The 144179-nt window shown below is 41.7% G+C and overlaps 1 protein-coding gene and 1 non-coding gene across 3 annotated transcripts; one reads left to right on the forward strand and one right to left on the reverse strand.

The window, feature by feature from the left end:
- Positions 1–32662: 32662 nt before the first annotated feature.
- Positions 32663–82238, reverse strand: tmem38b (transmembrane protein 38B). 2 transcript variants are annotated; one of them, XM_037546109.1, is made up of 7 exons: positions 82102–82238; positions 66470–66495; positions 58230–58386; positions 53333–53517; positions 47319–47406; positions 40220–40337; positions 32663–33338 (listed from the first exon to the last, which is right to left on the reverse strand). In XM_037546109.1, exons 3-7 carry the CDS (start codon positions 58334–58336, stop codon positions 33099–33101), a joined length of 738 nt encoding a protein of 245 aa, XP_037402006.1. In that variant the 5' UTR covers positions 58337–58386; positions 66470–66495; positions 82102–82238; the 3' UTR covers positions 32663–33098. The 2 variants fall into 2 exon arrangements, with proteins under 2 accessions (XP_037402006.1, XP_017576547.1); XM_017721058.2 differs by lacking the exon at positions 66470–66495 and having other exon boundaries at positions 82102–82225.
- LOC119265464 lies at positions 62348–62538 on the forward strand. Its single transcript, XR_005131660.1, has one exon. It is a non-coding gene; the product is annotated as a U2 spliceosomal RNA (small nuclear RNA).
- Positions 82239–144179: the final 61941 nt, after the last annotated feature.

A 144179-nucleotide genomic window follows, 5' to 3' on the forward strand; every position in this document is an offset into this window, starting at 1 on the left:
TTCCTGCCTTCTCAGCACCAGCTTCTGCCAGCTTCCACTGCTGCCCGTCTTTATACAAGGACCACTCTACTAAACTAGTATAGACTGCAGTCCCACAGTTAACAAAGCAGCTTAAAAAACAAAGAGTTCAGATCTTAAATATTTACAAGCATTGCACTGTGATCTGTTTAAACCCAAGGCATTAATAGAGATAAAAATAAGCTAAATATGTACACAGTTGTCAGTCATAGCACTTTTATTCAGGGGTGTCTGTCCCAAAACGTTATGCATGTGTCAACCCAAAACCTTGTTGGCCCACCAGCCTTTTTTTCAGACCACAAATATCAAAAACGAGAAAGCTCACCTCTACAACAAAGGTTATTTCTAGCGCACCTATTGAATTTCTACTAGTATGTTAGCACTAAACCAACTCTGGTGAACATGAACCTTTTTGGCCGTTTTAAATGAATCAGGAGCACTTGATGCTTGTTTTAGTTGAAGCTAGACTATGACTCATATTCACAGTCAATGATGTATCTAGAATTTCCGAGAAGGATGTTTTTCTTGCGAAAGTGGTCCCACTTTTTGTAAATCAAAATGTGATTGGTTGATTCCTGCATCAGTCTAAAGGGCCTTCTGTTCAGATTTTGAAGGCCTAACCAATGGGAGAGCTTGCTTGGGTGTATCTGCATAGATACCACAGAGTGTCAAACCTGATTGGACAATTTTTTATTGAGTGCTTTTATTTTTTTAACCCCTTTGTTTTCAACCAAAATGTAACAATAAAATAAGACAAATGCTACAATACTTATTTAATACTAAAAATGACCCCAAATTGACAAAAAGGTTTTTTTTTAGTTCTCAGGAATTTATAAGCCTTCTCTGAAGGCCTGGAGGACACTGAGGGTCCCCCTACCTATGCAGCGGTCCTCACTCAAACTGATAGCACAGCTGCACCTTAAAATGGTGGCATTACCCATCTTAAACCAGCACCAACTGACCTTTAAAAAACCTAGATTAGCCTCAGCTGTCTACATCAGTTTCCTTGCTTCTTTGTTTTTTTTCCTCCCCACCTTGCAAAGAGAATAGACCCCTGACAGACAAGGTGAGACACATTTGTATAGTTTTATTACCTATTAATTCTTTGTCCTGGTAACAGTGGCCTTGACCTTCCACGTGTAATGAGGCGTGGTAATGCACCGGGCTTACACAAGCACTCCTACACCTCTGAGGAAAACCAACATGGCTGACTGCTCTCCTCAGCTTTCATCATCTTCTCACGGCTGACGGCTGCCTTGAACACGTCCGGGCTCACATTCATGAGCGGATTTATTGGAGGCATAACGTCCATTATAAGAGATGATGTGTTTAGCTGCTGCCTCAAAAAAACAGAGATGTTTTGGTACTCTGCTTCACAGCTCTAGCTCTCTTTTCCTCATCAAGGTTCTCCATTCCATGAGCAGTTGCTAAAACTCTGACTGTTATTGAGTTGCGGTTGGTAGTATAGTTTTTAACCGTGAGTAAAATGTAGAAAAGTTTGTAGACACCTGCTCCTCCAGCATTTCTTCTGAAATGAAGGGTGTTAATAGAGAGTTGGTCCTCCTTTTGCAGCAGCCTCAACGCTTCTGGGAAGGCTTTACACTAGATGGTGGAACATTGCTGATTTAGCATTGGTAAGGTCAGGCACTGATGTTAGATGATCAATTCTGGATCACTCAACTCATTTGTGAGGTCAGACTCTGATGTTGGATGAAAAGGCCTGGCTCACAATCAATGTTCCAGTTCACCATGTATTTTATGATCACGCCATGTATTTATGGAGCTCCTTTGTGCACAGGGTCTCAGTCATGCTGGAACAGGAAAGGCTCGTCCCCAAACTGCTGACACAAAGCTGGAAGCAGATAACTGTGGAAAATGTCTTTGTGCTGTAGCATCAACATCACCCTTCATTGAAACTGAAGGGCTCAAACCCTGAAAAACAGCCCCAGCTCATTATCCCTCCTCCACCAAACTTTGCTGTTGGCACTATGTATCCTGGTAGGTAACGTTCTCCTGGCATCCACCAAACCCAGATTCATCATCAGACTGACAGATGGAAAAGCTGATTCATCACTCCAGAGAACACATTTCGACTGCTCAAGAGTCCAGTGGTGGCACTTTACACCACTCAAGCCAACACTTGGCATTGAGCATAGTGATCTTAGACTTGTGTGCAGTTGCTCGGCCATGGAGACCCATTTCATGAAGCTTATAATGCACAGTTCTTGCTTCAGAAGGCAGTTCTGAAGTCTGCAGTGAGTGATGCAACAGAGAAGAGGTTATTTTTACATGCTACACACTCCAGTTCTGACACTTTCTTTCTGAGCTGTTGTTGCTCCTTGGTGCTCCCATTTCACAATAATAGCACTTGCAGCTAACCAGGGCAGAAAATGTCACCATGTGGCAAAGGTGGCATCCTGTGACCACACCATGTTTAAAGTCACTGAGCTCCTCAGTCCAACCCATTGTACTGCCAGTGTGTGTCTATGGAGGCTGCAAGGCTTTGTGCTTGATTTTATACACCTGTTAGGTGGGTCTGGCTGAAACACCTGAATAATTAGGAAAAATCCACATACTTTTGGCCCTATAATGTGAAAAAAACAGCTAACATACAGTGGGGCAAAAAAGTATTTAGTCGGCCACTGATTGTGCACGTTCTCCTACTTTTCATCATAGGTACACTTCAACTATGAGAGACAAAATGAGAAAAAAAAAATCCAGGAAATCACATTGTAGGATTTTTAAAGAATTTATTTGAAAATTATGGTGAATAATAAGTATTTGGTCACCCACAAACAAGCAAGATTTCTGACTCTCACAGACCTGTAACTTCTTCTTTAAGCTCTTCTGTCCTCCACTCGTTACCTGTATTAATGGCACCTGTTTGACCTCGTTATCTGTATAAAAGACACCTGTCCACAGCCTCAAACAGTCATACCATGGCCAAGACCAAAAAGCTGTCGAAGGACACCAGGAAGAAAATTGTAGTCCTGCACCAGGCTGGGAAGAGCGAATCTACAATAGGCAAGCAGGTTGGTGTGAATTAATCAACTATGGGAGCAATTGTAAGAAAATGGAAGACATACAAGACCATTGATAATCTCACTCGATCTGGGGCCCCACACAAGATCTTATCCCATGGGGTCAAAATGATCATGAGAACCGTGGGCAAAAACTCCAGAACAACACGGATGGACCTGATAAATGATCTGCAGAGAGCTGGGACCAAAGTAAGAAAGGCTACCATCAGTAACACACTACGCCAAGAGGGACTCTTGTCCTGCAGTGCCAGACGTGTCCCCCTGCTTAAGCCAGTACATGTCCAGGCCCGTCCGAAGTTTGCCAGAGAGCATATGAATGATCCAGAAGAGGACTGAGAGAATATCATGTGGTCAGATGAAACCAAAATAGAACTTTTTCGTAAAAACTCAACTTGTCGTGTTTGGAGGAAGAAGAATGCTGAGTTGCATCCCAAGAACACCATACCTACTATGAAGCATGGAGGTGGAAGCATCAGGCTTTGGGGCTGTTTTTCTGCAAAGGGGACAGGACAACTGATCCGTGTTAAGGGTAGAATGAATGGGGCCATGTATCGTGAGATTTTAAGCCAAAACCTCCTTCCATCAGTGAGAGCGCTGAAGATGGAACGTGGCTGGGTCTTCCAGAATGACAATGATTCCAAACACACCGCTTGGGCAAGGAAGGAGTGGCTCTGTAAAAAGCATTTCAAGGTCCTGGAGCAGCCTAGCCAGTCTCCAGACCTCAACCCCATAGAAAATTTGTGGAGGGAGTTGAAAGTCCGTGTTGCCCAGCGACAGCCCCAAAACATCTCTGCTCTAGAGGAGATCTGCATGGAGGAATGGGCCAAAATACCAGCTACAGTGTGCAAACCTGGTGAAGACTTACAGGAAACGTTTGACCTCTGTCATTGCCAACAAAGGTTATGTTACAAAGTATTGAGTTGAACTTTTGTTACTGACCAAATACTTATTTCCCACCATAATTTACAAATAAATCCTTTAAAAATCCTACAATGTGATTTCCTGGATCTTTTTTCTCATTTTGTCTCTCATAGTTGAAGTGTACCTATGATGAAAATTACAGACCTCTCTCATCTTTCTAAGTAGGAGAACATGCACAATCAGTGGCTGACTTAATACTTTTTTGCCCCACTGTACACTATATTGCCAAAAGTATTCGGTCACCTGCCTTCACATGCATATGAACTTGAGTGACATCCCGTTCTTAATCCATAGGGTTTAATATAATGTCAGTCCACCCTTTGCAGCTATAAGAGTTTCAACTCTTCTGGGAAGGCTTTCCACAAGGGTTAGGAGTGTGTTTATGGGAATTTTTGACCGTTCTTCCAGAAGTGCATTTGTGAGGTCAGACACTGACGTTGGACGAGAAGGCCTGGCTCACAGTCTCCACTCTAATTCATCCCAAAGGTGTTCTATCAGATTGAGGTCAGGACTCTGTGCAGGCCAGTCAAGTTCTTCCACACCAAACTCACTCCTTGCTTTGTGCACTGGTGCACAGTCATGTTGGAACAGGAAGGGGCTATTCCCAAACTGTTCCCACAAAGTTTGGAGCATTAAAATGTCCAAAATCTCTTGGTGCTGAAGCATTTAAGAGTTTGGTTCACTGGAAGGGGCCGAGCCCAACTCCTGAAAAACAGCTCCACACCATAATTTTCCCTCCACCAAACTTTACACTTGGCAAAATGCAGTCAGGCAAGTACCGTTCTCCTGGCACCCACCAAACCCAGACTCATCCATCAGATTGGCAGACAGAGAAGCGTGATTCATCACTCCAGAGAACACGTCCCCACTGCTCTAGAGTCCAGTGGCAGCGCTTAACACCACTGCATTCCACGCTTTGCGCTTGGTGATGTAAGGCCACATGAAGTTTGGAGGTCTGTAGCGTTTGACTGTGCAGAAAGTTGGCGACCTCTGCACACAAATGTCTGTAGAAGCAGTCTGCAGGCCTAGGTGCTTGGTTTTATACACCTGTGGCCATGGAAGTGATTTGGAACACCTGGATTAAATTATTTGGATGGGTGACTGAATACTTTTGGAAATATAGTGTATCTGGGAATATAACTATCTGTGTTGGAACATTATTTCGAGCCTATCTTCAGGATAATATTTCCAAGATGAGACATGATTTGGCCACATTAAAGCTAATAAACTGAGTTTGTCAGGGCGTTGTATGTATCAGGTCAGTTTTTATGAGGGTGCCACGTGAAGGTCTTTCTCATCTGAGCCACATGTCCTCCAACCACAGGGCCATTTCCTTCCTGCCATTCTCTATTTGTCATCCAAACCATGCACTCTGTTCTAGAGTTTTATCTGAACCCCAATGACTGGGCGGAGCCTACGCATGGCACGGATTCTCAGAGTTTCTTCCATATTTTATCCACCTGAATGGGCAGCCCTGTGGAGCAGGGGGCCCTCTATCATGTTACACTGAATTTTCTCTCCTGTGCTTTTGTGCTTCATTTCTGTCTTTCGTTCATTCCATCCATCGCCATCACAGTGGGAAGGTCTTTCCATCACATTGAGTTAACATTATGCTCTCACTCTCTCTTTCTCTCTCTCTCTCTCTCTCTCTCTCTCTCTCTCTCTCTCGCTCTCTCGCTCTCTCTCTCACGCTCTCTCTCTCTCTCTCTCTCTCTCTCTCTCGCTCTCGCTCTCGTCTTGGCTCTTGAGTTAATGTATTCTTTCCCTTCGGTGGCCTCCAGCCAGTGTGTATGTGTGTGTGTTGGGCAGTTCAACAATGGAAGAGGTCAATGCCTGTGCACTCTAGTTTGCTTCTGGCTTAGCTTTCTCCGTCAGGCAGAAGAACCAGACGAATGGTTCAGACTGCACTCAGAACACTTATACCCCTGGAAGGGGAATTCCACCAATTTTTTCCAAAATTTCAGCATAATTCAGTCATTGAGATGTAAAGAGTCATTCCGAGTGGTTTCGTGCGAAACGCTCCATTCCAGAGAAGTTTACTGACTTACTGACACCACTGATGGTGGTGATAGGAACCAGGGGTCATGATGACTTCAACATAAATATAGCCATTTTATTTACTATCCAGAACCACTGGTGAATCACTGGTAAATTTTCTTTGGGGATTATATGTTTTAGGCCAAAATCTTCTCAAAGTGTCTCATCAGGCAGTGAATTCATAACCATTTCATGTAACAACTTTCTGTCCAGGAGCTTTTAGAGGTGGACGTCTGGTTCCTATCACCACCACTGTGAACAGCGCTGACTCTGTTTCTCTAGAACAGAGCGTGTCACACCAAACCACTCTGAATGACTCTGTTTACATCTTAACCAGTTAATTATCCAGGAAATTTGAATTAAAACACATGAAAAAAACTTTCTGAAGGGTCAAATTTGAGCAAATAAGACAAGATGATTAGTCACGATTAACTATACAAAAGAATGTGATTAACCACAGTTAATACTTGGTTTAAACTGTTTCATTAAATTGTTTTGCTGCTGGGATGAAACCTTGTACCTCCTTTTTTCAAGAATTTGAACATATCATTGTATTTTTACATATTGTTAAAGTTTCATAATTAATAGACCAATTGAAGTTGATCATACACTGTATGGCTACATGTGGACACTCCTCCTAATTATTGAGTTCAGGTGTTTCAGCCACCCCCATTGCTAACAGGTGTATAAAATCAAGCACATAGCCTTGCAATCTCCATAAACAAACACAGGCAGTAGAATGGGTCATACTGAAGAGCTCAGAGACTTTAAACATGACACTGAAATAGGATGCCAACTTTGCCATAAGTCAGTTTGTGAAATTTATGCCCTGCTAAATTTGCCCTAGATGACTGAGAGTGCTACTATTGTGAAAGCATGTCCACACTGGACTCTGGAGCAGGGGAAACATGTTCTCTGGAGTTATGAATCAGCTTCTCTATCTGTCAGTCTGATGATGAATCTGGGTTTGGTGGATGCCAGGAGAACGTTACCTACTGGACTGCAAAGTACTAACACTAAATTTTGGTGGAGGAGGGATAATGGACTGGAGTTGTTTTTCAGGGTTTGGGCCCCTTAGTCCCAGTGAAGGGTGATGTTGACAAATCAGTGCAAAGACATTTTTGCGAACGCAGACCACGCCTTGGTAAGTGAGATAAATAAGAGGAGGGAAACTCTGAGGAATTTTGAGCTAGAGTTTGGTACAGGTTCTGCGGGTCACGAGAAGGTCAACCCCCCCCCCCATTAAAGATTAATCGCAGGCGTGGACAAGGTTGACGAGAAAGGGGAGGAGGTGGGATGCGAAATTCGTCAGTAGGAGGAGTGAAGGACTGGTATTTATAGGAAGCTAGAATTAAGTAGGAGGAGTTTAGGCGTGGTCTTTCCTCAAACTTCATTTATGTCATAACTCCATTTAGACTGTTATCTGCTTCCAGCTTTGTGTCAGCAGTTTGGGGAAGAGCCTTTCCTGTTCCAGCATGACTGAGCCCCTTGAGCATGAAGCAGCTCCATAAAGACATAAGGTGACCAGTTTGGTATGGAGGAACTCCAGTGGTCTGTACAGAGCCCTGAACTTAACTCCACTGAACATCTTTGGGATGAACTGGAATGCCGAATGTGAGCCAGACCCTCTCGTCCTACTTCAGTGTCTGACCTCACAAATGGTCTTTAGACTGAATGGGCACAAATTCACATAGACACACTCCAAAATCTTGTGGAAAGCTTCCCAGAAGAGGAGAGACAACCACAAGGGGGGGCAACTTCATATTAATGCCCATGGTTTTGGAACAGGACATCCAACAAGCATATATACACATGATAGTCAGTTGTGTAAAAATACTTTTGCATGTCAAATGACAACAGTAACTCAGCACAGTGTGTTCATATGCCCTTCTATGCAGAGTCTTTGTCTGAAAACTTCTAAAAACCAAATCAGAGGTTTTTCAGGGAGAACCAGGACAGGCCCCAGAGCTACACACGGTTAAAAGATGAGAGTTCCTTCCTGCCTCAGCGAACGAAAGCTCACATCCTGGAGACCACACACACTGGAGAGGGTGTCGCCTGGGAACCTTTACCTCAAGGACATCTGTCCCTCCCCTCCTCCCCCTGCTGCTTCTGCTTCTTCTTCTTCTTGTTTTCTTGCTCTCATTTGCTCTTGCTCTCCCTCTCTTCCTCATTGTATGCTTCACACACTTCCTGATCTCCTCTCTCACACACACACACACACACACACACACACACACACACACACACAGACACACTAACCCTGTAGAGTCAGCAGAGGGTTTGCCATTAGAACATGATCGACCTCTTTCACGCCGAGGCGGCCATGATGAATGATTCATCCTCGGGCAAAGTGCTGACTCATTCCAGCATCTCCGCTCCATATTTCCAAAGCAGCGGCTAAATGGGTTTACCAATAAAACCCTCCAATGCTAGCTGAGCTCGCGGACTTCCTAGACATCACACGCTTTCAATATCACAATGTTTTCCGATTATGCCACACTGTAAGACCAAATAAGTTAAAGTTAATGAATTAATTTGTTAATAAAGAGAAACTTCCACATATTTCAGTCGCTTAAACAGTCATTGGAGTTGTGTGAAACAGTTTTTCGAAACTTACAGATGTCTTTACAGTGGTGGTGATAGGAACCAGGGAGCGCCATAACTACAAATATAGCCATTTTATTTACTATCCAAAACCACACCAGTGAACCCACACGTCTTCTGAGTTTATATGGAATGTTGATAGTCGATAGCGATAACTTGGGAAAAGTGTGTTTTCTTAGGAGATGGTGCCCTTGTAATGTATTTGTACAGCATGAATGCATTTTTAAAAAACAATTTAGGACAAAACTTTCTCCCAAAATAATCATAAAACAGTGTCTTGGGTATCAGGCAGTATATTCATAACCGTTTAATATAATATGGTTGGTTAGTGTAGTGGTTAACACCTTTGCCTTCTACACTGCAGACTGGGGTTCAGTCCCCCGCCTGGGTAAGCACCCTAAGCTATACCAATAAGAGTCCTTGGGCAAGACTCCTAACACCACCTTGGCCTACCTGTGTAAAATGATCAAATTGTAAGTCGCTCTGGATAAGAGCGTCAGCCAAATGCCGTAAATGTAAATGTAAATAACTTGGAGATAAGATGATACTCTAATTAGAAGCTAACTTCATTCTTGAGAGATTAGTGTATCAAATTCAGCACAATTGAATCTGGACACAGTGCCAATCTGGTACTGGCTGACACAACATTTTCATCACTTTTTTTACATCATCGCAGGTGGATCACAGGCCTACCCAATTAGATCAAATAAGGTAAGTTTATTAAACCGAATTTTTGAATGAAATTTGATTTGTTTTCTGTACGTGTTGTATCATGACCAATATTATCTCCACTCTCTGCCTTCTTTTCCTTAGCCCTCATATTTCTGCCGAGCAACCGTCGCCTCAAGCCTTCGGTTTAATATTAATATGCCAATGTCAGTGAGCTTCAAGCTCTAGTTGAGGTTAAAATGTACCGAGGGGCATTTAAAAGTGAGAATCTGTCCTGTAAATTATTATGTTTTCTACATATCCAAAGCTGAAAAACAAATCATGTAATCATTGTTTGAATTTGGTGCTTGCAGTGCTCTTTTAAATACTGAAGGAATAGTCTAACATTACTTTAGTACATCAACTTATCAAAGGTAAGACATAAATGGTCCATGAAGATTTTTTGCCTGCCATGGTAGTATGCTTTTGCCTTTGATAGTCAGGTTTGGGTTTTTTAAGTTTGCTTTGTGGTTTTTCCTCATTTTGCACATCTCCGCTGTCTGTTTTTAACTCATCTTCTTTGGCTCCACCTGCTGTGCCAGTATGCTTTAGCCTAGGATTATTTATATAAGTTTTAAGGTTTGCCATCTTCATTGTTGCAATCTCGGCACTCTAAATTTGAACTAATTTCAATTTAAACGTCATCTTTTTTGGCTCTTCTTTGCTATGCCAGTATGCTTTAGCTTAGACTGATTACATTTTTAAGTTTGCTGTGTTTTTCTTCATCTTTGCACCTCTCAGCTGTGTGATTTTAATGCGCCTATGTTGTCTTCACTGGGCAAGCGTGCCTGTGGTGAGTGGACGCATGCATTATAGTGAAGGCGCTACAGTCTTAGTTGTGTTTGTGAGTCCAGCATTCTTGTTGTTGCTGTTGTTTTGTATAGGGGTGGAAGCATTAGAATAGTTAGGGTGATGACTGCATGGTTGTCAGGAATACATAGTCTGATGTAATGATATCATGGGCACATTTGGAAGTCGTACCCACTTTATGTGTGTTTATGTGTGTAGAATTAGGGGTGGGCTTATCTGAAAACAAGTTCCACTCCAGCCTGGCTTAAGGGGGTCGCTTTACTCTTATGGGAAGTCTGAGACCCCTGCTCAATTTGAACTGTGACCTTCAGTATAGTTAGCCAGGTACGGTTTGTCCATGCGGAAATGCTGCTGGAATGGTTACTCTCCACTGAGAACAATTCGGCCCCACGGTGTAAAAGAGGCCAACATTTTTGTCCCATGACTCCTCGGACTGAGCGATTACCGAAGAAGGAAGGTTTCGGGGTCACCGTTAAGTCCATGCCATCCTGCATCAAGGACTGAGTGTCTGGGAAACATGCTCGGGTGTGTGTGTGTGTATCCATGCCCTTCGTTCTGAACTTCAGTTATTATGGACATTTGAAATTCTGCCGCAGTGCGAGATTGAGCGGGGGGGATTACTCATGTGTCTGAGATATTGTGCTCTCCAGAGCGGTGCTGGCTCCGCCGCCGACTTAATGAGAGAGGAAGGCTTTGTTGTTGTGAAATTCTCTATTCACAGGAAGGTGCTTCTGCGAAGGTACTCCAACCGCTTTCTCCGGCTGAAGGAAAAAAAAGGAATGACATCTAATACCTGAGGGCACTTTCTTATCTCCAACCTGTCAAAAACAGACACGCCGATCATTCAGCCAGGCTTTAGACCGCAGGAAGGCTCAGCCAATGGGAAACAGCCAGCAATATTTCCCATTGTAACCATGCAACCTTTTATCAAAGAGTTTTTTTCTCTCTCCTAAGCGCAATGAGGCTTTTTTCACCCTCCCCCTTTCCTTTCCTTTCCTTTCCTTCTGCTTTGCTTTTCTTTTTTTTTTAGTTAAGCGTGAGACGGTCCTGACACTGCTCAAAGGGAATGGACAACGTTTCAGGCATCTGCTGAGGAGAGCAGCATTCTCTGAAGAAAGCTTCTTCTAACTGAAGCGAATGTACGGACCTCAGCACTTAGTTCCCTGTGGCTCTGAAAGGATGGCCCTCGTGCAGACACAGAAATCTTGCTGTTGCCGTCTTACTCATCCTTCCCAACAAGATGTGCAGAACAATGGGGTCTGAATGGAAAGGCCCTTCAAAGCATTTTCTGGAACGTACTGTGTGAAAAGCTTGACGTGCATCCATAAAGCAGCAGACATGCTGTAATACACAGCCGATACCTTCTTACACGTGGGCAATCTTAGGCTGGCTCGAGCAAAAAGGAGGAATTTTATCACTAAACTCTCACTATTGCGAAGTATTGTCTTTCTTGAATAACTTCACCTCTGTGAAAGGTTAGATTTCTCTCATTTTCTCTATGGAAGATCAAGGCCAGAGCTCTACCCAATAAGCGGCATAAGCAGCTGCTTAGAGCCCCATGACCACCAAGGGGCCCCATAACAACTCACCTATGAGAGGTATATTCAAAATGACCTTTGTTTTGTACATTCTAGATGTTATATTGTAGATCAGTATTTTTCAACCTGTGGGCCATGTTGGCGTTGCTAGGGGACCACTAGTTGCAATTTTTTTTTACAATATTAACCAAGCACAAACCTTTTAATCATGCTGTGGGTTCTGGGAGAGTTCACGGTTCTATATAGAACCTTATTTTTTACTGAAGAACCCTTGAAGAACCAGTTTTCCAAACAAGTTAATGTTCTGTTGTGTAGTAATGTTATAAGGTTATGTTTCCATATGACTGTGGCAGCAGATTTGAACATTTACATATTTGGGCTAATATTTCCAAAGGAGCTCCAGGTCTGACAAATTATAAAAGGTAAAGTGCTCCAGAATTATTACTTAGCCGACTTGTAAAAATTATGGACTTAAATTAACACACCTCCCCAGATTGAACAGGATTATAATTATTATTTAATCAATATTTTTAAGGCTTCTCTACATGGTGAAATGGTTCTTCAGATTGAGAGAGACTGTGTTGTATATGGTTCCTTATTGCACCAAAAAGGGGTCTACTATCGTGTATAATGTCGATCCAGTACTTCTCAAAAAGATTCTACCTAGAACTACATATAACACATTCTTCATATATCTGAAGAACCATTTCACCGTTCTCCATTTCACATTCTCCATCAATCTGAAGAACCATTTCACCGTGCAGAGAACATTTAATCATGCAAAGGGTTTTTTGAGTGTTCATAGTTCTATATAGAACCACTGTCTCTATTTAAGAACCCTTGAAGTACCATCTTTTTAAGAGTGTATGTGGCTTGTTCAGCTTTAAATGGCATCAAATAGACTCAGGAACAGGAGGCAGCTGGAGACCTTGCAGAGCTTAATATTACAAACCACAGCGCTCTTTCCTTCAGCCTCTTCCTGAAGCCCTGACAAGACAAGGCCTCTCTCTCTCTTCTCTCTAGTGTAATTTTACCAACCTAAACAATCCTTGAGATGTCTCCTCGTTGATAGACGACCTGCTCCTTTTCAGGCATCAGGATGTGTAAGTATTCATGAGTGTAGGGGAGCTGAGCTTTGGACGGGAGCCCGACAGGTTTGTCGTTGATGTTGATATCTAAGAGTTACCTAAAGGAGGGCTGTGTTTTAGTGGAGGGGAGGGTGGAAAATAAGAATGTATTGAATGTAGCAAGTCATTCAAAACCTAAACCATAACCTCGAATCTTAAACTATGCTTTGCAATTGAGTATCACTTTATTTGGACAGTCCACTATAGTCCACAAATTATCTGTTGAAACTCAGTTCTAAACAGTGGTGAGGTTAGGATTTGGACCAGGGTTAGGTCTCGGACCAGGGTTGGGTTTAGCGTTTTGGGTTGAGGTTTGGGTTAGGGTTAGGATTACAGCCAGGTTTAGAGAGGTTTCAAGAAATTAATGGTCACTTTAATAGATGTTTAGTAGAATGTCACTTGAAGGTAAATGAAGTATCTACAAATCATCTAAAGTGGACTATCCAAATAAAGTGTTGCCCAATATAGTAAGTAAATGAGAAAATCCAAAAGTCTAAAACAGGCAAGAAGCCTGGATTGAACAACATGCATCCTTGTTTTAAAAGAAGAAGAACAACAGGGATACATGGAATTCTTGTGTTTTATCGTTAATTTTTCAAATCAAAAATTCACTGCAGTCAGGTCCTTTTGCACAACACACAAGACTAAAACTGATTGTTCTGTGGGGTGAGCACAAGAATAGGGTATCATCAGCATACAAATGCTCCTTGCTCTTCTTCATTTCAGATGTAATGCTGTTAATGTATGAAGAAAACAGAACAGGACCTAGTATGGATCCCTGTGGGATGACGTTAGTATTCAGCTAGTAAGCTTAACGAAACTTAATTGTACAATGGAATATGTATAAATCTCATTGTCTGGTGTTCGTATGGGCCTCAGCTTTTACCTACAACGTTGATAGACATGGCTTCTAGTAGTACTGTTATAAAACCTGAAGGTCAGAAAATAAATAAATTGACAAAGATGGCCACAGTTCTTTTTGACCATGGTGGCAGAATATTGTCTCCATCTTGGAAATGGATTAAATCAGTTTGTTCCTTGGTTGGAAGGCAAATACAAGAGGTTTTGTTCTGGGTTGGATCTGCTGTACTTGGAATATATTGATGGGAAATAACCACCCAGATTTTAGTATTGTAAATATAGTAGTTGCTGGGTGATTTAGATGAGGAACATTTGCCTAGACTTGGGAAATTTATTGGGATATTGGGGCAGTCATGGGCTGGAAGTTAAGGAACCAGCATTGAGACCAGAAGGTCACCCAACCCCCTCCAATAAGGCTCCAGGCAAGTGTGCACACTGCTCCCTAGTGTGTGTTCACTAGAGTGTATGTGGTGTTTCACTGCATGAATGGGTTGGAATGTAGAGGTGAAATTTCCCCATGGTTGGACTAACAAGGGTCAATTAATTAATAACTGACTAACTTTAAACAGCTTTCTAAGTGAAATGAAAAATATGTGCAAGTCATTTTTATTCCTTTTAAAACCAAAATTCCCCACGGTCTCTGCTGGGATTCCCAGAATGTGACATACCATATGAGAAGAATTCTTAACATTTTCTATACAGCTTAGGACTCCTGATAATGCATCCAGATAAAATTACGAAAATATAGTAATGTAAAACACGTTGTTTTGTTTTCAAATTTAAAGCATTTACTCAAGTACGTGTAGCAATATGAGGTTTCTCCACAAGGGGGTGCTATTGCCACAAATGTTTTTTTTAAAAATCAATATTATCACTTATGGACATTGTCCTAATTATTTTTAGAAATTGACCACATTTGCTTTCACAGATAATGTCAAGTGACCTTTAGTTTGTCTATTTTTTTTTTTTTGTTGTTTTTTTTTTTGTCAGGCAAACAGTCCAGCAAGTTTGTGGCCAAGCTCTTTCCACTCCATTTGGTTGATACCTGGATCAGCAGAAGGTCATCTTCACGTTGCCTGGATTTGACAATTATTTGAGCGTGACGAGTGATGTTTTGTGCTGTCAGTTTCACGTGTCTGTTTGTAAACACCTGTCCGGAGCGTCCCCAGGTAGACGGCATAAACAACAGTTGGAGAGCGTTAACCTTGACTCCCACAACCTGGCATTTTATCACCCATCTGCTGCTTCCATTGCCATCGGACCCCCACCAGCTCTCTCTCTCTCTCTCTCTCTCTCTCTCTCGCTCTATCTCCCTCTCTCTCTCTCCTGTCTGAAGATGGAAGGAGTGTTGTGATATGAGCAAGGATTAGGCCGACTGGGCTGTCCGTGCCACCCAGAGCTCCAGAGGGAGCGAGGCTGGAACAGATGGCTGCTTTAGCCACTCCACTCCCATCACACAATGGCTGGCTCTGCTGTTCTCATGGTAACACTATCTGCCTAGTCATTTACCCAGGGACATACGAGTCACAGGAGCAGCTTCTGAAACGATCTCTCCAGCTCATTCATCCTGCCTGACTCTCTCTCTCTTGCATAGGTTCGCTCTATAACCCAGGGAAACAACAATGCCCAGATTCAGGCACTTCATTACGTCCTCGTATCCTTGCTCCAGAAATTCCTAGGACCACTTTCGCAGGCAAGCCTAGTTCTAGATTTGAAAGGATTTCCAGCGGAGGATCACCAATTTAGCCTGAAGGCGCAGTCATGTCTGAGAAGGCGGCAAAACATTACAAAACATCTCATCTCGCATCTGCCTCCCTGTATGCCTTATTGTCCCCATTGTACTGTCTTCAGTCACTTCACGATAACCAGGCGTTTGGGGTATCAGCTGCACAAAAGACACGATGTGAACAGTGATCTGAGCTAGCACAGACACTACGGGCAGATTTAGATTCAAGTCATCTGGGGTTCATCTCCAGCATGTAGGCCTATCTTCTCTGTGCAGATATAACCAAGACTTGGATTAACTAACATAGAGGTGCGTAGTAGCACAGATGCAGCTACGGATAGTTTTGTTTTTCATTGTTTTCATTTGTGGCATTGCAGTACTTGTGTCTGGTGAATATTACGTACTATACTTTCAGATTATTTTTGATAACAGCAATAACAGAAAAAATAAACTTGCAATTATTATAGCAATTATTGTAATGAAGTGGAATTGTTTCTTTTTTATGGGCACAATGACTGCATTTAGATGCACTTAACAATCGGATAATTGCAGAAAGTCAGATTTTCACCGTAATCCAATCAGCATGTTTACATGTTCTTGAGTAATCAGATAATGGGGAAACTCTGGGTCTACATGAATCAGACAGTAATCAGATTTCAGCCAATAAACGCGCAGAATAAGACGTGACGTGAACGTAATGTAAAATTCAAACATCAGGCCGCAGCTTTTTTTAAAAAATGTCAAGTCCCTTTACCTGAAAATATGAACACACATCATCTAGAAGTGGAAGAATATTTAAATTATTGGTTGACAACGTATTTGGTTTCAGCATCGCTCCAAAAGTGTTTTACTGCCAACTTGTGGCAATACTGCTCGCTTGTTTCAGGTACCACCGTCTGTTTTCGTACCTGCGAAGACTGAGAAATCCGAAAGAAATCAGAGTAAGGGTACACATGCGCTGAGAAACCTGATTACTGAGCTAATATCCAGCTCTCTTTGTCAAATTTCTCAATTGGATTTCTAGACTTTACATTGATATAAGAAATCAGTGTGCTGTTTTACAGCAAATACGATTATGACCAGATTATTGAGAGCATGTAAACACGCTCATTGATATGAACAAATGTCGTGACTGTATGCTCCATTTAAAGACTTGAGGACTACTTCTCAACCCCCAAACTCCACCTACAAGGACAACCATTGGCACATGGGCTGCTGTTTTGTTTTACTTGCTCACTAATGAAGCATTTGCATTAATTAGGGCATGCTTTATGTACATTATAAAGTTAGTTTATGTAGCTACTATAGCTAGCATGGCTACAAAAGTGACTTAGTTGGCAAATCAGCAAGTCACAAGTTAGTCTATATAAGCCATACCAGCATCTGATTTCAAGTGTGTTTTACACAACTTCTACAAATGCTTCTCTTTACAAGATCTAGATTCTGCAGATCGCCGTCGAAGTTATGTTGCTCTTGTGTTGCTCAGGCCTTGCCAGGGGGTTCCTGCAGGCGCTGCTCTGGTTTTGCTCCAGCTCACACAAAAGCAGAGGGTCTGCCCTCAATGATAGTGCATCCATATCAGCAGCATGCTTTGATAATAAAGGGCCTCTGTGGGAAGGCTTGTCCTGCATGGGTAGAATCGCTGGACATCTGTCTCCCTTTCACATGCAGTAGCAGGACAGGGTCGCTGGCAGGATATGCCATGTGTACAAAACAGGAACATCTGTCCAATTGTTCATCATAATCTGGATGTTATAGTGTTTTTGAGATGACCCTATGAAAAGAGAGTGCTGGTGTTCAGTTTCTCAAGGAAAAGCGCAACTGTTCACAATAAAGGTAGTTTGGTAACACTTTACTGTGGCAAAGTGTTCATATGGCTATGATACCTACATAAGCTCATCGTGGCCACTAACATAAACCTACATAAACACTTATAAAAGTTTATTCCAGCATTACTGAGCTCTGCTAAAACCTGAGTAGACTGATAAATCAATGTGATGATCAGTTATTAATCTCAGTGTTACTGAGCTCTGCTAAAGCCTGAGTAGACTGATAAATCAATGTGATCAGTTATTAATCTCAGTGTTACTGAGCTCTGCTAAAGCCTGAGTAGACTGATAAATCAATGTGATGATCGGTTATTAATCTCAGTGTTACTGAGCTCTGCTAAAGCCTGAGTAGACTGATAAATCAATGTGATCGGTTATTAATCTCAGTGTTACTGAGCTCTGCTAAAGCCTGAGTAGACAGATAAATCAATGTGATCGGTTATTAATCTCAGTGTTACTGAGCTCTGCTAAAGCCTGAGTAGACTGATAAATCAATGTGATGATCAGTTATTAATCTCAGCGTTACTGAGCTCTGCTAAAGCCTGAGTAGACTGATAAATCAATGTGATGGTCAGTTATTAATCTCAGCGTTACTGAGCTCTGCTAAAGCCTGAGTAGACTGATAAATCAATGTGATGGTCAGTTATTAATCTCAGTGTTACTGAGCTATGCTAAAGCCTGAGTAGACTGATAAATCAATGTGATGATCAGTGATTAATCTCAGCGTTACTGAGCTCTGCTAACTCAGGAGTAGACTGACAAATCAATGTGTCAGTACAATTATTCTAAAACTGGTCAATAAATCTAATATTTCTCCTGTTGAGATTGTTCTAAGCTTAGTTTCTGATTATGTCAACTTATTTCCAAACTTTTTGTACTTGTTTTAAGTAAATGTATCCATTATATTGGCAGATAATTTTAAGAAATGTGCTTGGAACCAGCAAAATTATCTGCCAGTACAGTGAGATCATTTTTTCTTGATAAAATGACTTAAAACAGGCAAGAAAAATGGATGAATAATCTTATAGTAAGTACATAACCATCTCAAAATAAGAAATATTAGATCAACTAGAATTAAGATCATTTAATTTGACAAGATATCATTTTTGCAGACCCAAACATTTATTACACATTTCATAACTAAGAATTTGCTATGTAAACTCTGTAGTTACTGGACAATAACAATAAGCCGCTTTATGTTATAAGCCTACGATTTTAAGGGGTTAACCTTACTTATCTTCCTTTTCCCCACCTTGACGTCCTTCACACACACTTATTGCAACAACTTATCACACAAACCCAATGCAAATGACCCCTTCTCCAAGCCCATTGTGCACCCAGGCCTGCAGTCTCCAGCTGGTGAAGGTGAACTCCCCCCTCTTCCGTGGGCAGCCGTTGTAAATGGAAGGGGCCTGCTTGTATTGCTGTATTACTGCAGGATAAAGTATCAGCTGTGGTAATCTTCCGGGGATTAATAGCTTCTTCTTTATCTGCTGAGGCTGCCGAGCTCTGATGTCTCGCCTGGGCGGCACGCTCCTGACAGCATACTAATGACAGCCAGGCTGCCTCGCTCTGCCTCTCCAGCACTGATCCCTCATCAGCCCTGCCGCCATATAACAGTGGTACTAGATCTATTAAAAAGAGTTAAACTGATCTGGGACCATCTATGAGGAGCAACCACTTCCCACTCACTCTCTTATTCCAGTTCAGTCCTACACACACATAGTCCTGGTCCTGGCTCAGCTGGTCCTGAACCGAACTGAAGCTCTGGTGTCAGTGGGTGATTCAGTCTCAGATCTGAGGGTTCCAATTTTCCACTGTATAATCAGTTTTTCACTCTCATAATGACACTTAAAAAGGATGGTTCCTCAAGGCTTCTTTAGTAAAGACAGTGGTCCTATTTTGAACCATGAACATTCAAATAACCCTTTTGCATGATTAAAGGGTTCTTGGCATCATGAAAGGGTTCTTCAGATTGATGTAAAATGTGCTGTAGATGGTTCTACATCGAACCTTTTTGAAAATGGTTCTATATCACACAAAAAAGGGTTCTTACACTGTGAGCTTGACATCATAACAATATTATAACTTTTTTGGTGTTATATACACACTTTGTTTATTTTTCTAAGCTGCTTCTCCCTCATAGTCGATACATAGTAGATTCATAGTAGATACTGAATAGTAAAATTGCTGTAGCCATTATTTTTTTGGTGTTGTGCGGAACCTCGTTGACGCCTTCAGAGGTGTAGATAGAAAGGATGTGGGCTGCATTCAGTAAGTTTAACTTCTTTTATTTCAAACCAAACAGCTCTGGCCAGTGCAGCTAGCATGCTACCTTTTCTCTCTCTCTCTTTTCGCTGTACAGTGACCTTACTGGTCCCTCTGGAAAATCCATACACAGTACTAGACAGTTTCTGTATGAATGGATATCCTCACACATCACACACTGCAAAATTTACTGGATAAAAACATGAGTAGAAATACAAATTAAGAAATTAAATGTGACCTAACACTTCATTTTTTTAGATCTCACAGTACTAAAAGAATAATAATCCAGTTGTTAAAGGGGTTAAATCAGACTTTTTAAATTGCTGGACCTCCAGCACCACCGTCGGTTTTTCTATTTGGTGGACATAAAAACATTTTCTACTGTTACCATTTCAACTACTGCAGAAATGGAAAAGGCAGTCAATTTGATTCAGTTTCAGTTTCCAAAACTCAAAAGGAGAACCTCCCTTTCAGTATGAGGAAGAACCACTGAAAGGAACCAAGACTCAAGAGAAAAATTCTCTGACAGCATGAGAAGAACCACTGAGAGGAGCCAAGACTCAAATGGAGAACCTCCTTAAGAGCATGTGGAAGAACCACTGAAAGGAACCAGGACACAAAAGAAGAAAGTCACTAAGAGCACAAGGATGAACCACTGAGAGGAACCAAGACTCAGGAGAAAAACTCTCTGAGAGAATGAGAAGAACCACTGAGAGGAATGAGGACCATAAAGAAGAAAGTCACTAAGAGCACAAGGAAGAACCACTGAGATGAACAAAGACTCAAAAGAAAAACTCCCTAGGATAATGAGGAAGAACCACTGAGAGGAACCAAGACTCAAAAGAAAAACTCACTGAGAGCCTGAGAAGAACTAATGAGAGGAACCAAGAATCAGGAGAAAAACTCTCTGAGAGCATGAGAAGAACCACTGAGAGGAATCAGGACAAAAAAGAAGAAAGTCACTAAGAGCACAAGGAAGAGCCACTGAGATGAACAAAGACTAAAAAGAAAAAACCCCTAGGATCATGAGGAAGAACCACTGAGAGGAACCAAGACTCAAAAGACAAACTCCCCAGGATCATGATGAAGAACTGCTGAGAGGAACCAAGACTCAAAAGACAAACTCCCCAGGATCATGAGGAAGAACCACTGAGAGGAACAAAGACTCAAAAAGAAAAACCTGAGGGCATGAAATGAAACACTGAGAGGAACCAAGACTCAAAAGGAGAAACTCTCTAATAGCATGAGAAAGAACACCCAAAAGGAACTCTCTTTGAGAAGAATTTCTTTTGGTTATGTAAAGAACCATTCAATTGATGATTATATAGAAAAACATTTTTGTAAGTGGGATGTGAATGTGACCCTCCATCTAATGTGGTTTAACCCTTTAGGTTTGTCATACAAAAATCCCTTTTTCAGACAGGGTTCTTTATGGAATAAAACATAGTTCTTCTAGGGCAGGGGTGCCCAGTCCTGGTTCTGGATCTCTACCACAGTTGAGAGCTCAGATCCAACACTCCTGGCTGTAATATTCCAGTGCCCCTAATAACCTGGGTCAGGTATGTTAGATTAAGGTTCCAGGCAATCTGTGCAGGATCGTAGATCACCAGGACCAGGATTGGGCACCCCTGTTCTACGGCATTGCTCATAGAACCTTAAGTAGCACCTCTTTTTAAAAGAGTATACCAGTTTAAGGGTTCTTCCTGGAGCCTTAATCTTATTTTAACTTTTAAAATGTTCTTCATGATCACAAAGGTCATCAATTAAATTGGTTTTCTGAGGAACTCTTTCTGGTTCCTTTATTTTTAAGAGTGTAGAATACAAGTAGGCCAGATTATGGGGAAGATTACCCAGAGGAACTGTGGAAAAATCCAGGGGTAAACCAGTGACCAGGGATCTGTCAGAGACAGAATATTTTGGAGGACAGATCAGCTCCAGTAATACCGTCCAGGAGTTTCAGGATGAAGTGGAGTTTGATGGAAATGGAGTAGACTGAAGGAGAGAGAGAGAGTGAGAGGGGAGTAAAAAGATTTTGATGTTGAGGAACCAAGACACTCAACCAACAGTACATGGAGATAGAAAGACAACGCGAAACAGAAGAGAGTCAGAGAGGAGCACGGTACAAAAGTAGGCAGGAGTGATGACTGAGATTGAAGGGATTGGAGTGGACGATAGAGAGAAACTGAGGAGATGGAAGCGACCCTGAGGAGAGGAACGGGTGGAGCAGGAGAGAGATTCGTGAGAGGGAATGAGAGGAAAAGAGAGAGGGAGAGAGAAAGATTGAAAAAGAGTTTATGATAGTGTGTTTCCAGCCCTGTGCAGCAGACGCGTTCTCTGGAGGATAAGGGCTGCGCTTGAATCAATTGGGGTCACTGATGTTATATTGGGTCTCTCTCCAGTGAGTCTGATCCCTCTCTCTCTCCTACTCTCTCACTCTCTCCCACTCTCTCTCTCTCACTCTCTCCCTTCCTCTCTATATGACAGGCATTGGGCTTTCTCGGATCCCACGGCATTTAAAGCAGACATCAATCTAGGCTTGGAGCTCACGATGCTGAAATGGTTCCTCCAGGCTTCTCCGACACACTCCCATCTTTTCAGTTACTCAATATGGGCCATTTTAGGGCAGTAAATATCACTTCTTTTGTGATTTTGTATGGAGAGTTTGATATAAACCAACAATTTTACCTTCAACTCAAATACAGCTGATTAGCCAAGACACGATTGATGGAGAAATTCACTTTGGTCACTGTTTATCTTTATCTCAATTATAGTAATAACTCACCTATTTATTATTAAAAGTATATCGCTGCTGTCAGAAGAAAACCTTGTATCTCCAAAATAGTAACTTTACAGGAGAAGGAATAAACATACTTCACTTTCAATGTAAGTCAATGGAACCAGAAATTTTCCCATGTCATTCTGGGTAATTTCTTTTAGGCCAATCATCATAAAATTTACAAATAATGTAAAGAGTAACAGATACTTTCAAAATATGTCAAAAACTGAAAAATGCCAAAAATGGAGATACAAGGATTTCTTCTGACAGCAACGATGTCTATTAATAAATCATATTATTATTATTATTAGAATCAAATCAAAAAGAAATGTATATTCAGAGTTATTTAAAAGGTTGGTAAGGTAGCAGTGTTACTAGTTAGGGTAATGGCGAGGAGTAGGATAAAAAGTATCAGTACTCACGGTGAGCTAGGAATAGGGTAATACAACTTGGGAACACGGCAACAAGTCATAAATTGGGAAGGAATGGTTGAACAAGGTGAGAAGTTGGGTAAGAATAGGGTAACAAGGTGAGACATTGGCTAAGAATGGTTGAACAAGGTGAGAAGTTGGGTAAGAATAGGGTAACAAGGTGAGACATTGGCTAAGAATGGTTGAACAAGGTGAGAAATTGGGTAAGAATGGGATAACAAGGTGAGACATTGGGTAGGAATGGGGCAGCAAGGTGAGAAGTTTGGTAGGAATAGGGTAACAAGATGAGACATTGGGTAGGAATGGGGCAGCAAGGTGAGAAGTTGGGTATGAACAGGGTAACAAGGTGAGACATTGGGTAGGAATGGGGCAGCAAGGTGAGAAGTTTGGTAGGAATAGGGTAACAAGATGAGACATTGGGTAGGAATGGGGCAGCAAGGTGAGAAGTTGGGTATGAACAGGGTAACAAGGTGAGACATTGGGTAGGAATGGGGCAGCAAGGTGAGAAGTTGGGTAGGAATAGGGTAACAAGGTGAGACATTGGGTAGAAATGAGATAATGAGGTGAGATATTGGGTAGGAATGGGATAACAAGGTGAGACGTTGGGTAGGAATGGGGTAATAAGGTGAGAAGTTAGGTAAGAAAGGAGTAACAAGGTGAGACATTGGGTAGGAATGGGGCAGCTAGGTGAGAAGTTGGGTATGAATAGGGTAACAAGGTGAGACATTGGGTAGGAATGGGATAATGAGGTGAGACATCGGGTAGGAATGGGGTAATAAGGTGAGAAGTTAGGTAAGAAAGGAGTAACAAGGTGAGACATTGGGTAGGAATGGGGCAGCAAGGTGAGAAGTTGGGTAGGAATAGGGTAACAAGGTGAGACATTGGGTAGGAATGGGATAATGAGGTGAGACATCGGGTAGGAATGGGGCAGCAAGGTGAGAAGTTGGGTAGGAATAGGATAACAAGGTGAGACATTGGGTAGGAATGGGGCAGCAAGGTGAGAAGTTGGGTAGGAATAGGGTAGCAAGGTGAGATATTGGGTAGGAATGGGGCAGCAAGGTGAGCAGTTGGGTAGGAATAGGGTAACAAGGTGAGACTTTGGGTAGGAATAGGGTAACAAGGTGAGACATTTGGGTAGGAATGGAGCAGCAAGGTGAGAAGTTGGGTAGGAATAGAGTAACAAGGTGAGACATTGGGTAGGAATGGGGCAGCAAGGTGAGAAGTTGGGTAGGAATAGGGTAACAAGGTGAGACTTTGGGTAGAAATGAGATAATGAGGTGAGATATTGGGTAGGAATGGGATAACAAGCTGAGACGTTGGGTAGGAATGGGGTAATAAGGTGAGAAGTTAGGTAAGAAAGGAGTAACAAGGTGAGACATTGGGTAGGAATGGGGCAGCTAGGTGAGAAGTTGGGTAGGAATAGGGTAACAAGGTGAGACATTGGGTAGGAATGGGATAATGAGGTGAGACATCGGGTAGGAATGGGGCAGCAAAGTGAGAAGTTGGGTAGGAATAGGGTAACAAGGTGAGACATTGGGTAGGAATGGGGCAGCAAGGTGAGAAGTTGGGTAGGAATAGGGTAACAAGGTGAGATATTGGGTAGGAATGGGGCAGCAAGGTGAGCAGTTGGGTAGGAATAGGGTAACAAGGTGAGACTTTGGGTAGGAATAGGGTAACAAGGTGAGACATTGGGTAGGAATGGGGCAGCAAGGTGAGAAGTTGGGTATGAATAGGGTAACAAGGTGAGACATTGGGTAGGAATGGGGTAACAAGGTGAGAAGTTGGGTAGGAATAGGGTAACAAGATGAGACATTGAGTAGGAATGGGGCAGCAAGGTGAGAAGTTTGGTAGGAATAGGGTAACAAGGTAAAACATGGGTAGGAATGGGATAACAAGGTGAGAAGTTGGTAGGAATGAGATATCAATGCTAGGACTTGGGTAGGAATGGGGTAACAAGGCTTGAAGTGGAGTGAGAATGGGGTAACAAGGTCAGAAGTGGGGTAGACATGGAGAAACAACGGAATATCATTGCTAGGAATGGGATATCCGTGCCAGAATTGGGGTATGAACGGAATAACCAGGTTAAGGTTATTCCTGTAATTGTTGGAGATTTAAAATCATGTGGAAATTTAATGCAATTCTAACAAAGTTAGAGTTGGGGTATTTTTGGTGCATCCAGGGGAATGTCTAGGAGAGGGGTTAATGGGCTAAGATTGGGATACCTGGAGTAGGTAATGGATAACTAGCTTAAGAGTGTTGTAATAAGAGTGGGGGAACAGACCCAAGACTGGAGTAAAAGGTCTAAGAGTGGAGTGACAGAGCTAAATGTGGGGTAATTGGTCTAATGGTGAGGTATCAGGTCTTGGAATGGGGTAAAAGGGCCAAGAGTGGGTTACCTGGTGTAGGAGTGGTGCAATAGGAGTGGGAGAACAGACCTAAGGCTGGACTGAAACATCTAAGCATGGGGTAACAGAGCTAAGATTGGGGTACTAGGGTCAGGAATGGAGTAACTGGGGTAAGGATGGCTAATGGTGGCATGTTGCTACTCTTTCTGTAGTGATTGTTGCTACATGTCCCTGTGGAATTAATCGTTTTTATAATCCAATGTTTCTTTTTTCTTTCTTTCTGCCCTTTTCTCTCACTGATCTGTGTCCACTGAACCTGGACTGAGTCAGAATCTGTCTCCGCTTTGGATCTCTGATGGTGAAGAGAGATACACACTCTCTCTCTCTCTCTCTCTCTGTGGAGCTGGCGCTGCTGCAGGGTTGATGAGTTAGTGGACATTTCCTTTGTGCTCCTCAGCTTCGCTCTGCTCTGTCCTGGAAGAGCCTGAGAGCACACACACTCACACACACACACACACACTCAGACAGTAAGGTCATTGAGATCCACACAAAGCAGGCAGACAACATGGCTACTAGCAAACATCACAATGGCAAACGATTTACTCATAGCGCTGAATAACGCTGCCTGTCTGAATGGAGATCTGCCTTCAGTGTTACTGGTCTGCTCTCAGCTCTGTGCTCACTGGAAAATAACTGGATGGCGCTCTGCGTGATTTGTTGTACTGTGTCGATAGCTTTTGCTTCTTCCTTCCCTTTCTAGAGGAAGACAAAGAAGACAGGCCTGGGTGGTCTTACACAACAGCTGTGTGTGTGTGCATGTATGTGTGTGTGTGTGTGTGTGTGTGCGCGTTTCAAGCTCTTTGTCAGGTCTGACGGACTCTGCCGTTGTTTGGGACGTGCCACTCTGTGCCTTTAGGCATCTACCATTCCTCAGAGAGGGGGGACCACCAGCTGCCCTCAGATCAGCAACACAGGAGGGACCCTACACCCCCTAGTGGACATCACATGATGGTACACACCCATCTCGGTGTATATGTACACTGATCAGGCATAACATTATGACCACCTCCTTGTTTCTAAGATCATGGTCCATTTGATCAGCTCCACTTACTCTATAGCTGCACTTTGTAGTTCTACAGTTACAGACTGTAGTCCATCTGTTTCTCTGATACTTTGTTACCCCCTTTTGCCCTGTTCTTCAGTGGTCAGCACCCCCATGGACCCTCACAGAGCAGATACTATTTGGGTGATGGATCATTCTCAGCACTGCAGTGACACTGACGTGGTGGTGGTGTGTTGGTGTGTGTTGCGCTCGTAACGAGTGGATCAGACACAGCAGTGCTGCTGGAGTTTTTAAACACTGTGTCCACTCACTGTCCACTCTATTAGACACTCCTACCTTGTCAGTCCACCTTGTAGATGTAAAGGCAGAGACGACAGCTCATCTGCTGCTGCAGGGTTTGTGTTGGTCGTCCTCTTCCTGTTCATCAGTGGCCACCGAATCCTGCCCACAGGACGCTGTTCACACACACACACAGCGAGTGAATGAGGGAGTGAGGAAATGAGTAAATGAGGGAACGAATAAGTGGCTGAATGAGTGAGTGAATGAATGAGTGTGAGCATGTGAGTGAGTAAGTGAGCAAATGATTGAATGAATGAAGGAGTGGCTGAAGAGTGAGCGAGTGAAAGTGTGAGTGAGTGAGTGAGTGAGTGAGTGAGTGAGTGAGTGAGTGAGTGAGTGAGTGAGTGTGAATGATAGGGATATAGTGAGTGTGTTGAGTTATTGTTTGAATGAGTGGAGGAGAGAGAGCAAAGGAGTGGGTAACTGTGAGTGAGCAAGTGAGTGAGTGAGTGAGTGAGTGAGTGAGTAATTAAGTGAATAAGGGAGCGAGTGACTGAAGGAAATAAGTTTTGGCCAGGCTGCTCAAATGTCGGGCAAATAAAAAAATTAAACTAAATGAATTGGAAAGAAATACTGTCTCACTCCTCTCTCTCTCTCTCTCTCCCTCTCTCTCTCCCTCTCTCTCTCTCCGTTGGCACGGTGACTGGAGCTGCTCTCGTTCTTGGCTGCTCTCTGGTTCTATTGTGCAGGGTGTTCGGCACATGATGATGTAATTATAGGAGCAGCTCGGCTGAATGCGCGGGATTTCTGAGCTTATTGCTCCTCACCACACGAGGAAATGTGATTATGTTTTGTGTTATTTGTGTTCCTTATTAACAGACATAAGCTCTGATTATCCTTTGTAATTTGTTCATTTTAATGCGCATCCTGTCGAGTGCAGCACCCACACAGACAACACACAGTGACAGTATTGCAGCAGATCAATAAACCCACTACATACTGTCTTTTCTCCAGTCTGTGAGTGTGTTCCCACTAACTGGCCACTTTATTAGAAACACTCACCTTATGCTTCCACTCATTGGCCACTTTATTAGAAACAACCAACTTGTACTTCCACTCACTGGCCACTTTATTAGAAACACCCACCTTGTACTTCCACTCACTGGCCACTTTATTAGAAACACCCACCTTGTGCTTCCACTCATTGGCCACTTTATTAGAAACACCTACCTTGTGTTCCCACTCACTGGCCACTTTATTAGAAACACCCACCTTGTGCTTCCACTCACTGGCCACTTTATTAGAAACAACCACCTTGTGTTTTCACTCACTGGCCACTTTATTAGAAACACCCTCCTTGTGCTTCCACTCACTGGCCACTTTATTAGAAACACCCTCCTTGTGCTTCCACTCACTGGCCACTTTATTAGAAACAACCACCTTGTGTTTTCACTCACTGGCCACTTTATTAGAAACACCCTCCTTGTGCTTCCACTCACTGGCCACTTTATTAGAAACACCCTGTTTGTGCTTCCACTCACTGGCCACTTTATTAGAAACACCCACCTTGTGTTTTCACTCACTGGCCACTTTATTAGAAACAACCACCTTGTGCTTCCACTCACTGGCCACTTTATTAGAAACACCCACCTTGTGCTTCCACTCACTGGCCACTTTATTAGAAACACCCACCTTGTGCTTCCACTCACTGGCCACTTTATTAGAAACACCCTCCTTGTGCTGTAGGAGTGTGAGAGAAAAGAGAGAAATAGTTGAGAAAAGAGTGAGACGTATGAGAGAGCAAGAGATGACAGAGGAGGAGAAAGGAGAGAGACGAAGAGAAATAGAGTGAGAGAAATAGACAGGGAAAAAAGACAGAAAAAAGTGTGGGAGAAAAAAGAGAGGAAATGTGAGAGAAGAGAAAAAGAAAAAAGAGAGGGGAAGAAATGTACAGAGAGAAGAAATAGAAAGAAAGCAAGAGAGAAAAGAGAGATTAAAGAGACTGACAGAAGGAGGACAGAAAGGCGAGAGAAAAAAGATTGAGAGAGGGCAAAGTAAAGAAAGGAAAAACGTGAGAGAAAAGAGAGTAGAGAGGAAATGAGTAGAGAGAAAAGTAGAATAGAGGAAGAGGGAGAGAGAAAAAATTTAGAGAAAGACAGTAAGACGAGAGAGAAAGAGCAAGATAGAGTGAAGACAGACAGAGAGAAGGAAAGAGAAAGGAAAAGGAGAAGGGAAACATAAGAGAAAAAGATGAACGAGAAAAGAGTGACAGACAGTAAGAGAAAAGAAAGAGAGAGGGAGAGAGAGAAAGAAAGAGAGGGAGAGAGAGAAAGAAAGAGAGGGAGAGAGAGAGAAAGAAAGAGAGAGAGAGAGCGAGAGAGAGATCTGATTGCTATGCTGGAGCGAGTCCGTTGTCTACACATCGCTCTAAGGCTCTACAGACAGTCTGCTGGACGTTTTCCACCAGACGACCAAGAACTCTTTGAAGAGGAACATCAGCTCTGAATCCTTGCTCTCCAGGGGGACGCTGGGATTTTTTTTATTCTGCTACTTTTGTCATGAACTTGAGAGAGTGACGATACTTTCATTCACACACAGCTACTATGGTAACTTCTTATTGACATGGGACAAAAACAGAACGTGGCTTAGAGAGAGTTTCTCTGACTTACAGCGATAGTTCAGTTAAAAATATAATTTACACAGTTAAACCCTCCCTCAGACGTAGCCATCAACCAGATGTATCTGCTGTCTGGAACTTGCATTTTTAGCTTAACACTGGAGCTATGAGGCTAATGTTGCTAACAGGTAATTGAAGTGTAACGGAGTAGAAAATAATGTCATTGAATTTAATGTGAATTTAACCAAAAAACATCCTCTTTTTGTTTCTTAGGATCAGGATAAATATTTTCATATTATACATTCATATTACAGAAGCAAATCTGATGTAAAAAAGGTCAAACTAAACTAAAATGTGATAAACTGTAAGTTGTGAATACTCTAAGAGCACCCCCTGCTTATTATCAGAACATCGCCGCTCCCCAGTTTCAGTCTCCATTTCCCAAACGCTTTAGCCAAGCGCGAACGTTATTCCTCCTAATAAACAGACACATGTTCAGCTCTGTCTCTTCGTTATTCACCACCATCACTGTAATATTTCATCATCAACATTAACACAGGAAGGTAATCAGAGGGACGGTGGAAAATCGAGTCTGCAGAGCCTGAGAGTTTTAAAATGCAGAGTTAGAAAAGAAAAACGTCTCCCAGTGAAAGCAGCATTTTACAGTAGAAATACATGTAGCTCATTATACTAGTAGTGAACTATGCTGCCTGACACAGCTGCCTACAAACCATAGAAACAGAAGTCAGGACCCTGTTGAGGTTTATCCTAAAGTTGGGACAGTATTAGAAAGTTTAGTGTAGTTAGGATGTTTGTGTGATGCTGTTTTCTGAACTGGAGTTAATAATAAAATTATAAACTTAAGAAAACTCACTAAATACTGTTTTGTATTTCCTCAGCAATGAGAACCTTATTATATTATTAATATATTATTATATTATTAATTATTAATTTATAAATTATTATTATCACACAGCATTGTTATATTACATTATCTTTTTATTTTCATACTATAGCTTTAAATAAACAGTCTGTTTTGATAAAATATCTACAATGCCCTGTACTACAGTAAGCTGTGCAACATTATACTAGGTTGACCAAATGTACCTGATTTCCAGGGACAGTACCTGTTTTCCGGGGACAGTCCCCATTCTTAAGGGCCTGTCCCTGGCCGGAAATGTTGTTGTTCTTACCTCAGAATTAAAAACACACAGGAGAAGTCCTGTCTACTGACCACTTTTACCAGTCTTTCGCCTAGTTTTAGAGAAGTCCGCTGTGTGGAGTCCACAACATCAACACAATTGTCTTTTCAAGAGGCGACCCAGGCGTTAAAGCAGAGGTGAAGTTACGGGACCGAATCATACTACCAGGTGGACTCGAATGTAGCTACCATGTAGTGCTAAGTGGCTTCTTGTTGCACTGTAAACTAGCCTTTCCGTCAAACTGGAGGAACTACCAGACATGCCAACTGCTTTACTATTAACAACACTGAGGCCGAATGAAGACCTTTGAGGGAGGTGAAAAACCCGTGAACCTCCGTTGCCAATCTGTTGAACAGTACAGGCGGAAGATCGATAGTGCTGCTATGTACAGCCAGATGAGATGACGCAGTATGTAAAAGAAGGTCTAGTGCGCTGTTAGCTTCACTCTCCATGGTAGCTACTGTAAGATTCAGATTTAGACTCAGATTCAGATTCCTTTCTTGATCCCAGGGGGAAATTGCAGTTGTTATAGTTGCAGCCATTTATGTAAAAATACATAACACTTTACTAATAATTTAAGACAATATAGAGAATTTACAGTATGTACACCAGATTTAAGTACTTAAGAATATAGTAAGGTGGTGGTGATTCTGATCGTAATATGAAGCATCATGTATAAAGCAGTTACAATTATTTAAATTATTTAAATTAAGTTAGTGTCCCTCTGAGTTATTGCACACACAATTGTTGTTATTGCACATATGAACAGTTTCGTATTGAGTTGTGAATCACACACTGAGGGAGGAGTTATAGAGTTTGATGGCCACAGGTAAGAATGACTTCCTGTGGTGCATTTTGGTAGAGTGAGTCTTGAGCTGAATGAGCTCCTGTGTCTCATCACCGTGTCGTAGAGTGGGTGGGAGCCATTGTCCATAATGGCCTGCAGCTTAGACAGCGTCCTCCTCTCCGACACGGCCATTTGTTGAGTCTGTTGGCATCTGCCACCCTCAGCCTGCTTCCCCAGCATGCAACAGCATAGAGGATAGCACTCGCCACCACAGACTCATAGAAGATCCTGAGCATAGTCCGGCAGATATTGAAGGACCACAGGCGCCTCAGAAAATAGAGACGACTTTGGCCCTTCCTGTAGAGGGCGTCAGTGTTCTTAGCCCAGTCCAGTTTATTGTCAATAATTGTATGTAAAAGTATGATTCCCTGACATGGTTACTTAGTTAGTATCCAATTTTATTGGTCAACCATAGTTTATTGCAGTGCAGCAGTTACCATGGTCAATATATTCTCAAAAGATTCATGAAATCCAGAGAAATATCTGCATGAAGGAAAAGACCGAAAACCACAACTGAGTGCCTGTAACTTTTGATCTCTCTACGGGCACTACATTAAAAACGGCATGTTTCTGTGATGGATATCACCATGGCAGGAGCCACGTCAACAACGTCCAGAAATGCCGCCAACTTCTCTGGGCTCAAACTCATTTGACATGGACTGATACTCAGTGGAAAAGTGTTTTAGTCTGATGTGTCAACCTTTGAGATTGTTTATGGAAATAATGGATGTTGCGTTCTCAGAGCCAAAGAAGAAAAGGATCATCCAGATCCAGTGTCTAACATGATGTGGGGGAGTATTAGTGGGTAACCTGCACTTCTGTGAAAGCACCATTAATACTGAACACATTTTGGAGCAACATATGCTGCCTTTTAGACACCGTCTTTTTCAGGGACGTCAATGTTGATTTCAACATGATACACCAAGAAACACTGTACATGTTGCATCAGCATGACTGCTTCATCAGAGCATGCGGGTGTTACACTGACCTGCTTGCAGTCCAGAGCTGTCTGACATTGAAAAATGTTTGTCTTATTTAAGCTCAAAATATCACAACAAAGGTCTGTACAGTTGCACAGCTGAAGACCTGTGTAACGAAAGAATTGCAAAACCTTCTACTTTCAAAACTGGATTAGTTGGTGTCTTCAGCCCCCAATCGAATATTGTGTTATTAAAAATGTACAATACTGTGGTACTAGAGGTAAAACATCTAACACTATGTTTTTGTACTGTTTTCAAATTAATACAGTTCAAAATTACTGCCTTCTGTTTTTTATGTTTTTGCATTTTTATATTGCAGCAACTTTTTTCGAGGTAAGGTTTGTAAAAGAAGAAGAAAAAATAGTAACAGTACATATTCGAGTAGAATATGTAAACAATTGCATTTCCGATATCTCCACCCGATTTTTGTTCCCTCAAATACATGTATGAGGTATAGAAGTGCATTCTGTGTTTTTTCCATAAACTACAGATTAAGACTTGTGTGCCTGTTCAGTACAGAACATGTGTATTGTATGTGTCCCATTTGCGTCCAAAAGGCTGAGCACATCAGGTCTTAAGTGTTTAAGAAACTGCAAGATTTTAATGTTCAAAAAAGGCAAACTTGCAAAGGAACAGTGCAAACAATTTTATTTTTTTATATATATTTTCATTACAATTTCATTCATACTGGAAACAATGCAAAGTACAGCAAATATAGTACTTAAAATCATTACATTCTTAAGTGAGTTTTTTTTATATAAATAATATAAAATATAATCACAATTATAGATTTGTCTTTGTAAAATCAGAATTATTTCAGATTAAGAAATATATACAGATCCAAACCAAGTGTAGAGATAAAAACGTCCTGAAAGAGACTTTTGAAGCGCTGTCTTCAAACACTTCATTAAAGATTCAGCTGTAATGTTGCGAAAGTGCTGGCAACACATTAAGAGCGAGAAGGTACGGAGCTACATGAGGGAGTAATTCTAATGCTTTACTCCACCTGCTGAAAGTGTCGTAGAGAGAGAATCACAGTGGAGAGAGAGCCCAGAGGGAAGTGGGCACTAGTTGGTCTTTTTGGAGTTCTTGCTGTGGTCCTGTGCCTCTTCAGTTTGGGATGAGCCGTTGAGGACACTTGCATCTTTGCTCTCCGGGCGGGCGGGACAGGAAGGGGTCTGAGTTGGAGTGTGGCTCTGATTGGTCAGGGGAGCGTAGGTCAGGGGTCGAGCGAACAAGGTCTGGTAGAGGGCTGATTCCACCGGAGCGAAGGGTGATGAGGAGGAACCCATCAGCATCATCCGTGTCTGGCAGAAGGAAAAGGGGGAGAGAGTGAGAAAGAGAGAGAGAGAGAGAGAGAGAGAGAGAGAGAGAGAGAGAGAGAGAAAGAAAGAAAGAAAGAAAGAAAGAGAGACATACTAAACATTGAAATAAACATACAATTAATGCCAATAAATCAATCTGAATTTGAATTATACAAATAGAGAAAGACAGAGAGAGAGAGAGAGAGAGACAGAGAGAGAGAGAGAAAAGGAAGATCAAAGAATGAGATGTATACAGAGACACTGTAAAGAGAGAGTAAAGAGACTGTAGAAATTGTTGTAAGAGACGGAGACTGTACAGAGACTATAGTGAGAGGGAGAGAGACTGTAGAATGAGACCGTAGAGAGAGACTGAGTGAGGTAGAGACTGTAAACAGATTGAGAGAGAATGTAGAGAGACTGTAGAAAGAGGGAGAGAGACTGTAAAGAGAGGGTAGAGAGACTGTAGAGACTGTTGTAAGAGAGGGAGACTATAGAGAGAGACTGTAGAGAGACTACAGTGAGAGGGAGAGAGACTATAGAATGAAACTTTAGAGAGACTGTAGAGAGAGACACTGTAGATACTGTTGTAAGAGACAGAGACTGTAGAGAGACTATAGTAAGAGGGAGAGAGACTGTAGAATGAGACTGTAGAGAGAGACTGAGAGGTAGAGACTGTAAACAGATTGAGAGAGAATGTAGAGAGACTGGAGTAAGAGGGAGAAAGACTGTATAGAGAGGGCAGAGAGACTGTAGAGACTGTTGTAAGAGAGGGAGACTATAGAGAGAGACTGTAGAGAGACTATAGTGAGAGGGAGAGAGACTGTAGAATGAGACTGTAGAGAGAGACTGAGAGGTAGAGACTGTAAACAGATTGAGAGAGAATGTAGAGAGACTGCAGAAAGAGGGAGAGAGACTGTAAAGAGAGGGTAGAGAGACTGTAGAGACTGTTATGAGAGAGGGAGACTATAGAAAGAGACTGTAGAGAGACTATAGTGAGAGGGAGAGAGACTGTAGAATGAGACTGTAGAGAGAGGCTGAGAGAGTCAGACACTAAAGAGAGGGAGAGAAAATGTAGAGCGAGACAGAGGGAGAGAGACTGAGAGGGAGACACTGTAGAGAGAGGGAGAGAGACTAAAGAGAGACAGAGAGGCAGAGAGAGTATAGAGAAAGGGAGAGAGACTATAGAAAGGAGAGACAAAGAGCGAAAAGAGAAAGGAGAGATTGAAAGGAAAAAAGAATGAGATAGAGTAGAGAGAGCAGAGAGAGACTGTATATAGTAGAGAGAGATAGTCAGTATAGGTGGAGAGAGAAATGAGAAAAAAGAGACAGAGAATGTAGAGAGAGACACAATGGAGAAAGAGAGAGAAGGAGTCTGTAGAGGGAAAAAAACTGCAAGGAGAGAGAGAAACAGATAGAGAGAAGCACTGTAGAGAAAAAGAGACCGTAGAGAGAGACTGGCTGTGGAAATAAAGAGAGAGAGAAATGAAAAAGGAAAAGAGGGAAGAGGAAACAGAGAGGAGGAAGAGAAAGATAGACTGTAGAGAAAGAGAGACAGACTCTGGAGATTATAGAGAGACACAATAGAGAAAGAGAGACTGTAGAGAGAAGGAAGAGGAGAGACTTGGAGAGGAAGAGAGACAGTAAAGACAGCGAGGGAGAGAGAAAAGAAAGAGAAGAGGAGAGAAAGAGGAGAAGTCGAGAGAGAAATGGGAAAGAGGAAAAGGAGAATGACAAGGGGAGACAGAAAAAAGGGGAGATTGAGACTGTAGAGAGACACAACAGAGAAGGAGAGAGACTGTAGAGACAGACGAGAGTGAAAATGGGAACAGAGAGAGAGAAGAGGACAAATTGGAAGAGAAAGAGAGACAAAAGAGAGAGAGAGAGAAAGAGGAGAAAAGGATAAATAGACTGTAGAGAGAGGAGAGAAGAAAACAGACCAAAGAGAATTGAGAGACCTGCAAGGTAGAAAAGGAGAAAAAGAAATGGAGTGATAAAGGAGGAGTGCGGGGAGGAGAAAACACGAGTGAAGGAGAGAACAGAGAGCAAACGACAAAAAGAGGAAAAAATCCAAAGCGACTAATAGTGTTGTGTGTATGTATAAGTGTTGATTATAGACTTATACTGCGTTGTAATGGCATCAATAACCACTATAATACAGCAGTTAATATTAAAATTAGAAATAATTAGAGGAGTGAAAATGAGGAAGAAATGCCTTAAAGAAAGAGAAAATTCTTCAGAGTTATGGACCAAATAACATCCAGAGTTATTCTCCCATATGGACCAAAAAAAAATGAACATGTATTTTTATATTTCTTTATATTTCAAATGCATCGCAGTCAATGCTGAAATACATTCCAAACACTCAAATATGTTGCAGAATATACTATATTTTAACCAAATAGACTTTAAAATAAATTTATTTCAAAATGTAATATGTGAAATATTACACAGAGACGCATATAAATGTATGTAAATGTGTTTATCAAATGCACCTGAAAATGTACGAAAGCAGCCAAAATCCTGTATAACGCACTTCACAGTCTGATACCTTTAGAAATGAATTTGTGTTCCAGTATCTTCATTTTAAATACAACCAAATGAACCTCTAACAAGACAGAAGCGAGTGTTGTAGGTATCGACGCCCTGAAAATGCAGTTATGATTTGATATCTTGTGTATTTGAAACACACTGTGTCTGAGAGTCTCACTGCAGACGTACATGGTTAATGTAAAGTGCAGTGCAGATCACAGAAGTCGGTACAGTCAGTAACCGAACAAATATAATAAATGCATATTTAACAAATACATTTTTTGGAATCTGTTTGTTTTCCATATGGGCTGAGCAGCTGGAACAGAAGGCCTTTAGCTCTTTGTTCACTTTCACACACTGTAAACATCCCACATCTCTCCAGCCTGCAGCTCCAAGGCTCACATCATTTTAAGTCAGTAAAAAAGTGTAAATGTAGGTTTGGGAAAAAAAAAAACACCAAAAAAAAAAACAACATCTTAACTATGCGGAGAGGGAGAAGGGAGGTCAAAGTACACCCGCTCGTTTCTCAGGTAACGGAGAGACGGCGCTCTAAAAATAGCGATAAGGCAGCCAGAGATGAGGTAATGCCTTGTTAAGAGCAGGAGATTTTGCTCGGTTTAAGACGAGTGATGCAATTAGACGAAAATGATGCAAAAGACGAGTGAAAGCTGTAACAGCGAGGACGGGTGACTCATAGCGATGGCACGAGCACATCAGCGAGATCACACGTAAAAGAGAAGATCAGACGGGATGAAGCGGAATGAAATATAAGGCAGCGGTTCGGTATCGCTCCGATAACAGCAATAACACCGTCCGCTCTGAACTGACGTGAAATAATCATTAGAAGACGGATGGTTCTGGTCCTAAAATCGGATTGGCTGAGCTTTGAGTTGGAAGCCATTGTAAATTACAACATGCATCACTGCCTCACCTCACGAAACAGCGTTGTGCTGTTAATGGAATGATCTTTGACTCTAATGCTGCTCACATGGACCATCAAGTGCACTGAGGAAGGTACACTCTATTGCCAAAAGTATTCGCTCGTCTGCCTTCACACGCATATGAACTTGAGTGACATCCCTCTCTTAATCCATAAGGTTTAATATGATGTCGGCCCACCCTTTGCAGCTATAACGGCTTTAACTCTTCTGGGAAGGCTTTCCACAAGGTTTATTAGTTGATTAGTGTAGTGGTTAGGTGGTTGATTAGTGTAGTGGTTAACACCTCTGCCTTCTACACTGTAGACTGGGGTTCAATCCCCACCTGGGTGAACACCCTACACTATACCAATAAGGGTCCTTGGGCAAGACTCCTAACACCACCTTGGCCCCCCCTGTGTAAAATGATCAAGTTGTAAGTCGCTCTGGATAAGAGTGTCAGCAAAATGCCGTAAATGTTTAGGAGTGTGCTTATGGGAATTTATGACCGTTCGTCCAGAAGCACATTTGTAAGGTCAGACACTGATGTTGGACGAGAAGGCCTGGCTCACAGTCTCCGCTCTAATTCATCCCAAAGGTGTTCTATTGGGTTGAGGTCAGGACTCTACGCAGGCCAGGCAAGTTCTTCCACACCAAACTCGCTCATTCATGTCTTTATGGACCTCGCTTTGTGCACTTGTGCGCAGTCATGTTGGAACAGGAAGGGGCCGTCCCAAACTGTTCCCACAAAGTTGGGAGCATGAAATTGTCCAAAATCTCTTGGTGCTGAAGCATTAAGAGCTCGTTTCACTGGAACTAAGGGGCCGAGCCCAACTCTTGAAAAACAACCCCACACCATAATCCCCCCTCCACCAAACTTTACACTTTGCACAGTGCAGGCAGACAAGTACCGTTCTCTTGGCAACCACCAAAACCAGACTTGTCTATCGGATTGCCAGACGGAGAAGTGTGATGGGTCACTCCAGAGAACATGTCTCCACTGCTCTAGAGTCCAGTGGTGGCACTTTACACCACTGCATTCAACGTGTTGCATTGTGCTTGGTGATGTAAGGCTTGGATGAAGCTGCTCAGCCATGTAAACCCATTCCATGAAGCTCTCTACGCTGTTCTTGAGCTGATGTGAAGGCCACATGAAGTCTCTAGTGATTGACTCTGCAGAAAGTTGGTGACCTCTGCTCACTATGCACCTCAGCATCCGCTGATCCTGCTCTGTCATACACTGAAAAGTTGACTGTGGAATATTTAGTAGTGAAGAAATTTCATGACTGAACTTGTTCCACAGGTGGCGTCCTATCACTGTCTTCTTCTTCTTCTTTTGGCTGCTCCCTTCAGGGGTTGCCACAGCGGATCATCTGCCTCCATCTTGCCCTATCCACTGCCTCCTCTACTTTTACACCAACCATCTCCATGTCCACCTTCACTACATCCATAAACCTTCTCTGAGGTCTACCTCTTCTCCTTCTACCCGGCAGCTCCACCTCGAGCATTCTTTGACCAATATATCCACTATTCCTCCTCAACACATGTCCAAACCATCTCAACCTGGCCACTCTGGCTTTATCTCCAAACTGCTCCACCTTCATTGTCCCTCTGATCTGCTCATTTCTAATCTTGTCCATCCTTGTCACTCCCAACGAAAATTTCAGCATCTTCATCTCCGCCACCTCCAGCTCAGCTTCCTGTCTTTTAGACAGAGCCACAGTCTCCAAACCATACATCATAGCAGGACGCACTACTGTCTAGTAAACCTTCCCTTTCACTCTTGCTGCTATCCTTCTGTCACACTTCAACCCTGACACCCGTCTCCACCCACTCCATCCTGCCTGCACCCATATATATATATATATACACACACACCAAGTAGCAACTTCACCTCCTTGTATCTGGACTCCACCAGCATTGCTGTGTCTGATCTACTCAGACCAGCGCAACACACACTAATACAGCACCACGTCAGTGTCACTGCAGTGCTGAGAATGACCTACCACTCAAATTATACCTGCTCTGTGTGGGTAATGACCACTGAAGAACAGAATAACAACGTATGCAGAGAAACAGATGGACTAGTCTGTAACTACAGAACTACAATGTGAAACTATATGGTCAGTGGAGCTGATAAAATGGTCAGTGAATGCAGACAGAAGGAGGTGGACTTAATGAGGGAGCTAGTTGGTGTTTATATATACACTAGGGGTGGGAATCTCTTACTGTGTCAGTAAAATATCTTTAAACGGGACATATGCAACATAGTGCGAAAGCCCTGATTCTGAGAACTGGCGAGCAGATTGCAGGTCATATAGCCACGCAGTCTCACCTGGCTAGTAGTGAATGAAAAGGCAAAGAGAGAGATTTAAGACGAAAGTTTGGTGATGAATGGACTTTTATATGATGAATGGACACATTTATAAGCAGTGCAGTTGGTTTCCTGGAACGTTAAATCTGCAACGAGAGACTGTCAAACACTAGAAAGTTGTGAAGATGAAGTCGCTTCTCTTTCGAATTTTACGGTTCCACATTAGATGGTGCCGCATTTACATTTGGAGCAGGACAATTCGAACAAGAAGCTGGAGAATGAAAAGCGACTCGTAAAACAGTTGAACTTTGAGAGACATTTTACAAGGAACTGATCTACTTTTAAGGAAAGTTTCCTGGCGGAGATGGGAGGAAAGGGACTATAGCTAAAGAAAAAGCAGAGCAAAGTAAGTCTGCGTTTTCGTTTATATTGTTTAGACTATTCTAGGACATCAGCCTACACTGAGACATACTGGACATTAGATGTTGTGGCTATATAATATGTGGATTTTTGTTGAAAGGACAAAATGGATCTTCTAAGCATTTGGGTTGTCGACTCCTGACCTAACCTGGCTTTTAATGCACAGGGTGTCGGATTTCTCGCTCATCCAGTGTGTTTTTTGTTACGTGGCGCCACATACTGTATGGGCGCTGCACTTACCCACTTCTAAGTTCCGCCCTTTGCGTTCCATCAACGTTCCGTTATAAATTAAATAATTAGAAAATCGATTTTTGACATTTGTGAATCGATTCAGAATCATTAATATCTGCATTGTCATGTATCTAAGAATTGATTTTTCCTACCACCCCTAATATACACACATATACATACACACACATTTTTCATTTGCTCTAAAATGTTCACATACTGTGCTAATGACTACGCTGCTGTTTTTAGCTAAGCTAGTGTAGTTTTGTTCATGTGCTTAGCAACATGTTAATTTGGTGGAGTACTTTACATGTTAGCTGCATTAGCCTTGCAGCTCCAGTGTTCAACTAAAGAAGCAAACTTCAGACACCAAACATGTCTTGGCTGACATTTGGGGTTGATATTCAACAAACTATTCCTCTATTACTACATAAATACGTACTGTAATGAAAAGTGTTTATGGTATCAATACAGACCTTGTTGACGACAATGAAGACAGTGTAGAGGAGCATGAGTTCGGGCGTCTGCAGGGGGAGGTAGCGACACTGCTGCAGGGAGAACAGCACCGCTCCGATCAGAGTCACCTTCGTTGGGCTGCCGGCACACAAGGATCAAAGGTGAGGTAAGTTCTAATGTTCTGTAACAGTCATAAATCCCTGGTTATGGTTATGCTGTTTTAGTTACTGTGCATAAGCAGGACTGATATATGGAAATGAGAGAGGGGAACTGTCAGGGGCTTCCAGGCCTAATTATTTCTATGAAATAAAATAAGTGCATCTTTAATTCTGTACTTTTACATTCATTTTTATTAAATAGAATTATTACGGTTGTTGTATTGAAACTGCAGTATTACTCTCATTTATTCTGTTAACAACAGAAAATTTTCAATCAGGATTTTTTTCTCCATGGTATCTAAAAAAAAAAATTACATCAAAACAATCTAACTGCTCACCATGTGGCCATGAGGGACAGGGATGAAGCCTCACCTCCTGCTCTAAAATGCAGGGGCATGCCAAAAATAAGGCTCTGCCTACAGACTAAAACTCTGTGTTTTGGTAGTGACATGAAAACGTTTTTTTTTTAAAGTTTTTTATTAAAAATGGATTATTTAGAGGTGTAAATTTAGGGCTTAGGGTTTGAGACTCCTTATGTTTTGCTTATTACTATCGCTATTAATGCCTTGGGTTTAAATAGAAAGGATCAAATTCCTTGTAAACATCTAAGCATCATCATAATCACCATCGTTAACCACTAGTCCAGATAGGGTTGCGGTAGCAGATGAGAGAGCAGAGAATCCCAGACTACCCTGTCCCCCGCAGCTTCCTCCAGCTCATTTCCAGGGACCCCAAGCCGCTCCTTGGCCAACTTGGAGATATAATCCCTCCAGCGGGTCCTAAGATGACCCCAGGATCTTGTCCCGGTAGGCCGTTCCTGGTACCGGTAGGCCGTTCCTGGTACCAGGAGGCGTCCAGGAGGCATCTGGATCAGATGCCCGAACCACCTCAGCTGGCTTCTCTCAATGCAGAGGAGTAGCTGCTCTACTCTGAGCTCCTCCTGGATGACCCAGCTCCTCACTCTATCAAATAGAATGTAGCCCACCACCCTACGAAGAAAGCTCATTTCTGCCACTTGTGTTTATGATCTCATTCTTTCGATCATTACTGACAGCTCATAGGTGAGGGTTGGGATGTAGACCGACCGGTAAACATTGAGCTTCGCCTTTTGGCTCAGCTCCCTCCTCACCACTACAGTCCAATACAGTGACCACATTACTACTGCCGCCTGTCCCAGCCTGCAGCTGATCTCACAATCCCTCTTCCCATCACCCGGGAATAAGCCTGCAAGATACTTAAACTCCTTCACGTGGGTCAGGTCCTTTTCCCTTACCTGGAGTGGGAATGTCACCCTTTTCCCGGGCTAAGACCATGGACTTAGAGGTGCTGACCCGCTTCACACTCAACTGCAAACTGCTCCAGCAAGCACTGGAGGCATCCGTGTGATTCAGCCGAAAGAACATCATCATCTGCAAATAGCAGAGACGCCACACTCCGGCCTCCACACATAATGCCCTCCTGACCCCGGCTGCGCCCTGACACTCTGTCCATGAATATCACAAACAGGAGTAGAGACAGGGCACAACACTGGTGGAGTCCAACGCTAACACTGAAAGAGTCTGACTTGATGCCGAGTATATGAACACAGCTCTCACTCTGCGAGTACAGAGATTGGATGGTCCGGAGTAGTAACCCCAACACCCCATACTCCCGGAGAACCTCCCACAAAATATCTCGGGGAACACGGTCATAAGCCTTCTCCAAGCCCACAAAAGACATGTAGACTGGGTTGGCAAACTCCCAGCTTTGAGAGGGTGAAAAGCTGGTCCATTGTTCCACAGCTGGGACGGAATCCACATTGTTCCTCCTCAATCTGAGGTTCAACTATCGGTCGGAGTCTCCTTTCCAGTACCTTGGCATAGACTTTCCCAGGGAGGCTAAGCAGTGTAACACCCTGATATTTGGTGCACACCCTCCGGTCCCCCTTTTTAAAAATAGGGACCCCCACCCTGGTCTGCCAGTCCATGGGTACTGTTCCCGAGGTCCATGCAATTTTGCAGAGGTGTGTTAGCCATGACAGCCCCACAATATCCAGAGCCTTAAGCATCTCTGGACGAATCTCATCCACCCCCTGTGCCTTGCCACTGAAGAGCTTACCAACCACCTCAGTGACCTCCACCAGGGAAATGGAACTTGACACACCAGAAGCCTCTGGCCCTGACTCCTGTGACAGAGGACGTCTCCCAGATTAAGGAGTTCCTCAAAGTGCTCCTTCCATCGACCGACAATATTCTCATTTGAAGTCAGAGTTTCTCCACTCTTGCTGAATACAGCTTGGGCACAGCCACACCGACCACTCCTGCATCGCCGGACAACTGTCCAGAACCTCCTTGAGGCCGAATGAAAGTCTTTTCACCAAACTCCTCCCACGCCCTGGATTTTGCTTCTGCCACCATTGCGGCTGCCACCTTTTTTTTTGTGCCTGTCGGTACCTATCTGCTGAATTGGGAGTCCTACAGGCCAACCAGTCCCTACAGGCCTCTTTCTTCAGCTTGACGGCCTCCCTCACCACCAGTGTCCACCAAGAGGTTCTTGGGTTACCGCCCCGACAGGCACCCACAAGCTTCTGGCCACAGCTACGCCTGGCAGCTTCCACAATGGAGGTTTTGAGCTCTCCCGGAGGTTGGAGTTGAAATCATTCCGAACAGGGTCCTCTGACGGTTGTTCCCAGCACACCCTATTCTACACACACTATTCGCTTGGGCCTACCGGGTCTGACCACCAATCCTGGCTCCAGGGGTAGGTCCCGGTGACCCTCTCCAGGGCAGGGTAAACGATTTTCTGTCTGTTGTGCATCTAAGCACTGAATACATAATTGTGTCCTAAAAACATTTTTACAGTGGCAGTGGAGTTTGAACTAATTCAGTAGAATGGTGTAAAATGGTCCATGTACCAATGCTAGCTACTCAAACTGTAGCCTTATAATGCCAAAGCCTCCAAAACTACCACACTGGATGAAGCACGCTGGTTTGCATGGGTTATTCAGGGTGAGGTAACCAGTTTTATGGTGTCAGTTAAATTTTCAGCAGAGCTTGCATGTACTAGCATTCATATTTCCACCCTCCAACAACCTCATAATTAAGAGGATGCAGTGATATTCTGGGGGAGTGTATGTATGTAATGTCACTACCTCCTGCTAGGCCACTCCCAGCCTCTTGGGGGAGAAAGAGAACTAAACTGACCTGATTAGGACTGACTGCTGTCAGCTGTTGAGCTCTGTATTTAAGGAGAACTCACACACAGCTCTCTCTGCTTAGTCTTGAGTTCATGCTGCAATGTGCATGTCTGTCTGACTAAGCTGGTAATGTTGGTTCTCATGCAAGTCTTGGGTTTAATGATGCTCAGTGTTTACTAAGTAAATATTTCAGGGCAAGTGTAGAAAATAAATAAAGAAGGAGGTATTCATTTTAAGATATCTAGACACTGGGTTTTCCATTTTTCTCAGTTAACCTTTAAATTCAGCACTGCTGTTATCCTATTCAATGGTGGTTCAATTCCAGTTTTGACTTCTCTTGAGTCTCCGAGGTGCAAGTCTATGTTCGATCTCAAGTTTCTGAAGAGTCAGAGTTGAGTAAAAACAAACATATCAGTGCTAGCTAGCATGTTATCCGAACTATGATCTAACCAACCTATCATAGGTGTTATACTCTTTTTCTTTTTAAATGACACATTGAACATACTGAACCTCACCGTGACCTGTAAGAGAATAGCATGACAACTACAATGCTGATGGACAGAGATGCAAACATTAGGCCAGAAAAGGTTCTGCTTCCAGCATCAAGTCCTGTGCATGTTTTTTTCTCTGGCAAAACTACTTTGCTGCTGAGTATGATTCAAGCTGCATGTCAATCAACTTTGAGTCCATCTGTCAGTCTCTAGTAGGAATAAAGGTGGTCACTTTTAATATAGTGCTCAACCAAAATCTTATTTTATTACTAGAAAATAAGTGCAAAGATCTGGGACCAATTTTCAAAGTTTGCATACAAACAACTTGTCCACGAATCTGAGGTTAATTTGCTTTAGTTTAGCTAAATAGCATCTGTGCAGGATGGGGCAGCATCATCACTGCTGCATTCCTTCGCGTTTCCTTCTCTAAATGCCATCCACACACAAAACCATGACAACAGGCGTCATCAGCAGCGGCGAGGAGACGGAGACAAAAATCAATACAAAAAGCAATTATTGTACCTGCAAAAGAGAGCTGTTCATTCAGTAACTATCATACTGCAACAAAGTGAGAACAGCAAGAAAAAAGGACATAGTGGGCAAGCTATCAAAAGCTGCAGGTCGCCTGCTTGGTGTGAACGACCCAGCATGGAAAAACAAGCTGCGCTGATGCACGGACCAGCCTTTTAGTTATGTCTTTATCCATGAAAATGGAGCTAAACGAGTTCTCCACTGCTCACTTTGGGAGGTCTGAGGCATATTTAGTGCTGAAAAATGAACTGTCATGGTCGTGCAGTGCTCAGAGACTTGCTAAGTCCAGTGAAATGGATCCACTTCTGGTGCTGTGCCCTGAACATTTGAACTTGTACACTGTTTACAGGGCTCTGCGAGGGTCCTTTTGGCAATGTGCATGCTTAAACAGTTATTTGCATGGTGAAATGGTTCCTCAGACTGATGGACAACGTGTTGTTTATGGTTACATATAGAACAAGCTTGAAGATGAACTTTTGCTGCTACGTAGAACCATACACAACACATTCCGCATCAGTCCGAATAACCGTTTCACCATGCAGAGAACAACTTAAAGCATGAAAGGTTCTGAGTGTTCACAGTTCTTTGTCTTTACTAGAGAATCTGTAAAGAACCTTAGTGCTCATTAAGGAGCTGTATGCTAATGCATTGGTTACAGTTATCCTCAACACTCTTCAGGAGTTTCATGGTCATCAAAGTGTTTTTCTTGGTATGAAGAGCAGATCTTGCCAAAATAACGATTAACTATTAAGTATTTTAGTGATTTACTATTGTCTTGCCCTGTCCTGGTCTTTATGGTTTAGCCCTGCTTTTGTCATTGCCGCCTTGTCATCTGTCTCACCTGTCTGTTGTCTGTAGCCCTGCCCTCACATTAGTCCTAGGTGTTTCCGGTCTGTTCTGTGTGTTTCTATACCCCTGCTTGTTTGCTTGGTGTTTTGTTCTCTCAGGCCCTGTGTTTTGGTTACATATCGTCTGCTTTCTAGCTTTTTAGTCACCTTTTGTTTTCATGAATTTTTAATAAAACCAAGGAGTTACACTTGCATCCTCCTTCAGTGTTGCAAGGGCGATGTAATCAGATATAGTCAATGGCAACTGATTTGCTGTTAAACAGCTTGTAAATTTGTTAAGAAATTGGGGGACTTTCAAGTGCTTTTGGCAGCTGTTCTACAGAGTTATTGCAAACTAATAAAGAAAACAAACAATGTATGAAAAAGTCTCTGAAGTACAAAGTAAAGCTATTACAACATTCAACTAGTAAAACTATAGTTCATAATGCACAATATGCCAAACTACTGCGTAATGCAGATGTGAATTTTTGATAACTGATTTTTATTTATTTTATTTTTTTTTTAGATATACATTTCTCATTCTATACTAGTTTGTTATACAGTGTAGCAGAATTATGCAGTACTGCAGATTTAAATATAATTTCTGTTAAAAACATATTGAAAGATTAGGCATCCTCACACTTTTGACAGTGTCAAAGCTTGGAGTTTGAAGCAGCTGTGTCTGACTCGAGTCCTCGCAGCCCACCACTCCGCAGACCTCAGAGTTCTGTCTTGTTAATCACACCTGATACAGCTCATCAGCAAATGGCAAGGCCTTCATGAGCTGAATACAGAGCATTTAGGCCCTGTCAAACTAGTGTTTTCTTAGACCATTGGTGGTACTGCTTTGGCTGCACCAGTCAGTGATTCGCTATATGGCCACCAGAGGTCTCACTCCCCGGAGTACTAGCCTTCTTCCAACTGAACCACCTGTACCTCATTTCAGTAATCAGCCACTGCTTAAATACCCCATCCTTGCAGCCAAGTGGTGTGAAGTATTGCCAGTTCATTTGTGTCTGCATATGAAGTGTTTTGTAAGGTCTACCTGGCTCATGTTTTTGACTCTCTGTCTGGACTTTTGGATTTTGTTTTTGCCTCTTTGTAGTGGATACTTGGTTTTCTGATGGATTTGCTATACCTTTTTGACCGCAAGTTTTGGATTGCCCATTCTTACATTAAATCTGCATAAGGATCCTTCTTCAGTTTCTGAGTCTGCTTTGTCACAGCACTGACCTCTGAAGGGGTGGTGCTTCATATAACAGCACTGAAGAAACAAAATGAAGGAACTGCTAAATTTTGCAGTAACTTTTTACCATTTATTCCTCGCTACCTGTACATAAACATACAGAAGTGTGACTACGATAGTCACTTGGAATGGTATTAGATGATATATCTTTACTTTTAGTTGTTTTTTACAGGTTTTTTGTAGGTGGTAGGTGAGTGGGCCAGCTTGCAAATTGCTAAGTGCTCTTTGGCTAAGTGCAGCTGAACACAGCAGCCATCCCACTGCCATCAGTCATGACTGATATCTACACTTTTCATGCTTAAATTTGTAAGCACACAATTATCAAATATAATTTGTTTACTTTAGTGTGGGATGTGTGGGTTTTTTTTTTGCCTGTTTAACAACAAACTGTTTATGGTTTGTTGGCTAACTGGATTTGGATCTAGACAAAGGAAAACTAATCTCCACTGAGCTGTGGCCTGGAAGGAACCAAGCCTAACATGGTTTAGAGCAGAAGTGTCCAATCTTGGTCCTGAGATCTACCATCCTGGAGAGTTCAGATCCGACACACTTGCCTCTAATATTCAGATGCCTCTGAAGGCCTTCATTACCTGGATCAGGCATGTCTGATTAGGTTTGGACTTGGTAGATCTCAGGACCTGGATTGGCCACCCCTGGTTTGTTTGTGGAGTTTAAATCTCCATGAACTCACTATGACATCTTCAGCAGCTCGTTGGTCTCCGGTTTCCAGACGCCTCGAACCAGCTGCTCAAAATTGCTTATAAGACCACCACCAGCACCTAACAAGAGACAGAGATATACGGATGAAGAACACATATACAAATCCAGGAAGCATCTGAAACCCATTTTAGGTTTGGAGAAAAAGTCTGTACTGTCCGTTCCATATTTAAATCGCAACATTAACTGAATTAGACCTGCCTAAGTGAAAACAATATTAGGCTCATTAAGCACATTAAGTGCATTCTGTACATTATAAATTTTGTGGCACAACATCCTGCTGCCACTCTGCCATTTCCAAAACACACTCTGGGCCTTTAGGGAAAGTTTATCTACACTCTATATCATACAAACAAAGCATTATAGTTGCTGCTATTAGCAAAGCGTAGTTAATTAGATAGAAAATGTTCCACTGGAATGACCCAATGTAACAAAGACTGTTTTACCCAAGAACTGCTAAGACTGCTTTAACAGATCATATGAAACCTCATCAGCATCGTCATCATGAAGCCTCTTTCTTCAATACATTGAGCATGGAGTGAGACAAAGTTTAAAGAAAATGTTGCGTAAGAAACTGATTTCATTAGGGCTGTCAGAGTTAACGTGGTAATAATGTGTTAACGTGATAAATTATAAAACCTATTTAAACTCATTTTTCTATCAAACCATTCATAGTGGCTCAGGCTGAAGCCCAGCTACTGTATGTTGCTCGGATAGAATCCGTGATGGAAGTGCTTTCGTTCAAATACAGCTTTTAAAGTGAAACCTTCAGGAAACCTTGACCGAGATCTAGGGAGAAATCAACAATCAGCAAACTAACAAAATTAACAGTGAACTGGAGCTCCGATTCCCCTCCAGGTCCTCCACTACAACAAGAACCCACAAGCTGTATGAATGAGAGCGAGAAGCTACAATCACACAGGAGCTGAACCACTGACCGTATATGTGGTATTGCTGTTGTCGGAACAAAACCTCACATCTCGAAAGAACTTTACAGGAGAAGCAAAAAACCTACTTTACTTTTAATGTAAGTCAATGGAACTAGACATTATTCAAAGTGATTTTGAGCAGTTTGTTTTGGTTCAATCATCATGAAATTTACACACAACATAAAGATCAATAGGTGCTTCCAAAACATTTAAAAACTGAAAAATGATAAAAAATGGAGATACAATTTTTTGTTCCAATAGCAGCGATATATGATTTATACACTCACTGGTCATGACACCCCTAAAATGTTCACATCTCACCCCTTCTTCTAAATGAAGCTGATCAGTCAAGACATTTGATGTCCAAAATCTGTCTAAATCTATAAATTGTATTAAAGTACACTGCATATTTAAAAACAGCATCCATTTTGATTCCTGTACAACTTCAAGAGTTTTGACTCTTGGTTCATTGACTAAATCTGGAGTAAGCAGACAATTGAATACATTTTTCACTGAACTATTCCTTCAATAAATGAGACAGAAAACAGGCAACGTATTCATCATAATCGCCATCACACTGCTGCTTCTGATCAATAGTGTCGACACAGAGTAAGACTGAGTTTAAAGAAAGCAGCTGGCAGTAAACAGCAGTAATCATTCTTACACAACAGCAAACTGTCGAAGTGCTTTGTTATCTCAAAGGTGCTCTTTGTGATTGTGCTTCTAATCAAAACAGATTTCTTTGTTTGAGTTACACACATTTCTGTTTGCGATTTGAAGGGCATACAAGGGCATTTGTGGATGGTTTTTCCTCGTAAGGAGGATTTATATAGTATTACAATATTGTATAATTCAGTTGAAAGTAAACTTTAAGTTACCCTAAGTAAAGGGTCTTTAGCTGGTGTCTTCAAATCACGTCAAATTAGCTTCATAATAAAAGTTGGGACAGGGGCGTGTTTACCACTGTGTTACATCACCTTTCCTTTTAGCAACACTCAATAAGCGTTTGGGAACTGAGGACACTAATTGTTGAAGCTTTGTAGGTGGAATTCTTTTCCATTCTTGCTTGATGTACAACTTCAGTTGCTCAACAGTCCGGGGTCTCCGTTGTCGTATTTTGCACTTCATAATGCGCCACACATTTTCAATGGGAGACAGGTCTGGACTGCGGGCAGGCCAGTCTAGTACCTGCACTCTTTTACTACGAAGCCACGCTGTTGTAACACGTGCAGAATGTGGCTTGGCATTGTCTTGCTGAAATAAGCAGGGATCTCCCTGAAAAAGACGTTGCTTGGATGGCAGCAGATGTTGCTCCAAAACCTGTATGTACCTTTCAGCATTAATGGTGCCTTCACAGATGTGCAAGTTCCCCACGCCATGGGCACTAATACACCCCCACACCATCAGAGATGCTGGCTTTTGAATTTTGCACTGATAACAATCTGTACAGTCCTTTTCCTCTTTGGCCCAGAGGACACGACATCCATGATTTCCAAAAACATTTGAAATGTGGACGCGTCAGGCCACAGGACACTTTTCCACTCTGCGTCAGTCCATCTCAGATGAGCTCGGGCCCAGAGAAGCCGGCAGTGTTTCTGGGTGTTGTTGATATATGGCTTTCGCTTTGCATGGCAGAGTTTTAACTTGCACTTGTAGATGGAGCGATGAACTGTGTTCACTGATAGTGGTTTTCTGAAGTGTTCCTGAGCCCATGTGGGAATATCCATTACAGAATGATGTCGGTTTTTAATGCAGTGCCGCCTGAGGGATCAAAGGTCACGGGCATTCAATGTTGGTTTTCTGCCTTGACGCTTACTTGCAGAGATTTCTCCAGATTCTCTGAATCTTTTGATGATATTATGGACTGTAGATGATGAAATCCCTAAATTCCATATTTCCATATCGCAATTGCATGTTGAGAAACTGTTGGACTATTTGCTCACGCAGTTGTTCACAAAGTGGATGCTCCCTTTCAGGGATGCTCCCTTTATACCCAATCATGACACTCACCTGCTTCTAATTAACCTGTTCACCTGTGGAATGTTCCAAACAGGTGTTTTTTGAGCATTGCTCAACTTTTCCAGTCTTCTGTTGCCCCTGTCCCAACTTCTTTGGAACGTGTTGCAGGCATCAAAATCAAAATGAGTGAATATTTGCAAAAAACCAAGTTTATCTGTTTGAACATTAAATATCTTGTCTTTGTAGTGTATTCAATTGAATATAGGTTGAAAAGGATTTGCAAATCATCGTATTCTGTTTTTGTTTTACACAACGTCCCAACTTCATTGGAATTGGGGTTGTACAAATCACGCTTTTGTACAATATGAACACTATGGATTACACTGCCAATTTTGATGTTTCTATGTACAAATAACAGAAATCGTGAGTATAATCTGTAGCATCCATATGCCTGAGTTACCCACTTGTGTGCAAAGAGGAGTTGGATTCTGTCAGGGAGTCAGGATTCAGCACAACGCTGGCAAAGATGACATCAGAAGAAAAAGAGCTGTGCAGTCCTCACCCTCAGATACTGCTGCCACTGCTAATCATATACTAATCAAATTAACCACTGCCCCACCTGTTTTCCCGCTTTGTACTATAATACTTTATACTAACAATGTTTGCTATCCCATGTCAACCAGAGGAGGATTGGTTCCCCTTGTGAGTCTTGGTTCCTCTCAAGGTTTCTTCTTGTCCTTAGGGAGTTTTTCCTTGCCACTGTTGCCACTCATGGGGGCTTGGACCCAGATTTTTCTTTTTCTTTCTGTAACACTGATTGTTCTGTAAAGCTGCTTTGTGACAACACCTGTTGTAAAAAGTGCTATATAAATAAACTTTGCTTGCTTGCTTGCTTGCCCTGTCAACTTACAAGGTAGAGTAACATTACAGGACTTGATTACAGGAGGTTACAAACTTTTATGGCTTATTTGGTGTGAGATTGACAGACTGACCAAAGTTTCTGGCCGTGAAATGAATTTACTTCTTTGCAAGCCTGAACTGGGATTGAGGTTAGATAACTTTTGGCATCAAGAAAAACTACAAAACTCTCTAAGACAAGATTGACAGCAACAAGGTTACCGTCTACTTCGCAGTCTTCCATAAGCAATACTGGCACCGTTGTCGGAGTTGCGTGTTTTTTTTTTGTTTGTTTTTTTTTTTCCCGTTAGCCATGAGACTCTCCAGTATCCTTTTATCTCTCTTAGCTCTCCAACTCATAAATGCCATTCCGAGATTTATTCTTGTCTGGCCTCTAGCTCGGTCAATCTCTTTCCTCTTTTGTCTCTTCCTCCAACAGTGTCTTCTTCTGCCACTTCACGGTCTCTGCCTTGATGTCCGTGCTGGGAATACCAAGCTGCTTATTCTAATTGCTAGCTAAGCTGTTACTGTGTGACGTGGTGCCGTAAAGTGTTAGGCGGTTCTAGCGGGAGGTTCTTTTGCTGCTCCTCCAAAGTTACATAGCACTATAGCAGGTGTTCCGGCTCAAAGTGGCAACAAGTTAGTGTAGCATCAGATAAAATTATTACATTATGCATTTTTGTAAGTGAGTATTCCGGATTAAAATTCAACTGTGTGGAACTCGTGGATTTGTATGTCCGTCTACATTTTGTGTGAAACTGACCAATGGACACTCAGGACATCACAAAGGACTGACCCATCACGCCAGAAACCTTTTATTCTTCATTCAGTCCACGTCAGAAACACATGTGAAGTGGCGTGCAGAGAGTTTACCCTAGTTAGACACTTTGTTTTTCCTTTTAATTTGTCTCCGATCTGTATTTGCATTATGCTTTTTGTAAAATTGCATGATGCAGGTTCAGGTTGTGGTGCTATTGCTGTGAAGTACTGAAGTTTTGTACAGCAGTATTGTGTTTATGCTATTGTCATCCAGTTGTAAAAGGCCAGTTGTTGGATTGTTGCGCGTTAGTGGCTGTTTGTCATTCAGAGCTCACTGTAATGACAGTCACCTCAACCTTCTGATATTTCAAACCTTTTTTCATCTGTAATTGAGGGACAGAAAGGTGAATTGCTTAATGATTTTAATAAGGGGTATTATGGAGAATCTGGAAAAAAGTTTAAAGGAAATGGAAAAGGCCGTGTTGCAAATACAATGATAATCTTTCATGCTCAGGATAATCACAGTCAAGTGCAATAGCTTGAGAAACGGATTTAATGGTAAGGTACAAGTGTCATCGGATATGTAATCAGTGTGCAATCTCAAGTATTTTATTTATTTATTTATTTTACTGGAGAGTTTGAGTGGCAGAATACATGTTTCTGTGTGTGGTTTTTTTTCTCTGTTCTCCAAATACAAACACCAAATCTCCCTGTAAATGCAACAGTGTGCACTTGCAGTGCTCGTCGAAAGTTTAACGTGATGTTTTCCAACATCAAAAAGAAATTCTGCCGCTGAAGAAAGCTTTGACAAATTATGGACAAATTATGGTTGGGGGGAGGTCTTGGAACAAAGAATGCAGTGATTAGTACCAATCGTCTCAGAACAAATGAGGTGGTGATTAGGACCAATAGCGGTCAGGGGGAGGTCTCAGAACGAACGATGCAGCGATTAGGACCAATCACAGTCAAGGGGAGGTCTCAGAACAAACAAGGTGGTGAGTAGAACCTATTGCAGTCAGGGGTTATCTCTCAGAACAAACAATGCAGTGTTTAAGACCAGTTGTCATCTGGTGGAGGTCTCAGAACAAACAATGCTGTGATTAGGACCAATCACAGTCAAAGGGAGGTCTCCAAACAAACAAGGCGGTGAGTAGAACCAACTGTCAGGGGGATCTCTTGGAATCAACAATGTAGTGATTAGGACTAATCCTGGTGAGGGAGAGGTCTCAGAACGAACAACGTGGCGTTTAGGACCGGCTGCTGTCAGAGGGAGGCCTCAGAACAAACCACAAAGGTGGTTAGGCCCTCTCCCAATCAGGAGGAGGCCTCAGAACAAATGAGGCGGCGATTAGGGCCTGCAGGGGGAGGTCAGGGGAGGTCTCAGCATGAATAATGCAGAGATTAGGGCCAATCACAGTCAATAAGACAAACATTAGCTCAGTACCTTTAGCCCAGCCCACTGCGATCATGACAAACAGCCCATCTTGGTATTTCTTGCTGGCCTGGACGACGCCACTCAGAACCTTCCAGGTGCGCGTCACTTCCTTCATACCCGTCAGGACCAGCCGCACCGGCAAAACTGTGGCACATGAGTACAAGGCATCCAGTGGACTGTAGAACACCAGATACCTGCAGAGAGAAGGAGAGCAGAATGTATTAAAAGGGCTACAGATATAAACATGTTATTGTGCCTTTAAGGCTGATACATGAGGATGACCTCTTTTCTGACTGGCTGCCCTGTATTGCGCCTCATTCAAATTCCAGGCTGAAACACTCCTTTCAGTGTGGACAGGGAAATATATGTAAATGTACAGAGAATTTTTGCACGTTCCTAATGGTCTGGGGAGCAAAGGGTGTGTTTTCAAACTTAAGCAGTATGTCTACTTCGTCTACATACTAGATCATGGGTGTCAAACTCAATGAGTTAAGGGCCTGTCGCCTCACAGCAAGGAGGGCCTGGATTCGAGACCCCGGCCAGGGCGACCACAGTCCTCTCTGCGTGGAGTTTGCATGTTCTCCCCGTGTCTGTGTGGGTTTCCTCCCAAAGACATGCAATCAGGCCGTCTGGACATGGTAAATTGAATGTGTCTGTCTGCCCTGTGATGGACTGGCGACCTGTCCAGGATGTGTACTGCCTTTCGCCCAATGACAGCTGGGATGGGCTCCAGCATGCCCTGTGACCCAGAAGGAGAAGTGGCTTAGAAGGTTTGTGTGTCTGTGTGTGTGTTGTGCTGTAACCCAAACTGGACCTTCTAACTGATCTTGAAATATTACATGGACACTTGAAATATTCATAATTTAAATGTCCCCAGGTGCTCAGTCTTTTAAACCTACCTATTTGCTTGACCTGGACACCTGGCATCATTTGTTTACTGCAAGTTAATTAAGACTTGGGCTCAGTTTCTGAGCTGCTGAGCTGACGTTAAGTGTTTTTATTGGTAGAGCTGAAAACAGCTGCCCTAAAGGGCCTCCGCTGAGACATGATGTATAAATAATTATGCAGTGTAAATTGAATGTATAGCAAAACTGCCAAGAACGACTCTCCTTCTTAGCGTAAATGTGCATCATGATTACAGGTTGTGGAGGATAAGTGGGATGAAGCCACACGTTTCTTTCATAAAGGCCGAAGCAGCTGCGGACTGTGGAGGAGACGGAAACCTGTCTGCTCGGATTCCTCTAGTCGGAGCACATGATCGCTGCATTAGCACATTCCAAATCATCTGTATTAACACAGGCGCACCACACGCTGGAGCACAGCTAATTGCTTAATTGGCCATCTCCGTCTCTCAGAGCAGTGAAACTGGTCATTTAATTGTCCATTAGCATAATTTGTGACGCTAGCTGTTAATTATCGGAGGCACTCATGCAAGTGTGCGTGACGCACGGACAAAACAGCAGAATATTTCTTGTTTTTATGACTGCAGAGTGAGCCTCAGGGTGTCTGGTGGCATCACTAGAAGAGAAAAAAAGCCATCTGTTTGAATAGCAACAGAAATTCTCAGAACAGGTTTCCTTTGTTTATCTAAATGAAAAGAAATTCCAATCTTCAAATGCAAATGACAAACAGGAGGATGTCTGTAAGGTTAAGAGCATGTTCACTTGCGATTAAATGCCAAAAATGGAGGGGAATTACTCAGTTCTGCAAACTCAGTTCTGCTTATTGGTCAAATAAATGCATTACGTAACTCAAATGTAAAAATCAGTTGATGATATTTCAGATAAACGAGGCCAGACCCATTAAGCTCTGAAAAATACGGAGCTAATGCTTTAGAACCAGTCCTGGCTAGAAGCTGTACTGCTGTTTCTGACCACTAGAGGGCAGCACGGCATTGCACTACACAGCACAGGCACCAATGTGACTAAAAATTCATGGAGAGGTTTGGAGCTTTGGCCTAGAATTTAGCCTTTTGCACTAGGCTCTGTGGAGAAAACAGACGTTTTTAGTGTTACTTTAAAAACTCCACAGAGCTTCCTAAAGTTGGGGCAGTCGTGGGCTGGAGGTTAGGGAACCACCCCTGTGGTTCCACCCCTGAAGGTTGCTGGTTTGATCCCCTTGGCTGACAGTCCATGACTGAAGCGCCTTTGAGCAAGGCACCTCACCCCCAATTGCTCCCCAGGGCTGCCCACTGCTCTGGGCAAAGTGTGCTCACTGCCCCCTAGTGTGTGTGTTCACTAGTGTGCATGTATGTGGGTGTTTCATTGCACAGATGGGTCAAATGCAGAGGTCTAATTTCACAGTGTGCAAACACAATGACAAATAAATTAATTGATTGATTGAATTAAAGCCGTCCAAATATCCTCGCTAGGAGAGTAGCCGTAAACTCTCTACTTACAGGTATGCTAATTAGCACAAAAGTAGCATCACACACTTGCCTCAAAGCGTGTGTAGTGGTTCAGTATCTCTTGTAGACTTGATTATGTGGTTTCTGACACTGTATCACTCCCTGTTATCTATTAACATAGACTAAAGTACATTAGCATAGCTACAAACAGTAGCATATTTTAGTCTATTAGTTTTTAGTCCACTCCCTGTCAGACACTCCTACCATGCTGGTCCACCTTATACAGTTGTGCTCAAAATAATAGCAGTGTCTTTAAAAAAATGAGTAAATGTCAAAATTCTTCTAACAAATTGTACTTTAATGAACACAAATGCATTGGGGACACAGCACATTCTATTCCAAAGCAGGACAATTGGGAAAAGTAATTAAAACTCAAATAATAATAATGATATTTCACAGAAAGTCAGAAACGTAATGTTCAAAAAAATAGCAGCGTTGACATCTTTTCATGGAAACTCAAAAATGTACTGCACAAACTAAGAAATTCTTGATAAGTCAACTTGGTTGAGTATCCTAAACTAATATTTTGTTGCAAAACCACGGTTTCTGATAACTGCTTCACATCTGTGGTGCATGGAGTCAACCAATTTCTGGCAACGGTCAACAGGTATTGCAGCCCAGGCCAATTGTACTATATTCCACAATTCCCCTGCGTTTCTTGGTTTTGCCTCATGCACTGCATTTTTTATGTCAGCCCACAAGTTTTCTATGGGATTAAGGTCCGGGGATTGTGCTGGCCACTCCATCAGTTGAATCATGTTCGTTTGGAACCATGCTTTTGCTCGCTTGCTGGTATGTTTTGGGTCATTATCTTGTTGAAAGGTCCACCTCAAAGGCATTTCCTCTTCAGCATATGGCAGCATGACTTCTTCCAATATCCTGATGTACTCAAATTGATCCATGATCCCTGGTATGCGATAAATAGGACCAACACCGTAGTAGGAGAAACATCCCATATCATGATGCTTCCACCACCATGCTTAACCGTCTTCACTGAGTACTGTGGCTTGTATTCTGTGCTTGCAGGACGTCTGACGTACTGTCTGTGACCCTTGGACCCAAAAAGAAGAACCTTGCTTTCATCAGTCCACAAAATGTTACGCCATTTCTTCTCAGGCCACTCAGTGTGTTCTTTGGCAAATTCTAACCGCTTCTGCACATGTCTTTTATTTAACAGTGGGACTTTGCGGGGGCTTCTTGCTGGTAGGTTGATTTCAACAAGACGTCTTCTGATTGTACCAGTACTCACAGTCAACTGAAGGTCTTCCTTGATCCTCTTGGAGCCGATCATTGGCTGAGCCTTTACCAGTTTGGCTATTCTCCTATCCATTTGAGGAGTTGTTTTTCTTTTTCTTCCACGTTTTTCTGGTTTTTCTTCCCATTTCAAAGCATTGGAGATCATTTTAGCTGAACAGCCAATCACTTTCTGTACTTCTTTATAGGTTTTCCCCTCTTTTATTAGTTTCTTTATTAAAAAACGCTCATCTTTAGAACAGTGTCTTGAACGACCCATTTTTCTTGTTTTTTCAGGACAAATGCACAGCCAGCATGTCAGTTGCCTTGCTCCTTAAATAAGGATCACCTGTTTACACCCTTTTTTCCCCAGAATGCCCTCCCTAAGTGACGGCCTCCCTAATTGAACTCACCACTGCTATTTATTTGAACACACCCTTTTCAGTTAATCATTCAATTTCACAGAATCTGCAGTATGCATGGGTGGCCTGTTGGGTTTGTTGGTTTTCTATACCCTTATTATACCCTCCAAAAGCTTACTTGTGGTGTAGAGGTTGAAATTTTAACAAAAACATTGATTTATCTTGCTGCTGTTGGGGCACTGCTAATATTTTGAGCACTACTGTAGATGTAAAGTCAGAGACGACAGCTCATCTGCTGCTGCACAGTTTGTATTGGTCATCCTCTAGCCCTTCATCAGTGGACACCGGACGCTGCCCACAGGAAGCTGTTGCCTGGATGTTTTTGGTTCTTAGTCTAGCAGCATTGCTATGTCTGACCCACTCAGAGCAGCACAACACACACTAACACACCACCACCACATCAGTGTCACTGCTGATAATGAGCCACCACCCAAATAATACCTGCTCTGTTGGGGTCCTGACCACTGAAGGACAGGGTGACAAAGTATGTCAAGAAACAGATGGACTACAGTCTGTAACTGTAGAATGACAGAGTGAAACTATATGATCAGTGGAGCTGATGAGATCAGGGTAGGTTTCAACATGCATGCACTTGTAATTTGCTGATGGGCTTCAGCTCATAATACTGTCACTTCAAGTGTATTAGTGAGTGAAGTCATCCACATTCCCTCAGTAACCTTTGGTCAGCTTCTGGACTGTTTTAGTGTTGCTCACATGTCACTTTGTAGCTTCAGCATTGAATTTCAGACCAAAACGAGAAGAATTTTATGATAAAAGGTGCGCTGAACTGAGTTAAATATATATCATCGTTTATGTTAGCCTCTCCGCTCAGAGTATTACCCACCACATTAGCGAGGCAAGCAGGACATTGGTGCTGTTGGCCAGCGGGGCGACCGGGGCCTCTGCCATGATGATGCCGGACAGCACAGCTCCTCCAAAACAGTATAGCATGGAGCTGAACCAGCACGCGAACGGGCTCCTCCGAGACACCTCCAACGCTCCTGCAACACCACCAACAACAGTGTCAGTATTAGATTATGAGTAACATTCCACTAATAAAGCTGCATAAATTTTCCAGTTATTCAGGATATTAACAGTGCATTAAAAGTGAATCTCCATGACTCTCGTAATTGAATTAGAAAGTATTTATTATAATGTAATAATAAAATAGGGCCAGACTGATATGAAAATTGTTGATGCTGATTTTAAGAGGCCAAAAAGTCTGATAACTGACATCAGCTGATGACTTTACATTAATATTTTAGATTTTAATTGAATACACCACAGGTTTAGTTAAGTTTATGGAAATAATGGACGTTGTGTTCTCCAGGCCAAAAAAGAAAAGGACAATCTAGGTTGTTACCAGCATAAAGTTGTAAAGCCAGTGTCTGTCATGGTGGCGAGGGGGAGCACCATTAACAATGAACACAATTTGGGGTTTTGATGCTGCCTTTTAGACAGCATCTTTTTCAGGGACGTCCATGTTTATTTCAAAATGACACACCAAGAAGCAGTCTGCATGTAATCAGAGAGTGCAGTTGCTAGACTGGCCTGCCTGCAGTAGAGAACTGTCTCCAACTGAAAACGTCTTAAGCTTATTTTTTTGTACAGTCTCTTTATTCCATATTGCTGTTATAGTTAAACAGGGTGTGACTTCATAATAATTGAATGCCTAAAGTTCGTCAGTAGTTTGAATCCCACAACCAAAAATGTTTCTAATTATCAGCAATAATTTCACTGCTGTCACTAAAACAGGGGTCATCAATATCAGCCGATATTATTGGTCAACCAGTGCATTTAGGCTTTTATAATAAAGACTTTCTAATTCGATGAGAAGTGCCATGGATATCATATGAACTTAAGGCAAGGCCCAAGTGTTTACAACCCTGCTACCAAACAGAACTTGTTACACAAAACACTTTTGATTTGCATGTCTTGATAATGCAATTTCCTGTTTATCATGTGAATAATGGGTGGGATGGAAATGCACAGTATTGGTTCAATATAGACAGTGAATGGATGTGTGTGGCTGTTTGTGAGAGAGAAGGAAAGAGAGAGATTGTTATGAAAACAGAGTGTATAATCATCTAAAAGCCTTTTCAAAGTGATTTTCCGTCCCACAGTGAAGCAGTGATATCAGGAAAGAGAGAATCAGTCATCAGTGAGTAAAACCAGCTTATCTCTCTTACACACTGCGCAACAGTCACAGACACTGTTTCACCTTTTAGAACACTCAGAGTCAGATCCTTCCTGTTCCATCACAGTCATGGGACCATTTACAGATGATCAAAGAAGGTGATAACAGATAAACAGCAGCATTACCAACACAACAGAGCTGATCTCTGCTAATGAACTTATTCTGTAGTCACAGTTATCATATTAGCTGCCTTTTTTTTTTTACCTGAAGTTTCTCCCCAGTTTAATCGTTTCCAATTCCACCCATTAGTTAGGACTCCCCCAATCGCACGATGCCATCAACATTAAGAGGGTGAAGGCTAACACAGGCTTCCTCTGTGCAACGTCACAGGACAGCCGAACACGCTCGGAGGATAGCGCCAATCGCCAGATCTGATACGTCAGCTAACAGACGCCTTGAGACGTTGAGTGATGGGGGGAAAAAGGGGGCCATCCTACCCACCCAGAGAGAGTGAGGCCAATTGTGCTGTCTTGGGCTCCCGGCTACAGACGGCTGTAGCATCACCAGGGATCGAACTTGCGATCTCCTAATGATAGGGCCAACGCCTAGATGGATGCGCCACTCGGGAGACCTTGGCTGCTTTTCTGTATAAAAAAATAAATGGTATTTTCAAAATAGCGATGCTACCAAGGCATGTGGTAGACACTAAAAGGTGGTTCTTAAAGGCAGTGGTTATATGTAGGAACATGAGTTCTACATAGAACCGTTTCATGCTTTAGTAGCTCTTTGCATGGGGACTTCAGTTTGATGCTGTATGTGTTATATTTAACAAAAGAGAGATTTTTTTAAAAAGCTTCTAAATATAACAGATCTTCGTCAATCTGAAGAACCATTTCAAGGATGAAATGACTCTACATAGAACTTATGATCTGAGTATATATAGAAGTCATAGCCTTTACTAAAGAACCCATGAAAAATCATTTTTAAGTGCGTACACAAAAAGGTACCAAACCTTTACATCATATATATATATATATATATATATATATATATATATATATATATATATATATATATATATATATAGTGCTGCTACACACACCGATCAGGCATAACATTGTCCTTGTTTCTATGATCATTGTCCATTTTTATCAGCTCCACTTACTGTACAGGTGAACTTCAGGTAGTTCTACAGTTACAGACTGTAGTCCATCTGTTTCTCTGATACTTTGTTACCCCCTTTTACCCTGTTCTTCAGTGGTCAGGACCCGCATGGACCCTCACAGAGAAGGTACTATTTGGGTTGTGAATCATTCTTAGTGCTGTGGTGGTAGTAGGTTAGGGTGTGTTGTGCTGGTCTGAGTTGATCAGACACAGCCGTGCTGCTGGAGTTTTTAAACATAGTAAGTGGAGCTGATAAAATGGACAATGAATGCAGAAACAAGAAGGTGGTCATGATTTTATGCCTGCATATATGCAGTCACTTCAGACAACACTAGGGCTGGTTTTCACTACAATGTTAATAAAAACTGGCCCCAGCCACGACAGTCACTGTCACATGTGATTCTAAATCAGCGCTGCTACTCTTGTGATGGCCTGTAAATACAGACCTTGCTGTCTAAAATAGCTGCCCATATGTGCTCAACCACATCTACAAGTCTGCAGGACCTTAGTGAAGCTTTTGCTGACATTTTTACAGAAATGATTTCGGCTACTGTTAGTTAGGGCAGTGTTAGCCTTGCCAGTCCAATTCTAAACTTAAGAAGCAAAATTTGGACCCCAAACACGTGGCCGCCGATCTAATCCATTTGGGGTGAGTGGAAAATTGTCTAACTTGGATTTTTGCCGCTGAACTATTCCTTTAAAATCAGAAATTTTGACCCTAACAGGCACTGACGAATCTTCTCTCACTCTTTTTCTGAGAGACGTTACAGGCAGCGTTTTAGCGATACTGCTCTGTCAGCACTTGTACCAAATGGACCGAGCTCGTGCTGCAGCTCTGCTGGTCATATTCAATCTACCTCATCACTCTTTAACCCAGTAGCACACAGAGCTCCCTGCAGAAAAGCTGAACTCAGGATTTCAGATTAGGTCACATGGAACAGTTAGCATGGCTAGTTAGCATGACTAGCAGCTAGCATTTCTTCATTGTTGTGGCTGTAAAAATCGCCTGCTTTGTGCCACGTAGCCTGTGTGCTTAGTGTTAGCCCAATCTTATTAATCACTGTATCACCTTTAATGCAAGGAATATAGAAAATGAACGTCTATGTAGAAAACAGAGCTACCTACATTTACAGATGTTCAAATGGCAGCCAAACGTTAGCTGGTTAGCAAATATACTTAATTTTATTGTCCTGTAAACAACATCTGTGGCGTGTTACTTAGCATTTTAACATTTTAAAGAGAAAAAAAACATGAAAAACCTGCTTAATAAGATTACAAATCGAAGCTAGCAAGGCTAAACAAGCACTGGCACGTGCTAAGATTAGCTGGCTAGCTAACTAGCAAGTCATGTTAACTGGTATAGCACATGCTTAATATTTAATCATATGATTCTGGTGGTACAAACATCTGTGATGTATTGTTTAGTCTACATTTTTTGAGAGAAATCTTGAACTTGTGGAGAAAATGAAGAACCTACACTTTTAAGAAGAGATGGGTTCTTAAAGGGTTCTTTAGAAAAGTTCTGTTTAGAAGCGTGGGTTCTATATAAAACTACTTCATGCTTTAAGTGTTCTTTTCAGGGTGAAACGGTTCTTCGGACTGATGCAGAATGTGCCGTATATGGTTCTGTATAGCACCACAAGGGGTTCTTCAATCGTTACATCGCTTCTCGGCCTTTGGGCTAAGATCAAGTGTAGTATCTGTTCTTATCAGTTTAATATCTGATACATCCTCTATATGAGAACTACATATTAAATAGATTTTTAGAACAGGGAGAAGGAAGAGGGGCTTGCTCTGTCCGCTCCACGCATCAACCTGGTATTGCAGTACCTCCGGGAATGGTGCACCTCCTCAGGCAGTAGTGGGCTGGAGGTTAGGGAACTAGCCCTGTGCCCGGAAGGTTGCTGCTTCGATCCCCAGTGCCAACAGTCCATGATTTGAGGTGTCCTTGAGCAAGACACCTAACCCCCAATTTCTCCCCGGGCATCATGGATAGGGCAAGTGTGTGTGTGTGTGTTTGTGTATTCACTAGTGCGTATGTGGTGTTTCACTTCACGGATGGGTTAAATGCGGAGATGGAATTTCCCCATTTATGAGATTAAAAAAGTATCAGTTAACAAGCTTGACATCTTAACAACAGAAGAACCCTTTTTGCTGCTATACAGAACCACATACAGCACATTCTGCATCAATCTGAAGAACCATTTCACTTCACTTTGTCAAGCAGAGGGTTCGTTGTGTGTTCATGGTACTGCATAGAACCATTTTCTTTGCTAAAGAACCCTTGAAGAGCAATTATTTTAAGCATCTAGACCACTGAAGACCAGCTAAGACCATCTAAAACCAGCTACTAGCAAAAGTTGATCTTAGCTGAATTTTTAGCAGGGTCCTTTACTCAACAGATGATGATTAATGAAGCTTGGAATGTTTTGAAAATGGCAGTTCAGGTTCTCTCTGTTGCTTGCCTTGACAGGGTTAATCAGTGTCTACTGAGCAAAGTCCAAGTCCACAAGTTAAGCGCTAATCTCTCTCTGTTTCTCATTTACATTTATAGCATTTGGCAAACACTGTTATCTAGAACGAGTTTAATCATCTTACAGAGGTATTGTATGCTAATATAGCGCTAGGGGTCTTCAGGGACTGTTATTGATTCAGCCAACTACCACTACACCACCAGCACAGGCTCTGTAGTATTGATTGCTGAAGATGTATTACTACCCTACTGACTGATCTCAGAGCTGCCTCTAGAGCTTCACAGCACCACCAGCTGCATTAATTAGCATTAATCCAGGAGATTAGGTCCAGATTAAAGCTGAGAACAAGCAGGTCACTAGTTTGGACACCGGTTACTCAGAGCTTGGATCAGAGAGCTTAATTAATTTATATTTACGTCAATTTTGGAATGTTATAATCTAACACGATTGACTATAATAATACAGAGGTGGGTGATATGGCAAAAATACAATATCATGATACTGTAAGAAACAGTATCGATACACAATATGTCACAGTACTTATTCAGTGTCCATTCAGTACTTATTGAGGTCAACAAACATTTGGACATTGACTGACTAAATTATTGTTATTTCAGTCTTCCACAGCATATTGGAGTTGAAATTAAATTAATTTAAAGCTACTTACATCCAAATCAGCTGAATGGTGTTGGAATTGTAATTTCATTCACAGACTCCCCATACACTCAAAGGTAGCTGGACAACTGGCTACTCAGCTGTTTCGTGGATTTTACTCTCATCATTTAATTTAAAAGTAAGCAGGTCTAGAAAGGACTGTTTTCAAGTGTGCAGTTTGAATTTGGCATCTGTTGCTGTTAACTCTCAATATGAAGTGCAAAAAGCTGTCACTGCCAGTGAAGCAAGCCATCAAGGATTTGAGACAGCAAAAACATTACGTCCCGCCAAATTAACTACTTCTTAAAAAGAAAAACAACTGCTGTGAATGACAGAATTCTTTAGCTGGTGAAAAAAAAAACCTCAGTTGATCAGATCAAAAGACCTTCCAACAGGATGTAAACAATTGGTAAAGCCAGTGAACAGGACGACAGGAAGCCTGTTCAGCTCTAAAGAGAGATGAGACAAGGATCTACTTACACTAGAATGATGAGGGGAGAAGAGTTTGGAGAAGGGAAGGAACTGCTCATGATCCAAAGCATACCAACTTATTTGTAAAGCATGATGGAGGTAGTATTATGGCACGGGTATGTATGGCTGTTAATGGAACTTGTTCCCCTGTATTTGATGTCCACTGCTTTAAAATTCGGTGGCGCGGTGGGTAGCACTGTCGCCTCAGTGAGGAGGGCCTGGGTTCGATTCCCTGGCCGGGTGACCGGGGTCCTCTCTATGTGGAGTTTGCATGGTCCCGGGTTCTCCGGTTTCCTCCCACAGTCCAAAGACATGCAGTCAGGCCAACTGGACATGCTAAATTGCCCCTGTGTGTGAGTGTCTGTCTGTCTGCCCTGCGATGGACAGGCTTCATCACCCCAATCCCCAATTTTACACAGTTATATGAGCCTTTCCTGTTCCAGCATGACTGAGCCCCTGAGCACAGAGCAGCTCCATAAAGATATGGAGTGACCAGTTTGGTATGGAGGAGCTCCAGTGGCCTCCACAGAGCCCTGACCTCAACCCTACTGAATACCTTTGGATGAACTGGAACGTCGACTGTGAGCCAGACCCTCTTGTCCAACTTCAGTGTCTGACCTCACAAATGCTCTTTAGTCTGAATGGGCACGAATTCCCACAGACACACTCCAAAATCTTGTGGAAAGCTTCCCAGAAGAGTGGAGGCTGTTATAACCGGGGGGTGGGCAGCCTGAATCATTCCTTATCATTTCAGCTTGAATGAGCGGAGCTAAACTGATGTAGGCTGAATAGGCAGTTAAGTATAAAGGAGTTGGATTCCATGACATCACAAGACCAATGAATTCAAAACAGGCTGCCTTTTCAGTTTAGATGCAGTCGGGCCAATTGGACATGCTACATTGCCCCTAGGTGTGAGTGTGCGTGTATGTATGTATGTCTGCCCTGCAATGGACTGGCGACCTGTCCAGGATATATCCTGCCTTCCGCCCAATGACTGCTGAGATAGGCTCCAGCACCCCCCCCCCCACGACCCTGAGGGAGAGGCGGCTTGGAAAACGGATGGATGGATGGATATCAATAAAAAATAAAAGGGTTTTCCACAATATGGACCATTTAAATAAGAATGCACAGATGGGTGATTAAGGTATGAAGAAGATTTTATGGTGCGATGAGACTGAATCACTGATAAATACAAATCAAACACATACACGACGTTGGTGCGAATGTGTCTGTTAAACTGCATTCATTTTGACGTTGGGATATTAGAACTGTGTTACAGTTGCTAATGAAATTATACATTTCAATAAACAGTGAAATATGGATATGAAGTTCAGCAAATTTTGGATTTTTACATCTTTCATTAAGCAAATGAAAAACTGATCCTTGTTGCATATCATACAGTAAGTCACAACACAAAAAGACAACAGTCAATATGGAGAAGCAACTTTCACCATAGACTTCAGCTTCTGTCAGTGCCATGTCATTATATAGTGTACATTCACTGGCCACTTTATTAGAAACACCTACCTTGTCCTTCCACTAACTGGCCACTTTATTAGAAACACCCACCTTGTGCTTCACCTCACTGCTCATTTTATTAGAAAAACCTACCTTGGGCTTCCACTCAATGGCCGCTTTATTAGAAACACCTACTTTGTGCTTCCATTCAATGGCCGCTTTATTAGAAACACCTACTTTATGCTTCCACTCAATGGCCGCTTTATTAATACCACCAATGTTGTACTTCCACTCACTGGCCGCTTTATTAGAAACACCTACCTTGTACTTTCATTAACTGGCCACATTATTAGAAACACATGCCTTGTATTTGTACTAAGACAAACTGCACATCAATAGATGAGCTACAGTCTACACCAGCGAGGTGGAGCTAGTTTCTGGTAAAATGAGTCTGTGTGAGACGGTTCATCATGCAGCTTTACCGTCAGCCAAAATACAGTACGTTAATGGTTTACTTAAACACAGACTCCTTAGTTAAATGTTTGCACTCCAGTGACCACAACAAATGCTTGCCTTCGTGAGCTGAACACCACACTTAGACAGACAGACCCTCAATGGACACAGCACATGCAGCATGCAGCAAAACACACACAAAGCTTTCCTCGCGGGAGCCTGGTGTAAAGCAGGATGTGGTGAGCACATGATGGGGTAAGTTTAATAACGTACCTGTCTACTGGAAGACTTACAGAGACCTGAAACATCAGCAGAAGCAGCGTTAATGAACTATGGAACCTCAAAGCAAGTCATTCACAGCCCGAGGCTACTTACACACTTTACATTAAGACTCAAACGCAGATGAGGCGTCAGGAAAATGGGGGAAATGGCTAAATATTCATCCACACTGAGTATCTGAATTGACCTACATGATGTTGGAAAACTACCTTTTTCTTCATTTTCAAGTGTCGAACTTTCAGCATGAATGAACCATTGACTAGGCAGGTCTACCCCAATTAATCACAGGCCTACCCAGTCAAATGGGTGAGTGCTGTAATGGTATTATGGCCAATTATATCATTACTCTCCACCAAGTTCTGCCCTCCTTTCTCAACCACTCCAGTAATTGCTTAGCTACAATTGTCATCCGCCATTGCCTCAAGTATTCAGTTTTTCCAAAGTGACATTCTGTACCATATATTATTATTTTACCCTGCCAGAGCCAGAAGCAAAGCAAATCTATTACTCACAATGTTCTTTCACTACAAAATGCCAAAGCGAACATTTAACTTTATTTTAATGCACAGAGTCACACAGTCTGATTTCTAGAAATAAACCCTCTGCTAGAAACAAAAAAGAATACTTCCTACATTTTGGACGACTAGAACGTTTCTGATGCCTAATCGGTGCAGGTTCTGACACAGAGGTGCTGACGTTTAGAGTTAGAGTCTAGAGCAGGGGTCTTTAATTAAAATTCAGCGTCCAATCAAAGACAATTTTCTCAAGCAAATGTCCGGAACAACATAATGTCTTGCTTGCATTATGATTCAGTGCCAAAGACCGTAAACTGAAGTAGCCTAGTAGGTATATCAACATCTCTTGTAGTCGGCAGCTGAATGTCGAATCATATTTCAACAATATTTATTGTCTGTGTTCTCTTTTTAGAGAACGCTATGTAAATAATCTGGCTCACTTTCTTCTCCAACTGGTGTTTCTTGCCTCGTTCTTCCCCTGTGTGTGCACCACTCTCTCAAGTCTCAGTGCTCATCATAATACACAGATCTGATTGGCTGAGTACCGTCACGTGTGATATTTGCAATGCATGCAATTGGTCTGTGAGTCTCCTGAGCTTCTAAATCCATACTGTAAATGCTAGAAAAGTTACGCCAACTAAAATAGGACCACCAGTCAAAATTAAATAATTCTCTGTAGGTTATCAGTTATAGGCCCATAGGACAGCGTCTGGGTCTGGACTCAGACCGTGGTCCGCCTGTTACTGATCTCTGGTCTAGAGTGTAGAGTCTTCCTGCTGCATTAGCTAGCTATCAGAGGACTACTCAGTGCTGTGGTCACCCAGAAGTGCAGCTGGACGCCCATGGTCTAGTGAGTCACAGGAATTTATTTAAATATGAGCACAGTCTGCTGTCTCATTGTGTTTACACAGGCTGACGAATCGTAGGCATTTCCCCAGACGACACTGATTATGCACTGAAACACTGTAATCGCTTTAAAGTGTGACTGACGTCGGCCATGAATAGAGCAAGCACTCTGCCCTTATCAAGTCTTTCATGAACAGCGTCTAAAGCATGTCTGTCATGCATACTGTAGTTTCTACAGAGGACAGCAGGTCTATACTTACTGCCCATAATAATGCTGATCCAGATGATAGAAACAGAATTATAACCTGGGCTTAAAAACCTGTTTGAGGAGATTAAAAATTAGTTAGGCCTCATATGCAGGACAGTACTGGGGCCACTTGATCCAGCCAGTGGACCAATATATGTTCACTATCTGGGCATTTCCGTGGTTACACTACAAACTTGAAAAAGTTCTTCAAGGGTTCTTTAGTACAGAAAATTCTAGAACCATGAACAACCCTTATCATAAAATCATCATAAAAGGGTTCTTCAGATTGATGGCGAATGAATTGTAGATGGTTGTACATCGCACCACAAAGAGGTCTTCTACTGTTGTGATGCAAGCTTATTACAACAGCAGACCTAATTTTGGTTCTATAGAGAACCATTTTCTTTACTAACCACCCACCCTCGCCTTTCCCCCATACAAACACTTACGAGAGCTAAACTACACATTGTATTAGTCTCAATGCATGCTGTAAAACACCTCTGCACACTTCCTGTTCCTGAGCAGCTCATGTGTGACGGTGTGGGTTTCCTTTGAGAAAACTCTGTACTAAAGAACTACTGGGTTCTGCTGCGTGCCGAAACAAAAAGACCCCCTGAAGGGAGCGTACACAAAGTGTGTATCCAACCCACTATGGTTTAAAAGCAGTGAATCTTGCATGGGCCACCATTTCTCTGAAGCACAGACACCCAGTGAGGTGTAGAGAGGCCTAACGCTGCCCTGCCCCCAAAACAAACCACAGCGTTTACTACAGCAGACCAGCTTAGAGTGGTTTACACAATCCATTTCCAACAAACCGACAGACATAACAGAGACAGGAAGGCAAAAATAGTCAAATTCACACTGTTTTCCCTCTAACTCCACATGTAGCTTGGTGTCTAAACTTTGCATCGTAGTTTTACACTGAAGCTACGAGGCTACTTTTTTATTTTTTAAATAAAAATCATTAGGTTCACAGCTTTTGACAGTACATAAAGTGTGTCTTAAGATGTCTTGACAGTGTTTATAAGATATCTTGAGACATTTTCTTATGTCAAGAACGTAGGAGTGAAGACACTGTCTTTGTCTTGAGACACGAAAGTTCACTTCTTAAGACACAGAAGTAATTATTCTGTGTGTCTCGAAGACGAGGCATGACCTAAGAAAACATTTTGTCTTAAGACATCCCAAGACATGGTAATGGCTGTGTATGTATTTTATAAAATGGACATTCTTTTCTTCAGTTCCAACTGATCAGATGTCTGAAAAAATATTGGAACATGCTGTGTATCATGAAAATTTCTTGAAGTATTGTGATGTTAGATATTTGCCATATCGCCCACCTCTATATTTGTTGGGGTATACGCTTCTGTTACTTGTTAGCTGCGTTAGCGTTTTAGCTTCAGGGCTAAAACTTAAGAAGCAAACATCAGACTAAACAAGTCTTGGATTTTCAACAATATTTTATCTAAACTGTGAAAAAAGGCAGATTTTTCACCAAACTATTCTTGAAGTATAGTCCACATGTTGGGTGCCTGAAGTTTGCTTCTTTAGCTTTAGCGCTGGAGCTATCTGTAAGTAAAGGACGCTCATTAGCAAAACACGTAGTATGGTGCTAACTTGATGCCTAAATCCTCACACATTAGCCTTAAACTGTGTCAACAGACTTGCTTGTGCGTCTTCTCATTCCATATCACACAAACAAGGGCTACATTATGGGCTGAATTCGGGCCAAGTTGGCTGCTACACCCAGATAGCAGCATATATCAGTCTGCTGGCTTGATAAGGTACTTGTTAGCTACATTTAGCATTTTAGCTTCAGGGCTAAAACTTAAGAAGCAAACATCAGACTAAACAAGTCTCGGGTTTTCAGCAATATTTTCATTGAACCGAGAGAAAAGGTAAATTTTTCACCTCACTATCGCTTCAACAGCATTTTAAACAGTGGATTTTGATGGAACACAAGGCCTGTGAAATGCAGTCTGGTCCATGAAATTATTTAAAATTTTGATTAATATTAGTCTCACATTTCATTGCACTACAATCCCCAGCATGCACTGCAATGTAATGACCCCCTTTCTCCAACAACACTCAGTGGTACACAACAAAGCAAAAAGAAGCTAAGTGTTAATGCAGCCTGGTGTGTGTGTGTGTGTGTGTGTGTGTGTGTGTGTGTGTGTGTGTGTGTAATTTTTAATAGAAGAAAATGAAACAATAAAAACGAACCAATGAAATTTAAAAACATATCCAGCCAACAGATTTGATGATTTTTTAATATAGCCCTTTGTCATACTAAGTGTATTAGCTCTACTATAAGGACTGAAACACATGACAAAATATGAGCTCAGCTAATATAAACAGCGCAAACTGCAGAGGAGAGCAGACGTTTCTAGAATTTTCCATGCTGCCTGGTTTTGTTAGGAGGTCATTTGTCTGACAAATACCAGCAGATAAAGACAGCAGGCCTTTGGGCAGACACCACAGAAAGCCTGGTGCTTACCATAAACATTTCCATGTGTTTGCAATAGCAAAATATTACAGGTTTCTTAGTAGAGCAGTGATCGTGAAGCATTCAATCTGAGGAATTTCTCGCCTCTGGGAATCAACCAGAGCTAAGTTATTATGAGTAGATAAGTTGTAGTAGATATGACTTATGAGTAGATAAGTTGCCATTACTTAAGTTAAGAAGACGGTTTTAATAAAGATTGCACATTAGCATTTCTATGGCTAATATTAAGCTAGCATTTATAATGTGACTAAGTTAACATTATTAAAGTTTAGAGGATGGCATTAATAAAGGTGATTATTAAGCATTAATGGAGCTGATAAGCTAGCATTCAAATGAATAAGTTAGCATTGATAAACTCAATAAGTTAGCATTAATACAGTCGATCACTGAGAATTAATACAGTTAACACTCAGAGTTAATAAATTAATAAAGTTAATGAGTTATCAAGAATAAATTTGTAAAGTTAGCATTAATAGAGCTATCATGCTAGCATTAATACAGCTAATGAGTTATGAATAAAGCTACGAGGTTAGCATTAATAGAGCTATCGTGCTAGCACTAATACAGGTAATGAATCATGAATAAAGCTACGGGGTTAGCATTAATAGAGCTATCATGCTAGCATTAACACAGCTAATAAGTTATGAATAAAACTACGGGGTTAGCATTAATAGAGCTATCATGCTAGCATTAACACAGCTAATAAGTTATGAATAAAGCTATGGGGTTAGCATTAATAGAGCTATCATACTAGCATTAATACAGGTAATGAGTTATGAATAAAGCTACAGGGTTAGCATTAATAGAGCTATCATGCTAGCATTAACACAGCTAATACGTTATGAATAAAACTACAGGGTTAGCATTAATAGAGCTATCATGCTAGCACTAATACAGGTAATGAGTTGTCATGAACAAAATTAAGTTAGCATAGAGTTGATAAGTTAGCATTCACAATGTTCATGAATCCATGCTCCCTGAATGCTGCTACTGTTTTCTCCTCTGAAAATGAAGCCAGAAAGAACCTGACGCAGCGCTCTTAACGGTAAACAGACAGAAATGTACTCCTGTTTTTGGGGGGGATTTTTTGTGGATCAGCTGACGGAACATTTTGGAAACAGAGAGCTCATCCCGGACCAGCAGATGGACGACATGCCTTGTTCTCTATGCTTCTACATTATTTACACAGCACTCAAGCAGAACAGAGGAAAAAGCCTGGAGGAGACGGATGCTGGCTTTATTAACAGCGAACCGGCTTCTCTGGGAGAAGAAAAAAAGGTCCACATTTCCCTTTATCATTTTTTTTTTTGACTTCTTCTCTTTTTCTTGAGTTCCTTGCTGTCCCTTTGTTGCTGGAACACTGCATCTCCCCAGTGTTGGACTAATAAAGGATCTAATCTTATAAAAGCACCATTCCCATTACATCTTCTGTAAGAATGATGTAGCCATCATTTTGTCTCTAGTGGTGCTAAACACGGCGAGATTAGCACAAAGCAGTTAGCAGGGGTTCCCTCCGAAGACCACCGACTGTGCGCATGTCCATTAAAGATGTATAGCTTTAGCAGAGTGGCCAGACGAGCTGTTGTGACCAAATATAGTCAGATTTCCCCAAGAGGATGCTGGATTGTAACAGGAAGGAACATTCTTCTGGAACTTTCCGTCCCATCCCAAGACAGAGACGAGTAAAGAGACTGGCTTAGCTTCATCACCTAGTCAGAAATTCAACATTTCAAGAAGTCAAACTTTGCTAAAAGGGAATTCATGAGGTAATTTAAAGTGGTAAAAGAATCAAATTCCCCCCCCATTTCCACTCTTTCTTAAAGTACAGTCCATCTGTCAAGACGAGCTTGGCGTCTGAAGTTTGCTTCGTTAGCTTTAGTGCTGGAGCTATCTGTAAGTACAGGTAGCTTCCTAGCAAAACGCTTAGCATGGTGCTAACTCCTCACAAATTAGCCTCAAACTCTGTCAACAGACTTGCTGATGTGCCTCCTCATTCTGTATGACCCTGTTATCTACAAACATGGGCTATGTTATAGACAGAATTCAGGCTAAGTTGGCTGCTACAGCCAGATAGCAGCATATATCAGTCGCTGCCACAGCTGGTCCACCCTCAGACCACCCATATTACTGTCCTGCATACAAGCTATAATTTTTAATATTACTGCAGTTGAGAGAACAATGACTACGCCTGATATAAAATGATTTTTTAATGCTGTTGCTACATTGGTTACAGCTGTGCAGCTGCCTTTGTTTACGATATCACTGTTAAAATGATTTAAAGAGAAGAGCAAAGGGACAAAAACGAAGGGAAACTGAACGCTTTGACGTTAGCGGGCCAAAAGTGGCCCTGTATCCTCTTGCTGTCTGGGCACTGAGCTATACTAACTTACTTATGCTCATTTTTATAGAGAATGGTGAATCATTCAGAGCTATAAATCACGTAAACAAGCCCATTTGAGACCAACAGGGTTTGAGGCGACCCTGTAGTGATGTAGGTACACTCTTAGCACCATGCTAACTGTTCTGCTAAGAAGCTTCCATTACGTGTTAGCTCCATTAGCCTCAGAGGTTCAGTACAAAGTTAAATTGGCAAACTTCAGAGGTGTAGAGGAGGAGAGGGATAGTAGAGGTGAGGAGGAATGGGATGCCAGCAGAGTCACGAGCTTTAAACCGCTCTAAAAATAGACGAGGAACATGCCATGGCGCTCTGAGCCACTACAATAGGAGATTGTTATGGAGAAGGTCAGAACAACGCATTAGAGGACCCACCTGTTTCTCCTTAGCTGCCCGGCTAGAAACACCAGCACAGCATTATTGTGTTTTGGATGCTGGTCAACCAGCATGACCAGGCTGAGTGACCAGCTAAACCAGCAACAGCATAAATGCTAGCTTTGCTGAGTTTTCCAGCAGGGTGGTGTGGTGTTGGTAGGCCGAGTTGGGTGGTGAGTGCTGTTAAGCCACTATAATTCAATTTGGCCTGAAATCTTAGTTTGCAAAATTTGTCTGGTCACTTGTGGGCCGCATCCTTGGTTTGTTCTGGCCCAGTATATGGCTTGGTCCTTGGCCCATGTCTGGCCCACACACTGTAAAGTGAGCAGAAGTAAAGGACATGGCCCAAATCTGGTCCCAGTCTGGCCCAACTACATTGTTGGTCCACAATGTTCACGCCAGAATTGTCCCACAAAATGTAAGAATGGGGCAAAACAGTATGAAGCTGTCCAGGATCTGGCCCTAGTCTGGTCCGCATGCCTGACATCTACCCAGTAGTCAACCAACACTCATATAGGACTGCTGTCTGGGATTTGCCCTCATAATACAGTGCAATTACTGTTTATTTACCCCTTAGAAATCTAGAGTTACTGTTGTTGTATCCACTTCCAACCTGGCCGCACCATATCATATTAATTCCGACGGAGAACTCTGCGGTGCATAATAGTCGATGGCCAGTAAATTGAGTACACATAAATAATATGTTATGTGCATATTTATAAGCATGAAATATTGGACATACGTGCCATCCATCCATCCATCCATTATCTTCCGCTTCTCCGGGGTTCGGGTCGCGGGGGCAGCATCCTAAGCAATGAAGCCCAGACCTCCCTTTCCCCAGCCACTTCCACCAGCTCTCCAAGGGGGATTCTGAGGCGCTCCCAGGCCAGCTGGGCGATATAGTCGCGCCAGCGTGTCCTGGGTCTTCCCCGGGGTCTCCTCCCAGGTGGACTTGCCTGTGACACCTCCCGAGGGAGGCGTCCAGGAGGCATCCTAACCAGATGCCCGAACCACCTCAGCTGGCTCCTCTCGACGTGAAGAAGCAACGGCTCTACTCCGAGTCCCTCCCGGATGACTGAACTTCTCACCCTATCTCTAAGGGAGAGTCCAGACACCCTGCGGAGGAAACTCATTTCGGCCGCTTGTATTCGCGATCTTATTCTTTTGGTCATTACCCAAAGCTCATGACCATAGGTGAGGCAAAATATATAAACTGAGTTTTCAGACTTCATCTGAAAGTGTCCACGGTCCTTTAAATTGTGTGTAAATTTCACGATGAATGGACCAACAGAAATGGCCCAAAATGACTTGGAAAGACGTCTGGTTCCATTGACTTGCATTAAAAGTAAAGCATGTTTTGTCCTTCCCCTGTAAAGTTACCATTTTGGGGATACGAGGTTCTGATTTGACAGCAGCGTAATATCCCAATTACATGACACATTTGATTTAGATACAAAAATGTTCCTCTTCTACTTCGCATAAATGAGGTATGGATGTAAAATTTCCAGCCTGTAGCAATGTTTATGTGTTAAAATGCAAAACAGGGCTGACAAAATTGCATTCACATTATCAGGCATTCTGAATGGCAAACAAACACTTTTCATAACCGCTGCTGCTGTACTGCATTATAATTAGCCCAGCTCCATAACTCTAACTCAGCTACAACAACTGCAGGGAGATGCGCATAATTATTGCTAAAAATATCCTCCTTGCCACATTCATAAACGGTATAAGCGATGTTTATACTAAACGGCGAGCGGGGTAGTGGGGAAGTGCTGTGTTAAATCTTGTCGCCATGAGGATTTGGGCCGTACGGAGGAGAGCTGTTACGTTTATGATGATATATTAGGCAGGTTTAAAGCAAACAGGGCAGCAAGACAGAGTCTGGCTGGGTAACAGCAGTTTTACCGGGAGGCGAAGCTCACTTCAGGCTATTAAAGCGATAGTTTGGCGAGAATGTAGTCAATCAAACTCAACATGCCTGGTGTCTGAAGGTTGCTTCTTTGGTTTCGAAATTGGAGCGACTAGGCTAATGTAGCTGACAAGTAATGGGGGCTTATACCCCACCAACTAACATGGCGCTAACTAGCATAGTGCCTACACAATCACTTATCTTAATCTCTGTCAGTGGTGTAGTGGTTTAAAGATGGGTGGAATTTCCGACTCACTACACTCTTTAATTCAATTCATTAAAACTGTATTAATGTATGAATGCCATATACATACATATCGCTGTTGTCAGAATAAAACCTCATATCTCCAAAATGGTAACTTTACAGGAGACGGAAAAAACATACATTACTGTAAGTCAATGGAAGCAGTTTTTTTTTTCAAGTCATTTTTGGCCATTTCTGTTGGTCCATGCTTTATGAAATTTACACACAATATACAGACCAAAATGCATTTTCAAATTTTGTCAACTGAAAATCGATAAAAATCGGGATACAAGGTTTTGTTCCGACAACAGCGATATATAGTATATACAGTGAACAATTCTCCTCAAAGGTCAGTAGACATCATATACATGCAGAGGCAAATATACCTGCATATATGGAGTATACAGTACATAATACTCCTCAAAGGTGAATACACATCATATACCTTCTACAGAAGTGCTAGCTGTGTATGAAACGGATTAAGAGACCCTTATTAGTCCCACATCGGGGAAATTTCACCTCAGCTTTTAACCCATCCATGCAGTGAAACACCACATACACACTAGTGAGCACACACACAGTAAGGGGCAGTGAGCACACTTGCCCGGAGCCCTATCCGCAGCACCCGGGGACGGGGGTTTGGTGTCTTGCTCAAGGGCAGCTTAGTCACATACTGTCAGCTCTGGGGTTCAAACCGGCGACCTCCCTAACCTCCAGCCCACAACTGCCTATGTTTATGTTTATGTGTTCCATATATATGTTTATGTATGTACATGTTTATGTGTTCCATTTTCAGGAACACATAAACAGAGAGAAGTTTGTTTAATAACTGACTGATTGCTGACTAGGCCTCTGATATGATTGTGTACCTGGCAGTTCTACCGTGTTACAGCTGAACTAACTCACTAACCGAGTCTGAGTGACACTGCAAATTTATATTTGGAATTATGGCTCGTAGCCACATTCACAACCAATACAAACTACTTCCCACCTCAAAGTGTTCAGGAAAAACATGGACAAAGCTAGTGCTTGCTTGGCTGCTGTGGGGAAATCAAGAGACTGGAGTTAAATAGTTGCTTTCATTTATTTTGAACAGAGGCTATGCTAATTCACTGATAATACAATATCATACACAAACAACATACAGAAACTCAAAACTCCGCATTACAGTCTTAAAGCTTGCTGATATTTCTTGTTTTATGGCCACCACCAGGTCGAAGTGATGAAATTACGAGTTGATCAGCTTTGGGTTGTTCCTACTTGGAAGTCGAACGTTTCTCAGTTCTTACATGGTTGTAGCGTTATTATGCTATTGTAGTTAAAGAGTAAAAGCACCCTAAACTCCACCCTGGACTTGTAAGGTTTAACCCGTTTTGGGGGCATTTCATAAGTGACGTAAAAGTACATATCAAAAACCAAATAACTGAACACAATTCACTTGGGGGCAGTCGTGGGCTGGAGGTTAGGGAACCAGCCTCGTGACCGGAAGGTTACCGGTTCGATCTCCAGAGCCGACAGCACATGACTGAGGTGTCCTTGAGCAAGACACCTAACCCCCAACTGCTCCCCGGGTGCTGCGGATTGGGCTGCCCACCGCTCTGGGCAAGTGTGCTCACTGCCCCCTAGCATATGTGTGTGCTCACTAGAGTGTATGTGGTGTTTCACTTGATGGATGGCTTAAATGTGGAGGTGAAATTTCCCCGTTGTGGGACTAATAAGGGTCACTTAATCTTAATAAACATCAAACCATCTCTCTAACACCTGCTCAAAGCTGGTTAGCAGTGCTGCTAACTAGGCGAGATGAGCTGGTTAGCATTAGCTTAGCTAGCATGATAACAGCTCTGCTATTATTACTCAGAACATGTTCTAATCTGGCTAATGAAAGTTTAACACCAGTTTAAAAGCTAATGACTCAAATCTGAGGGAATGAACTCGAGTCACTGGCACTGAAGAGACAGAAAGGACAGATGGAAACTGTTCTGTGGTGTTTGGGACTGTAGCGTTTTGGCTAAGCTAATAATAGCTTAGTTAGCAGGCCAAACGTGCCGCGCAGCCCAGCACAGCCTTGTTTCCAGCAAACTGAAGGTAAAACGACACCTATTTAGAGGATATCTGAGTGCAGAACTGAGTGGCTGGTGTTGGAGTCACAGAAAACCTAAATCAAATGTTCGTTCTGTGGTTCGTGTAGCTCTGTGAGACTCTGTCATGATTCGTTTTGCTAGCATTTGTCCTCTCTTTGGATTAACACCACCTATCAGTGAGCTTCCCTACAATACAGATGGGCAGAATGTGTTTATTTGGCCATTCAGAGGTGGGAATGAAATTTGAGGCGTCAAAATTTTGAAAACCCATCATCATTTGAAAATATGATAATAGTTATACAGGTATATAATTATTACCATTATACCACGTAACTCTATATCAGGTTAACTAGGATGCTGTTGGCTCTGTGTGTGTAAAATATGACTGTGTTGAGCTGCTAGCAAGCAACGAGTTGTGCAAAGGGAATCCCTACTGTGAAAAACTATTCACACCTCTCCAGAAATGCAACCTCGTTTTTCAGTTTTTGACATAATTTGAAAACAACTGTTGCCATTTGTATGGTGTGTTAATTGTCTGATCTACTTCTTTCGGCTGCTCCCTTTAGGGGTCGCCACAGCGGATCATCTGCCTCCATCTTGCCCTATCCACTGCCTCCTCTACTTTTACACCAACCATCTCCATGTCCACCTTCACTACATCCATAAACCTTCTCTGAGGTCTACCTCTTCTCCTTCTACCCGGCAGCTCCATCTCCAACATTCTTTGCCCAATATATCCACTATTCCTCCTCAACACATGTCCAAACCATCTCAACCTGGCCTCGTGTTAATTGCCTGATGAATGGGCCAAAAGAAACGGCCCAAAATGACGTGGAAAAACCTCTGGTTCCATTGACTTACATTAAAAGTAAAGCATGTTTTTTCCGTTTTCTGTAAAGTTACCATTTTGGAGATACGAAGTTTTGTTCCGATAACAGCGATATCAAACAACCATGCATACCTGCCACACAAATAGCATTTAACCCCAATAAAACCACTCAAGTCACCTATGAAGGCAGAAATGTTGTTTGTTAACACATTTCCACTAAAAATATTGTAGAAATTATTGAAGAAAAAATGCATAGCACAAAAACTGAGGGACCTGGTTCAAAACAGGGGCAAACTGCATTTTTGTGCCTACTGTGAAAAGTGGCTAAAGCTGCGCTGTCTTTGTCCTGCCAAGCACATGCTGTTTATCTCTCTTGATGATGGATTATAATCAACTCCAACTTTGGTCAGTGGACAGATAAAGGCCTTACAATGCGCAGACCCAAAGCACGAAGGCCCCACAATACTGTTGTATAATACAGACCAAATGACAGTAAATATCAGTGCATATTGCTTTACGCCGAACTAAAAACACACTGCTGAATCAATGTTGTGACACTGTTACTGACCAACGTCAAAAATGATGGACATTTGTTGCCTTAATTTATCAAAACATCCCCATCTGGAGCATCTGAGGTTCAGCCAAGAGCTTATTTACATATTGCATCCATCTGTGATATTAGCATTGCAAAGGCTGTGGAGCACATGATCCATCATGAGATGTCAGAACATGCACATAGCATCTGGAAAGGTGTGCACGCTCTACGAACTGGTTGGACAGGTATGGTAGGGTGGAACAGTGCTGGGTCGCAGGGCTAATGCTAGAAAGGACTATTGACTTATATCCATATATTCTTAAGGTTCTCATAAAAAAAACAAAGGGGCATCCCAGAATAATAACCGTTAACCTACAAAATCGGCATCTAAAGTGTTTTTATTTGAAAAAAGATTTGTGTGTGTGTATCACTTCTGTCGGAAACAAAACCTTGTATCTCCATTTTTTGTCATTTTTCAGTTTTTTCAATATTTTGGAAGCACCTGTTGGCCTTGACATCGTGTGTAAATTTCATGATGAACAGACCAAAAGAAACGGCCCAAAATGATGTGGAAATACGTCTGGTTCCATTGACGTACATTAAAAGTAAAGTAGGTTTTTTGCTTCTCCTGTAAAGTCACCATTTTAGAGACACGAGGTTTTAACAGCAGACTGTCAAACCATATGCATTTTGTCTCCAGTACAGATCAGCCAATCAGAGCAGAGCTCATTCACATATATCAGTCTTAAAGGCACAGCAACAAAACCAGCCGGTTTACTCGTTTCAGAACTGAAAAAAACAGAATCAGTGCTCCCCTGCAGCTGATTTTACGTGCAGTGTTGTGCACAGACCGTGCAGTGAGTAATCTCCATTGTAAAGGATTAGGGTTTCTTGCATAATTTCCCGAGGCAGGTTATTATGGGCTTGCACACGTTAAACCCGGAAGACCTTCAAACCAGTCTGACACGCTGGAATCCTGCTAGCTCAATCCTCAGTGCGCTGTGAAGAACAAGCGTAAATAAACTAGAGTGGTCTGCACCATCTGCGTCTACTGAACTACTCCTTATGAGCTCAGTGAAGTTAGTAGAAGTAAAAGCTATCAGAACCCAACTTGAGGAGGAAGAACCCCTGGAGTGCTGAGTTCCCCTACAGAACTGCTGTAGAACATCCAGCATTTATCAGCAGAGGAACTGAAGTCTTATCTGTTGGGCCTTTTTGGTCTGAAATTCAATGCTGAAGCTACAAAGCCACCCAACTCTGGACAGCAGCTCCACAGTTTCACTCTAGTTCTACATTTACAGACTGTAGTCCATCCGTTTCTCTGATACTTTGTTACCCTGTTCTTCAGTGGTCAGGACCCCCATGGACCCCCACAGAGCAGGTACTGTTTGGGAGGTGGATCATTCTCAGCACTGTGACACTGACATGGTGGTGGTGTGTTAGTGCATGTTGCGCTGGTCTGAGTGGATCAGGCACAGCAGTGCTGCTTGAGTCTTTAAACATCTCCGTGTCGCTGCTGGACTGAGAAGCAAAAATATCCAGCCAACAGCGTCCTGTGACCATTGATGAAGGACTAGAGGACGACCAACACAAACTGTGCAACAGCAGACGAGCCATCGTCTCTGACTTTACATCTACAAGGTACAGTGGACAGTGAGTGGACACAGTGTTTAAAAACTCCAGCAGCACTGATGTGTCTGATCCACTCTTACCAGCACAACACACACTAACACACCACCACCAAAGTTCTGAGAATGATCCACCACCCAAATAGTACCTGCTCTGTGGGAGTCCATGGGGGTCCTGACTACTGAAGAACAGGGTAGCAAAGTATCAGAGAAACGGTTCTAATTGTAGAACTATAGAGTGAAACTATGTGGTCAGTGGAGCTGATAAAGTGGACAGTGAGTGGACAATGTTATGTTGGTGCACTGGCAGGTTTACAGTGCACTATTGTACTGTTTGCACAACCAATGTTACATCACTCTGCTATATTTGCACTTCCAACTCTGACAGAAGTCACTATTACAGCATCTCCACATCTGTTTTAGCATGGGTCGCACTCCCAAATATGGTTCTTCAAGGGTTCTTTAGTGAAAGCAGTGGTTCTATTCAGGACCATGAGTCCTATATACAACCATTTGGTTCTCTGCATGGCGAAATGGTTCTTCAGACTGGTGGAGAATGTGTTGTATATGGGTTCTACATAGAACTTTTCTGAAAATTTACTAAAAAGGGTTCTTCTGCTGTTACGATGTCAAACTTATAAAAATAGCAAAACACTTTTGGTGCTATTTAGAACCATATCCCTCCCATTCTCTATCAATCTAAAGAACCTAAAATAGAACCACCGCCTTCACTAAAGAACCCTTGAACTTTTTAAAAGTGTATAATGCATGACTTAAACGATGGTTCTTCAAGGGTTCTTTAGTAAAGAAAATGGCTCTATGTAGAACCATGAACAGCCAAAGAACCCTTAGCATGATTAAAGAGTTCTTTGCATTGTGAAATGGTTCTTCCATTTGATGGAGAATATGCTGTAGACATAGGTTCTATATAGAAACATCTGGAAAAGGGTTCTTCGGTTCTTACGATGTCAGGCTTGTTACAATGTATACTTAAAAATGATGGTTCTTCAAGGGTTCTTTGGTAAAGAAAATGGTTCTATGTAGAAACCATGAACACCCTGTGCATGATTGAAGGGTTCTCTACATCGTGAAACATTCTACAGATTGATGGAAAACATGCTGTACATGGTTCTATGTGCATTATTTCTGAAAAGGGTTCTGTAGTAGCCCCAAAAAGTGTTCTGCTATCGTTAGGGGCTTGACAGAACCCTTTTGGTGCTATATAGAACCGTCTACAGCACCTTTTCCATCAATCTGAAGAACCCTTTCATGATGCAAAGAACCCTATAAGAATGCAAAGGGTTCTTGGAGTGTTCATGGTTCTAAATAGAACCAGTTTCTTTACCAAAGAACCCTTGAAGAACCTGTTTGTAGAGGATATACACGTATACGGTGTTTTAATGCCTTCCTGTTCAACACACTCTCTGTCTCATTGTTTACTGTGGAGTCCAGATGTTGTGTGGCAGTGAAGTGCAGATGTTCCTCCAGGCGTGTCTGGGCTGGGCTGTGCTCACCTGGCTGCTCCCGTAAAGCCATCACAGACACGATGTAGTGCGCCGTGTCGAAGTAAGGAAACATGGGCAGGCCGGCCAGGCCCTCTGCGAGCTGCTTCACAGCCCCCAAGCCGAGCAGGTCCATCCCCCCGGCTGCTCGTCTCGCTCCTACACGCTCTTAAATCCGGTTCGAAACCCGTCCAGCTCAGCCCAGGCAGCGGACAGCGCAGTCCGGTAGCTCCATCCAGGACCGAGCGTGATCGGAGACTATCAGCTGCTGGCGGTGGTATTTACCTCCCACCCGTTTTCCGTCGGGCCACGCCCCCCTGCTTTCCGATTGGCTGGTAGTAGACACTCAAGCCGGCCTCCCATTGATATTACTTTTTCCTTTTTTTTTATTCAAAAATTCTAATATGTTGTTGTTTTATCTTATCGGTATCATTTTGTTCATAAAACACGTTTATTATTTGTTATTTATTCATGCATTTCTGTATTATTTAAGATTATTTTGCTGCTCTTAATCTGCTCGTTTAGTGCTGTAGTGACGTGAATTTTTATGAAATATTTCAAAACTAAAAAGAAAAAAGCATCATATTTATTTGTACTTTTTCATTGTTTTACATTGCATTTATCCTGTACTTTTTGTATTCATGCTTTATTTCTTCTCAAGTTTATATATATATATATCTCAGTTATCTGGTACGTTACCTTATTTTTACTGGCCTACTACAATATAAAAGTCTATTTGTCAGTTATTTCGTGAAACTGAAGGCTTATATTTTACATTTAATGTGCTTTTCTATGTGAAATACTCTCTTCTGATCATGTGCCTTCCTGTTTCAGTCTGGTAGGTTATTTCTTTTTTACCACACATGGTGAAATGTGTCATCTGAGGCTCTTAAAGTGTGTCTAACTCAAAATTTACACACAGCAGCTTCAAGAAATGAACAGAACACAGTTTAACACGAGTTACATTTAATGCAGTAAGGGGTTCGGTACTAAACTGAGCGCACAATTTACTATATAGAGGCCACAAATTATTATATTGAGGACACAAGTTACTATTTGGAGGCCAGAAATGACAATAATGAGACCACAATTTACCATATCAAGACCTAATATATTGATTTGTGGCCACTCCTTATTTAAAAATAATCACGTCACCTCGGGATCTTAAAAAGGGAGGAATAGAGCTCAAACTTCAGTTCCTAAGCTGGTAAGTGTTGGGCTATCTGGTCTCTATGGCAACCAGACAGACCACTCCTTCCCTCGCTCCAAACGCGGATTCTCACAAGCTCCGCCCCTCAGGCTGATACCAGCCAATCACAGCGCAGAAGGTGCCCTGCTTGCCGAAATACGGGTGGAGAACACTGACAGACAGCAAAGCAGAGGCCGTTAGCCACGTCTACCCGGTTACCATAGAGATCAACTGACGAATACAGACGGAGGAAGCGGAGCTGGCCAATCGCAACACCGGAGGGGCGGGGTTTGTCGGAATATGGGTGGGAAGAGATTGATAAGAACCGAGGGCTGATCTCAGATCAGATTCCTCTGGGTTTTATAATAACCACCGTGACAGAAACTGACTCTAGATCAGCGCTCGTCCTTTCCGATACGCTCGCGTTGATTTTGCCTGATCTGGTATCCATGCGGATCCACATTCTGCTGTTATACTCAATGAAACCACTGCTTACAGATCAGGCAAAACAACGGGACGCGGATATGCGGATCTCTATGGTAACCTGCAGTGGCTAACGGCCGTTCATGTCGCAGTGGAAGACGCGAAATGGACACCTGTGATTGGCTGAGGGAGCGAAGGGCGTCACCAATCATCTTTGTGCAGTGCGTGAAAATATTAATTAATATTAGTAATATTTATTAATAGAGGTATAAAGTTGATGAGCCACACCATGAAGGTATGGGAAAGAGTTGTTGAAGCAAGGCTAAGGCGAGAGGTTCAGATCAGTGAGCAGCAGTTTGGTTTAATGCCCAGAAAGAGCACCACAGATGCAGTTTTTGCGTGAGAGTGTTGGTAGAGAAGTACAGAGAAGATCAGAAGGAGCTGCATTGTGTCTTTGTGGATCTAGAGAAGGCATATGATAGGGTGCCAAGACAGGAACTGTGGTACTGTATGAGGAAGTGAGGTGTAGCTGAAAAGTATGTTAGGGTGGTGCAGGACATGTATGAGGATAGTGAGACAGTGGTGAGGTGTGCAGTTGGAGTGACAAATGGTTTCAAGGTGAAGGTGGGGTTACATCAGGGATCAGCTTTGAGCCCCTTCTTGTTCGCAATGGTGATGGACAGGTTGACAGATGAGGTCAGGCAGGAGGCTCCGTGGACCATGATGTTTGCAGATGACATTGTAATCTGTGGTGAGAGTAGAGAGCAGGTGGAAGAGAATCTGGAGAGGTGGAGGTTTGCACTGGAGAGGAGAGGAATGAAGGTCAGTAGAGATAAGACGGAATACATGTATGTGAATGAGAGGGAGGCAGGTGGAAAGGTGAAGATGCAAGGAGTAGAGGTCGTAAAGGTGGATGACTGGGTGGAGTGGGTGGAGATGGATGTCAGGGCTGATGTGTGACAGAAGGATAGCAGCAAGAGTGAAAGGGAAGGTGTACAAGACAGCAGTGCGTCCTGCTATGATGTATGGTTTGGAGACTGTGGCTCTGTCTAAAAGACAGGAGGCTGAGCTGGAGGTGGCGGAGATGAAGATGCTGAGATTTTCGTTGGGAGTGACAAGGATGGACAAGATTAGAAATGAGCAGATCAGAGGGACAGTGAAGGTGGAGCAGTTTGGAGATAAAGCCAGAGAGGCCAGGTTGAGATGGTTTGGACATGTGTTGAGGAGGAATAGTGGATATATTGGTCAAAGAATGTTGGAGATGGAGCTGCCGGGTAGAAGGAGAAGAGGTAGACCTCAGAGAAGGTTTATGGATGTAGTGAAGGTGGACATGGAGATGGTTGGTGTAAAAGAAGAGGAGGCAGTGGATAGGGCACACAGTTAAAGGGCAGTTCCACCAAGTTTTCAAAATTCCTCCAAAGCACAGCATTTGAAACATAAACAGAGTGATTCAGGGTGCTTTGGTGTGAAATGTGTTCAGATGTCTTTACAGTGGTGGTGATGGGAACCAGGGGTCGCCATGACTACAACACCAATCTTATTTACTATCCAAAACCACCAGTGAACCTACACAAGTCTTCTGAGTTTATATGGAATGTTTTCTTTAGGGACTATTTTGCCTTAGAACACCCTGCATATTATGTGTCCCTCCACCATGAATGGACTTTAAGTTCATATCATTAAACAGTGTCTCAGACATCAGGCAGTGAGTTCATAACCATTTCTTGCGATCACTTTCTGTGAGGGAGCTCTTAGAGGTGGATGTCTGGTTCCTATCACCACCACTGTGAAGAACTCTGACTCTGTAAGTCTCTCTAGAACAGAGCGTTTCACACCAAACCTCTCAGAACGACTCTGTTTACATCTTAACCATCTTTAATCCTTAGACTAGGTGTGGTGATTAAAAATTCAAGACCGTGTCCAGTTTAATGTGGCTTGGATTACTTCAGAACAGACGTGAGAGATGCTCTCTGTACCAGCATCCCAGCATCTTGATATATGAGAAGCCCCCCCAAAGGGGCGGAGGGAGGTTAACCCCTATAATTTATTACCAGCTCCCATTTGCGCCACCTGCTGTTGGATTCAGGAATAGCACCCACTGTAACAGCTAGTAGTGACTCTTTTCATCCACCAGGGGACAGTGTTGGATTTAAAGTGGGAATCCTCATCATTGCTGAATTACATGGAGGTGGAACTGGAGGTTAAATGTGAGCAGCGGCTGAGAAAACAGGCAAGAAGGGCAAGACAAGCATCAGGCTTAACATGGTTAAGTTCCCTTTTACCTCTCCTTCTTAACTCATAGAAACCAGTAGGTGTTTCTGTTGGTTCCTAACAGCTTTGTAATGTGCATTGGCCTTTGTAATGGGTTGATATCACAACTGTAGATCCCCCTGGTATTTGGGGGTCCCGTGTTGACTAACTGCTAACTCACTCACCATAGAGGTGGCAGTAAATGTGTGGTTTATCAGTTGTTCTTCTGTAAAGTCTCTGTTCTAGTGTGGTTCTGCGCTCTTCCTCACATTAACTGAGATCTTCCTCATCTCCTCTTCAGTCTTCAGTATGAGAAATGAGGAACGGTCACACTTTACAGCAAACTCTTGGGAGTTTTCAGACTGAATTGTGAAGTTTTTCAGAGGAATCCGGACAGAGTTGCAGTTTCTAGACTATGAAGGACCAACTGGGTGAACCAGTCTGCTACAGCGCCACCCTGAGGCAGAGCAGTGCTGCAGCTCTAATTAGCTAAGAACACCAAAGACAGAAGTTGGGCGAAGCGGCTGAACAAGTGGATCAGACAGTTGTAGTTTTTAATCACTGTGTCCACTCACTGTCCACTCTATTAGACATTCTTACCTCGTCAGTCCACCTTGTAGATGTGAAGTCAGAGACGACAGCTCATCTGCTGCTGCACAGTTTGGGTTGGTCATCCTCTAGGACTACAAAGTGAACCTATATAGTAAGCGATGCACTGAAGTATCGCTTTAACTAGCCAGTCTTCCCTCCTTCATCCTCTCCCCATCCTTCACTCTCTCTCTCTGCTCATCAGTATTCCTCTCTTGATAGATCAGATCAGAGTGGGCCCATGCCCATGTCCCTCAGATTTATGAGAGCCATCACACAAAGACGGGGTGGGAATCAGGGCCTTCTGGAGGGTCTGAGAATTTGCATGCATGCAGAGATACAGTAGTGATAGTAGTGTGGTAGTACAAGCATGAAAGTGGTATTTGAATGATGTGAAGCTGCAATGTGAGCACAAACAAATGCTTACCATGCCCTCAGAACTGGGTCAAAATGAATTGTTTATAACAAATGTTCATAAATGTGTCATAACATTTATTGAATGAAAAAATAACAAAAGCAATACAACCTAACATCCTGTATCTAAAACCTACAATCTATCAATAATAGAAACCAAGACATAGCTGGATTTGTGAAGATAAGGTGGGGGGGTGGGAGCTATAAGAGTAAAGGGAACCCCTATAAGATAAACAAAATTGAACTTAGGAGTGGGGGAATCCCGTCTTATTTCCATAATATAACAAATTTTTTACTATGTCCAACATTTGACTCCTCCCCCAGATAACGTGTAAACTTAAATGTTCTTAACGCAGCTGTACAATCTAGCACACCAAGCCGCGACGCTCTGGTTTAAAACCGGGAAACTGAAAGCGCGAGCGCATCTCAAACTGCTGAGAAACTTTAGATACTTTTGACTTTACATCGGCAACAGCCGTGAAGCCCCAGAGAAAATTAACGTTGTTAGTTTTCATGCGATGGATATCGCTCACACTGGCCTGCACATGTTTTTTGAGCAACAATTGACCAGAATTTATCCATCAAAATAAATCTCTCAAAGAGACATTTCCACAAGGGGACCCCCAAGAACTCCGCCACTACTCGAACCATGGCAAAATTAAGCAGTAGTTTATAGTAGTATAGCAGTTTATAAATGCTTAAACATTATAACATTATAACATTATAAAAGAATTAAACAATTTCTTGAACATCATAAAACACTTTAACACTGCTGTTATATTTTTAAGAGCTTTTATTTTATTTTATTATTTACTTATTTTTTTATTCCTTTTTTTTGGGGGGGGGTGTCTTTTGAAAAGAACATGGAAAAAAATACCAAATTACAATTATCAATTAGCACCACAAATATAGCTAAGGACAGTTCCATTGTGGGCCTATTGAGGTGCTTTACTTTCAATGCTCGTATACATTTATGTCCTTATACACACATAAATACCTATTTACACACATATACACAAACCTCTTTTTCTAATCTTTGCTTTTTAAGAGCTTTTAAACTCGAGTTATAGGAGTTTAAAACGACACCTCATGTATGTCCATGATGTCGGTGAGCGCGAACAGCCAATGAGCTGCTCCGCTCGCCAATCAATCATCACTCTTTAGCAGTAAAGCCCGCCTTCTACTGCCCAAAACCCATTTGCTGTAGTAAAAAGGAAATTTATAGGTAAGATTTTTTTTTGTTTTTTTGTAGTGAAATCCTTCTACTGGTGATTAGAAACAATTTTAACTTTTCAGCCGTTGAGCTCCATTCACTCCCATTCATTGAGGACTCACTCGCAGACACCCTCTGCTGATTAGCCTTTCTGTTTCTGATATAACGGGAGGAATAGGAAGCGGCCAGGCTCCTCATAAGCCAGCTCTGGTACTGTGTCCTCTGGAGCTTCGAAACTGAGCATTTAGCATTATCTGGAAGACAGTGGCTGACTGTGTCAGATGTTTGTAACAATAAGCTTATAAACAATAACTATGTATGCTAATGAAAATAATAGGAGATTACATCTGAAACCACAAACTCAATTGAAACTCAGTTGAAATGGATTTGCATAGCACTTTTTACAATGGATGTACAGTGTAGTTTAGAGCACTGAGGCTAAAGCCTTTAGCATTAGCTGGAAAACAGCCCACATGGAAAAAACACAGGTAGAATATGTATCAAATACATTTGAAAGTGTATGAAAATGGACAAAAAATGTTTTGGCGTAATGTACTTATATATATATATATATATATATATATAAAATGTGTGTGTAGTACCAGGAATGTAGTACCTGTGTCAGATAAATGTCATTAGCAGTGCAGGCAGCATTAGGCTACTAAAACACCACTATGATCAGAAATAAAATCTGAAAACACTTTCAGTTAAATGATACTCAGTTCTAGTTTATTTGAATGGAACTTTTTTACAAGGAATGTACGGAGTTCTTTAGATTCTTGAGGCTGAAGCTTTAGTATTAGCTAGAAAGCGATCACTAAGTTAGCCTAGCTGTGGTAGCCTTAACTGTTAATAGTGCTAAATCGAAGTAGCATACGTTTAGCTTAGACACAATATAGGAGCTCTATTTTACACCACAACTTGTATTAGATGAGGATTGCTAACGCTCTAGGCTAAACATTAGCAATGCAGGCTAATAAAACATTACACCAGTAATTTTGTATGAAAATGTGTGGTGAATACTGAAGGCACAGCACTACAAACATTCAGAAGGTGATGTTAGATTAGGCTTTAGATTATAGGCTTGTAAAGGCATTGTCGGCTAATGACAAAACATATTAAGAACAGCAGCGGCCCTGTAGCTGTAGCGGTAGCGGCTAGTCTCTGCTTTAGACCCAAATACAGCTGGAATTCTCTAATAAGAGGGCGACCATTTTGGGAAACTGCGCAGCGAGCCTCTGTTTGGACGCCACAAAATTACACTTCCCCAGTGTAAGAGCAGGATAGAGACATGCCAGTGCGTGCGTGTGTGTGTGTGTGTGTGTGTGTGTGTGTGTGTGTGTGTGTGTGTGTGTGTGTGTGTGTGTGTGTGTGTTTCGTAGCGAGTGAAGAAATCTCAGTAAGTGTGTGGTCTAAAAGAATGCAAATAAGAGGACTTGAGTTCATAAAGCGCTTATCTCCCCCTCTAATCACACACTCCACTCCACACCCTGTTTAATCAGAGATGCTGCTCTGCTGGAGAGTACGCTAAAAATTCAGTTCAGTTCACTCTCAAGACAGACAACGTATAGTCGCATTAAAATGTGAAGAAAAGTGAAAACAGTTTAATACGAGTAAAGATAAAACTAGAGATGGGGACTGAAGCAACATTATGGCCCAACTCCCAACGTGACACGGACTCTTGCTTAACTGCATTACGACTCTAGCCTCCAAAACAGGCCACTATTAGCCACCAAATGTACGTCTCTGAAGCAGCAAATGACCATCATAATTACCTTCACTATGCTCAATTCCAAGTGTCCGCTGGACTGGTGTAAAGCGCCACCACTGGACTCTGGAGCAGTGGAAACGTGTTCTCTGGAGTGGTGAATCAGCTTCAGCTGTCAGTCTGATGATGAATCTGGGTTTGATGCCAGGAGAACATTATCTACCGGAATACGTAGTGCCATCAGTAAAGTTTGGTGGAGGAGGGATAATGAGCTGGGGCTGTTTTTCAGGCCCCTTAGTTCCAGTAAAGGGTGATGTTAATGCTACAGCACACAAAGACAGTTTTTTTAGACGGAATGGGCAAAGATTCCCACAGATACACTTTGAAATCTTGTAGAACGCTTTCCAGAAGAGTGGAGACTGTTACAGCCACAAATAGGGAGAAACTATTTTAATACTTATGGATTTGTAAGAAAGCGTTTTCTTTGTAAATATCTGATTAGCACTGTTATGATGATGCTAATTTCAGCTATCTATGGGATTCAGTCTCTATGGAATTTGCTATTTCAGGTTAGTACCAGGCTAACAGTGGTGTACATTTATTGTCTCATGTTGAATTTATTACTATTTTGCTCTGCCTAAACAGTGATATTAGAACTTATGGACACAAATGTAACATAATTAGATTTTTTCTATGCATTTTTTTAAGTGAAACCTTTAGTAAGCGCATAAAGCCTAGCTGTGAGTATTATTAGAGAAGATGGTTAGCCTTTTAGCTTCTGAAAGAAAAGCAGTATACATTTTTGTAAAAAATGAAATTAAACCAAGGCATTTAAATATTGATTATATTTACTACTTACTTTGTATGTTTCATTAGCCAAGCCTCTGTAGCTCAGTTTCTTAGTGTGTTATTTGGAATGCATCAGTTTTGATAATCATTTGTCGACAGAGCTGTCTGTAGAGGCTGCGTTTCACGTAGCAGGCCAGTCAGATGGAGCGTTTTTGTCCAGTGTGAGTATATGCATTACAGCCTTGGTTAAAACAGTCATATTTCAAAATTTGCAGAGAATTCAGAAATCAGACAGCTTGTTTTATACAACAGTCACTGCAACAGGAGGTGTCCTGTTAAGCCATGCTTGACAGTGGCTCCATGGTATGCACATTGAGTGAGTCTGTTGAGTCACATCTTCTACAGCAAAATCCTGATATGCAGAGACATTCTGCTAATGACATCATCATAATTGGATGTGGTGGACAAAGTGTCACTCCAAAAGCTCTGTACAATGTGCATTTGACTGTATATGATTACAGGATGCTTATCCCAGTACTTGTAGTCCCTGGTCAAACTGAGGACATGATACTGGGCAGCAATGCCATTAAGGCACTCATACAGTTTATGCCGAAGTCAGAAGGCTACTGGAGGATGTCAGAACCAGGTGGTGTTGGAGATGATGATTTTCATCAATTCCTTTCTCTCATTTCTACAGCTGAAAGTCTGTACCTGACAAAGTTGGGACATTAAGGTTAAAGCAGTGCATCTCATTACAGCCACAATGTGAACATCTCGTTTGGGGTAAATTGCCGGAATCAACAACCATATCAGTGGGCAGCACTGAGATTGTTGAACCAGCCCAATCAAGGTGTAGGCCAAAGAATGTTTTGGTTGGCAGGGTCTTCACACCCATGTGGGGAGACCGATGGCTGCCCTTGAAAATTACTAACCGTACTAGTAAAGTTGTGATGATGAAATGAAATACGAAACTTGGGGATGTATTTCCTTGTATTGCTGTGGAGGATCTGTCTAAGCCTGTTAGCATTCGAGCTCACTCTCTGTCTCTTCTTGACACTCAGCAAGGTCCTTTGAAGAGGTAAAAATGGTCTTGGAGGCACTTGGACTGTAGGAGTTGGACCTGGATGCCTGTGAAGTGTCTGACCTGTAGAAAGACCGACTTCTGCAACTCATTAAAAGGTATGAGTCAGTCTTTTCACAGCATAAGATGGAGTGTGCAGAATCCACTGACTTTGTGTAAAAGATACATCTCGTAGATGACAAGCATCTCATAGATCACAAGCCATTTTGCCTTCCCAATTGTTGAGTGCCACCAAGGCAGTATGAGAAATTAAGATCAGCTCTCAATGAGATGGAAGAGATGGGCATCATTAAGAAATCTCACGTTGAGTATGCGTCACCTTTAGTCCTTGTTTGGAAGAAAAACGGTGATCTGCGCATCTGTACTGACTTCAGGTGGCTTAACGCAAGGACAGTAAAAGACGCACATCCGCTGCCTCATCAAGCAGATGCCCTTGCTACTTTTGGAGGCAATGTTTTCTTTTCCACTATGGACTTGACATCTGTTTTTTTTATAATGTGCCACTATATGAAGAGCACAAGAAGTACACAGCTTTCTCCTCACCCTTTATCCTCCATGAATACAATCAGATGCCTCAGGGCCTGTTGAACAGCCCAGCAACATTCATGAGAATGATGTTAGCTGTTTTTGGAGATAAGAATTTTCCAGTGTTCTATGCTATTTGGATGATCTTGTGGTTTTTGTACCCATGGAACAGCTGGCTTTGGAATGTTTGGAGATGGTCTTCTCTCACCTCAAGAATCACAACCTCAAGTTAGCACCAAAGAAGTGCAACTTTCTGAAGAGATCTGTAAGATTTCATACATCACAGAAGAAAATTAGGTCCTTTTGGGGCATGGTCCTTTACTACCAGCACTTCATTGAAGATTGCTCAGCCAAGGCCAAGCCCCTTTTCAAACTTTCTTCTGACCAGAAAGTTCAGGGCATAGCCCATAGAGGGAGGAAACTTTACATGAGGAAGACTGTTGCTCCTGCAAAGTTTTCAGCGGATGACTGGACTTCAGAGTGTCAAATTACTTTTCACACACTGAAGCATACATCTCATGCACAGTGTCACCTTGGCCCACCCTGATTTAAGTGAGCCTTTCATTCTGGATGTTGATGCATCCTTTGATGGGATTGGTGCAGTTCTTGCCCAGGTTCCACCTGGTGAAACAGTTGCAAGACCTGTGTCTTTTGCCCGCAAAATGTTGTCCAGGTCCCAATTGAACTACCCAGCTCACAAGCTCGAATTTCTAGCTTTGAAGTGGGCTATTTGTGAAAAATTCAGCCACTTGTTAAAACCAAGGCATTTCATTGCATGGTCTGACAACAACCTTATGTTCTTATGTTCTTGACTTATGTTCTAACAAAGCCCAAGTTGGACGCATGTGAACAAAGATGGGTGGCCAAACTTGCAGCTTATGATTTTGACTTGAAGTATGTTCCAGGGACCAAAAATACTGTTGCTGGCAGTTTAAGCCATGAACCATTTGTCCAGTCCTGCATAAGCCATCATCTTTGGAAAGAGCCCTACACATCTCTTTTGGGTGAGGTCAATGGAGTTGGCAGAGGTACTATGCAAGATGTTTTCCACCTCACTACCAACTGCTCAGTTGTTGAGAGCCAACCTACAACTAAGGGTGATCCAGGCTTGGTGCAAGATCCCCTCCACCCTTCTGGTGGGAACTATTGGTGCTGAAGAAGTGTCAGCGGTTCTGGACGCTCATTGTAATGGTGGTGTTTCCCAACTGTCCTGTGTTAGTCCAGCGTCACTCCAGCTACCCCAGGAAGATCCATCTATAGTCATTCCACACAGTCAATTGTTAAGCTTGCAAGAGCAAGGTGCTACAGTCAGCAGAGTGCTGTATTATGTGCAGAGACGTTGGAAACCTACTACATGTGAGAGGGGGACAGAATCTACTTGTATTCTTAAACTTCTTAGGCACTAGAAAAAACTGAAGGTCAGGTATGGCATACTGTACAGAGTAAAGAGGCATCGTCATCTAAACAGGAAAGTCTTCCAATTTGTCAGCCCAGAGTCCCTGAAAAAGCAAGTTCTCCATGGTGTGCATGATGCAGCTGGTCATCAGGGTTGTGCAAGAACACTCTCTCTGGTCGATGAAAGGTTCTTCTGGACAGGCATGAACACAGGTGTCGCATATTATGTGAAGCACTGTAAAAGATGCATATTGGGAAAGACCCCTGTACCAGATGCTTGTGGCCCTTTTGAAAACATTCATACCTCAGAACCAATGTAACTGGTAGGCATCGACTTTTGGACTGCGGAGTTGAGTGACAAAAAAAATATCGATGTCCTTGTTGTTACTGATCATTTTTCAAAAATGTCACATGCTTTCCCTTGTAGAAACCAATCAGCCAAGCAAGTTGCTCGTCGCTTGTAGAATGACTTTTTCTGTATTTATTGATTCCCTAAAAGCATCCATTCAGATCAAGGAGCCAATTTTGAGAGTAGGCTCATTAAGTATCTGCTTGAGATGGCAGGTGTACATAAATCCCATACCACCCCATGGGCAATGGGATCACTGAGCAGTTCAACAGAACTCTTGGAAGTATGAAAAGAGCACAAAGTCAAAATGACCCCAGATGCTGCAAACATTGACATTCTGTTATAATTGCAGGGTTTGCTCCTTTTTTTCTGATGTTAGGGTGAGTTCCTCGTCTACTTATCGATGTTATGTTCCAACATGTCCTTGAGAATGATCGTGTTGTCAGCAATCATGACTTTGTTCGGCATCTGAGAAGAGATCTGTCAGAAGCTGCACAAATCGCTCAAAAGCATGCTCTTGGTGAACAGGATCGGCATGCCAAACTTTACAACTGCAAAATTAAGGGCTCACCTTTGGCTGCGGGTGATCGAGTGTTGTTGGCTAATTGAGGTGAAAAAGGGAAGAAGATCTCTGACAAGTGGGATTCAACTCGTTTGCTGTTGTGTCAGTAAAGTCAGAGATCAACGTCTACCAAATCAAAGACATCTATACAGGCAGAGAGAAAGTTGTGCATAGGAAGTTGTTGCTTCCTCTTGACTTTTTGATCCCGGATGAGCAGAATGGGAGCCAGGCTTCCTCCAAGGTTTCACAGTCAGGTGATGGTGTTTCGGACTCTTGGACTCTTGGACTCTCGGACTCTTATGCCCGCACCATGGTTTGGCTCATGCAGTCACCTGAAAATAACCAACTGGCCAATGACAACAGTCCAGATGACTGTGGTGATGGCTCATTTGATGCCTTGGGACACAACTTGCTGCCAAGGCAAGTGTCGACTGATAGTCATGCAGATTCTATGAATCAGAACAGCACAGAGGCAGACAATGGCACATTTCAGGGCCCAGTACACAGCACACCACACTTGGGTGTTATGCACTCTGTCACATGTAGTGAGCCTATGGGCGTTATCCAAGATAGGTCAGGAGAAGTAGTTTGCACACAGCCTCAGAGCAACCGAGCAATTTCAGTCTCCACTAGATTTGGGAGAACTGTCAAACCATCACAGAGGCTTATCTGTGAAATGTCAGATCAGAGAATTGTGAATAATGCTTCACCAGTTATGGGCTCTGTTCTTGTTTTTTTTTAAACATGCCCTAGTCATCTAGTTCTTTTGCTTGGATTAGGTTCTGCACATTGTTTTGTTTATGAACTGGAACCTTGTGGCCTTGTAAATTTCATTTTTATTTTTTTACCAATATGGTCTGGAGAGCAATGTAGTGTGAGTCTGTGTGAGGTGTAAATGGCATCTCTTTTTGTCTGTGATGGGTATGGGACCTGGTACCATCCCATGCTTACACACTTCTTAGAGAAGATAATTTATTATTGAAGTTTCCGCACCAGTGCTCTAGACATGTTTTATTTGTTTTTTTGTGTTTTTTTCATTTCTTTTCTTATTTCTTCCTTGTACTACATACTGCCTTCCCATTTTGGCAGAAATACGGGTTTGTAACGGTGTACAATAGTTGTATTAATGTTATGCTATGAAATTCCTGCTAAATGGGTTTGGCATCACCCGCTGGTTGGTCAACGCATTACAGCTTCTATATATATTGGTGTTTCGGTGCAGCCTTGGCAGTAGCGTGTTTGCATGCTGCTGTGGTGAGTACAGCTTCATATGTTCAGTTCAGCAAAACTGCAGATAACTATGTAAAGTGTTGTAGTTCTCGACTTTTGTCCCTACTGTCTTGAAATACATGTAACAGAGACCAGTATACCCAATTGGGCTTTTCCAAAACGCTTTGTTTTATTGAGCTATAAATTCGAAGCTAAACCTGAACTGAACTTTGCTAATGTTAGCCTGTTTCCTTAGTTGTACGCTGACCGAAGCATGAACAGAAACTTATACTGTGGTTGCCATACTCATTACAGGAGGCAAATAAAACTGCATCATCCCAGTTTGGTGTCCATCACTGACCAGGGCGGACGAACACTCAATAAGAAGTGTCACGTGTGTGTGTATATATATATATATATATATATATATATATATATATATATATATACACTGCTCAAAAAAATAAAGGGAACACTTAAAGAACACAATATAACTTCAAGTAAATCAAACTTCTATGAAATCAAACTGTCCACTTAGGAAGCAGCACTGATTGACAATCAATTTCACAGCTGTTGTGCAAATGGAATAGACAACAGGTGGAAATTATTGACAATTAGCAAGACACACTTAATAAAGGAGTGGTTCTGCAGGTGGGGACCACAGACCACTTCTCAGTACCTTTCTGCTTTCTGGCTGATGTTTTGGTCACTTTTGAATGTTGGTGGTGCTTTCACACTCGTGGTAGCATGAGACGGACTCTACAACCCACACAAGTGACTCAGGTAGTGCAGCTCATCCAGGATGGCACATCAATGCGAGCTGTGGCAAGAAGGTTTGCTGTGTCTGTCAGCGTAGTGTCCAGAGGCTGGAGGCACTACCAGAAGACAGGCCAGTACACCAGGAGACGTGGAGGAGGCCGTAGGAGGGCAACAACCCAGCAGCAGGACCGCCACCTCCGCCTTTGTACAAGGAGGAACAAGAGGAGCACTGCCAGAGCCCTGCAAAATGACCTCCAGCAGGCCACAAATGTGCATGTGTCTGCACAAACGGTTAGAAACCGACTCCATGAGGATGGTATGAGGGCCCGACGTCCACAGATGGTGCTCACAGCCCAACACCGTGCAGGACGCTTGGCATTTGCTAGAGAACACCAAGATTGGCATATTCGCCACTGGCGCCCTGTTCTCTTCACAGATGAAAGCAGGTTCACACTGAGCATGTGACAGACGTGACAGAGTGTGGAGACGCCATGAAGAGCGATCTGCTGCCTGCAACATCCTTCAGCATGACCAGTTTGGCAGTGGGTCAGTAATGGTGTGTTGTGGCATTTCTTTGGAGGGCCGCACAGCCCTCCATGTGCTCGCCAGGGGTAGCCTGACTGCCATTAGGTACCGAGATGAGATCCTCAGACCCCTTGTGAGACCATATGCTGGTGCGGTTGACCCTGGGTTCCTCCTAATGCAGGACAATGCTATACCTCATGTGGCTGGAGTGTGTCAGCAGTTCCTGCAAGATGAAGGCATTGAAGCTATGGACTGACCCGCCCGTTCCCCAGACCTGAATCCGATTGAGCACATCTGGGACATCCTGTCTCGCTCCATCCACCAACGCCACGTTGCACCACAGACTGTCCAGGAGTTGGCAGATGCTTTAGTCCAGGTCTGGGAGGAGATCCCTCAGGAGACCATCCGCCACCTCATCAGGAGCATGCCCAGGCGTTGTAGGGAGGTCATACAGGCACGTGGAGGCCACACACACAATACTGAGCCTCATTTTGACTTGTTTTAAGGACATTACATCAAAGTTGGATCAGCCTGTCGTGTGTTTTTCCACTTTAATTTTGTGTGTGACTCCAAATCCAGGCCTCCATTGGTTAATACATTTGATTTCCATTGATGATTTTTGTGTGATTTTGTTGTCAGCACATTCAACTTTGTACAGAACAAAGTATTCAATGAGAATATTTCAGTCATTCAGATCTAGGATGTGTTATTTGAGTGTTCCCTTTATTTTTTTGAGCAGTGTATATATACAAGAGTGTGTGTGTGTGTGTGTGTGTGTGTGTGTGTGTGTGTGTGTGTGTGTGTGTGTTTATGTATATTGGTTGGTGCTCCTTCACTCCAGAGAACACAGTTCCACTGCTCCACAGCTCAATGTTTTTTTAAAATGTAACATATTGTTTAACTATGTGATCAACAGTGTAATTACATAATTACAAGACAATATATACATTAGTCGTAGTAATTCTAGTCTTTTTAGAGTTAATTACACTTCCACATTTGACTTTCTCTCAAGGGATTTGTATGCACTTTAAGTTGAATCTATGGTTTCCCCTCCCAGACAGTAAGAAGGAAGATGTCCCAACCTGTCTGGAAACATTAATGCTGTTGGTTTCTTGGCCTGCAGCATCATCAACAAGATATAACTCATTACTCATCTTACAGGGGGTTGGAATAAAAATAACACGGCAATATCTTAGGCCTATATAAGTGGGCTGACGGCTGCGCTGTGCCCCAGGACAACAACGTCAGGATGCTGTAGAGGCATGTCGAATGGAATATGTCAGTGCTGTAAACACTCGCCCCCCGTTACAGGGTTCTCAGCAAGGTGAGAGTTCTGAAACTGGCAAGAAGATTTAGTCTTTTTCATAGGCATAAGGCACAAAGACAAAGTCAACATCCAAAATGCTGAACTTTGGTTCGTACATATAATTCCAAAAGTATTCAGTCACCCATCCAAATCATTGAAATCAGGTGTTCTAATCACTTCCATGGCCACAGGTGTATAAAGCCGAGCCCCTAGGCCTGCAGACTGCTTCTACAGACATTAGTGAAAGAATGGGTCGCTCTCAGGAGCTCAGTGAATTCCAGCATGGTACTGTGAAAGGACGTCACCTGTGCAACAAGTCCAGTTGTGAAATTTCCTCAGTACTAAATATTCCACAGTCAACTGTCAGTGGGATTATAACAAAGCGGAAGTGATTGGGAACGACAGCAACTCAGCCACGAAATGGTCGGCCATGTAAAATGACAGAGCGGGGTCAGCGGATGCTGAGGAGCATAGTGCACAGAGGTCACCAACTTTCTGCAGAGTCAATCACTACAGACCTCCAAACTTCATGTGGCCTTCAGATCAGCTCAAGAACAGCGTAGAGAGCTTCATGGAATGGGTTTCCATGGCCAAGCAGCTGCATCCAAGCCTTATATCACCAAGCGCAACGCAAAGCATCAAATGCAGTGGTGTAAAGCGCCGCCACTGGACTCTAGAGCAGTGGAGACGTGATATCTGGAGTGACAAATCACGCTTCTCCGTCTGGCAATCCGATGGACGAGTCTGGGTTTGGTGGTTGCCAAGATAACCGTATTTGTCTGACTGCATTGTGCCAAGTGTAAAGTTTGGTGGAGGGGGGATTATGGTGTGGTGTGGGGTTGTTTTTCAAGAGTTGGGCTCAGCCCCTTAGTTCCCTGCCGACTTGTTGCACAGGTGGCATCCTATCACGGTTCCACACTGGAATTCACCGAGCTCCGGAGAGCGACCCATACTTTCATTAATGCTTGTAGAAGCAGTCTGCAGGCCTATGGGCTTGGTTTTACACACCTGTGGCCATGGAAGTGATTGGAACACCTGAATTCAATTATTTGGATGGGTGAGTGAAAACTTTTGGAAATATAATGTATCATGAACTCCGTCTGATGTACCTCGTGCTGGTGGTCGAGGTTAAAGCATGTTACTAATCATTGTCAGTCATGATTAATGGCCATATAAGAATTTTAATCTCTTTTTGGAGGGTGTAATTTCATTTGGTTTGCATTGTTGTAATTTGAGGCTGATGTAATGGAGTTTTTAATGAAACTAGAGTAGCACACAAATTAAGGAGCAAGTTCGTCTCCATAACAACATACTTTATCATGAATATTGTGTGGGTTTAATACAGCAACATCATTTAATTACAGAGAAAGTGTAATTATTTAACACTGAGCTCTGAGTTTAGCAGTAGATCTCTTCAGGCAGCCTTCAAGGAAAGCCGCGGCCTAGAGGGGCACAGTGTACTGCTGCGCTACTGTAGCATCATTAAAACATAGTGTGGAACCACGGTTATTACAGCTAGGCCCTCAGTTCGAACCATACATATACAAATTCAATCAAAACGATAATGCTAACTTCTCCTAGCATTCCTATAAGATTCTAGTAGGTTGTTAGCGCTAAGCTAATGGTCAATATTTTTCAACAGCTCACACATTTAAAGCTTTTAAAATATATTCTATGTTTTACTTGAAGCTTGTAACAGACATATTAGCATATAGCCACTTATATTCAGTCAGCAATGTATCTAGAACTTCCAGAAAGCCTAGAGTAGCATATTTTCTGATGCTATCGGAAATCAAATTGTTGATTGGTTGATTCCTTTGTCGCTTCATCATTATGGCGAGTTTATTCAACATATTAAGCTTTCTGTTCAGCTCCTGAAGTCCTAACCAATAGGAGACATCACTTAGCTATATCTACCTAGACACATAGTCATTCTCTATATGTTAACATACAGGTTAATAGTGCTAGCATTATAGCTTCCAAGCTAGCTGGCATCAACCTGGCAAACTTTTAAAAAGCGATCATTCTGCATAGCAATCAACACATCAGATATTGTTTCAGTTTACATTCTGGCGTGCTAATGCTTGGCACCCTTAACTGGAACAGTACAATTAGCTAAACAAAGCTACATATACAGTAAGATAAAGGAAAATACAACTAAAGTCAGGCAGCTCAAGCTGGACTTCTCAATGTTCACGATATTAGGTCTTCAGTATCATAAGAGCCTTAACATGTACCTATGAATGTATTTTTGCTCTCTTTTATTATGATTTAGCGTAATATTGGAAGCGTTAAGAGGAACTGATGGCGACGTTTAATAGTATATAGCACTACCTGCTGTCTGTCTTGGGCAATGCTTACACCTGTGTGTTTCTACAATAGGAGTCAGTCAGTCAGTCAGTGACTCAGAGAAAGACACACTCTAAGGCTGGCTTGCTGGGTGGTCCAGCAAATTTTCCTATTTGCTAGCTACGTCTCCCCGTCACACGATGCTCCCAAGCTGAGAGAGTGAAGGCTAACGCACGCTTCCTCTGAAACAAATAGAGGTCCACTCCATCTATTCAAACTGCAGCTAACACACGCCAATGGATACCTCAAGCACACTAACAGAAGCTACGCCGAACAAGGTGCGTTCTTTCTGCAGTGAAATGGTTCTTCAGATTTCACATGGTTCTGTTTAGCGCCAAAACGGGTTCTGCTATTGTTATGATGTCAGCTTTACAACAATTACAGTAAAAGAACCCTTTTTAGTGTATTATAGAACCATATACAACACATTCTCCATCAATCTGAAGAAGCATTTCAGCATGCAAAGAACCTTTTCTAAGCATACAAAGGGTTCTTTGAGTGTTCATGGTGCTATCTAGAACCATTTTCCTTACTAAAGAAGTTCTTTAAGCGTGATGGGTCATTCTAATGAGAATGAGAAAATGAGAAAATCTCTGATAACCATAAAGATAAAGCGGACTTACCGTGTGCTTTTCTTCAGAGGTCCTCAGAAAACGGGTGAAAGGAAGTCGAGCGATGTCATCGGTGTGGTTTTTAGTTCAAAAGAAGAGATTTTTTGTTACGCAGTAACACCAGTGACATGACTCCTAGGGAACCTTCGTTATATATTTCATATTATTTATTTGCTGGTTGTTTTCTTTATGTAATGTAAATAATATATTGCATATAATTGCAGTTAAATTTGCAGAAAAATGTGTTTTGTACCTCAAAATATGGCCTCATCCTTTACACATGACTGTGGGGACAAGCACTTCTGTGGTGCTTGGAGTTCTACAAGATTGATTTAAAACCAATATAGCTGAATTGATGGTTCAATAAGGTGTAACTGTTAAAATCATTTGTTTTATTTATTTATTTTTTGTAATACAGTATATCTGTAAATGCTAAGCACACAAAAATGGACGTTTCTGTAGAATGACCCAGATTCACTCAGTGAGACTGTGGCATTACCAGGGACTGAACTGACAATAGTGCTACACAGCAAAGTTATCAGACATTTTTGATCCTGTGGTTTGTGATTAAACCATGAATGTCCATGTTCTGCCTGCCATGGGAGGTTGGGGGTGGGGTGTGCGTGGATGAGTTGAAGTGTGTTTTCTGGAGTGTCTCAGGGCAGAAGAGGCCCTTAGCCTCAGGGGAGAATGGAGAGTCATGACCTACTAACAGAAGTTTAATTGAAGTAAATGAGGACAGTAAGGCCACCATGCAACACTGTGTGTGTGTGTGTGTGTGTCTGTGTGTGTGTGTGTGAAGGTTACAATGTGACTCAGCAGAGCAGAGCGGAGGCCCTCAGGATTGTACGTGCCTTTCTCAGTCACTCTTTCCCTGAAGTGCAGAGAACAAACATGTTCCCTTTGTCCTCATCAGGACACACACACACACAGTGTTGCATGGTGAAGTTATTGTCCTCAATTACTTCAATATGCATTTTATGGCCAAAAGTATGTGGACGAATCCACATATTTCTAATAACTGAGTTCAGGTGTTTTAGCCACAGATATTTCTAACAGCTGTATAAAATCAAACGCATAGCCTTGCAGGCTGGATAGATGCACACAGGCAGTAGAATAGGTCACACTGAAGAGCACAGTGATTTTAAACACGGCACTGTTATAAGATGCCACCTTTGCCACAAGTCAGTATGTGAAATTTCTGGCCTGCTAGATCTGCCCCAGACAACTGTAAGTGCTATTACTATGAAATAGAAGCTCTTAGAAGCAACAACCGCTCAGCGACAAGCTTGAGATTACTATGCTCGATGCCAAGCATCACCTGGAAGGGTGTAAACAACACCGCCACTGGACTCTGGAGCAGAATCTTTACAATATCTACATGTATTACAAATATATTACAAATGTGTAGTATTTTCTATTTATTGCAGAATGTCCCCCTATTTGTTTAGTGATCGGTTGCACACTCGAGCTGACATGGAGTTCAAAAAGCCCATGAGGTCAAGTGCTCCAGAGAGTCGTTCTTTGTTTTGCATTTTTCAAAATTATAAAGCTTTCTGTTATTTATTTCCACGTTCAAATTATATATATCCCTGCTGTCGGAAGAAAACCTTGTATCTCCATTTTTGATGTTTTTCAGTTTTTGACATACTTTAAAAATACCTGTTGCCCTTTACATTGTGTGTACATTTCATAATGAATGGACTAAAAGAAATGACCCAAAAAGACCTGGAAAAAAGTCTGGTTCCATTGACTTAAATTGAAAGTAAAGTATGTTTTTTCCTTCTCCTGTAAAGTTATTATTTTGGAGATACTAGGTTTTCTTCCGACAACAGCGATATGTACAAATATACATATTTATTCTGATAGTTCCAGTCCAGGTTTATGTAATAAAGTTGCTACTCTCACTCACCGTCAGTGCTGACCACACAGTGGTGCTAGAATACCTTAGTACCACTGATGCTGAGCCACAACAGGAGACAACAGCTCATAACTGACCAAACATTTAAAGCCCAGCTCACACCCGTATAGACTTACAGATTAGATGAGAGTGAAATTTTACTGTCAGCCAGATTTTTATTCATTCGTTCTTTTTTATTTTGTTTTTGTTTTTTTTGCTTAGAGGTTTCTTTTCGGAGTTGATGTGTGTATTCCAGTTGAAAGCAGGAAAGGCAGGGAATGCCACTGGTTCCTGAATGTCTCACCATGAGCTGGTGGGAAAGACTGTATAACCTCTGTATAATCTCTCTCTCTTTTTTTCTCTCTCTCTCTCTCTCTCTCTCTCTCTCATCCTTTAAGAGGGTGGAGACTTTTTGCTAGCTAAACCACAATGACACACACTTTTTGCTAGCTAACCCCCCCCCCCCCCCCCCCCCCCACACACACACACACACACACTGTGGGAGTGTGTGGTATTCCCCGAAACTCTCCCCTCCCTGACCAGCGAGTGGTAATCTCAGTGTTTAGATGAATGGAGAGGTGGTTCAGTGACTCAGGCCTCAGTGTTTGGTGTCTATTGACAGTCTAACGCTGAGACCGTGTGAAAGTTGTTTAAAGGGTCATTACCACTGCACGCTGATAGCTACTCTTATCTGGCTTGTTCAGTCGGTTCTGAGTCTGACCTGAAGTAGTGTTTATACTGTGGCACACCCCAAGGACCCCCATCCCCACCACCAAATACAAACATATAACCACAGGTAAAGACAGCTCCAAACTGCTGCTCCAAATCATCAGCATGTAGAACCATTGCTTCTTAATGTATCACAATTGGTTCATTAAGCATCAATACTGCTTCATAATGAATTATAAGTAGTTTCTATAGCATCATAACTCTTTCATAAAGCATTAGATTTACTTGATAAAGCAACATAACTGGTTATTTAAGCAGTAGAACTTCTTCGCAAAGCATTATCACTGATTCGTAAACATGCCAAATGTTTTGAATGCATCATAACTGCTTTAAAAAGCATAACTGTTTCGTAATGCATCATAGTGTTGTACCAAAGCATTGTGAATGCTTCATAATAGATCACAACTGCTTTGTAATGAGTCAAAATTGGTTGATTAAGCATCAGTACTGCTTCATAATTGTAAGTGGTTTATATACCATCATAACTCTTTCATAAAGCATCATGACTCCTTCATAAAGTGTCATATCTCCTTCATAAGGCAGTGCACAGTTTCCCTCTTAGTCCTGTGCAGATGAGGAACTAAAAACTGCTTAAGGTTTGGCTGATAATGCCTTCAGCCTCCAGCTCTGCACATGCTGGACGTGATGGTTGGTGGGGGTCAGAAAAGATCTGAGAAAGGTCAAAGTTTACACACACAGAAATGCCAAGAGGTCAGTATGGCTGTGACCTTTAGCTTAGCCGTCATGATGAGAAGAAGGTGAGGTGTAAGGGCAAGACTAGGCCTGGAGACACTTTTACAGAGCAAGCAAATTGTTCTGCTGTTTTAGGGGTGCAGTGATTTGCCCTGTTTACTCAGTTCCATGTACTTGAGTGAAAATTATGGACTTGTACTTTCTTGAGTATTTTCAAATAATAATAATAATAACTCACTTACAATCAAGTATTTTCAATACATATTAGTAAATAGTAATGAAGTCATCTACTCTTCCGTTCTGGTCATTTAAAGCTAGTGCCTTATTCTCTTTTTTGGTCTTAATTTCATTTTCACTGCAGGAACAGTACTTGGTAACGTCTTATTTGAAGGCTGCCTACATAGAGACTACATACATAACACATATTGATCGATATTTCATATTTTCTGAAGTAAAAACTATTGTTTTTGTACAGTATACACAAAAACACAGACGTACTTTGCTCTGCTTTAAGCTTTAGCTCAACTGCTTTTCTCGCATCTCTGGCAGGAAACTTTTCCGCAAAAGTAGAAGAGTTTCTTGCAAAATGTCTCAACGTTTGATTTTTTTATGAGGCTGAAGTCGCTTCTCTTTCTCCAGCTTCTTGTTCGAATTTTCCTGTTGTGCCTTAAATGGTGCCTGAGGTGCTAGAATGTAACTGCTGCACTACTTAAGGTGGAACCGGAGAATTAGAACAAGAAGCTGGTGAATGAGAAACTGACTTCAGCCTTGTGGCTTTTTAGTGTGTGACGGTTTCTCGTTGCAGATTAAATGTATCAGGAAACCAGCTGAAAGGATTATAACCCTCTGTAGTACATAATATCCTCAAAAGATTTGGATAATATAGAAAAATCTCTAAAAGAAAAGGTCAAAAACCACAAATGAATGGCCTTTCACTCCTCCAACAACACTGCCCTTAAAACAGCTTAGAGATTATGTAGATCACAACATGGGCTGGAAAATACTTTGACAAACAGTTGTCAGTAAACATCATCTTTCTCTGCCTCCGCAAGTGCAGGTTAGGACTGTACTCTGCACAGTGGAAGTCACATATCAACAATGTCCAGAAACACCGCCAACCTCTCTGGGCTTGAGTATTGAGGTCTGAGTATTGAGTCAATTGTTTATGGACATAATGGACGTTGTGTTCTCCAGGCCAAAGAAGAAAAGGACCATCCAGGTTATTACCAGTGTAAAGTCCAAATAATGTCATGGTGTGGGGGATATTATAGGGGGTAAATAGGGGGATTAAAACAACACATTTTGAAGCCTTTTAGACGCCGTCTTTTTCAGACGGTTTTTCTTGATTATTTCAACATGACACACCAATAAATATTCTGCATCGCTGCATAATCATGAAGTGCAATTTCTAGACTGACCTGCCTACGGTCCAGAACCATCTCAGTGATGGACCTATACGATTGCACAGCTGAAGATTTGTATAACAGAAGAAAGGAAAAAAAAATTGCTTTTGAAAAACTGGATGAGATTAAGTCTTCAGTCCCCAAAGATTTATTAAGTGCTGTTTTTTGCAACTTTGAAGGCATCAAAATTCACATGAGCATATATTTATATAAAGTAAGGTATAATAAATTATTATATTTTTGTACTTTATTTATGGAGTTTGTACACAATAGACACTACTTAGCATGAAAAATCAGCACAAAGCATGTACATGGTTTTAGTTCTACATATTCTGCCCCACATCTACAAAACATTCCAAGAACATGTTTTAGCTGGAAATGGTGCAATTTTTTATTTCTGTACCCAGACGTTGACTCCCAGATGGTTTTTGTGTCCAGACGGGCGTAATGCTGCGCGGTGCAGTGGTTATTCGGGCTGCAGACGTGGGCTGATAAGAATCGTGTGTTGCCTGGTGTGCTGAGCCGTGTTCTTTGATTAGCTCCAGTTCCCTAGCGGAGGATTTTAATTTATGAATTCCTGCTGAATAAACTCGGGATTTGTAGCACTTTTGTTGGACAGAGAGGACTGGGAGACAGAAATTGCTTTAGGAGTTGGAACAAACCCCTCACGCCCACCTCTCTCGCTCTCTCTCTTTCTCTCACTCGCTCTTATTATCTTCCTCAGTTCCTTTCAATGAGCTTATTTGCATGATTGCTTTACTTGCAATATTGCCAAAGCAATTACAGGCAGCGCAACAGCTCCATCAACAACAATAAGACATCCTGAACAGTCAAATATTAATACTTTGAAAATATCAGTGGGAATACACTGTTCACAAGCTCAGACTCAATGTTTTCAATTATATCCAACCAAATATTATATAGAAATATAAAACATATTAAATGAATGCCATCTGTCACCAATGAAACTCAAAGAGCCTGTAAATAAAAATGTTATATATATGATGACCAGAATTTATGGCGTTTTGAATAAAACATCTAAAAGTACCCTTTTGCTCAATAGTTGTGTAAATGTAATATTTAAATCCATACTGTATGAGATATCAGAGAATATAAAATAATGAAAATGTTAACATGGGCAGTGATTCCAAAGGTACAAAAAGTAGTGTAACATAACCAGAAAAGAAACATTATTATTGTTGTTATTTTTTTTATTAGTAGTAGTAGTAGCAGTAGTTGATTAAAAAAGATTAACAACAAAACAACAATACTAACTAATAATATTAATAACTGTAATAATAATAATAAATGATAACTATTACTTAAGCAAATAACCACCTATTATTACTAATGTATTAAAAGTGTTAATTAAAGTAATAATGCAATATATTTATAACAACAAAAAACAACAATAACATTATTATTATTATTATTATTACTACTACTTATGGCCTGAGAAGTGATTATTAATAAAATAACATAGATGATTTTACATTACATTTACATTACATTTATGGCATTTGGCTGACGCTCTTATCCAGAGCGACTTACAATTTGATTGTTTTACACAGGTAGGCGAAGGAGGTGTTAGGAGTCTTGTCCAAGGACTCTACATGATCTACAACAACAACAACAATAATAATAATAACAATAATAAAAGTCTTATTCTTTTTAAAGAATAATGCAAAACATTTACTGAATGTTAATGTAGCATTTTGTGATGAACCTCTTCTAGTATTCTTTTAAAAACAATAATAATATCCTCAGACTGGAGCATCTCTGTCTAAAGATGAACTCCACTATGTTATTTGGTAATAAATCTGCATAATTTCTGTTATTTCTGAGGTGAGGACATGACAAAATAGACTCTGTTCCCTCTTACATTCCAGCCTTTGTCTGGCTCCCTGTGTGCCCTCTCTAAAGTGTGTCACGGTGAAGGTCATTAGAGAATTCAGCTCCACTCTGAACTCCACACAGAGACACGCCTGCAAGCTCCTCTGAGTGCGGCGGCGTCTGTCTGTATCAGACTCAGCTCTTTATAGAGCAGCTCACCTGCGGCAGGAGAAGAGAGTTACAAGGTCAGAGCTGTACTGGAATCTGTTTTTTACTGTACGTGTCTGTTTCACTAGCACTTATGAATAGCGCATTTTTTAATATTCAGTTTACTTAAAAGCACCATATTAAGTGGTTCTGCACAACTGATTGGAAAGTGCAAAGTGACTGGAGGAACGTCTGACTGACAGAGGGGATGAAATTCCCTCTGGTATTCAGGGGGTTCCAAGTTGACTCACTACTCCAGCTGCTAACTAGCTAGAGCTGCAGCACTGCTCTGCCTCAGGGTGGCTCTGTAGCAGACTGGTTCACCCAGTTGGTCCTTCAGAGTCTAGAAACTGTAACTCTGCCTGGATTCCTCTGAAAGACTTTACCATGTGCTGCAGCATATCTGTAAATTAGCTGATTGGCTGTCTGCTAACTTGCTCGGCCTAATCTAATAAGGTGAAATATATCCAGTTAAAGAGAATATAGTGTAAACAAAGTCTGTCATCTGATTACATTTATTATGAATTATGTATTTTATTACTTATTTGAATTTATTATATATGCACAAATTTAAACACCTGGGCTTTTTTCAAGTGGTGATTTTGAAGCTCTGCACTTTCTTGAGAGGTTTAGGTTCATAACATTCATGTTTTTGTCATAGATTGTTCCATTTGGCTGTACTGACCACCAACTTTATGGGAAATGTAATGAGACATTTCTGAACAGTAATGAATGAACAGGACTTCCATTTGCCAACCTGATATTTAGGCCATAATATTGGAATACAACAGTCTAGTGTTATTGTTAGGCCTTTCTGATTACCATTGTTTTCAATCTGCAGAGTCTCGATTCAGTACAGTCTCACTATCATGTCATATTTTAAACCTGTGGGGTCAACAAGCCACCCATGCATCAAATTTCATGGTTCTGTTTATGTATCTGTGTGATAATCCAGCGCAGAAAACAGTCCAAACATTTCCTGAATCTGTAGACTCGCCCATTTCATTCCATCTTATCAGGATATTATACGGGACTCACATCCGCAGTTATGAGCCTGTGAAGAGGGGCTGAGATACACGTCATCTGCCTCTCACTGTGTGGAACTGCTCGATTTGTATGTCTGTCTACATTCTGTGTCAAACTGACCAAATCACTAAGGACTGACCATCATGCTGGAAATCCTTCGTTCTTCAGTTGGCCTACATCAGAGACACGTGTAAAATTGCGTGCAGAGACTTTACAGCTGCTGAAGTAGAGATTAAGACAACAGAGCATTTTGATATGAAACATATGAATATCATCTTATATGAAGATCCTTTAAAGGAGAGTTTAAGAAGACATGCACAAATCGAGACCCCAGAGGCTTGAACCAGAAACTCAAAGTTGTGTTGTGACTCTCTAAACAAGGATCTTGTCCTTAGGTTGAGTGGAGATCTGTAAAGCTAGCATCAACCTAGCAACGAAAGAAAAGAGTGTGAATAGATCAATTAGTCTCGGTTAACACACTTTCACAGAGTTTGTGTTTGCCTTAGTGTGTTTATCCCTTCCAGGCATTATTAACCCTCTCCTCCTGCATCCTCTTCTTTTTAAAGACAGTACCTGGAGAACTCCCAAAAGCCACTTCTGAATGTCTGACTGGCTTCAAGACAATCCTCGAGGTCCTGTTCCCACGGCAACACATCGCCAGCACTCATCTCTCCATTCTCGGCATTCCCCATGGACTTGTCCGGACACGCAGCGGTGGCTGGATCGTTCCCACAGGAGTAGAGGTGAGCGAGTGTTTTTACCTGCAGCACACCAGAGGAATTTGTCAGGGGGTGGGAGGCAGTGGGGGTTTATATGTCATGTTGTGTGAGTGAGTTTGTATCTTCACACTTTCCATCAAAACAAAGGGTCTCGAGTGTCACACATTAAAGAGATTAAATATCTTCAATTTCCTCCCGCTGCTCCCGCACTCACTCTGCTCTTCAGCTGTCGGAGTTTGTCCCAGCACTGCCCTGATAACTCTGGCATGACAGATAATCCTGACAAGCTGTAGAGCTGAAGAGCCTTCATATCCCGGCTTTGACCGCAGACGGACACAAGGCTGCTAAACAGCTTCCGCCACTCCAACCTGGCTCCAACGCAGATCTTATCAGCTCCCTCATATTTATAGCAATTTCTGTTTCTGCTTCAGTGTTCCACATTCTTCATGCCTACAGCTTCTTAATGCTATCTAATAAAGCATTCATTAAGCACCTTTATTGCGTCATAATACATAACTGCTTCATAAAGCAACATCTTGTTCCTAAAGCATTACATTTGCTTCATAATGCATAGTAACTGCTTCAAAAAGCAACAACTGCTTCATAAGCTTTGGGGGAGTCGTGGGCTGGAGGTTAGGGAGCTGGCCCTGTGACCGGAAGGTTGTCGGTTCGATCCCCAGGCCGACAGTCTATGACTGAGGTGTCTTTGAGCAAGACACCTAACCCCCAACTGCTCCCCGGGCGCCGTGGATAGGGCTGCCCACCGCTCCGGGCAAGTGTGCTCACTGCCCCCTAGTGTGTGTGTTCACTAGTGTGTATGTGGTGTTTCACTTCACGGATGGGTTAAATGCGGAGGTGGAATTTCCCGGGTTGTGGGATCAAAAAAGTATCACTTAACTTAATAAAGCCTCACAATTGCTTTATTATCCATAATAACTGCTTCATAAAGCAACATCTTGTTAGTAAGGCATTACATTTGCTTCATAATGCATAATAAATGCTTCATAAAGCAACATCTTGTTCATAAAGCATCACGGTTGCTTCATAATCCATAACAACTACGTCATAAAGCAACATCATGTTCATAAAGCATCACAATTGTTTTAAAATCCATAATAACTGCTTCATCAAGAAACATCTTGTTCAAAAAACATCATCATTGCTTCATAATCCATAATAACTGCTTAATGAAGCAACATATTCATAAACCATCTTAGCTGCTTTGTAAATCATCCAAACTACTTCATAATGCATCATATTTGTTTCATAAAGGGTCTTAACATCTCTGTAAATGCTTTGAAATTCATTATTGCTTCAGAATAAGTCAGTCCACTGTACATGTTTCAAAATGCTTCACAACTGCTTCATGAGGAAATATAATTCATTTTTTCATTATTGCTGCTTCATAAATAATCATATCTGTATATTAAAGCATCATAACTGACTTCATGAAGAATAATAATACTTAATGATGCCTCATCCCCGCCTTATAAATGAGCATAACTGTTCTTCATAATACTTCATAACTGGTTTATAAATCATAACATTTCACAAATGCTTCAATGATCATCACAATCCATTCATAATGCACCAGTACAACCTAATAAGTTATGAAACTGCTTCATAATGCATTGCAACTGCTTCACATTTCAATATAACTGCTTCATAAAGCATCTATAATTCTACCTCAACGTGCATCTTAACTGCTTGATAAAAAATATTTTTTTCAAAATACAACATTACCGTTTCATAAAGTAATATAACTACTCCACAATGCATTAAAACTACTAAATAAAATTTTTTAAATAAATAAATAAAACATTATTACTTGTTCATAAAGGATCACAGTTGCTTCATAATACATCTCATTAATAAAGCATCTTGAATGCTTCATAAATGCTTCAGAAACCATCATAACTGTTTTATAAGACAATAATGGCATAATAGGTTGTCAAATGGCTCCCTAATGCATCGTCATTGCTTCATATTGCATTATAACTGCTTCATAAAAGTATTTTTAATGCATCATAAATGCTTCGTAATGCAACAATTGGTTCATAAAACATCATTACTGCTTTATAAAGAATCAAATCTACTTTGTAATCCATCATATTTGCTGGATGCATGTTAACCACTTCATAAATGCTTTAAAAATCATCATAATTGCTTGACAACGCACCATAACGGTATACTAAATCTTCAAAATGCTTTATAACTGCTTCCGAAATAAAATCATTCTTGATAATCGTCATAACTGCTTCAAAAATAATCATATCTGCATGATAAAGCATCATAACTGCTTTATAAGGCAACAATTCATTCATAAAGCATCTTATCTTCATGAAGTGTCATTACTGGGATATAAAGCATTATGACTTCTTCATAATGCACCATAATTGCTTCATGAAACTTGGTAACACTTAATAACTACTTCACAGCATCGTAAAAGATCATGACTGCTTTATAAAACAATTGATCTGATTCATAAACATCATAAGTGCTTTATAATGCAGTGTAAAGGCATAATATGGTATCACAAAAAGGCTTCATAATGCATGGCAACCACTTCATCGTGTGTCAAAACGGCTTAATAATACATCATAACTGCTTCATAAAGAAGCATAACTTATGATAAAGCATCACAACTGCTAATACATCTCAGCTGCTCCAGAAAGTGTTAAAGGTGCTTCGTGAAGCATCATAACGGCTTTGAGAATCAGCTGTAAACGGCAGCATCAGCTGCCTCGTCCCCTCGTTTTAGCATGCCTGCAGTGAGACTGTAAGCAGACCCTCACCAGCTGACAGTGTGGCTGGACGTGGCTTCCTGATTTATGTCCTGCAGGTGGCTGCAGCAGGCAGGACGTCAGAGCAGCCTACGATGAACGGCTTCCTCTCATTGTGCTTTACTACTGCTCTGGCCCATAAAGTCTTTAGGAGGTTAAGATAAATGTTTCACACTCGCTCTTTCGTACTCGAGGCTTCTCTAAACTCTCTGAGGGCGTTGAAAGGGAGCTGAGGAAGCACGGTATATTTGTGCAGCCAGCACTCTTTATTTGGGCTCTTTGTAAGCATTTGGTGGGCCGGAACAGGGACCCCTTTAAGTGCTTTCAGTATTTAGTGTGGGACTGTGTCCTGTGTCAACATGATTTGTTTTTTTTTTATAGCAGCTCACACCAAGGCCTGGATACTGTGCATCTCAGAGTGTGTTTTTCAGGAGCTTGGTCCAGCATTAAATATTGGGTCCTGGAAATGTCCATATGTAGCCTGGAGGAATCAGTCATTTACTCTTTATTTACATGTATTTATTCAATTTCGAGTGTGCATGCTGATTCACAAGCAATTTAGCTCTAGACTGGACATTATAAAGAATACAGCTATATGGATAGCCACCTTTCTCAAACTTTCTCAAACTTCAGGACATTTTACAATTCCATATAAAACTGCAGATCAAACAGGAAACAAAACGCACACACATAGCCCCTGACCAAACTGTACAGCTACCCAGTTTGCCAGATGAAACCTCTGTGTCCCGGCTCATGGCCTAGTCAAATTCTGCTACCACAAAGTGTCCCAACTCACAGTCTGGTAAAACTCTGCCAACGCAATGAAAAGTGTTCCAGCTCTCAGCCAAAACACCACAACTACAGTGGGACACCAGCTCACAGGTCTGTCCAACTCTGCTGCAGCGGTAAAGAGTCTCCTCATTTGTGGCCAAGTCAAACTCTGTTCTGCAGCGATAAGAATCCACTCACTGCCCTGTCAAACTTTAATTCTGTAGTAAAAAAAATGCTCTGTCTATAAGCCCAGTCAAACTCTGGCACCTCAATGAAAAGCATCCTGGTTTGTGGCCCACTCAAACTCCAGTATGGCAGTGAAAATTGTCCCAGCTTATGGCCCAGTCAGACTCCAGTGCAACAGTGAAAAGTGTCCCAGATTATGAGCCATTCAAACTCCAGTACAACAGTGAAAGGTGCCTCAGTTTATGGCCCAGTCAAACTCCAGTACAACAGTAAAAAGTGTCCCAGGTGCGGCCCAGTCAAACTCCAGTACTAGACTGAAAATTGTCCCACCTTACGTCCCGGTCAAACTCCAGTGCAACAGAGAAAAGTGTCCCAGCTTACGACCCAGTCAAACTCCAATACGGCAGTAAAAAGTGTGGCCCAGTCAAGCTCCAGTACTGCAATGAAAGTGGCCCAGTTAAATTCTGCTACTATGGTTAAGAATCTCCTGGTTTGCAGCCCAGTCAAACAAAGTTTGGAGTAATATTAATCATTTTTGTTTTTTCATGTACATTAATAATAGATTATTATAACAGATTACAGAACTCTGGGTAAAACCACAATCTCAGGGCAAAACAACATCAACATCCAAAAACCAAGCAAGAGTGAAAAACCGGAATAGACAAACCACACAGGCAAACAGAGCAGAAGGGCAAATCCAGAAGGGCAAATTCCAAAAAAACACTCAGTAGGCCAGTAAAATGGCAATACCTCACAATGAGGAGAACAAACCAAGGGCTATTTAAAGTCTGAGACAAACACGGGTGAAATGAATTAGAATTCGGGTGACTGACAATGAGGCAGTTGCGTGTGATTGGAGGAATAGATGACTTCATCGGGACTGGAATTATGGGAAATGGAGTCCTGGTGCATGCTAGGCAAAGGAGGAGAACCCGGAAGCGTGACACAAATAACCTTATAGCATTAACTCACCTCATCACAGGAACAATAGCAAGAAGAGAACTGTCTACCTAGCTATATGTTAACTTGTTAGCTCACTAAGTTTATTTGTCTGCCGCATATGAGACACTTACATTGTCTATAGCCAAAACTGTTGCTACTGTTTAGAGTTATTTTAAAATATTTCTTAAAATCATTTGTATTCACTGATGGGTTTTGTATAGAAAATCAAAGGGCTGAATTTGTCTTGTGGGCATTGCGACCCCTGGTTCCTATCACCACCACTGTGAAAACAATAGAGTCTAAAGACAGTGCCAGTTAAAGGTCGACAATGAAAGATAAAAGCTTTTATCCGCCAGGCCAGTTTGAAGTTGTCAGCATATCATGCTGATCGCTAATCTAAACCAACCAATGATAGTCTTCCTGCAAGTGCTCCTGGGAAATATGCTGATTCAGAATCATGCTTTCCTTTTTTTGTCCAAAGTAGGAAACTGTGAGTCAGGGATTCTTCCTGAGCTTCACTGCATTCCACAGTCAAGAATGTCTTGCAGGGTTTCATGAGTTTGCCCTCCTTCTCCCCCTCGCTCTCTCTCTCTCTCTCTCTCTCTCTCTCTCTCTCTCTCTCTTTCTCTCTCTCTCTCTCTCTTTCTGACACACACAGCAGGACCGAGATTCATGAACATGCCAAGGGTGTAAACACACACCATATTTCTCTGCCACGGTCGTCTTTGTAAGGTTATGAAACAGCCCACAGCAGGTTGGAGAGAGATACAGTACAATAGTGCTCACTACAGCATGTTCCTCATGCACTGTGTTATCAGCACTGACCCCATTTACAGTAATATGCTGTATTACACTGTAATGTTTAACACCACGTTAGAGTAGGACACTCAGAAATTGCTAAAAGTGGACGATGTCTATCTTATCGCTTGAACCACATTTCATTCCTGCAGTGCAGCAAAGAAAATGTAGCAATTCTTTCTCTGCTTATGTGCTGAAGAGAGATAGTGTCCTGCCACGTGTCCATACAGAAGCAAAAGCACTGAAATGGGCCGGGTCTGAGTCACTTTCTGGGTCAGGCGTTGCTGCTTCCACGGTATCCACATCGTGAGTGTCTAATTTTGTGTCTAAGTCGGGTACATTCTAGGGCTTCTAGACAGAATCCCTGTAAAAATCAAAGCCAGTCAATGCTAAGTTTAGCTAGACTGTTCGTTCCTGACAGCTGAGTTCTTCGAGGGTTCTTTAAAAAAAGGAAATGGTTCTATTTAGAGCCATGGGTTCTATAGCCACCGTTTCATATTTAAATGGCGCTTTGCATAATGAAGTTGTTCTTCAGATCGATGGAGAATGTATTATATGTGGTTCTATATGGCACCAAAAAGGGTTCTTCTAATGTCAACCTTGTAATAACAGAAGGACCCTTTTTAGTGCTACATAGAACCATTTTCAAAAGTCCTATGGAGCGCCACAGCATCTATTAAAACTGCCACTAACACAAAGTTATTGGACAGCTTAATGCACTTGGAGGAGAACACTAACCGTCAGTTCTTTTACATTAGCTAACAGACACCAACAGACACAGCCTGCCGTGGGATCTAAATCGTGATCTCCTGATGATAAGGTCAACACTTAGAAAGTTGTGCTGCCTGGAATTTGCATTCAAAAGCCACTCTTGACTCTTGGCAAAATTCACTAAAGCTGCTTTTCCACTGCGTGGAACCAGCTTGACTCGACTTGCCTCACCTTTTTGGTTTTGGTAGGCAAATCTGTTATCCTAGTACTTTCTTGGTATCTCCTCTGTTGAGGTCCCAAGCAAGCTGAGCTGACTCCAGAAGGTGACATGGACTGCAGCCTCCTGTTTGGTTGGACGGAACCACTTATACTAACATTAGCTAGCAGGTCAGCATAGCCTCTTGCGTCACCTCTGAGCAGCCAGAATTGTCTCACCGTCTGAACTCTGGTGTAGTTTTTCTTAAACTCTCCTGTTTTTTTGTCTGCAATCATCTGTTTTGCTGCCATCAGCATCTTCTGAAGAAAGGAGAGTTTCGCTATGATGACCAGTTACGTTGAGGGGGCGCTATATCTGCAGTGGAAAACGAAGTAGCAGGTACCAAAAGTGAGTAGAGTTGAATCAAGTTGAGACGCACCATGCAGTGTTAAAGTGTGGCAAAACTCTGCCTGGCTACATTTGTGACATAAAGCCTGAGCTGCGGGAGATACAGCCGGAGACTTCTTAGCAGGTTCTGATACGACCCAACTGGATATCATCATCCAAAAAGAACAAGTGAGCTTGAGTTTGCTCTGGGTGTGTAGGTTGGTGAGTCATTCACTGCCACGAGAGAACAGGAGACCCAGAAGCTGAGACACATGCCAGAACCGTTAGTCTTGGTAACCCTGCTGTAGAGGAAGGAAGATGACGAAGGTCACTCTGGAGTGGTGATGAATGGGAGGAAGAAGAGAAACTCCCCCTTTTACACCCAGTAGGCCTTGATCCTGCTAGGAAAACATCGCTGTGACAGAAGTCGGAAGTGATTTTACGGTGATCTTGTGCAGCGAGTGTGTCTGAGTAAAAGCAGTGAGTGAGAAACTTCTCTCCATCTGTTCATCCGTGTCACAGCCCGACTCTTGCACGCCTGATTTAGCTACTGAAAAGCTTCAGGATTTTCTAAACACTGGAAGCAGGTGTGTTAGATCTGTGTTAGGATTAAAATGTGCGGGTCAAACTTGTCAACTTCACTTTGATTTTTGCTCATCTGGTACTTTTTTACATTCTTTATATTCTCTTGCAACTGAGAACCAATAAACTCAGTCCATAACCATTATTCAGTGCGGTGCTGAAGAGAATGGGATCTCCTTTATGGTACTGGTTCCTCTCAGTGATTCCTGCTCATGATCCTAAGGGGTTTCTTTTTTCAATCTTGGTTCCTCTCATTGGTTCTTCCCCGTGCTCTCAGGGAAGTTCTCCTTGTCAGTCTTGGTTCCTCTTAGTAGTACTTCATTATCCTCTTAGGGAAGTTCTCCTTGTCAATCTACTGGTACTTCCTCATGCTTTTAGGGACGTTCTCTTTGCAAGTCTTGGCTCTTCTCATGTGGTTCTTCATCATCCTCTTAGGAAGGGTCTCCCACTCAGTGTTTGTTCTTCTTAGTGGTTCTTCATCATTCTCTTAGACAGTTTCTCCTTGTCCATCATGATCCCTCTCAGTGGTTCTTTCTTATGAACTTAGGAAGATTCTCCTTGTCAGTTTGGTTCCTCTCAGTGCTTCCTCCTCATGTTCTTTGGACATTCCTCTTTTTGCATCTTGGTTCCTCTCACTGGTTCTTCATCATCCTCTGAGAGAAGTTCTCCTTGTCAGTCTTGGTTCCTCTCAGTGGTTCTTCTTCATGCTCTTGGGGAGGTTCTCCTTGTCAGTCTTGGTTCCTCTTAGTGGTTCTTCCTCATGTTGTTTTTTCCAACCCCAGCTCTCGCGGCTCGACCACTGGGAAGGTGGACCCACATTTCTCGGCAAGCTACATTGGGGCAGTGACTGGAAAAACCACTATTGAAATAAATCTGAGATTAACTGAATTCAGTAAGGACTGAGTGATGTATCATGATGGAGGTTTTGGTTTTTGATTAATTGAGTATAAGTCAAATGTTCCCATTATAGACTTCTGTTACAACCACATAGACACTTTCATTGTGCTGGGCATGTTCCAGTTCATGGCCATACTGATGAATGCTGCCATCTCCAGAGCTGCACCCCCCCTACTTTTCTTTCTTTACTTCCGGGAAGTGTGGGTGTTTGGTTATCAAAGGTCACTGAGCTGTTTTTTTCCACTCAATCAAGGAAAGGAAGCATCACAGTGGCCTAGTCAGAGAGGTCTGAGGGTCTTCCTGATGATGCCAATCCTAAACATGTATTACATGGTGGCATTTAGCATCGACCATGCTGTTATCCACAATCCATCCATCCATCCCTTTGGATTTTAACCATGATCATGGATAGAGTCTCCACCTTGGATGACTCCAACTGTTCAGCCTAACTCACTGCCCACTTTTGAGCTCCATATACCTTATAGGTCCACTATATTTTGATATACACTCACAGACTGCAGTCCATCAGTAAGGAATAGTGTTTAGGGGGTTATGTTCCCTATTCTAGTCCTCTATCTAGTCCTCTGATGTAGTGATCAGAGACCATTTTGGTAACACTTTCCTGTAGGGCAGTGTTCATAAGGCTACATCATACCTATATAAGATCCTCATGACAACTGATGTAGACCTATACATTCTTAAAGAAAATGATTCCTGAAGGATTCTGTAGTAATAGGAACCATGAGATCTACGTAGGACCATTTCTTGTTTAAATGGTTCTCTGCATGGTGAAATGGTTCTTCAGATGGATGCGAAATGCGTTATATATGATTCTATATAGAGCATTGCTTTGAAAATGATTCTGTATCACCAAAAGTTTCTGCTGTTAGTACAATCTCAAGCTTGTTACCTTTTCCAAATTGGTTCTATATATTTAAGCATGAAATAGATCTATACAGATCTCATGGTTCTTAATAGAACCACTCCCTTTATTAAACAACCCTTAAACAACCATTTTTTTAGAGTGTGGAGCTGCCGCTGTTTTCCATGTCCAACAAAAAACTGAAACCTGCTTTGACTACAGCTCGTATTCATAGTTAGTGACATATCTAGAACTTCCAGAAGGCCTAGAACTGATGGTTTTCAGTTCAGGAAACTTCCATTCCATTAGAAATCATAACGTGATTATGCAGCTTCTGAAGTCCAAATCAGTGGGAGAACAGCTCGCCTCTATCTACTTAGATACCACAGAGAAAGCAGTCCTGATTGGATGGTTTTCTGTTGGGCGTTGTAAACATTTTAAGTCTTTTGTTTCCAATCAGAACTTAGCAATGAAACTATTATCCATCCATCCATCCATTTTCTAAGCCGCTTCTCCCTCAGGGTCGCGGGGGGATGCTGGAGCATATCCCAGCGGTCATCGGGCGGAAGGCAGGATACACGCCAGTCCATCGCAGGGCAGACAGTCACTCACACCCAGGGGCAATGTAGTGAAACTATTAATACAATGCAATACAGTATTTTACAATACAATAATTACAAACTTTAAATACAAGTAATCTGAGTCTTGATTCTCTTTAATAAATTACAGCTTTTTTAACTTTAAAGAAATAATTTAGCGTTCTCTGAAAGCCAGGCAGGCCCGGAGGGTTCCTCACTGCTGATTATACATGATGTGTTAGTATCACAGTGGTTCTGTGTTGGTTTACGAGCCTGTAAAACGTGGCGAGACCACTTATGACGTATGACATCACTATGACTCCCCAAACAGATCACTGTAAATCTCAGCAGCTGGTTCATACGTTCGCTTAATGAAACTTACCGGCATGTGTGCATGTTTGCGTGTGAATGACTGTCTGACATCCTCCCCACACAGGTGAGCGCCGCTGGGCAACCTACCGGCCAGTTACTAACTCACCTGATGCGCAAAATTTGGGTGCCTCTACTCGAAAGATTGTTGAGTTTCTAAGTGAAAATAAGTGAACGCATCCCCTACAGAGACCAGCTTCTGCATATTTTAATACAAGTTACAGTTCATATGCTGACATATTAAGATATTAAGTACATTCATAGCATGCTGACGCTAAAACAGTCCATCAAAATGACTAAAAGTGGCAAAATTCTTTACATGATGATTAAGAGACCCTTGTTAGTCTCTGCATTTAACCCCTCCATGCACACTAGTGAGCACACACACACACTAGGGGCAGTGAACATACTTCCCCAGAGTGGTGGGCAGCCCTATCCACAGCACACAGGGAGCAGTTGGGGGTTAGGTGCCTTGCTCAAGGGCACTTCTGTCACTTACTGTCGGCTCAGGGGATCGAACTGGTCGCAGGGCCGGTTCCTTAACCTCCAGCCCATGACTGCCCCCAGTCATTTCCTGCAAAAAATGGACTCATATGCTTAAGTTCATAGATAAAACAAAGGAGTATTTGACCTGTTTCCATCTCTAATTTCATGTTCGTCTAAACTTGTGAAGCTTTGGCTTCTCTGACTTACAAATGACAATTTTGACAATTTTATTTTATGGTTTTTATCGTTTTTTACTGGAACTGTACCGCATTACACCACATCTCTCTGCCATATAGGGCTGTTTGAGCTTTCTTTTAGGAGCATGAGGAACATATCGAGTTCTGTTTTCAGGTGTATACACTGACAGACAAGCCCACACATTAAATTCACGCCATTCACTCCAAGGTTATTTTGAGTTTGCCTTACGTGCTGTTTGTTCAGCCTGTGAGTCACATATCAAACTAAACTCAGACCTCATTACTGGGGAATGCCATTACGTTCCTGTATTGTATCAGCTGAATAGCTTTGCTGATCTTTATCGCAGTGTTTATTATGGGCTAAACTTAGTAAACTTCAACACGACTAATGCACATACACTACCGGCCAAAGGTTAGCACACATTAGCTGAAAGCTTCTTACAACATGTTACGTTACTTTTTAAGTATTTACTGAAAAGCATTACTTCATAATTTTAATAACCACTTTAAGGTTTAACCTCTTAAAATCTCAGGCTTATGACATACTAATGCTTACTACTAAGTAATTACAGGGACATCAAGGCAAGCTGGCTGAACTATTCTTAGGTTAGGGGAGTGTTATAAAACTTTGGGCCCACTGGGCTCTGGACATTTAAATGGTCAATTAGAAAAAGGTTTAACTTGGGCAAGTTTAAATCTCTATTTTGAATAATATAATTTTTGTCAAACTCGCTTACGAGTACAAAACAAAGACCTATCTCCTTCTCCTATGGCTGGCAGTTTTATTTTACTTTGTTGAACTTTTCTTTTTCCTTTGAGGCATTAAAACATTTTCCATTATTTAAGTCAGTGTCTTTCACCCTTTAGGGCAGCTATTGATTACTTTGCAGTAAGTTCCGTTATTCCCTTAAAGAAATCGTTGAAATGAGTGTTGTTTGTCCTTTTAAGGCACAATTTTCTACAGGAAATATTCATCCTTTAAGGCAGTTTTCATCTTCTTTTAACACAGTGTGTGTCTTCCTTTAAAGTTGTGTTCATCTTCCTTAAGTATCTTTCTTGTAAAGCAGTTGTTGTCTGTTTCTGGCACTATATGTCTTGCTTTAAGGCAGTGCTCATCTTTAAGGCGAGACTGGTCTTTGATTAAGGCAGCCTTCATCTTGTTTTAAGGCGGTGTACATGTTCTTTGTCTTTGTTTAGGACAGTGTTCATTCTTTAATTCAGTGTTTTTCATCCTTTAAGGCAGTGTTTGTCTTCTTTAAAGCTGTGTTCTTTCTTCAAGGTGGTGTTCCTTTTCTTTAGGTCAAAGTGCTTCAGTCTTTCAGGCAGTGTTCTTTCTTCAAGGCAGTGTTGTTCTTCCTTTTAGAACAGTGTCCTTGTTCTTCAAGGCAGTGTTTTTCGTCCTTTACGTCAGTATCCTTCTTCTTTTAAAGCAGCCTCCTTCTACTTTTAAGGCAGTATTTGTCTTTGTTTAAGGCAGTGTTTACCTCACTGTCAGGCAGTGTCATTCTTTTTTTAAGACAGTATTTATCTTCTTTCAAGGCAATGTTCTTAATTGTTCAGTTTTCTTCTTTCTTAAATCTTCATCCTGTAAGGCAGTGTTTAAGCTAGTATTCTTCTAGTATGTCCTTTTTTATGGCAACGTTTATCCTCCCTAAAGGCAGTGCTTGTGGTATGTTAAGGCCGTTTTATTCTCATTTTAAGGCTTATTTGAAAGCCTTATTTTAAGTCCCTTTTGACATTCTTTTCTCTGTTTAAGGCAGTTTTCTTCTTTCTTTAAGCCGTTTTTCATCCTCTTTTAGGGTTGTGCTCATCTTCCACTAAGGAAGTTTACTTTTTCCTATAAGGCAATTTTATACCTCCTTGAATACAGTGTCCTTCATGCTTTTAGGCACTGACTCGTCCTGTGATTGTGGTCCGCTGAGCTAAATCACTCTGTGGAAACATGCGCTAAACTTCATTTCAGTCTTTTTAAAGAAGCTGCATTGAGTTTACTGTCACTCAGAACCATGTTTACAGGAACAGAGCCCCCTGCTTCCTGTTCCCCGGTGTTAAAAACAGGATGTGGCCATAATTAGAATAGCGGTCAGCCGGTAACTGCTCTTTTGTGCTTTGACCTGTAAAATGCTGCATCAGTCTGCGTTGTTGTGGAGCCGCTGTTGGTGTTAGTGATGAACCCAAGCCGTTTGAAGAAGCCACTGGAAACGAATCCAGGAGCAATCCCTGCTTCAGTGTCAACTTCGAGAAAGGGGTCAAGTCTTAAGGCTGGTCAAGGACAGAACTGTTTTTTTTTTTTTTAACAGTAAATGAAAACAAACATCTACTTAATGTTAATAGCCACTTTAAGGTTTAACCCAAAATAGCTTTGGCTAGATTGTGCTAGTTAATTGGCTGAAAATTGAGCTGATTTTAAAGCTTTAAATTGCAATTTTACAGAACTATATAAAGTTTTTACATTTATTTTGTCAGTAACAAAATTCTGATCAAACACACATATGATTATACGTTCATATGCAAAGCAAAAAGCTGAAGTTATGGACAATTTTCTTCTTCCTTTACTGCAGTTTTTTTTTTCTTTCTGGATGTTTTCTTTTTCCTTTGAGGCATTAAAGCATTCCTCGTCATCTAAGGCAATGTCTTTCGTCCTTTAGGGCAGCATCTATTTTACTTTGCAGTAAATTCCCTGTTTTCCTGAAAGACAGAGTGCATGTTTGAAGTGGTCAGTGGCATAACTATTTATGTCAGCATTCTTAAGACGACATTGTACTGATATCAGGTTAAATATGCCTGGAAACCACCCCCTCTTCGCTCCATGGCATAGATAAGATGATTGATGCAATTATGTATGGGGTTTAAATATGTTTAGTGCTGTAAATATGTTCAACGTTTATTCTTATTATGTCAGTACAATGTCATTTATTTCATAAAACATCTTATGTGAGGTTGCGAGAACCGACATAAGCACTTAATAAATGTTCAAGTAGTGCTTCATAAACACATTATTCAGTGCTTATGAATGCGTCATAAAGCCCTTATGTAGGTAGCCTTCAAATAAAGTGTTACCCAATGTTTTTCCTCTCCAGTATTCTTCCTTTAAGGCAGTTTTTGTCTTCTTTTAAGGCAGTGTGTCCTTCTTTAAAGTAGTGCTCATCTTCCTTAAGTCTCCTTCTTTTAAGGCAGTAGTTTGAAAACAAAGCCATCTGAAGAGGCCACTGTCAACTAATCTGAGGCGCTGATCCATTTTCAGTATGAAACCTTTTATGAAATCATGGATGGATGGATGGATATTATAAGGTTCTGTCTGACATTTTTGTCAAAAATTTAGTTATTCACGTATTGGTTTCATGTAAAACTTCTGACCATGTCAGGTGTTTTGTTCAGCTGTGTGCATTTTTGGACTCTTTATCTAGAAAACTAAAAGGTTCCATCTCCAAAGTCAAACTCTTAGTTATATAAGGTTCTATCTGCTAGCCAAGCAGCACATCAGACACACACAAGAAGACCAATCAGGTTCTACTTCTTTGTCGTTTTGCCGCTCTGATCAGTGACTTTAGGAAAAGTTCATAAAACTTTATGAAGCATGAAAATATGTTGCTGAAACTCTGCCTTTCTTTTATCTTTAAAAAGGCCTAACTTTTATAAATATTGAGCCTTAAAGGCAGTTAAATTGTGTACGTTTGAACTGATGGGCTCTTATTTACGACATAAACATTAATTCCATTCATTCATCCAGCTTTCTTTCCTTCTTTCTCCCAAAATACGATATTTTGGCTCATTAGTGTCACACTGATATAAAACAAACCTCACACCTGCTGGGACAGTTTATTACAGTAGCTAATAGGAACTAAAGTAACTAAAGGAAACTTATTATACTTACTAATGGTTTCTACCTAAAACTGACCTCTGCAGTGGACAAAATCTTTAGCACTGACCTTTAGGCTTGATCTGCAATGCTTTTTAGAATAAGAAAACGGTTATTTCTCCTAAAACAAGAAATGTCATAAAAATGTCATAGAAAGACTTAAATTTAATGTTCTGATACATACTGACACCCTGTTTTCACTAATTTTATGTCTTAAAACTAAATACGAGTATAAACTGTTTGTGTTCCTTAAAACTCATTGCTTCTTTTCATGTTTTGTCGGACAGAACCTTATAATTCCAAGCAGAAAGTGGGTTCTCGGGATTAGAAGGTTGTGTCCTCGCTTGGGCTATTCGAAAGAATTCATGTGCAAATTTGAATTTACGCTTAGAACAAATTTATTGGTTCCTGTCATTGTCATTTATGAAACAGACATGTTCCACATATCAGTTTTGCTATCTGGAAGGCAAAATCTTTGAAACTCAACATCTCCAAACTGCTCAGAACACAGATAGAACCTTCCAAGGAGATGAGATGGAAGTGAACAACAAACATATACACAATACGAAAGAGTGTAGCTTCTCAGGAATGTGTTCTACCTGCATAGTAGAGCCGCCAGACAGCTGCACTGGCCGTAGAACCACAAACACACAGCTGAGCTTCTATCAGAGAGAGTCAGGGTCCTGAGGGACCGCTGGAGGAGACAGGCTGAATATGCGTCTCAATAGACGGCACTTAAACGCAGTGTGCTATTTCAGGGGCTGGAGAAGAGCAGGCCGATGAGGGCTCACGGTCAGATGGCTGTAGCATCGCTCCTTTACTGTGTTCAGGTAGGACCAGTGAGGCTCTCAGACCAGGCCTATAGTTTAACCCTCTGTGGTCTGAGTGCATCGTCTCGATTTGTTCGTATTGTCTTAAATTCTCTTGTCTCCTTCTTCTTGACAGCTACACATCCTTTCAGACCCATAGTGCTGAGTCATCGTCTCAAAGTGGAAGGATGGACAGAAAACATCCTGTGGATGTTTTTCAGATCTGAAGCCGCTTGATTTTCTCCTCTCTCAAAGATGAAAGCTTTAAGTAGTGTTTATCTAATGGGGGCAGTTTTGGTGTCTACTCAGTGTTCCAGGTGGTTGTTAGGAATCTCATTTTCTCTGGAGCTTTTAATCAGTTTTTGATCCCCAGTTTTGGAAACTCAAGCTTTTTCTCATTCCTTATACAACTGGATAATCCTCGATCTACTCTCCTCAGATGCTGACTATTTGCACAAAAGTATTAGGATACCCCTCTTAATTGTTGACTTCAGGTGTGTCAGCTACACCCATTGCTAACAGATTGATCACATCAAGCACATAGCTTTACATTTTCCCTAGACAAACACTGGCAGTGGAGGGTCATACTGAAGAACTCAGTGACTGTCAACATGGCAATGTCATAGGATGCCACCACTGTCACAAGTCATTTTTCTGTCCTGCTAGATCTGCCATAGACAACTGTAAGTACTATGTTTTTTTGGTACATGCCAGGAGAACATTATCTGCCTGACTGCATTATTTCTAACTGTAAAGTTTGGTGGAAGAGGGATGATGCTCTGGGGTTGTTTTTCAGGGATTGGCTTAGAACCCTTAGTTCCAGTGAAGGGTAATCTTAATGCTTCAGCTGAGCAAGACATTGACAATTCTACGTTTCCAACTTTGGGGGGACAGTTTGGGGATGAACCTTTCCTGTTCCAGTGTGGCTGAGCCCCAGTGCACAAAGCAAGGTCCATAAGTGCATAGTTGGGTAAGAGGTGTGGAAGAACTTGCCTGGCTTGCACAGAGCCCTTTGTGATGAGCTAGAAAGGAGATTGTGAGCCAGGCTCTCTCATTCAACATCGATGTCTGACCTCACAAATGCTCTTCTGGATGAATGGGCACAGATTCTCACAAACGCCCTCCAAGATCTGGTAGAAAGCTCCCCAGAAGAGTGGAAGTTGTTATAGCTGCAAGGGGGGGCCAACTCTATATTACTGCCTATGTATCTAGAATGGGGTTCATTAAAGCTTCTGCAGGTGTTCCCATACTTTTGTTTATATAGTGTAACTACATCATTTTAAAGGCTGCCCTTTCTCACAGTACTGTGTATATGACATATACATGTATCTCTGTTATTAAATGTATGGTCATTTATCAAACATTAAAGCCAACATGAGCTAACATGCACAAAATCAATATGCACTCATGCCAAGGCCTGCATGTTAAGTTCTTGATGAGGCTGAAATCTTGATAAAGCCTGATAAGGCTAAATTGTGTGCACTCTAACCCAGAGCAGAGGTACACTGTTAGCTCAGGCCAAGCAGAACCAATTAAAGCCAATAACGTCCCGGCATTACTGGAAGCAAACAAAGGAGAGGCCTGAGGAGGAAGCTTCCCTCAAACACTGAACTGTGACCGAACCCAGGGCATTCATACAATAAACCTCCAGGCTGGTCTGAGATCAGTGCACAAGCTCTGTAGCTCATAGATTTCCATATGTCACCTTTTTCTTTGAGGTCCACTTATAACATTTGTGTAGTTTTGTGTTTTTACAAACAGTCATAGTTCGTGTTTATGTTATCATTTACCAACCTCTCTTTATCCCTTAGCATTAACCCCCTATGGTACAGTGTTGCCTCCAGGCAACATATACATTTTTGGCCTTTTACACTCATGCAGTACATCCTCGACTATAACGCAGTACTTAAAAAAGAGGTGGGGCTCTAAGGAAACCCATAGTCTTGCTTGCCTTGTCGAATCCCATTTTTGTGGCCTTTGTCACATGACTCCATCATCTCTCTCCACAAAAACATCTTTTTACATCATTTTACAATCTGGAACAAATGGATTCAAAAAATAATGAGTGAGTTAAGTTTGAATGCACTTTGATAATTAAGTGATGGTAAACTGTTAAACAGCAAATGTTGCCTTCATGCAACCTTTTTAACATCCCTCCATGACATTTGTCTTTAAATAATGTATACCTGGTCTATTTTAAGACACAAACAATTAAACATTTGTTTATCAACTAGATAAAACAGCATGTCTTAGTTAAGCAGGCTGTTTATTGTGCCTTTAAGACTGATGTGTGTAAATGAGCTGGTCCTTTCATAGGATGCCCCCTTTACCACAAGTCAGTTTGCGAGACTTCTGCCCCACTAGATCTGTCCTAGACAACTGTAAGTGGTGTTATAGTAAAATGGAAGCACGCATGAGCAACAACAGCTCAGCCATGAAGTGGTAGAACATGCAATTTAGAGCAGGGCTGCTAAGTACTAATCATTATGCTCAGTGCCAAGTGTCGGCTGGAGGCGTATAAAGCACCACGACTGGACTCTGGAGTGATGAATTATCTTCTCTATCTGTCGGTCTGGTGATTTGGATTTGGTGGATGCCAGGAGAACATTACCTACTGGAATACATAGTGCTAACAGTAAAGCTATACGTTTTCTTTGGGGATTGTTTTGCCTGCATGTAACCCTCCATCATAAATAGACATTAAAATAAGTTTTAGGCCACAACTTTCTTTCAAACCTAATGTTAAGAATGCCTCAGACATCAGGCAGAGTATCGTTCTGTGAGGGAGCTTTTAGAGGTGGATGTCTGGTTCCTATCACCACCACTGTGAACAATTCTGACATTGACTTCTCTAGAGTGGAGCGTTTCACACCAAACCACTCTGAACGAACTTTAGCCTCTTACCAATTTACTAAAGCGAAAATATGTAGTAAAACAAGCAGAGCAATAAATCTTTGTATTGTCAGCAACAGTGAGTCGTATATGAGTGTGTGTCTGTGTGACAGAGTGAGACACAGCACAGGGAACTGAAGAAAAGAGTCATAGACGAAAGCACTCAATGGACACAAAGAACACAGAAGTTATACAGAATAACAAGATCATACAAGTCAATTAAGCTGGGGGGGGTGGGAGGGGTGGGCTCGGAGACAAAGGGAGTGAGAACTGTGCCACATTGAACACATGAAAACAAGAGAACAATGGATGGTGACAGAATTAAAGGAAAAAGAGTCACTCACTCCTGAAATCTCTCAGCCTTTTCTCTGGGAGAATTTAGGCTTAATGGTAACAGCTGCTGTTTTCAGCAATGTGATGTACTTTAGTTCATGTTTATAGACAGATGTGGGACAAATAGTGTTTGTATTCATTCCAAATTATATTTTGTAAAGGCAGAATTCGGAATGCAGTGACTCTTTTATATGAAACTTTTAGATTAGTGATACAATTAAATATTTACCATCTTTAAAAGAAACACCAAAAATACTGAAGATAACTACTTTAAGTACTTTAAAATCAGTTCACAGTACATAAAGACAGACTCAGTTTTATTAAGCTCTGCTAAAGCCTGAGTAGACTGATAAATCAATGTGATCAGTTATTAATCTCAGTGTTACTGAGCTCTGCTAAAGCCTGAGTAGACTGATAAATCAATGTAATGATCAGTTATTAATCTCAGCGTTACTGAGCTCTGCTAAAGCCTGAGTAGACTGATAAATCAATGTGATCAGTTATTAATCTCAGTGTTACTGAGCTCTGCTAAAGCCTGAGTAGACTGATAAATCAATGTGATCGGTTATTAATCTCAGTGTTACTGAGCTCTGCTAAAGCCTGAGTAGACTGATAAATCAATGTAATGATCAGTTATTAATCTCAGTGTTACTGAGCTCTGCTAAAGTCTGAGTAGACTGATAAATCAATGTGATGATCAGGTATTAATCTCAGTGTCACTGAGCTCTGCTAAAGCCTGAGTACACTGATAAATCAATGTAATGATCAGTTATTAATCTCAGTGTTACTGAGCTCTGCTAAAGTCTGAGTAGACTGATAAATCAATGTGATGATCAGGTATTAATCTCAGTGTCACTGAGCTCTGCTAAAGCCTGAGTACACTGATAAATCAATGTGATCAGTTATTAATCTCAGTGTTACTGAGCTCTGCTAAAGTCTGAGTAGACTGATAAATCAATGTGATGATCAGGTATTAATCTCAGTGTCACTGAGCTCTGCTAAAGCCTGAGTACACTGATAAATCAATGTGATCAGTTATTAATCTCAGTGTTACTGAGCTCTGCTAAAGCCTGAGTAGACTGATAAATCAATGTAATGATCAGTTATTAATCTCAGTGTTACTGAGCTCTGCTAAAGCCTGAGTAGACTGATAAATCAATGTGATCAGTTATTAATCTCAGTGTTACTGAGCTCTGCTAAAGCCTGAGGAGACTGATAAATCAATGTAATGATCAGTTACTAATCTCAGTGTTACTGAGCTCTGCTAAAGCCTGAGGAGACTGATAAATCAATGTGATGGTCAGTTATTAATCTCAGCGTTACTAAGCTCTGCTAAAGCCTGAGTAGACTGATAAATCAATGTGATGATCAGTTATTAATCTCAGTGTTACTGAACTCTACTAAAGCCTGAGTAGACTGATAAATCAATGTGATCGGTTATTAATCTCAGTGTTACTGAGCTCTGCTAAAGCCTGAGTAGACTGATAAATCAATGTGATCGGTTATTAATCTCAGTGTTACTGAGCTCTGCTAAAGCCTGAGTAGACTGATAAATCAATGTGATCGGTTATTAATCTCAGTGTTACTGAGCTCTGCTAAAGCCTGAGTAGACTGATAAATCAATGTGATGGTCAGTTATTAATCTCAGTGTTACTGAGCTCTGCTAAAGCCTGAGTAGACTGATAAATCAATGTGATGATCAGTTATTAATCAGTGTTACTGAGCTCTGCTAAAGCCTGAGTAGACTGATAAATCAATGTGATGGTCAGTTATTAATCTCAGTGTTACTGAGCTCTGCTAAAGCCTGAGTAGACTGATAAATCATAGTGATCAGTTATTAATCACAGCGTTACTGAGCTCTGTTCCACTGTTTAAGATAAAATGGAAAAACAAACGCTAACTTCAGCCTCATCAGGAAGTGTTCAGGTGAATCACCATTAGCTTAATGCTTTTTAATTAGAAAAACCCATTCAGTATTAATCAATCTTCAAGGTTGTGACATATGGCAAACATAAAACCTTCATGATTTTGTGCAGTGAGATAACAAAATCTTTTTTTTTCTTTTGAACAATACATTTTGGCTAACAAAAGATTAGTATCTTGCTTGCATGCAAAAAGCCAGATGATAATCTCCAGACATGCGGACACACACACACACAATCTTGTTTCTGTGAACTGTGGGACAATTGCGTAGACTTCCATTCATTTCCTGAAGATTTAACCAAACCTGTACCAGAACTACTACTGGACTAACCTTAACCTTTACTTTGATTTATGTTGTAGGGACCAGCTTGTGGTCCCCACAAAGAAAAACATACCCACAACATGAGCATATGAACAGGTTTTGGTCTTCACAATGTGTCATAAACCTGGTCAATTTCTGTGTCATTTTTCTGCCCGATGTTGACATTGTGATCTCCCTTAGATGAGCATGTAGCATTAGCTAAAGATGAGTTAGCAGGGCCTGAGTTGTTTTACTGCACTGTAATAGAGCTGGTATACAGAGTAATCAATAAGAAATCAATCCCTTTAATTACTGAGCATGAGAAGGTCATTACTGATCCAACTCAGTAAGAGAGTGAGAGCACATGAGTAAGAGAGAGAAGGAGAGAGAGGGAGTGAGAGAGAGTGGAGGAAATTCCAAGCCCAAAAGGTCTCTCTCATGACTCGTCATTTGATCTTCAGACAGAAGGCCACGGGTCAAGTTTTAAGGGAGCTCAGAGTCTCTGACCCTCTGACCCCCTCAGAACCTGATCGATTGGCGTTGGAGGGTGGGTTCTACCTTGATCTCGAATGGCGCCCCTTTGCACGCTCAACTTTCATCTTTTGGGCCGCGAGGTGACCCTGCATTTTGTCATCTGAAGGTTAAACACAAAAGCTATTCAGCATGTACAAATAAGCTGGACAAGTCCAGTCACTCAAAGAAATTTTGTTATACCCACCAATTACCATGGTGCTAACTGGATGCCTAAATCATCACAGTCACATTTACAGTCTTACGTGCGTGGTTTCTCGTGCTGAATGTCACACTGTTATCTATAAAAATAGACAAAAGTACTTTTTTAATATATTCCACAACTTTTTTCCATACTGTTTTTGAACCCCCAAAAAATTACTTTCTTAGAATGTCTTTAAGTAATGTTTATTGTTACATTACAAAATTTTTTTTAATCAAATCGCATTATAATGCATGTTTGTTGTTACTGTGCCTTTAAAACTGATTTATGTAACTGAGCTGGCACTGTCATAGGATGCCCCCTTTACCACAAGTCAGTTTGTGAGACTTCTGCCCTGTTAGATCTACCCTAGACAACTGTAAGCGCTGTTAATGTAAAATGGAAGCACGTATGAGCAACCACAGCTCAGCCATGAAGTGGTAGAACATGCAATTTTGTAGAGTGGGGCCGCGAAGTGCTAATCATACTGTTTTTGAACAAACTTCAATCCCCAAAAACTTAGGGCATTACATGAAATGTAAATAGCAGTGATTTTTAATCAACTTTAAGACAATATATTTAATGCTGTATCCTGTCAACTTTATTGTTTATGGTAAATATAACCTGAAAACTAAATACTGATGCTGACAACACATTCCAAAAACATTTGAGACCTTGGAAAAGATTGAGAATCCCTGAGTGCCAGGTCCCCCAGTCCGTCACGCTATGATGACAGCAGATCTGAGTGCAGTTTTTTACAACAGACGTTGTCACAAAGCAGCTTCACAGAAAAAAAAAATCTTGGTTCGAGCCCCCATTAGTGTTGCCAGTGGTGAGAGTGGCAAGGAAAAACTCCCTATCAGCAAGAAGATACGCTGAGAGGAACCAAGACTTAAAAGGGGAACCCATCCTCCTCTGGTTGATTCCAGATAGCAAGCTTTGGTCTGACCATCAGTAATGTTGTGTTATGCAAGCGTTGCAAAGATGGCAGCTGGAGAAGGCCATTCTTAAGCCAGTCTTTATTAGAATCATTTGTGTGTGCTGCCTTTTTAACACAGCAGGGTTTATGTACATTGTGCCGGTGATTGGCTAACACCTCTGGCAAGCCCATCAAACCAGAGAAAATGCACCTCAAAATCAGTTTCACCAAAAAGAGGAGAATTCCCACTCTGTAACGTCTTATGGGTTTCTCAAACACTAGAGGGCGCTCACAAGTGATTCCAAAATTAATATGGAGCATTTAAAGAAAATCATACTTTTTACGTTGCTAACCAGTGAGTTCCATTTACTCCTATTCATTGAGGACTCACTCATGGTTGACCACTGCTGTTTTGCAGTCCCGTTTTTAATATAATGAGGGAAACTGGAAGAGGCCAGACTCTTTGTAAACCAGCTCTGGTTTCGCACTGTTTAGACAAAACATGTCGTTGAACCTGGAAACCGTTGTGATGCGGTACACAACATTTTGAGATTGAATTTGGCCCTCATGTTTGATCCCAGTGGCTGAGGTGCAGAGAGAACTCTCCTTCTAAGCTCAGGTGCTCACACTGGCCTTAATGAAAGCCAGTTGACACTGGTTCAGCTTCGGCAGCATGGGTTCCTTTAAAAGGAGCAGAGAGGGACCAGAGAGAGCGCAGAAGAGAGGCCTGATGAGTACAGAGTGTACTCTGTTAGAAATAAAGGTTCTGTGCAGGTACATTTTTCGTTCATCATGGTACAAACATTGTAAATGTTCCCTCAAAGGTACAACAGCTGTTTAAAGTCCCAATTGTGAACCTTAAAAAAGTTTGTCCTGGGTGAAAAGTTTGTATTTGTACCATAATCTAATGCTTTAAAACAAAACAGTATAACAAAAAGCCTGGAGACGAGACGGGGTGTGTGGAGTTTCAGTGGATTACGGTACAATTATGCTCCCTGAGTAAAGTTACTGAGTTACCTTTGAGGGTACAAGCCCAGGAGCAAGAGGGGCACTGCCCCACTGACAGTTTAGTACACTTATTTGTGAGAGTGTAGCTGAAAGGGACCAAAAAGTCTAGCTTTGAAGCCACTGAAAAGTGGTTTTGTGTTATTGTTTGTCTTTTACGGCTGAAAATGAAGTGGAATACTGGATGCGACCATCAGTCCTGTCTCAAGCGTCCTTACTCCACCTGGGGTGGCAAGTAAAGCTCACTCAAGTGTTTGAGTTCAAGTTTGAAGCAAAAACAGCCTCCTCTCGGTTTCAGTGGTTTGTCAGCTGATGTTAAGCAGAGGAGAAATGAGTTTGTGAGATTAATAACAGAATTACCTTTGTCATATAGAGGAGAAGGCCCTCTGTGTCAGCTTTTCACCGCTGCTGACCAACTTTAACATGCTTTTAAAGTTGCTGTCACAGCCGCTTTCAGAGGAACAGTTTTCATTATCTCCCTCAAAAGCTGTTGGCATCTGACAGCGGGGAGTAAGTGTTCGTTCATGGTGCTACGGACCATGATGACCCGTCATGCTCCCTGCTTGCATGTGTGCATGTTTGGCTTTTGCCAAGTAGTTTATTGTTAGTGAGCTGTTGTAACAGCTAACATGGCTAATCTAGCGTTTTGTTTATAGTTATTTTCACCATCCATTGTTTCATCTCTCTGTATCCATTAGGTAAATGTTAGTGTACTCTGATTCCACTAATCACATATCCTTTATTTAGTCTGGACCTTGAATTTCAGTCTTGGCAACTACGACAAGATAAAGTGAGACACCTGTCTGTGGTGAGCTGAAGTGATATGAACGCCTGTATTCCTGAGGTTACTAACTGTCCGTGAAGCCATAGCAGAACTTGGGGCTGTCCCCAAACTGTCAAACTGAAAAGTTGGGAGCATGAAATTGTCCAAAATCTCTTGGTCTGCTGAAGCATTAAGAGTTCCTTTCACTGGAACTAAGGGGCCGAGCCCAACTCCTGAAAAGCAGCCCTACACCATAATCCCCCCTCTGCCAAACTTTACACTTTGCACAATGCAGTCAGACAAGTAGCGTTCTCCTGGAAACCACCCAGACACGTCCATCAGATCGGCAGATGGAGAAGCGTGATTGGTCACTCCAGAGAACACGTCTCCACTGCTCTAGAGTCCAGTGGCGGCGCTTTACACCACTGCATTCCACACTTTGCATTGTGCTTGGTGATATAAGGCTTGGATGCAGCTGCTCGGCCATGGAAACCCATTCCATGAAGCTCTCTACGCTGTTCTTGAGCTGATCTAAAGGCCACATGAAGTTTGGAGGTCTGTAGTGATTGACTCTGCAGAAAGTTGGTGACCTCTGCGCACTATGTGCCTCAGCATCCGCTGACCTCGCTCTGTCATTTTACGTGGCCGACCACTTCGTGGCTGAGTTGCTATCTTTCCCAATCGCTTCCTCTTTGTTATATATAACACTAAAAAGTCATCAAAATGTCATAAAGTGCCACCTGCATTAAGTGGAGCATCCATGACAGACAACACGAAACCATGGAAAGTATGTGAGCTTGTTAGATCACAAACAGTGGCTGTTTATGCTGGATGTGTCGCCATGCTGATTACAATTCAGGAACCGGAAACCGGTTAAAACAGAAGATAAAACACATTAGAAAACATTCCGAAACAAAAAGAAACATTTGAACTAAAGCTTGTTTTGGTCTAAGGCTTAGTATTTCTAGTAAAAATTCAATTCTAGATGAATCAAGAATTGAATTTCTACATATGAAAATTACATTTTCACTAGTAAAACTTTCGTTCTTACTAGTAAAAATGCTCATCCCATTAAAACAAATGAGGAACTCATGAATTATAACAAGTAAAAATTATTTTTGACTAGTAAGAATTCAGTTTTTTCCTAGTAAAATTCAAATTTTCACATGTAGAAATTCAATTTTTGATATGAATTTCATTTTTACTAGTAAGAATGAAATTCTTGATATAAAAATGTCATTTTTACTAGTAAAAATGTGATTCTTCATATCACAAATTTAATTTCTGAATGTGAAAATTCAGTTTCTATAAGTAAGAATTAAATGTTCACATATGTAAATTGAATTCCTCAAGGAAAAAAGGATTAAAAGCTAAAATGGCGTGCCAAATGTATTAAGATGAAGCTGTATGTCTACATAGTCCATAGTCCAAAAAGCTGTAGTTCCTGTAATATTTACTCTGTGAAACTTTATATGCCTTCAAACCAAAGTTTCGTTTAGCCTAAAGCTTAAAATTAGTCCAACACAAGTTTGTCACAAATGTATTGAAAACCCAAATGTAGCCTAACACTCGCTAAGAGCAACCAAAACAAGTGTGGGCACATGCGCCGAATGCCACTGGCGTGAACCTGCTGGCATCAAACTGCACCTCTGCGGCTCTGCAGACTGATATTATTGCTAATTGGTGCAATACAAGCTTCTATCACTTGTTAGCTATATTAGCCTCGTAGCTCCAGGGATAAAACTGAAGACACGAACATCTCACACCAAGCAGGTCATGGATAATCGATCGTATTCAGGGAAAAAGGAAAGTGTTTGTTTGTTTGTTTGGTTTTTTTGGCAAAGAATTGCTTGAATAATAATTTAGCAGCTCGGTACATAAATCAGTTCTTTTCTCCCAGTCTCCTTTGAGGAGAATCCTGAGTGATTGAAGTTTGTTAGGCATGACTTTAGGGTTAAGCTCTGAAGCCTGCGTGACGTCTGATGTGCTCATTCATGGCAGTGCTGAAGTTAATGGCTTTTTACAGCAGCTGGAAAATAAAAGGAGAGTGTCGCTCTCAGAAACACAAACATCAGGAGTAAAAGTGCTGATTCAGGGCCGTCCAGTGAAAAACAAAACGCCGCCTCGCTCTCGGGGCCTTTGATGAATGACCCTGGGTTCAGGTTACGTCTGGATCACCCTCAGAGCAGCTGCAGGTTCAGATCACGCCAGACGAGTTCTTTCAGTCACCTGAGTCCCAAACAGGCTCATTAACCAAAACCTGCTGCTCACGTTCTTAAATACGCTAACTAACATACACACATACACTACAACGCAGAGAGAGAGAGAGAGAGAGAGAGAGAGAGAGAGAGAGAGAGAGAGAGAATGAGAGAATAATGAGAGAGAGAGAGAGAGAATAATGAGAGAGAGAATAATGAGAGAGAGAGAGAGAGAGAGAGAGAGAGAGAGAGAAATAATAATGAGAGAGAGAGAGAGAGAGAGAGAGAGAGAGAGAGAGAATAATGAGAGAGAGAGAGAGAATAATGAGAGAGAGAATAATGAGAGAGAGAGAGAGAGAGAGAGAGAGAGAAATAATAATGAGAGAGAGAGAGAGAGAGAGAGAGAGAGAGAGAGAGAGAGGGAAAGAGAGAATTAAAGAATAATATGAGAGAGAGAGAGAGAGAGAGAGAGAATGATGAGAGAGAGACAGAAAGAGAGAGGAAGAGAGAATAATGAGAGAGAGAGACAGAAAGAGAGAGGGAGAGATAATAATGAAAGAGGGAGAGAGACAGAAAGAGAGAGGGAGAGAGAATAATGAGAGAGAGAGAGAGGGAGAGAGAGAGAGAGAGACAGAAAGAGAGAGGGAGAGAGAGAGAGACAGAAAGGGAGAGAGAAGAGAGAGAGAAACAGAAAGAGAGAGGGAGAGAGAGAGAGAGAAACAGAAAGAGAGAGAGGGAGAGATAATAATGAGAGAGACAGAAACAGAAAGAGAGAGGGAGAAATAATAATGAGAGAGAGAGATAATAATGAGAGAGAGAGAGAGACAGAAAGGGAGAGAGAAGAGAGAGAAACAGAAAGAGAGAGGGAGAGAGAGAGAGAGAAACAGAAAGAGAGAGAGGGAGAGAGAATAATGAGAGAGACAGAAACAGAAAGAGAGAGGGAGAAATAATAATGAGAGAGAGAGATAATAATGAGAGAGAGAGAGACAGAAAGGGAGAGAGAAGAGAGAGAGAAACAGAAAGAGAGAGGGAGAGAGAGAGAGAGAAACAGAAAGAGAGAGAGGGAGAGAGAATAATGAGAGAGACAGAAACAGAAAGAGAGAGGGAGAAATAATAATGAGAGAGAGAGATAATAATGAGAGAGAGAGAAACAGAAAGAGAGAGAGGGAGAGAGAGAGAAACAGAAAGAGAGAGGGAGAAATAATAATGAGAGAGAGATAATAATGAGAGAGAGAGAGAGAAACAGAAAGAGAGAGAGGGAGAGAGAATAATGAGAGAGAGAGAGAAACAGAAAGAGAGAGGGAGAGAGAGAGAAACAGAAAGAGAGAGGGAGAAATAATAATGAGAGAGAGAGATAATAATGAGAGAGAGAGAGAGAGAAAGAGAGAGAGGGAGAGAGAATAATGAGAAAGAGAGAGAAAGGGAGCGAGAGTAAATGAGAATGATAAAGAAAAAATGAGAGAGAGAGAAAAGAGAGCAGAAGACAGAATGATGAGGGAGATAGGGAGCGAAATAAAGAGAGAGTGGGAGAGAAAAGATAGAACAAAGGAAAGAAAGAGAGAGAGAGAGAGAGAGAGAGCGAGAGAGAGAGAGAGAGAGAGAGAGATTTTTGGCAATCTGATTGGATGCGCCCCGATTATTCAGACTGAGGTGTTTATTTGCTCACTGTACTCAACAGTCCACAAATCAGATCAAATATCACACACGTGTAGATTACCACCTAATGTAGACGTCACCGTGACAACCAGCATCACATGAGTCCGGTCAGAGTGAGGCGGCCAGCATTGTGTTAAGCTGCATTCACATGTGTGGTACAGCCACAATGAATGAATGAAAAATGGTGACAACTCATGGATATTCATTATGGAAAATTTTGAATTTGAAAATGTTTTGTATTTTTTTATATTTCATTTTTTTTCTTTTTCCACCCCAAATTTAATCTACACTGCTAAAGCTCGTGGTCACCATGCCAACCGTTGCATGCCTTCATGCCACCGTCAACTGTAATACTATGGAATGAGTTTTTCCGATTGGGAAAGTAATCAGATACAGGCATTTACACAGCTATTATTCTTCCGTCTGAGGTGTTTACATGGACGTATTCTACTCCGACTGAGCTGTGAGTCAGACTATAAATGAATTATGCTACTGCATAAGTTATTATTTGGATACCATAACTTGTCTAATTTGCATAAATAAAAAAAATTGGGTGCAATGTAATTCCAATCAGTGCATCCATAGAGAAACGAAAATAAAGGGAAAGGCAGCGTGAAAAGAAACGGAGGCGCCACTTCCCTTTTTTTCCAAGGTCGCCTGTACAGTGGGCAGATGGCAGTGATCTGGGGGTTCCCCCCCACACGAGAGGGTGAGTGAGCGAGAGAGAGAGAGAGCAAGCTTCCGCACCAACGCACTGAATTAGTCCCACACATTAGTCTTTAATACAATATCAAAGAGCAGAGATCAAAGTCATTATGATCCAGAGCTGAAAGAAATAGTTCAGGCGGCTCAGCTGGATGCCATTACTTACTTCATCTGCATAGTGTAGTGAAAATACTGCGTACTGGATAACCCACAGGGTCTTTCTGGCCTACTGATTTCTGGGAACTGACATATACAAGCCTGTAATTTTAGTTCATTATAATTTTATATGTTCGTCATGCTTATTGTTTTCAAACTCAGCATGTGTAGTAGTGATACTCGTTTCATTTTTGCTTGGAAAAGTGTTCAAATCTTGCAATGCCCAACAAAAAACTGTTCAATCAGGATGTGGTATCTGAGGAGATACAGGCAAGCGAGCTCTCCTATTGGATAGGCCTTCAGGAGCTGAACTGAAGGCCTTAAACATTAGCTCAACATAATTAGGAAGTGACAGAGGACCAACCAACCTACCACGCTTTGTTTTACAATGGGTGGGACTGATATTCTGAGGGGGAAAAAAAACACTCTAGTCCTTCTGGAAGTTCTAGATATGTAGAAAAGTCATAGTCTAAGCAATGTTCCGGGTAGTTGTTAGGAATGGAAAACAGCGGCGGCAGCTCTATGCAGCACTCTTTACTGAAAGAGTCACAGTAAAACTGGTAAATATAAGCTAACGTAAATATACGTTAATATCTGATACAAGCTCCAGATTAAACGTAGAAGGTCTTTTTACAAGCTTTAGATTCCTTTAATCTAGAATGGCCAAAAATGTTCATGTGCACCAAAGTTAGCTAAGCACTAACTCACTATTAGAATCAAATGTGTTTCTGTTTGTGTTTTCTGATGTTTTGACCCTTGCTTTGTGTTTTCTGCTTTTAATTATGGATCTGCTGTATTCTTTAATGTGCAGCGGGAGCTGGCAGGGTACATGTGTGGGAGCAGTTTTATTAGGAGACTTTGAATAACCACAGGCAGAGATCAAAACACATGCAGTCAGGACCTGAAAAGGAAGACAATGCAGTAGCAAGTCCCTCGCAGCCACCATTAAGCCTGTGTCCTCATGGTCCTCGTCAGGATGTCAGGAACGCGTCTGAAAGGTGTTGCAACCATCACAGTAGGCCGTTCCATTCCAGAAAAGCCCAAGTTACTTTGGGGCCCATTTCCATTTCTCCTTTTTACCCCCAGACAAGTATCTATTATCGCCCACCGCTAATTCCTTGGAGATACGAAGCTGAAGTCAGCTATTCACCAGCTTCTTGCTCAAATTTCCCCGTTCCACCTTAAATGGTGCAACAGTTACATTCTGGCGCTTCAGGCGTCAGAACTGATGGACTATTTAAGGTGGAGTAGGAAGGTTAGCTAGCTAGCTACCAAAACATTAGCATGCTATTATGACCATAATACATTGAAATGACATTAAACTAAGATAAAATAGTGGTTATTGTAATTTTGTAACAAAGAAAATTCTCACATTTGTGGGTTTCTTCGCAGCCATCTTGCTGGTTTTTCTGTTTTTCTGATAACACTCCGCTTGGAGTGAGCCTCTGAAAAACCTCTACTTGGAGGTCCATGTAGCCCTAACACTTCACCCTACCCCTCCATCTCACCAAGAATCAGGACACCCTAACCCTAGACGTGAACGCACAAAACAGGGCTAAGGGCTAAGTGGTAGGGGCAAGGGTTGAAATTAGATTGGGCCTTTTATGGTCCCTGCAATGAGGACCTGCCTCAGTGTGGAAGGCTTACATGTAGCCTTTTTAGAGTGAAGCAACACCATCACAGTTCTGGTGCACCAGAGGACATCGCTGCAGCTGTGTCTGTGCCAGAATACATTGCTGCTGCGCTATCTGTGCAGAAGGATATTGCTGCAGTCATGTGTACACCTGAGGACGTTGCTGCTGCCCCATCTACCCTTGGTTGTCTTTGCAATCCCATCTGTGCTGTAGGACTTTGTCGCAGATCTATCTGCACCTAAGCAAACACATCTACAGCGGAGAACATCTGTCTGTGCCGTAGGACATTGGTGCAGATGGGACTGCATTGGGGGACGTCACCACAACTCTGTCTGCACTTGAGCACATGAGCACACCCCAACTGCACCCAAGGACGTCGCCACAATCTCATCTGCACCAGAGGAAGTCACCCCAGCCTTGTCTGCTCTGGAGGATGTCCTGCACCTGAGGACCTTGCTGTAACCCCATCTGCACTGGAGGATGTTGCCACAGACTCGCCTGCACCATAGGATGTCACCACAGCCACAGTTGCGGAACAGGATGTCGTCGCAGTGCCATATGGTCCTTAGGATATCGTCACATCCCTGACCATACAGTAGGACATTGCCACTGTCCTGGCTGTACCATAGGACAGTGTCTCTTGGTGCTAGTGTGGAAGCTAACTGTATCATGGTGTAGTCAATGTAGGAGGGATAGCAGTATAGCTAGTTACCTAGAAAATCTAATGTCATGGTATTATTGTCAGCAGCCTGCCTAAAACGCCCAGTAATACTGTATATCAGCATGTTATTTCAAAAGACACAAATTTCAAAACACTGTAATAATGAGGCAAACACACAGATTATTTAGCTGTATATTTTTGTCATAAGTTTTTCAATGATAGTGGCTTCTAGGTTCTCCTTTTTTGTGGCAGACTGGACAAAAAAATGCAAGGGTTTCTTGTAAGAACTCATTTGTTCTTCCAGGAACCGTCTCAGCAAACCCAGCATGTTCTAACAAAGCACAGTGTTATGGGAAACTGTAAAAAACGAAAAGTTGGACTTGTCTACCAAAACTGAAAGATCAGTGAACCCCCAAAGCTTTCCTTGAAACTGAAGTTGATTCATCTTCATTGAACTGATTCAAATGTGATAAATTGAAGACGTACAGCAGCTGGCATTTAAAGAGTGTTTGTGATTATGTATTACTTTAAAACAGTGCCCTCAGCCCCTTTCTAGTGGATTGAGCCGTGACCTTATTGTACCCTTGCTCGGCATAATGCTGTTAAAGAAAGCTCAGTAAAGCCATGAATCTATCAGGAAAATTCTCAAGGGACCAGCACCAGCTCTTTTCATGTATTTCAATAATGCAGTCTGGAGTTCAGCCGTGTGACTCAGGTACAAAAACACATTAGACTCCAACATGAACACCCAGTTGAACAAGTATAAACCAGTGGGACTGCACTGGCCTGGGGTGTGTGACCCAAAAGCTCCCAAAAGTATTTTACATTAATAAAGATTCGTGAATTTGAAAATTTCTTGATTAATATAGCCTAGTTATTATTCACAAAGTACTTCTTTATTTGGAATTTGCTTGCCGGTCTGCATCAAAAAGCCAGTCGCTGCTATTATGATGCTCAAAAATGTAGATCAGTATATAAGAGTACATTTGTCTGCAAATGTTTGGGCAATTAATTAAATGTTTTGTTGATTTTTAAAGTGAAAATAAGTCAATCAAACTATTAAAAAATCTGTGAGTGCTCATGAACCGTTACTTTACATTTGATTGGCTTCAAAAATCGGCTCACGAATTTCCACTGTTCAAGATGTCATCAAGAACTGGCAGTTAAGGGGAACTGTCAATGCAAAATCTTGAAGACCAGGAAAAGATAGAACTGCTCATCTGCTGGCCAGAAAGGCAAAGCAAAACTAAAAAAAATATGACAGCAAAGGTGGTGTAAGTAACAATGGAACTCTTTGGCCACTATCACCAAAGGCAAGTTTGGAAGTTAGGAAGAAAAGCAGTATTTGATGAAAAGAACACCTTGCCAGCTGTTAAGCAGGTGGGGAGGTTATTTATTATTCTTCTACAACAGGCCAATGTTATAAAACATACCTCAGAGTGCCCATAACGCATTTCAAGAAACACAAGTTGAAGCCTTAGACATGGCCCTTATAGTCACGGAAAGGCTCCTAGCAGGCTATGAAAACCAGTTACTGACCTAATAAGGTGTCCAAACTTGTGACCACAGTTATATTATATTATATTACACAAAATAACAAATTATGTTGTTTTGTAATCTATAGCCTATGTAGTAGCAATAATGATAGTGGCAAAAAGAAAAATAAGAAATTAATGTTCCTATGTATCTTTATGTAATTATATAATCACAATATTAATAGTTTTGATTATATTGTGTCTGCCTTCTATTGGTTTTTGTCATATTAAAATGACGTTGAATCATTAAGACATGCATTGACAGGTTTTTTTATTATTCAAACACTATAAAACATATTTTTAAGGCATCCTATTTCCTGGATTCCTTTAAGTAAGTGAAATGTATACAATTTTAACCTGCCGCAATTTATACTGATGCAGGGAGATTCAGACGGGACTAAAATCTCTAAGTAGGCCTGCAAGAATTAAATCACCCCCTCCTCATGTACAACTAATCCAGTCCCAACAGCACTTTAGTCTAAATGTTCTTTAATATCCAGAAATGTTATTAAAGTCCAATCACAACAATATTAGTCCTTACAAGCAAACTGGAATTCGAAGTATTTTCAGTGCTGGGAGTCGGACTTGGTCGTAATAACTTGATACCAGAATGTATTTTAATTTTAGACTGGTATGTGTTTTGTGTTTTGGTGCTGGAGGTCACATATTTCAGAGCAGTGGCTGCCAAAGTAAGCTGCTGTCATCCAAATATGAGCGCTGTATCAGGCTGACATGATCACGCTGATAAAAATGAAACATGTGCTTATGGGAGATTATGAATTTCATCTTGTTGAAAGTCCGGAGCTTTTGGCAGGCTTGTTGGCAAGATCTACCGCAGGAGCTTGTTTGAGCATGAAGCAGCAGGAACAGCGAGACTGTGGGAGTTTCCTCATCTTTTCAGAACCTACTGAGTCATTCAGGAACCTGGTGAGCGTTCTAATCCGAACCCCGGCTACTGACAACGACCAGGCCCGGAAGATGAAGCGATAACAATCATTAAACACTTTTTTCAGCTGTTTATTTAGCATGGGACATTCTGTGTTATGCAAGTATTGCAACTGCGGCAGTTGAGCAGGCCTTTCTTAGCATCCTCTTTGAAGAATTTTCAGAGCCTGATGAAACGTCAAACATGTCTTCTAACATCTTCAACTGTTGTGTACACCAACCTGCAGCAGCCACGTTTCTAGAGGACTTTATTAGAATCTATTGTGTGGACTGCCTTTTTAATACAGTGGGGTTTATGCACATCACTGCTGATTGGGTAACACCTCTGACACGCCCATCAAATGAGACAAAATGTACCTCAAAGCCCACCCCCACATCATTTTGCACCAGACCTGAAAACCGTAGCAGTACAGTCCACAGCACTTTGAGGTGTATAAAATCAAGCGGATAGCCTTGCAGCCTCCATAGACACACACTGGCAGTATAATGGGTCGCACTGAAGAGCTCGAAGATTTTAAACTTGGCAATGTCATAGGATGCCACTTATGCCACAAGTCAGTTTGTGAAATTTCTTTCCTGCCAGA

The sequence above is a fragment of the Pygocentrus nattereri genome, chromosome 16, assembly GCF_015220715.1.
Source record: "Pygocentrus nattereri isolate fPygNat1 chromosome 16, fPygNat1.pri, whole genome shotgun sequence".
Classification (NCBI taxonomy): domain Eukaryota; kingdom Metazoa; phylum Chordata; class Actinopteri; order Characiformes; family Serrasalmidae; genus Pygocentrus; species Pygocentrus nattereri.

What these genes read in the sequence shown, in the direction of transcription:
- tmem38b (XM_017721058.2), bottom strand. Translation starts at nt 82,225, where the DNA reads ATGGACCTGCTCGGCTTGGGGGCTGTGAAGCAGCTCGCAGAGGGCCTG. An exon ending in CTGCTTGCCTCGCTAATGTG is followed by an intron (nt 53,518 to 58,229) that starts GTGGGTAATACT and finishes TTCTCTCTGCAG; the next exon opens with GTATCTGGTGTTCTACAGTC. An exon ending in TCTTCATTGTCGTCAACAAG is followed by an intron (nt 33,339 to 40,219) that starts GTCTGTATTGAT and finishes TCCTTCTGCCAG; the next exon opens with ACACGGATGATGCTGATGGG.